The 133,946-nt window shown below is 35.7% G+C and overlaps 15 protein-coding genes and 1 long non-coding RNA gene across 36 annotated transcripts; 10 read left to right on the top strand and 6 right to left on the bottom strand.

The window, feature by feature from the left end:
* Positions 1-4,397: 4,397 nt before the first annotated feature.
* Positions 4,398-15,502, top strand: LOC129306051 (protein ALWAYS EARLY 2-like). 4 transcript variants are annotated; one of them, XM_054946368.1, is made up of 19 exons: positions 4,398-4,546; positions 5,422-5,541; positions 5,792-5,890; positions 5,983-6,045; positions 6,539-6,616; positions 6,811-6,979; positions 7,732-7,994; positions 8,210-8,576; positions 8,734-8,811; positions 9,271-9,548; positions 11,438-11,713; positions 11,807-11,985; positions 12,094-12,376; positions 12,502-12,711; positions 13,759-13,917; positions 14,080-14,220; positions 14,312-14,524; positions 14,784-15,071; positions 15,164-15,502. In XM_054946368.1, the coding sequence occupies exons 2-19, from the start codon at positions 5,437-5,439 to the stop codon at positions 15,326-15,328; spliced, it is 3,414 nt and encodes a 1,137-aa protein (XP_054802343.1). In that variant the 5' UTR covers positions 4,398-4,546; positions 5,422-5,436; the 3' UTR covers positions 15,329-15,502. The 4 variants fall into 4 exon arrangements, with proteins under 4 accessions (XP_054802343.1, XP_054802344.1, XP_054802345.1 ...); XM_054946369.1 differs by having other exon boundaries at positions 8,207-8,576; positions 12,502-12,702; XM_054946370.1 differs by having other exon boundaries at positions 8,207-8,576; positions 14,080-14,187.
* Positions 15,503-16,101: 599 nt separating this feature from the next.
* On the bottom strand, positions 16,102-25,099 carry LOC129305731 (sucrose nonfermenting 4-like protein). 4 transcript variants are annotated; one of them, XR_008592018.1, is made up of 15 exons: positions 24,675-25,083; positions 24,170-24,562; positions 23,887-23,974; positions 22,651-22,833; positions 21,808-21,915; positions 21,629-21,688; positions 21,453-21,542; positions 20,719-20,850; positions 18,997-19,141; positions 18,757-18,930; positions 17,697-17,760; positions 17,509-17,578; positions 17,117-17,234; positions 16,701-16,983; positions 16,102-16,465 (listed from the first exon to the last, which is right to left on the bottom strand). XR_008592018.1 is itself a non-coding variant. In XM_054945763.1 (14 exons), exons 2-13 carry the CDS (start codon positions 24,292-24,294, stop codon positions 17,162-17,164), a joined length of 1,350 nt encoding a protein of 449 aa, XP_054801738.1. In that variant the 5' UTR covers positions 24,295-24,562; positions 24,675-25,099; the 3' UTR covers positions 16,102-16,983; positions 17,117-17,161. The 4 variants fall into 4 exon arrangements, 2 of the variants coding, with proteins under 2 accessions (XP_054801738.1, XP_054801737.1); XR_008592017.1 differs by having other exon boundaries at positions 16,720-16,983; XM_054945763.1 differs by having other exon boundaries at positions 16,102-16,983; positions 17,697-17,798; positions 24,675-25,099.
* Positions 25,100-39,435: 14,336 nt separating this feature from the next.
* On the top strand, positions 39,436-42,594 carry LOC129304381 (zinc finger protein GAI-ASSOCIATED FACTOR 1-like). Of its 2 annotated transcripts, none has more exons than XM_054944013.1 (3): positions 39,436-39,937; positions 40,973-41,369; positions 41,724-42,594. In XM_054944013.1, exons 1-3 carry the CDS (start codon positions 39,724-39,726, stop codon positions 42,517-42,519), a joined length of 1,407 nt encoding a protein of 468 aa, XP_054799988.1. In that variant the 5' UTR covers positions 39,436-39,723; the 3' UTR covers positions 42,520-42,594. The 2 variants fall into 2 exon arrangements, with proteins under 2 accessions (XP_054799988.1, XP_054799989.1); XM_054944014.1 differs by lacking the exon at positions 39,436-39,937 and adding an exon at positions 40,261-40,634.
* On the bottom strand, positions 40,866-41,832 carry LOC129304383 (uncharacterized). Its single transcript, XR_008591685.1, has 2 exons — positions 41,691-41,832; positions 40,866-41,527 (listed from the first exon to the last, which is right to left on the bottom strand). It is a non-coding gene; the product is annotated as an uncharacterized LOC129304383 (long non-coding RNA).
* A 295-nt stretch (positions 42,595-42,889) lies between the features above and the next one.
* LOC129304382 (psbP domain-containing protein 7, chloroplastic) lies at positions 42,890-44,162 on the top strand. Its single transcript, XM_054944016.1, has 3 exons — positions 42,890-43,330; positions 43,453-43,663; positions 43,762-44,162. The coding sequence occupies exons 1-3, from the start codon at positions 43,027-43,029 to the stop codon at positions 44,072-44,074; spliced, it is 828 nt and encodes a 275-aa protein (XP_054799991.1). The 5' UTR covers positions 42,890-43,026; the 3' UTR covers positions 44,075-44,162.
* Positions 44,100-51,562, bottom strand: LOC129304379 (E3 ubiquitin-protein ligase JMJ24). 8 transcript variants are annotated; one of them, XM_054944005.1, is made up of 15 exons: positions 51,383-51,562; positions 50,706-50,821; positions 50,037-50,615; positions 49,149-49,291; positions 48,956-49,055; positions 48,716-48,848; positions 48,584-48,638; positions 47,788-48,418; positions 47,346-47,675; positions 46,451-46,855; positions 46,260-46,332; positions 45,870-45,955; positions 45,290-45,409; positions 45,016-45,086; positions 44,100-44,728 (listed from the first exon to the last, which is right to left on the bottom strand). In XM_054944005.1, exons 3-15 carry the CDS (start codon positions 50,556-50,558, stop codon positions 44,629-44,631), a joined length of 2,769 nt encoding a protein of 922 aa, XP_054799980.1. In that variant the 5' UTR covers positions 50,559-50,615; positions 50,706-50,821; positions 51,383-51,562; the 3' UTR covers positions 44,100-44,628. The 8 variants fall into 8 exon arrangements, with proteins under 8 accessions (XP_054799980.1, XP_054799986.1, XP_054799984.1 ...); XM_054944011.1 differs by having other exon boundaries at positions 50,037-50,593; XM_054944009.1 differs by having other exon boundaries at positions 50,725-50,821.
* Positions 51,563-57,106: 5,544 nt separating this feature from the next.
* On the top strand, positions 57,107-62,512 carry LOC129306068 (PWWP domain-containing protein 1-like). Its single transcript, XM_054946405.1, has 2 exons — positions 57,107-58,523; positions 59,678-62,512. Exons 1-2 carry the CDS (start codon positions 57,320-57,322, stop codon positions 62,041-62,043), a joined length of 3,570 nt encoding a protein of 1,189 aa, XP_054802380.1. The 5' UTR covers positions 57,107-57,319; the 3' UTR covers positions 62,044-62,512.
* Positions 62,513-62,659: 147 nt separating this feature from the next.
* LOC129306070 (autophagy-related protein 18a-like) lies at positions 62,660-67,488 on the top strand. 2 transcript variants are annotated; one of them, XR_008592118.1, is made up of 5 exons: positions 62,660-64,194; positions 65,807-66,014; positions 66,146-66,272; positions 66,795-66,974; positions 67,071-67,488. XR_008592118.1 is itself a non-coding variant. In XM_054946407.1 (4 exons), the coding sequence occupies exons 1-4, from the start codon at positions 63,430-63,432 to the stop codon at positions 66,883-66,885; spliced, it is 1,191 nt and encodes a 396-aa protein (XP_054802382.1). In that variant the 5' UTR covers positions 62,660-63,429; the 3' UTR covers positions 66,886-67,017. The 2 variants fall into 2 exon arrangements, 1 of the variants encoding a protein (XP_054802382.1); XM_054946407.1 differs by lacking the exon at positions 67,071-67,488 and having other exon boundaries at positions 66,795-67,017.
* A 262-nt stretch (positions 67,489-67,750) lies between these two features.
* On the bottom strand, positions 67,751-72,006 carry LOC129306069 (putative protease Do-like 14). Its single transcript, XM_054946406.1, has 11 exons — positions 71,892-72,006; positions 71,654-71,759; positions 71,313-71,417; positions 71,045-71,221; positions 70,821-70,948; positions 69,691-69,902; positions 69,384-69,465; positions 69,124-69,266; positions 68,720-68,840; positions 68,381-68,473; positions 67,751-68,003 (listed from the first exon to the last, which is right to left on the bottom strand). The coding sequence occupies exons 1-11, from the start codon at positions 71,904-71,906 to the stop codon at positions 67,887-67,889; spliced, it is 1,299 nt and encodes a 432-aa protein (XP_054802381.1). The 5' UTR covers positions 71,907-72,006; the 3' UTR covers positions 67,751-67,886.
* Positions 72,007-72,388: 382 nt separating this feature from the next.
* On the bottom strand, positions 72,389-79,436 carry LOC129305663 (uncharacterized). Its single transcript, XM_054945633.1, has 4 exons — positions 78,452-79,436; positions 75,717-75,843; positions 74,923-75,509; positions 72,389-74,730 (listed from the first exon to the last, which is right to left on the bottom strand). Exons 1-4 carry the CDS (start codon positions 79,434-79,436, stop codon positions 72,389-72,391), a joined length of 4,041 nt encoding a protein of 1,346 aa, XP_054801608.1.
* A 2,778-nt stretch (positions 79,437-82,214) lies between these two features.
* Positions 82,215-89,735, top strand: LOC129305825 (ATP-dependent DNA helicase Q-like SIM). 4 transcript variants are annotated; one of them, XM_054945954.1, is made up of 17 exons: positions 82,215-82,394; positions 82,516-82,591; positions 82,730-83,347; positions 83,420-83,639; positions 83,757-83,867; positions 84,125-84,314; positions 84,444-84,777; positions 84,941-85,158; positions 86,371-86,427; positions 86,766-86,846; positions 87,157-87,220; positions 87,352-87,451; positions 87,533-87,616; positions 87,874-87,961; positions 88,293-88,409; positions 88,519-88,611; positions 89,215-89,735. In XM_054945954.1, exons 3-17 carry the CDS (start codon positions 82,738-82,740, stop codon positions 89,545-89,547), a joined length of 2,700 nt encoding a protein of 899 aa, XP_054801929.1. In that variant the 5' UTR covers positions 82,215-82,394; positions 82,516-82,591; positions 82,730-82,737; the 3' UTR covers positions 89,548-89,735. The 4 variants fall into 4 exon arrangements, with proteins under 4 accessions (XP_054801929.1, XP_054801927.1, XP_054801928.1 ...); XM_054945952.1 differs by having other exon boundaries at positions 82,516-83,347; XM_054945953.1 differs by having other exon boundaries at positions 82,215-82,591.
* A 2,736-nt stretch (positions 89,736-92,471) lies between these two features.
* Positions 92,472-96,580, bottom strand: LOC129304716 (formin-like protein 11). The gene is made up of 4 exons (XM_054944476.1): positions 94,277-96,580; positions 94,001-94,191; positions 93,424-93,659; positions 92,472-93,327 (listed from the first exon to the last, which is right to left on the bottom strand). The coding sequence occupies exons 1-4, from the start codon at positions 95,902-95,904 to the stop codon at positions 92,602-92,604; spliced, it is 2,781 nt and encodes a 926-aa protein (XP_054800451.1). The 5' UTR covers positions 95,905-96,580; the 3' UTR covers positions 92,472-92,601.
* Positions 96,581-108,296: 11,716 nt separating this feature from the next.
* LOC129306498 (respiratory burst oxidase homolog protein B-like) lies at positions 108,297-113,100 on the top strand. The gene is made up of 12 exons (XM_054947127.1): positions 108,297-108,918; positions 108,999-109,155; positions 109,914-109,962; positions 110,069-110,182; positions 110,276-110,704; positions 110,787-111,173; positions 111,265-111,360; positions 111,467-111,582; positions 111,666-111,768; positions 111,895-111,968; positions 112,094-112,608; positions 112,707-113,100. Exons 1-12 carry the CDS (start codon positions 108,414-108,416, stop codon positions 112,814-112,816), a joined length of 2,655 nt encoding a protein of 884 aa, XP_054803102.1. The 5' UTR covers positions 108,297-108,413; the 3' UTR covers positions 112,817-113,100.
* Positions 113,101-118,914: 5,814 nt separating this feature from the next.
* LOC129306809 (heavy metal-associated isoprenylated plant protein 36-like) lies at positions 118,915-120,741 on the top strand. 2 transcript variants are annotated; one of them, XM_054947548.1, is made up of 3 exons: positions 118,915-119,159; positions 119,267-119,342; positions 119,672-120,741. In XM_054947548.1, exons 1-3 carry the CDS (start codon positions 119,088-119,090, stop codon positions 120,526-120,528), a joined length of 1,005 nt encoding a protein of 334 aa, XP_054803523.1. In that variant the 5' UTR covers positions 118,915-119,087; the 3' UTR covers positions 120,529-120,741. The 2 variants fall into 2 exon arrangements, with proteins under 2 accessions (XP_054803523.1, XP_054803522.1); XM_054947547.1 differs by having other exon boundaries at positions 118,915-119,342.
* Positions 120,742-123,176: 2,435 nt separating this feature from the next.
* Positions 123,177-127,634, top strand: LOC129304891 (uncharacterized). 2 transcript variants are annotated; one of them, XM_054944727.1, is made up of 11 exons: positions 123,180-123,487; positions 123,910-124,029; positions 124,105-124,213; positions 124,685-124,936; positions 125,003-125,115; positions 125,329-125,393; positions 125,838-126,079; positions 126,159-126,315; positions 126,600-126,640; positions 126,721-126,890; positions 127,408-127,634. In XM_054944727.1, the coding sequence occupies exons 1-10, from the start codon at positions 123,383-123,385 to the stop codon at positions 126,852-126,854; spliced, it is 1,338 nt and encodes a 445-aa protein (XP_054800702.1). In that variant the 5' UTR covers positions 123,180-123,382; the 3' UTR covers positions 126,855-126,890; positions 127,408-127,634. The 2 variants fall into 2 exon arrangements, 1 of the variants encoding a protein (XP_054800702.1); XR_008591808.1 differs by lacking the exon at positions 127,408-127,634 and having other exon boundaries at positions 123,177-123,487; positions 126,515-126,640; positions 126,721-126,829.
* Positions 127,635-128,538: 904 nt separating this feature from the next.
* LOC129306361 (uncharacterized) lies at positions 128,539-132,946 on the top strand. The gene is made up of 7 exons (XM_054946914.1): positions 128,539-130,072; positions 130,659-130,736; positions 130,829-130,971; positions 131,116-131,186; positions 131,374-131,469; positions 132,574-132,666; positions 132,775-132,946. Exons 1-7 carry the CDS (start codon positions 129,635-129,637, stop codon positions 132,855-132,857), a joined length of 1,002 nt encoding a protein of 333 aa, XP_054802889.1. The 5' UTR covers positions 128,539-129,634; the 3' UTR covers positions 132,858-132,946.
* The last annotated feature ends 1,000 nt before the right edge of the window (positions 132,947-133,946 follow it).

The raw sequence follows: 133,946 nt of genomic DNA, 5'->3' as shown, positions 1-133,946 counted from the left end.
TAATCAAAGACTATTGATAGATTAATTATTGATCGTGCTTTCTCCTTAACAATCTCCCAAAATTTATGAAGCATACTCTAACTGCCTAGTTGAAGAGAAGCAATGTTTGGTTTAACCAACAAGGCATCCTCTTGCAGGTCGTAATTGCAAGCTACATGGTCCTATTTGAAAACATATTCTTTTTATCACATAGTAGTGAATGATCATAAAGTTATTGTGCATCAAATCTACAGAAGGGAGAATTCATTCCATAAATTATTATAAAGCAATGGAAGTAATTCATGTAGCATACCCTTCTAATTGGGCAAGCAAAGAAATAGCAACACTCATTTTTGCTGATGGTCTATTTCGCTTAGGTCACTGTTTGCTCCATTGTCAACCAACTGCAAGGCACTCTGAAGTAGCTTGAAACTCATCGCTGAAGAGTCATCGATCACAAGTCATTCAATTAGGGCATTGTGCTAAAGGATAGGATTGTCTTTTTTGAAAACTTATCGCTCACAACTTGCTCATAGCTCACACTGCCGTCGATAAGCCATTTGAAACGTCCCTCGCAGTCTTCTCTCGTTTGAATTGCATGAAGGAAGGAAGAACAGAGAGTGGTGTTTGTTTTCAAATTTTTTTTTATTTTAGACGGGGGCATTTTGGTCAAACTAAGAAATTGTAAAATGAATAAAATAATAACTTTGGTCTTTGGGACCAATTTCCTTTCCAACCTGGTCCTTTTCACCAATTTTCCCATTAGATTTTTATTATTTAAATACCTTAGTGTAATAATTACTACAATTTTTACATTTTTGTTAACATTTTTTATTTGTGATTATTTTATTTTATTATTTATATCACTTTTGTCAGTATCAATTATTTATTTGGAAGCAATGTGCTAAACACCGGATTGGATTGGGTGGTCAAATCCATAAACATGTGATCCGGTTAAAAAAATTTTCTCAACAATATTTTACCATGCATCACCTTCAGGCTTCAGCTATAACTACTAAAGAAAGAGTAATAGGTAAATGGAGAAGTATATAGATATCTTACCCTCCATAATTGTTTTATTTTATTTTTTGTAAAGATATTTTGAAATTTTTTGAAATTATGTTTTTGTTTCTTATATATACTCTATGTATTAAGAAATTTTTACTGCTGCTTGTTTGTTTTAAATCAATTTTTTATTTTATTACCACTGATTTATATCTTTGTCACTTACAATAGTTAGTTTTAATAAAAATATATTAATTTAGTCGCAACTAGTTTGGTTAGAATCTCATCACCGAACCATAATGCTTGACTTTTGTCAGGAATATGGCTTTAAATACCTTGGGTTGTATACAATTATTAGTTTGTATGTCTGTAACTTAAGTTAAAAACAAGTTAGGTGAAATTACAAAATACATACTTCCTTTATTAAAAAAAAATAAGGCATTTTTTGAAAAGTTAAATATTAAAAAAATATAAGGTATTTTTAGTGTTTCAAGATTTAATTAATGTACTTTTTCAAAAGTGCTCATAATAAACAAATTACTTTACATTTATTTTAAATTGAAACACCTTATTAAATAAAAATAAATATGAAAAATGATGCTTGCTTTAAGACAATTAACTATTTTAATATGAGTCAAAATTCAGTTAAAAATATTTTATATTTTTTAATAAATGGAGTAAATATTTTGAAAACGCTTCTAAATTTTGGATTGGATAAAGCAGTCATGTTTGCTTGAACTCTGATATAATGGCATCTTACTTTTATGTGATATTAGCTTGACATTGGCCAATTGAGCCATTGTAATTAACTTGTGTCAAATCAATATAAGAGGATATTTATTGTTAATTTTGTGGCAAATCAAATAATTTTTTCAATTTTTTTTCTTAATTAGATATTTTTACATGCCTTTTCATATAAGCATTTCTATCTTGCTTCAATGGGATATAGAAAGACCACGATAAACAATAACATCCCCATAACCTACCTCGCTATCTAACCTGTAATTTAGGGTTTGAATTTGAAAAAAGAAGAATTTATTATCTTGTTATTGTTTTTACAAATTCAAAACCCATTTGATACCTAAAGTTATCATCCTATTGATAATGTAACTTGTTCTATCATATTCAAATCTCTGTTTTCTTCCATATTGCCTTTTTAGGGAGGGAGGGGTGGGTGGAGGGGCATTAATTCCATGGATTATATTTGATGATGTGAAACTTCAAGTGAATTACAAAATACGACATGCTTAGAACTTTTACTTGGACAACAAAAAACTTGATCATTAATTGGTTGTATTTATTTATTAATATTCAGAACTTTCTACTTATATATTAATTCAAACTGAATGTACTCCATCATAAGGTAGTGAGAATTAATCTACATATCCTTATAGTTTTTTTTTAATTTTAAATTAGATTCTATAGTTTATTTTATTTTAATTAAGTTCTTATAGTTTAATCTATTGACATGTTAATCAGATTAAAATTAATAATGAATTATTAAATTTCCTGGACAAAACTTTTAGAGTTTATAGAAAATTTAATTTAATACTTTTATCTAAAACTAAAAAAATTTAGTTTAATACACTATTTAAATTTTTATTATTTTCGTATGAAAATTTTATAAGTATAAAAAATATTTAAAAGACAACTTAATTATATAATTTTTTGAGTTATAAAAATTATGTAATTAATTTTAAAGTTATATGATCATTTACTAAAAATATAAAAATTTTTAAGTTTTTTTAAATCAAGAATTTTACTTTTTAGAAGTAAAAAAATTTAATTGATCAAATTATAAGAATTCAATTAAAATAAAATAAATTGTAAAGATTTGATTTTAAATTGAAAAAAGCTGTAAAGACTCACCCACATATTTTTCCTGCAAGGTTTTGATTTTGTTTTTATTGTTTTTTCTGGGCGTGTGGCGGCACCCTGGTCCCTGGGGTTATTGGGGATCCGTCCTATTTAGCCATGTTTTTTAGATTTGATTTATTCTAACTTGGTGTTGAAGCTTGAGATCAAAGGAATTCTGTGCATTAACAGTTGCTCAAATGTTATATATTTATAATTTTATTTTTCTTGAATAAATTCTCATTTTTATTTGTAGGTAAAAAAATCACAATTAGACCGTGATTGGATTTAGGATCTCAAATCAGTTGAGGCAATTTTCTCATTCGATTCAAATTCTTTTTTAAAAAATAGTAACCTATTTTTCCCAACAAAAAGTAATAACATCAATTTACAATTATGAGACATCCACCATCCACCATTTATATTTAAATGTGGTGGGGTTTAAATAATGTTTGAGATTTATAGACATGAGACATCTACCATTACATGAAACGTGTTATATTTTAACATAAGTATATTATAATTATTGTGATATTTATTTATTTTCTTTCCCCTTTGTTTTTTAATTCATCCAATCACAGGAGCTGATAACATTTTTCTTTTAATTTTTTTTCTCTTTTTTCATTTACCATTTTATTTTCTTTCAACCTTTTCCTTCATCTAAACGGAGGGTAAATGTTATGAGTATTCCCCTTAACTTGTAATGAGTAGTCTCTTAAATTTAGGTGTTATTATGTTTTTTTAATTTTTATCTTAAAATTTAATTTTATTTGATTTGAAAGTTACTAATATAATTTTGAATTCAATATAAAATTGATTTAATAAATATCAATGTAAAAATATAAAATTTCTAAAAAAAGTGACAATCAAGGATACCATAAAACCATTAATTACAATTAGGATGTTCAATTATTAAAATTTTAATAATAGACCATAGTCTTTATTTAAAATTAAAATATGTGGTTGAGTTTTAATTGAAAAATCAAGAAAAGATACAGTAAAAATCACTATCATGAATTAGAACAATTATTAATTTTAGTTGCGAAAACAATACTCCCAACTTATAATAATAATTTTAATAGTACATTTTCTTTATTTTTTAAATGAGACTTAATGACAATTTTGTAAATTTATATATATTTTCAATTTTAAGTAAAGACTACAGCTTATTATTAAAAATTCAATAATTTAGAGTAACTAATTATAATTAATGATCTCATTATCTTCTTACTTATTATTTCCCTAGATTGTTAATAAATTTTTGTTTTTCTGCAATTATTTTGATCGTGTATTTATAAAAGATCAAATATTTTGTCTACCAAATTTCGTATTTCATTGTTAGTAAATTTTTAATACATTTATATATGATATAAAAAATTTATATATGATATAAAAAATGTGAGACAATGTTAAGGTTATTTGTAAGTATTTGAGAAAAAAATTTAAAAAAATAGGCAAGGGAGAGAAAATCTTAGAAAGAATGAAAATGAAAAATGACGAAAGTTTTAAAAAAAAAAATTAAAAGTATATTTGTTATAACCCGGATAAAACCCATTTTCGTGAGTAGCGGATCCAGTTCTCTTCGTCGACGAACGAGCTTTCCACACTCCGTCGGACACAGTCCACCGTTGTCAGCCCTGCGTGGATGTTATCGGGCTAGCACTGAAGAAGGTTCGGACCCTAGGGCTTTTTCGACTCCCAAAATCCGGTGAGATTGATTTTTTCAAGCTGGCTTTGAATTTGTTTCCCGCGTCATCTGTTCCGTGCGTGGCTGTTCCTGCTTTGTGTTAAATTTTTCATTTTTAATCTGGCTGTGAATCTGGTCGTGTTATCGCCGAATACTGACGCTTTGGAATTTGGGAATATTTACATATCGAGTTTTTTTTTTTTTTTTGTTTGGGTACTCGTTTTTGCTTGAATGATGTGTAATTGGCTGTTATGCTTCTTCCCTCCTCGTCTTGGTCACTATCGACTTGTATGATTTGGATTGTGTTGATTTGCAACGTTGGATTTGTTGTGTATTGGCATTCTCTTTTTTTAATCTTTTTATATTATAATCAATTTTGGAAAATTCTCAAGGTATTTGTGATGTATGATCTTGTAAATGGCTTGGCTCGAGTTGTGTCAAAGCATCTGGAACAAAAATTAAAAGGGTATTATATCAACTATGCACATTTCAAAGATATCTGCCCCCACAGGTCCGCCTATGCAGTAAGATAAACTGTTACCGTAATTAATATTCCTTTTGTTAAAAAATCCCACTTACAGATGAAGGCAGATCACATGAAAAAGAAAAGAATGTCTGTGCTTTGTTTTTCACCGTTCAGTTATATATTCAAGTTATATATCATGCCAGAATACTATGAGGCTAGCAATTTAACATTGATGATAGTACTTTTTAACTTATGGAGGACATGGGAAAAAAGAAGGTCGAGGATCTTGTCCTGGCCTTAGTCCTAATGTTTATTGAAACATTTTCAGGGGGGAATATTTGTGCTAATCCTATAATATACATTATTGATGAGTTTGCTATGAGTTATAATGATCTGAATTGTCTCTGACTATTTTTTTTTCCTGGTTTAGATAAATAAAGGATTGATGGCACCAACAAGGAAATCGAGAAGTGTGAATAAACGGTTTTCAGGTTTAAATGAGGTCTCTCCTGATAAAGATGGAGTTAATTCAAATAAAAATAAGCATCGGGTATGTGATTTTCAGATAGCATTCCTGTTTTGAGGCTAGAGAAGGAAAAAGGCAGCAGCAGATATAGCTTTCTGACCTTCTTGATGAGTCATTTGTCAGAACAACTATAACTGATAGAATGGCAATTCTTGGTTGTTTTTACTTAAAAGAATAAAATAACTATCATTTGATAAAGTATTGAAGTCATACATATATAACTTGTTGATTCCTGGCCATAATTTTACATGCTCTGAATGTATACTTTGCACAGAAGAAAAAGTTGTCTGACAAGCTGGGATCTCAATGGAGCAAGGAGGAACTAGAGCGTTTTTATGAAGCATACAGGAAGCATGGGAAAGATTGGAAAAAGGTGTGCCTTTATTATTAATTTTTTTTTCAGTCTTTGTCTGTTACTTTAATTACAATTATTTTCACTCTGTTCTTATTGTTTTATGTTCTCAGGTATCTGTTGCTGTGCGGAACAGATCCACTGAAATGGTGGAGGCTCTGTATAATATGAATAGGGTACATGAATACTAGCCTTCAACACTGTATCTACATTTTGTGAGCCTTATTGGATGAAATCTGACATCAAGTAGGAAATTATGCTGTGTGTCTTGCGTTTTTAACTGGTTGGGGAATTTTAGATGACTTTTTTAATTAACTGATTAATTGATTAGTGATGATTAATTGGATATTAGTTTCCATCTTTGGAAGCTCAGACTAATTACTTCGCTCTCCTTTTTTCTGCCCCCTCCACCTTTCTTATCGGAAGTGTGAGTTATTGGATACCTAACCATGTTTGTCAGTTCACCAACTTGTAATGATTAGGCCCTCCTCAAGCAACATGTTTATCTTTAAGTCTCAATGATTTTGAATATTTCAGTCTATCATTAATTATGAGTTTCTTTTTAAGCTCTGCCAATCATGAAATGGCTTGCTAATGTTGCATGGTTCATTTTTGTTTCTAGTGTAACTTAACTACAATTTTTCTACTTGGCATACCTTCAATTTTCAGGCATATTTATCTCTTCCAGAGGGAACAGCTTCTGTTGTTGGCCTCATAGCAATGATGACCGATCATTATAATGTGCTGGTATGGTCCAAGTTCAGATTTTGATGCACCTGTATTGTTTTTGCTGTCAGATATATTCACGAATGAGTGTGGCCCCCCTTTTTACAGTATGATAGCTCAATTATCGTTACAGCCTGATCATTGCAGAGTTTTTTACTCCTGAATTTGGTTATGATTTGCCAATTTTCACCCATAGTTTGCTTTAACTTTGACAGGAAGGGAGTGATAGTGATAAGGATAGCAGTGATGCACCAGAATCTCAAAAACCTTTGAAACGGAAGCGTGGGAAAGTTCAGCTTAGTTTTTCTAAAGATTCTGTTCAAAGTCATTCAGCTGCTTCTAATGATGGTTGTCTTTCTTTATTGAAGAAAAGACACTTTGATGGTAATTACTTTTGCAGTTTCTCAAAAGATCCTGTTTGTTATGGAATGTAATTATCACATAGGAAAAGGAAGTCAGATCAGTAAAGCTTACATATGTGACAGGAAGGCTTGCCGAATCAGTGATTTTTACCCCCTCAATCCCCTCTGCCTTCACTTTTTGGACTTTATACTAGAATTGCCGAGCACATAGCACCAGCCATGTTTAAATTGAATGTTCAAGAAGAGTTTGTAATCATGCAAAATACTGTTCAGATGACTGAAATTTGATGTAATCAAGGGGTTTTCTTTTCATTGGAATTATCATGTCTTGACTTTGAACAACATTGTGATATTGCTAATGTTAAGTCCTTTCGAGAGATTTTACTATGGAAAAAATTAACCATACACCAACTTGTGGAGGTAGTCTCCTAGTTGAGAATTATTTTCACGCATCATTTGGCATTGGCAGGTTTTGTATCCACTGTGAAAGTTGCAGTGATTAAAAGTGAGTAGTGTTATAGAGATTCAACAAAATTTTTCATTGGCTATTGAAGGCCTAACATAACCCTCTTCTTGAACCCTGTCCTTCTGCTGTATGTTAACTAGCATAGAACATGCAACTTGAAAACTTTCCTTCATCTTGATTAAACCTCTGAAATCCGAAGAGCAATATTAATTTCAGTGAAGTGTTGTTGCTCATTTACTTGGAATGTTTTTCTTCATATTATGACACTTTGCAATATTTTTCTTTGCTTATGGTTGTTTATTAATCAGGTAGCCAGCCTCGTGCAGTAGGAAAACGAACGCCTCGCATCCCAGTTTCCCACTCTCATAAAAAATTTGATAGGGAAAATTTTGTTTCACCAATTAAAAGAAGCCTGAAGTCAGAGAGTAATGCTAATGATGATGAAGTTGCTCATGTTGCAGCGCTGGCTTTAACTGAGGCTGCACAAAGAGGAGGCTCTCCTTGTATTTCTCAAACGCAATACAGAAGAGCAGAGCAGAAACCCTCTCCTGTTCAAAGCTGGGAAAGAATGGTATTAGAATGTTCACATGCATGTTCTACCATCAGCTTGTTCATATTAGCAAGATCACTTCTTAAAGAGTTAGTTGTGTTCTGAATTTGCAAACTAGCATGGCATATAAATAAAACCTCATGCCAAGCTTTGTGATTGACCTGCTTGTGTTTTATAAGTTGTCATTTTAAAAGTTTGAATCAACTTTTTTCTGACTTGTCAACTTGTACCAGCAGTCAAAGACAGCTCGTGCCAAGTTTCATGATGCTTCCGTGGGTGAAGATTGCTTGGAAGGTAGTGTAGAAAGTGGTGAGGCTGAAAATGGAGAATATGCTAGAGATACTAGTTCATTAATGAACATGGAAGGCGTTGGCACAGTTGAAGTACATCAGAAGGGGAAGAAAATTTACAGAAAGAAAGAGAGAGCAGAAAATGTTCGGAATTATCAGCTTGATGATGGTGGGGAAGCATGCAGTGGCACTGAAGGAGGACTTTATTTTAATTCTTTGAAGGAAAAGGTTGATAGTGAGGTTATTAATGCCAAACCTGAGCAATTCTCACCTAAAGGTCAGGGGAAACGAAGCAAAAAACTTTTCTTTGGAGGTAACTCTATTGCTGCATATCTCTCTGCAAATTTTTGTCTCAGTTCCTTTTCCTGCTGTGGCCTGGGGCAAGGTGGATGTTTGGACCATTGTGCGATTTATTTTGTGTATTTCTTCCTGTCTCTTTTCTGTGACATTTTTCATTATTTTATGTATAGATGAAAGCTCTGCCTTGGATGCTTTACAAACTTTGGCTGATCTGTCTTTAATGATGCCTGTGTCCACCATGGATTCTGGTAAGGGTTTGATCATTGATAATTTATATCAGTTTATTAGACATGAAGATGCACACATACCTAGAAAATGGTGGAGGGATATGAACTCACAGTAAAATTGATCGTTGCCATTAGTTTTGCTGAAGCTTCAAACATTCAAAAGTCAGTCATAAAATAATGTTCCAAATTCTGATGATACATGCAATATTCAGTTAAAATTCCAAATGGATGTCATTTCTGGTGATGCAAAAATAAATGACTTGCTGTTTCCGAATCAGAACGGCACATCATGTATATTGAGATCATATTCTACTTAAATCCATAAAACTGAACTCATTTTCTAGTTGGTTGGCCAAAAAAAAAAAAACTAAAACTAAAACTGTTGGTACTGTAGTTTCTATGATTGGGATTTTACAAAAAAATTCCTTTCCCTTTGATTCAAATTCATTCATTTTCCCTCATCCTCCTTTGCCCCATCAGAGGCATCTGTCCAGTTGAAGGAAGAAAGAACGCCTGTTGATAAAGATGATAAATCTGCTTTGCCTGAAACTACGTTTACAAGCCAAAACAGAGACAAACTTAAACTCCCTGGTCCAAAACAAAAGGTTCATGCAGTTCCTGGAATTGAGACTTCAAACTCAAGAAAATCTAAACTTGGACGGGAGCTAGAAAATGAAACGAATGCTTCAGCTGAATCAAAAGAACAGATAACACCTGATAGAACATCAAAAAGAAAGCGCAAGTCTGCAGTCTCAAAGGTAAGAATGTTGCATATTTAAAAACGCAATTAAGTGGTTAGGTTATTGCTACGCAGAAGTGATAGGAGACTTTAGATCATACTTGAATGATAAGTGATATTTTCTAGTCATATGGCTTCGTAAATGAAAATCTACAGTTTTTTGGAGTGATGCAATGATTATGATGTATGATCATCATTACCATCGTAGTCATCATCATTGTTGTGGTAGGCACTTATTTGCCTGTTCTCTTATTCTTGATTACCAAATTAGTGAGTGTCACCAATTGCTGGTTGGTATTACAAGATTATTGCAGCATAACTTATTTTGACATGTTAAATTATCTTGTTAGTGATGCAACATAACTTATTTTGACATGTTAAATTATCTTGTTAGTGATGAATACAAGTCTTCTAGTGCCTTGTCTCTTGCTTGATTAGTTCAACAATAATGATCAATGAGTGTTTAAACAGGAATCAAAGGTCCTTTCTTCTAAGTTCTATTTCCTGGTAGGGGTTGCATTGCATTGTAAACTTCTGTATTCATCATAGTCAAGTGATTCTGCAAACTTAGCTATATTACATTTTATAATGTAGTGTAGAACTTGTCATGCTTATATTGTGCTTTGTAATTCCTCATTCCTTATCACATCTAGTTCGTCAATGTATAATATTTACTATTCTGCATTAAATAAATGGAGAATTATTCCTTTGTCATTAGATATCAAATACAAATTTGAATTCTCACCCAAGTTATACCTTGAATTATGAGGTATGTTAGTCATTAGATATTGAATAATGTAGGCTAATTCTCCCTCTGGTCCCTATTATAAGGCACTTTTAACTATTTCACTGGAACCAAGAGGTGGTTAAGTTATTAACTTTGTTTGAAAATAGAATAAACTTCCAATTTTAACGCTATTTAAATGAAAAAAATTCAAATTTGCATTACATTCTTTCTCATAGTTAATGGGTTTAAATAGGGATAATATTGGAAAAACGTAATTAATTCCCCACCAAGTGCCTTATAAAAAAATCCTTCTAGAAAATGCCCTATAATAGAGACCAGATGGAGTATGTATTAATTTACAAAATGAATTTTTTGTTCTATTTTTCTTTTCACCTAATTCCATTGTCTTTACTAAATGACCCATAAAAGACTTTGACAATTGGGCAAAAGGGCAGTACTAGAATTAGTGTAGGCTAGTATATTTTTATCAATTTAAAAGAGATGTCAATAATGAATAATGTATCTTCATTTGACTTATTGTTAGAATTGTTAAATTGAGTGCTTGTTAGCCACCTAATATTGCAAGGGAGCAAATGCTCACAAACACATACGTGTGAGGAATGTTTTATAACAATCAATATAAATATAAAATTTGTAACAAGCCTTATTCCCAAGCTGTGAATAATGCAACTTATTTTTTAGAGCCTGTGCAATACATGGGATAATGTGTTTAGTTTTTGAAATATTTTCTTAGCACGAGAGATTAGAAATTTTAGGGGTTAGGACGAATGTTTCATATAAACATTTAAAATACTTGATTTTACTTGATCTTTTAAAACTGTTCCTACAAGTTCTGATTCTTTCCGCCAGTGCTTGGCCTCTGTGGATGTTATAAGAACTTACTTCTGTCGTAGTAGATTGCCATCCTGTCCTGATACGCTTCCTATGTCTTTATGGTCCATAAGCACAAAGATATCATGATAAATTTATCAGCAATTATTGGAATACGTATATATGGAATGACAATAATATAAAGCTAGATATCTGTCCATTTTTCTTTGGGCCATATAATATGTGCGCTCAATCATGCATGAAGGAAATTAATATAAGTTTATCATCTTTAAAAGAGGCTGCCATTTATTTATGATATACTCATTAAAGATGCTGGGTCTGCTATGTAGGCTGTATCTGATGAAGAGAATAAACTGCTGATTAAAGCAAAACAAGTGAAACCAGTCAGATCATCTGAGAGCTCCTTGTGTAGTGATCCAAAAGATTTAACAGTATCAACTGCAGAAGTACCACTTGCAAGTGAAGTTAGTTTACCAAATAAAAAAAATAGACGTAAGATGAGCCTACAGAAGACATTCATTATGAAAGAGAAATCTTCTGAAAACATGTTGAGAAAACCTAATAAATACTCTTCCAGCCTTCCAGACAGGACTTCATATTTAAAGGTGAAAGCTTTTTAGCTAATTTAAATAGATTATTGCTCCCTGAAGCTTAAAGGTATGCTTTGTTCTTTTTATGACTAATAGTGTAATTTTCAGGAAAAGCTTTCTGGTTGCTTGTCGTCATATATGGTTCGCAGGTGGTGTACTTTTGAGTGGTTTTATAGTGCAATTGATTATCCATGGTTTGCCAAAAGGGAATTCATGGAGTACTTAAACCATGTTGGACTAGGGAATATCCCAAGGCTAACTCGTGTTGAGTGGAGTGTTATAAAAAGGTATTAAATTTAGTTTTTATTAGCCTGATTTATCACTATTTCTTTTAGACTCTTGCATATATATATAGCACTGCACATATTTGATATCAATTTTGCTTGTTTCCGCAGTTCCCTGGGGAAACCTCGTAGGTTTTCTGAGCACTTTCTCCGTGAAGAAAGACAAAAACTTGAACAGTACAGGGAATCTGTGAGGAAACATTACACTGAACTGCGCACTGGTATGAGGGATGGACTCCCAACAGATTTAGCAAGACCTTTGTTTGTTGGACAACGAGTAATTGCTATTCACCCCAAATCAAGAGAGGTTCATGATGGGAGTGTGCTTACTGTTGACCATGACAAGTGCAGGGTTCAGTTTGACCGTCCTGAATTAGGGGTTGAATTTGTCATGGTAATATGATCTCTTATCATCGTGCCTTTTTGATTAAAAAGAATTATGGGCATTCATGAGTAGGTAGTTTTAAATCTAAGATAAAGAAATCTGTAAAGTGAGGATGAATGTCTTATACGGTGCAGGATATTGATTGCATGCCTATGAATCCTGTGGATAATATGCCAGAAGCTCTGAGAAGACAGATAGGTGTTGGCAAAGTTTCTTATATGGGCAAACAGCTACAGATAAATGAAATTTCTAATTTTGAGGGTGGTGTGGCATGTGGTTCAGGTGGACCCCTGGAGAAGCTATCCACATCCACCCCTTCAAGTACTTTTGCAAAGGTGGGCAAGGTTAGATATATGAAATCTCCAAATCCTGTATTAACTATTTTTATACCATATCACAATCCTTTTGTTTTTTATTGCCCAACAAATCCTTTCGAACTCCACCCTGCCTTGAAATAAGTTTTTGGTACTTTGTGTTCGAGTGTGTATTCTACTTATATTTATTTGATATTTCTCATCACTTTCATGAGTTTGGTGTAAAATTATGTGCTAATTGAAGGGTCTCCCGTTAAATTATATTTTTTCCCCCTTTCCTTTAGTAGGTCTTATAAGTTTGAAGTGCTAGGGGATTTGTTTTCATGGCAAATTAGATATTTTTCTCTCTGTTCATTATGTGATATTGAGACCACTATCCTTAGAATGTTTGACTGATGAATCTGCCTCCATCTAGTGAAATTGTTTCACACTGCTTTAATTCAGTGGTGAATTATGTGTCCCATTTTTCTCTTGTACTTGAGCCTTTACTTGTGTACAAGGTATTGAAAACCAAACCAGTTATTAAACCGGTCAAGGCTATAGTTCAAGGGTCAATGGTCGAACTAGGGCCAAACTAATTATGATTAAAATAATATAATTTAACTAAAATATATACAAATATTCATATTTGACTATGGAAAAAAAATCATATTTAAATAAAAATGTCATTAATTCTCAAGTAAATGGAAATTCATTCATGAAACTTTATGCATGTCTTATAAAAATATTAATCATAAGTTTCTAAAAACAATAAAATACATTACAAATATTAATTAGGAGATTTAGATTTGATTTAAGGTTTACAATTCAGAAGGGGGAAGGGGAAAAAGAAAAATATAATAAAATTTAACCTGGGTCAACCCATCAACCTGCTGGGTTGACTGGGTCACAAAGTAGGTTTGCTCAACCAATTGGACCGGCCAGGTGATTGGTTTATGGGTCAGCCACGGCCAGAGGTTTACAAAGCAGTGCTTTTATATAGGTTAGCTGTTTGGGCCCCTGCGGCTACGGGCAAAATGTTGATGTTGATATTTTAAATTTGAAGTTGGATAATATAGTTTCCCTTAACCCATACAGGAGGATGTTAATCCTGTTGCTCAAGCAAAGGTTGGAACCATTGATAACATTGATACACTACAAGAAGCATATGCTCAACCTTGTACATTCACACATCATCAAGCCAGAGAAGCTGATATACACGCCCTTTCTGAACTGACTCGTGCTCTAGATAAAAAGGTTTGTATGAACATGAACAAATGGTTTTTGCAGTTCATTTGGAAACTGTTGCATGCTTCCGGTCTTATGCTCCATTCCTTTAGTTGCCTGGTCAGTGTTTCGGTGGATCCATTTAGCTTAGTTATTTGAATTTTGCTGATTTTTCTCGGTGGGGTGTTACAGGAAAAATTGTTAATGGAGCTTAGAAATGCAAATAATGACATATTGGAAAACCAAAATGACGTAGACTACTTCAAAGGTTCAGAGTCTTTCAAGAAGCATTACGCCACGGTACTTGTACAGCTAAAGGAAGCCAGTGGGCAGGCATGTGGCTTCCATGAATTATTATTTCTTTCAATGTAAACATTCTGACTTGGACCAGGAAATATCAATTGATTGGTCATTTTATTTTCAGGTTTCGTCTGCTCTGCTTAGTTTGAGGCAACGAAATACTTACACTGGAAACTCTCCATCACCATGGGTGAAGGCCCCAGCAAGCTTCAATATCCAAGATGATCTTCTGTGTGCATTAGATAGTTCTCTAACACAACAGTTAGCATCAAGTGTCATTGAAATTATCAAAGGATCCAGGCTAAGAGCACATGCCATGGTAGATACTGCAATTCAGGTTGGTGTGGTTGCCTTTACTTTTATGGTCGTCATGAATTATATGTGAAGTGATTTTGAACATCCAGATTTTCGTTGCATACTTTGGCAAGTAAGGTCAGAGGCTTAGCATTTCTCGGCCTCTACAATTTATTCGTACTGCTTTTACCCTTAGTTGCTTGATTTGTTTTAAGCCCTTTGTCTTAACCACTGTCCAGGGACACTATCAAGTTCCAAGCTCTTGAAAAGCTTTCTCTAACTTAAATCTCTTGACGCTTCAGACGTTGTCTTCGACAAAAGAAGGTGAAGATGCTTTCATGAGGATAGGCCAAGCATTGGATTCCATTGATTATCAGCAGTTGGCCTTCAACTCTAGGTTACCTGTAATAAGATCCCAAGAGCAAGTGAATAGCAGTTTTGGTCACCATGATCAGTCGACTTGCGGTGCATCAGAAACTCTACATAGTGATACATCAGGTCCAAAATTGCAGAATGACTCCCACAAAGTTGATATTCAAATTCCTTCGGAGCTCATCACATCCTGTGTTGCTACTTTAATCATGATTCAGGTAATTAATTACTAACATAGAAGTAATCCTTAAAAAAAAAAAAAATGCAGCATTGCAGTTCTTCCTGACCCTAAATATTTTCCATTCGACAGACTTGTACTGAACGGCAATACCCACCAGCTGATGTTGCTCAGATTTTAGATTCAGCCGTTAACAGCCTGCATCCTTGCTGCCCTCAAAACCTTCCTATATACAGAGAAATTAAGATGTGCATGGGACGAATCAAGACCCAGATTTTAGCTCTCATCCCAACTTGACTTGTATCCCCTCATTTATTAAGTTGTTGTACATAGGATTCTGGAAAATTCAATTGAGTTCTCCCCCCCAACCCCCAACCCTTGTAATATCATGTTTGTTTAATGTCAACAAGTTCAGTGCTATTTAGTATTAGTGATAATACTAAATTTAATATATTTAATATATTTCACCAACATTGTCCATTTTCCTTTTCATATCTCTTCTCATAAATTTGCGTTTGGGTCGAGGTTAAAGGTCTCGATGTTGTTGTTAATACTGTTAGATTAGCCTTCAATGAATATGCTTCCCCAATATAATTTTCTGCATCGTAAATGTATCCTTACATCTATTAACCCCTTTTTTCGCGAAGCTTCATGTATAAACCGTGTACGCACTAGCCTGTTATTTTCGCTGAGTTAGGCGCGCATCAATCTGTGACTTAATGACTAGGTTGCTTGCAAGGAAAAGTCAAGTCAAATGTAATGAATCGTTGCTTGTGCGTCTAACATTTTGAATTATATTCTCCCAAGTCAATTCATAAAATGACAACTCATGGTTACCACTCTTCGTTTGCCCTTGATATTTTTTTAAACTGATTTTTATCGAAAAGAAAAGGTTGTAGTTATCTAAATATTTGAGACTGTTATTTAAGAAACTGCTCGTTAATATGGACCTCAGGGACATTCAGATGGTTGCGGAAAAAGACACATTTAGATAACTATAGACTTCCATAAATATGTTCCCGTGTTGCCCCAACCCAACCACCTCCCCCCCCCCCCCCAAAAAAAAAAGATAGCATAAATATGTGAATTTTTCAATTAATAAAAAGTACATAACTCTATATACTTCATCCATTACAAACATGCATAAACATAAAATGCACTTATTAATTTTAGTAATTATGGATCATAAAAATCAAACCTGCTGCAATTATACCCATTTGCTATCGAACACTCCAAATGTAAACGTTAAGGTTTCAAGAGAGCTAGCTGCTGGTTTCATTAACTTGGATACTTGCCAACAGCAGCAAAGACACCGCCCTTTTTTCCCTTGGCCATACACAATTTTCGATTTAATTTACAAGAAAAAGGAAAAGATTATTCGTTCTGTGACTAACTTCCAAGTTTGCAAGGCATGCGTCAAGATAAATGCTGTATCTGTGCAAGGAAAAACAATACAAACAAGTCATCATGAACTTCCTACAACGAACGAATGACATGAGGTGGCGTAGACAGCTTAATCTTTCACCTACTACTTCATTTATTTTTGTTTTTTGTTTTTCCTTTTCTCCTCGATCATGTTAGCACAGGACACAGGTATTGTAGATGTGCCAGCACAAAGGAGATATTGTTTCGGTTAAGATGTGTTATGTTCAAAGGAGAAAAACGAAACCTGCTTTTAGGGAACTCACTCTCTCTTCAAACTCTACTGAAAATGAGTGGGCCGCGGCCGAGATGCCCGTCCAACCAAGGAGATCAGGAAGGCCAGGGCAAAGCTCAGAGATAACTCCATAAATAAAACAACAAACAAGTCCTCCAGTGGACTTTCCCTCTCCGTGTATGGCAGCCCATATATCCACCAAACTATCCCAACAAGAATCTGAACACATCCCTCAAGGAAATAATCCCCTCCACACGCTTGCTGCCTGGCTCCACAATCACAAGTCTTCTAACCCCTGTGTAACATATACAGGTGAAGAAAGTGCCTTCCTTTTATTTCATTTGTTTCACTTATCTTCTTTTCTTGAAAAGTATGTGGGGAATGTATAGAAGAAAGAGAGCAAGGGCTTGTTAGTAAAGAAGAAATACCAGGATTAGCCAACCGCTCCATCACTTTATGCAATGGATCAGATCTTAAACACATATGACACCTCTGACCATTGTAAAAGCCACAAGGTGAATTTGCATTTTGTCCCGAAAGCAATGCCTACAACCATCAGGTGCAAATCAAAATTTGCAAAATGAAACCGAACAAGAATTCTATTAATCTCAGCCATTTCCTATACTAAAATATTCTTGCCATTGTTATAATTTTTCAGAAGAAAAATATCAGCAACAGTCTAGGGCTAGGCATTTATCCCCCAGTAGTTTGACCAAAATAAGGCTTTCCTCGCAGAAGATTACACGTGCTACAAAGAAGGCCTATAATTAAAATTAATTCCGAAGAAAGAGAGGCACATTAAGTATCACTGAAGTATTACCTGATGCACACTAATTTCATCGATGGATATCCGCGCATAAGCTCTATCTTTAGCCAATGCAGTAATATCACTGAGAAGAAAATAACTGGCACATGTCACACTGCTTGAAGAATATGATCTCCCTTTTCCAAGGTATAAACAAGAATCTCGGATTCTCATAGGCACAATGAGCGAGCATGAGATATTACCTCCTTGAATATATGTCAAGCAACGAATCATTATCATCCACAATCGGTATTGAACTAACTTCAGCTGCAAACGTGAAGTAATTTCACATAAAAGACCTAAAGCTAGAAATAATTGAAATGCAACTGTTATGCTCTTAACCACACTACCAATATTACATGATAAATAAAATTAGAATTCTCAAACGGTAACTAGATATTTAATGGGGAAAAGGACACTTCAATATTTCAATCCATTTTGAAATTGACAAATATTTTTACATACAAGACGGAAGCCCAAGGAAAAATGGTGAAGAGAAAAGATAGTTCAAGGGAGCCCAGGGCAGCATCATCTGTTAATGAGGTGGCAGCAAAGAAGAAATAGGAACTAAAGTGCTTTTAACTAACCATCAAACGGGACAAGAGGAAAGGGAAGAGAGTTTAGGCTCTTGGTGGGGAATATATGAGGAGGCAGTGGGTCAGAAGGGGGACTAGCAAGAATTCAGCATGGTTTGGGAAGAAACTCTAGCCTCTCAAAAGCAAGAGGAGTCTGTTTTGCTATTCTATTATTTCCTACGCAACGCAGTTATTTCCATAACACCTTACTGTATTGATCCCTAATTTCAGCCTGGATTTTTGAATTCTAGCATATTTTACATAAAATAATATCAGAGAAATCTGAGTTCCATCACAATATCCCCTTTAGATTCCCTTTGTTACTAGAAAGGAATGGAATGGAATGGAATGAATTCAAAAACTCAACATAAAAATTAAACTAAATCACCTTTCCTCCTTATGACAAGTATGATAAAACTTAATATATATTATAAAGATAAGAATCATCACACCCTTTAAATTATAAAAATCTCACAAATTATGATTCCCAATCTCACGAACTAAATTACCTCTCTTCTTTATGAATTTGGTTCACTATTGCTTTTAATCATCTCATTTTAACTTTTGTTTATTCAATCCATTTCATTTCATTCTTTTTTAATAACCAAACGGGACCTTAGTATTACTAGAACATTTAATTGATAACAAGAAAAACACCTTGATCTCTAAGGAACAGAAGAATAATCACCTTGAATTAACAGAGACAGGGCGGCAGCTAGAGATGCATTCGGCCTAAGCATTGCAAGCGGCTGTCTATTTGGTTCCCCAACTCTTGGCACCCACGTACCCAAAGGTATTGAACCAATTGGTAGATGAAGAATGGGCAAGGAACTAGAGGAATGCTTAAAGTGCCTGCAAATACCTGAAAATTAAGTCCATGCATTAGTTCTAAACCATTTTATCATAACAAAAAGATCTAGAAGCTTACATTTTAGTATATCTGATAAGGAAGCAAGATGTAGCAGCTGAGGAAATGAACCATCCTGTGAAGTAGAGTGAATAATAGGAACCGCTGCCACATTGTTTTGTAAAATTTTCAAAGCCACATCTTTCAGACACTCATGAGGCCCAGTCTACAGGTTAAACAAAAACTCAGCATGAAGAACAATCACGCTAGACATCTTCAGATACAGGACTATTATTAGGGAGAAGGAAGCTAACGAGCAGTGTCTTCTATTCACAATGTCAAATCACCGAGAACCTTGTAGATCCCATGGAAGTCATAGGACTTTTCATTGCAACAATGTCAGTAATTTGAAGATAAAAATAAATTGGAAAATACCGCAGGTAACCAAGAGATAAAGGCAAACTGTGAAAAACCTATTTACCTTTTTTTTTTTTTTGGCCACAAAAAAGTTTCAGTGAGTTGAGTCCTAAGGCTCACTAGAGTTAAGGTAAGCTTCATGGTTCAAAAAGAACTTGTAGAGATACTTCCAAATTACCCACCAACAAGGTTTTCACATCAGATGTGGGATTTGAACTTATGTCTTTATGGGGTATGAGTTGCATTCTTATTAATTGGACCAACCTTCATTGGCCTAATAACCATTTTGTGTTCAGCATTCAATTACCAATAAATCCCCATGAAACCCTCCAAACAATGAATGACAGCAAGAAGAAAACAAACAGCGATTAACATTATCTGCAGTCAATTTATCATCCAACTCATGCTCATTTTCCTTTTTGAAATGGAAACCATACAGCTCTTGTGAGAACAAAACCTATGGAGAAATATATAGAAAAACAAAAACCAAGAGAAGGAATTCTTAATTATAGACAGACATAAAAGCAAGATAGCAGCCCACCAGTTCACTTAAGAATAGGTGCTTTTATTGAAAACAGTGGTAAAAAAAACAACTCAAAAGACACCAAAGACTGAATACATAAGCTTCCTGAAATCCAACTGTTAGTGAAAGCAAGCATCCAATTATGGCTCAAGAAAGTATATATGAGAATAAAGAGAATGATCACACAGGACTAATCAGGTTGAGTATATATAAAAACAAAAGGCCATTATATAAGCCACCACCATAATATGCATATACATAAAGAACATAAATCTGAATTTATTACTGCAATGAAATAAACTAATATTCCTTTCTAATTAACTTCCATATTACCCTGAACAACAGGTAGATGAAAACAAGGAAAACACCTTTCAAACTTTTTATGTCATCCACGAAATTTTAAAGCAGTCTGCTACCCAAAATTTAACTTAACTAAAAGAAACCATAAGCCTTGACTTACTCAAAAGAAAAACAAAAAGACTTTGATTCTTTGAAAATGCAATGACTGTTTATCTGTTTTAACAATCAATTCTCAAAAATTTCTAAATACCAAACTCTACATCCCAGAGTTTCAAGTAGGCAAACACTAAAGATTTTAGAGAAGATAAGAATTTCAAACAAACAATGCATGCAAACAAATGACATAAGTGTGTTCATATGACATTCACATTGTCTTGAACATTCGTCAGGCATGTTGCCATCTTATGGATGCATTCTTGAATATTTTCCCAGTGATACAACCCCCAACATCATGCAAGAGTTGGCCCAACCCCACAATTGCATGAAATTGCGAACAAGAAAAAGGGTAGAATAGTATGTGAACATTTGAGCAGTTTGTCACAAATTGCAACAGGAACACTTACATGAACAAAGTGCTGAGGATACGATCTCCCATTGTCCATTGTCCTGCGTTGTTGTGACTTTACCTCTTTCCATGCTGCTATAGTATGAGTCTCAAGTTGTTCTTCAGTCAAAGTTGACCCCCGATTGCCCAGCTGAAATTACACGATTTAAATTACTGGCAGAATCTAATGCAAAAGTATTAAACATATAGTGAACTTATTTCACATCACTCATACAATACTTCCCTGCTATTTGATTTGTGCACCTACCGTTGGTTTAAAATTAAATAATGTATGTAAAAGGTTAAAAAAACTTTGCGAGAAAATTGTTGGGAATACACAAGAATGCACCATGCATTCTCTATAAGAGCAAGTTTAGAAACTGAAAGGCAAATGAACCATCATAAAAAATGAGGATGCATATTCGCAACAACAGAAATAGCAAAAATATAACATCAGAAGAACCAGAGGTTTTGCCACCATATTCGGAAATTCAAGAATGTACATATTTTCAAGATTCTTCCCCTCACATGATTATTTTCAGAACAAGTTGAATAACAATATACAATCTTACTTTAACCAGTTCTATAGATGATATTTAGACAGAAATGCAGACTAAAATCTGTGCATGCAAGTTCCTTTTGTAAGTACCTTAAAGAGTCAAACTAATATATTAGCTTACAGTATACAGATTATGAAATTTCTCAGAAGTTAGCACAGTATTGTCAAATAAAAAAATTTTGATCCCCACAAACCTCTTTCAATATTAGAATGAAATCCATAGCACTAAGCACTCCAACAAACTGGGCCTTGTGAAAATCCCATAAAGGAGCCATGGGTATGCCCTGTAATCAGATTAAGTTATAATCTATGAGGTAAATATCAACCAAGTAGACTTTCTTACATTGCAAGGGCCACAAACAATGAATACCTGTTCATAAAGAACATGGAATGCTTGCTTAACTGGTAAGTTGATATCAAAGGCGATGACCTGCATTGAGAACATCAAAAGCAGAAGCAAATATGCAACATCAAATCAGGGTCAAATTCCTATTCAGTGGCAACATATAAAAAACAGAGAGAGAAAGAGAGAAGGAGTAATACTCAAACCTTGCCTGACTCAGGAAGCAACTCATAAGCAGTATATGTAGACAAGAATACAGCTATACGGTGGCGTGAGACCTCCAGATCAGACTCTGACATCCTTGAATTAGTTTCCTGGAAATAAGCAGTCAAAGGAGCTCAAAAGGAGCAAAAACTTTAAGCCTACAGAGATTACAGTTTCATATCTGAAACAAATAAAAGAGAATATGGAAGAAAAAAGGAATAAGAGAAATCATTAAAATTGATTAAAAAAATTTCAGCACCTCGCATGGTTAAGATTCAATCATATCAGAAGCACTGAAGGAATCAAACAAACATATTGGACCTTGCAAGTGATCCAAATAATTCAATAAATCACATTCTCCTCTCGCAATTTTCTAATGCTATGCCAAAATTGTGCATGGAACAGGGCAAATAAGTCTTCTTACCTTGAGATAAACTCTGACTTAACTCTTTCAATCAACAGGAAGCTAATAGTGTTACTTTGAAGTGCATTGGTAAATTCAAACAATTTTTTAAGGAGAAAAGGGGTTCACATCTACGAATAAAGATTAATCTCATGTATACAAAACCAACAGCACCAGCATTCAATAAGAATTGTCACCGCTCACCACCTTGCAATATTTAATTATTACCCTTCCTTTTCCCTTCATCTTCACATACAGCCACTGTAGCTATTTTAGAATCCATTTCAAATGGTAAGATTTTATGATGACAAAAGTCTACAAATGGGATCACAAATATACACAAGCATGTATATTTCCACAGGGAAATGAAGCCCAGCAACTTGGGAATATAATATGAACCAAGAGCACAAGGCCCAAGGAGAGGGAAGGGAAAACAACTTACCATAAGCCCAAAGACATCATTATCAACCTCCATGCGGGCTCTGCCGGGTATCCCAGGAGCAAAGATGGAAGGCAAAGCATCTGGTCCTCTAGTCAAAAAAATAGTATTCACTACTCCATAGCTCCCACTTACAAATGGTTGATGCTCATCATGCTGCCACTCGCCATCCACATTAAATTTGTACTGCACATTATTGGACATGATAAATTTTCATCAGCTTGAATTCATTATCTTTACCATACTATGTTTACAGCTTTCAACACTTCATCGAGCAGAAACAAATTATAATAAAACTACAACACTACATTTGGTACTGAGAGGCTAGAATGTAGAATAAGTGTAGCTAAATTCCATTCTAAAATATGATCTACAAAAATTTATCTGTTTGTTGGCCTACCGTCTCTTTTCATCATCATAACGGAGCATATCATCCAAGCTAAGATATCCATACTCAACCGGTTGCTACACGACATAACTGAACAAATACCAGCCCACCAAATATTTATTAATCTAAAGAAGAGTCTTTTGACATCCCAACAAAGAGGAAAATACCGAGAGGTGGATATGACTAGGAGGAAGAAAAACATGTACATACACAATGAAACTTGGCAGAACTAATCAAAATTCCCATATTCCCCACAGTCACGTATTTACTTAATGACAAAATACCACTTCACATCAAACAATATTGTCTACTAAGTGATATATGAAACATAAAAGTAGGCAACTGAAAAAAGTTCTATGGAAAACCTAAATAACTGAAAATTACTCCTCGAAATCTAACAATGCATAAATATGACTAGATATGCAGAAAAATGGTGTTTTAGAAGTAACTTGTTTACAAGCACTTCCAGCAGTTTTTCCCACTCAAGACAACTAATCACTCCCAGGTCCATTTGAAAGAATTGCTTGAAGGTCTCACTCAAGACAATCAATTACTCTCAAGTCCATTGACAACTAAGCTAAGGAGAATGACAAAGTTGTCAATGGACTTGAGAGTAATTAATTGTCTTGAATGAGACTTATGTGTAATTCTCCCCCTTTTTTTCCCTGATAAGTTGTGCAAACAGTAAGGACTGAAGTTTTGGAACCATAATCTCATCTCCTGTTCATATCTTTGAGGGGAAGTGCATTCAGACCAAGTGGTCCATTGGTCACATATAAGTACATGACGTAAAAGTTTCAATCACAGGTATTCTATTTCCTCAGGTCTGCCAGACCATAGGGGCCAAAAACCTGATGATATCCCGGCATTAAGCTGCAAATAACTTGAAATGCAGTAGGACATCCCTCCATAGGAGACATGGGTAGATGTTCAGACCACCTGGACATGTAAAGGTTAAATAAATTACATTAATGCGAGCAATACCAAAACAAAAAAGAAGCAAATTATAAGAATGTCCTCAAGGAACAAACGCAATCATATCTATCAAACCATCAATCATGTTCAGCAACAAATAAGGATGATCCAGGAAGTAACTACTGTTGTAATGAATAATTCGATCACTCGGCTTCCTACCTTGTGAAAGAGCCGCTAAGAAACACCCTTCTTCCCCCGTAAGGCCAGACGAACCGCTTTGGAATCAAATTGGATCCTGACGCTCCACTACTTTCACGTCCTGAATCCGCTACTGAAGCAAACATTTCCCAGAATTTAATACGCAAAAAACACCCACAATTTAGAGCGACTTTCCAACTTGTACACCCGCTAAAAGCCAGAAATCTCAACAAATAGAATGATTCACGGAAAGTCTTTCCCACGGGATCCTCCACAGCAGTGCAGAGGACCCCTTAAGACTCACACATGCAGTGGACCAAATCCCACCCTCTAAATGCAATCCCCAAAATTTAACCACTATGCAACGCCCACTAAATCCAAAATAATCGACCGGACTGATCAATAATTGGCCACCTGAAATCAATGAATTATACGGCCGTTAAAAAAGATTCGAAGTTCTACCGATACAGTTTCTAAAGCTACGTAGAATTTCGATCCAATCCGCTACCGAGGACAAGAATTTTACCGGGAGATCGAAGTCGAAAGCCCTCGAATCTCTGGGAAAGAAAACTAGCAAATAGCGTGGCTATGCTTAATTCGTTCAGGTGATTTAAGGTCAGAAGCCGTACCTCGAGAGATAAAAAGAAAAAAGTATCGAGAAAACTCAGAAAGTATGTTGCAATGTAAGTTATGCGATTTATAGCTAAATAATCTAAGGAGGAACAAGCGAGCAGAGGAAGACAGGAAAACAAGACGACGCATTAAAATAATTACAATTACAATTACAATTACAATGGCGGATACCGCTAACACAAAACAAGGAGAGAATAAAGGAGATTAAAAAGAAGCAAGGGGCGAAAAAAAAAAACAGCGAACAGTAAAATATGGATGATGAGGCAAGAGAAGAGATCTAAATCAGGCAAATGAAAATACCACAGCATCGTGCGTTATAGTACACTCCTCTCAATTATATGCAAATACAAATTTGTTAAGTGCTTTGGTCATTTGAATGTTTGAATCCGTGCAATGCATTGGTATGATTTAATTTAATACGTTCATCGAATTACGAGATCAAAGGTTTTATGGCAAGGATTACGTATTCGTTTTCATTAATGAGCAAGCCCGACGAACTTAAGCAATTTGGTTAATCTAAATTGGGTTGTAAAAAGAGGAAAGAAACGAAGTGTATTTGAGATCCACTTTGACTGGCGGAGGGGAAAATGGGGTGGGATTCGTATTCATGTCCCTAATGCGATGCACAAATGTGATAGGCCCTTTGATTTTACTGCCAACCAAACGGACACTAGAATCTCTTATTTTGTTTGTCTGTAGTTTTGCCAGCGAAAAGGAAATGGAAACTAAAAGCAACATGGGATCTTGTCGTGGGCACCGGACCTTCGTAGCCCAATGTGCGACTTTTCGGAAGCTTTGGTAGGTCTTGCCGCGTATGGCGTCCCAATCGACTCATTTTGTCTGGTCTAATAATCTAATTAATTTCCCGGGGGGGGGGGGGGGGGAATGCAACTTATTTCGCCTGGCAAAATGGTCACCGTTGATGTTTATTTGATACGTTAAAATACATAAGTATTGAATAAATACTTCCTCTGATCTTTGTTATTTGACCCTTCCCATAATTCTTGAACATAGAATTTGATCAAACATTTATAATTCATTTTGAAAAAAATCACTTTTTAAGTTTCAACGAAATCATAGCAAAAAAAGCCTTATATAAAGACTTCAGGCCAAGTTTTAGACACCTGACTCATTGCAGATGTTCAGATTTATTTAACCAAAATCTTATTTGACTTGACCTATTTTCACTGCTGCTTGATACAAATGTCATAGATTAAGATGTAAGATGTTAATATGAGAGAGTGAACATGAATGAATGGAGTGAAAGATGTTAGAGTTTTGGATGGGGAAAGAAGAGCAAGGGAGAAGAGAGTGAAAAAGGAGGGTGAAGTGGTGACCGGTGACCAGGCAGGCGCAGTGGGCTGCATGTGAGTTGTGACCGCGATTTTCGGGCAGTTTCCTCCCCCTGGCGACGTCAAGGCGCCCTCATTAACCATAATTCCTTTCATTTTCTTATTATTTTCTTGTAATTAAACGTACAAATAAGATAAAACAATTTATTCAGTTGGGTAACTTACAAATAATCGTTACTATAATTTATCAAGATTCATTTTAATTTTTTATTATTAGCTTTATCTTCATTTTCATTTTTTTAAAAATAACATATATATGAAAGCAAACAAACATATCTCGATAGAAGCCATTGATGTCAGATTCACTTTGCATCGTTGCATCTACCAACCATACCTTACTTGCCCTCGACCTAATGCCCCCTTTTATAATCACGTAACAAGAGCGTGCATCATATCACAATTACATGTATATAAATTTGATTTAGTTCCAAAAACGTAGTTAAAGCCGCGTTCATGATTGGCAAGAGAAAATAATATTATGAAGTTTGCGCTGAATTTCATCACACATAATTATAGAAAAGATAACAATCAATGGTAGCTATAGATATGCACGAGAGAATAATTAAACAAATGTCTTTGAATGTCATTTTCATGTATCCGGTTTGCCTACTCCTTCAGAATCAGAAATAAATAAGCCAAGTTATGAAAAAGATGAAGTCTTTTCTTCCATTGATTATCAGTCCTAACTAATGTAGTTTTGTGCTTGATAGACAAAGCTCAGATGATATCATTACAGCACAGAAAGTTATTCATACTATGTGGAGTATGAAAGGAAAGAAAAGCCACATGGTTATTAAAATTAAAATTAACCTTGAAAAATTATTTTTTGGAATTTCAATTGCCAGGGCAGATGATTAACATTATTTGAAATTGTGTTTCTACATTAGCTATGCAAATTTTTTGAAATGGAGGCAAAGCATATATGTTCTCACCCTTGAGAGTTGTGCAACAAGGCAATCCAATATTTTTGTATCTCTTTGTGAACTGCATGGAGAAACTTGCTCATTTGATTCAATAAAAAATGAAAGAAAGAGAACAGAAACCGATCAAAGTCTATAAAAATAACCATCCTATCTCTCACTTATTTTTTGCTAATGATGTTATTCTTTTTACAGAAGCATCTTTACTACATGTTGATGTCATTAATGATCCTATCTCTCACTTATTTTTTGCTAATGATGTTATTCTTTTTACAGAAGCATCTTTACTACATGTTGATGTCATTAATGGCTGCTTGTACAAGGTGTTCTTCTCTTCAAATATGCTTTACACACAAAGCTTGAAGCTGAGCAATGCACTTGGATTTTCATGAACTATGAATCTTTAAAAGTACCTTGGAATTCCTCTTCTTCATAAATGTGTTGATAAAGATACTTACCATGATATCATGGACAAAGTGAATAAAAGGCTATCTAATTGGAAGGCAAACTCACTTGCTTTGGCTAGAAGAACTACTTTGATTAGCTTCGTCATTACTAGTATTTCAACGTACACCATGCAAACAACAAACCTCCTTATGGCTACATGTGATAAGTTGGAGAGGAGTAATAGAAATTTGTTGTGGGGATCTATAGATGATAGAAAGAAGGTCCATTAGGTTGCTTGGGATAAAGTGTGTAAACCCAAGAATCATGGGGGGGACTTGGAATCAAGTATGCAAGAAACAAAATCAAGCATTTCTAAATGAAGCTAAGATAGGACCTCATCAAGAAATGTGACGATCTTTAGGTTCCTGTTATCAGAAGAAAATACAAGCGTGGGTCTAATATATTCTTAAAGATTGATCTCAAACGACCTAACTTGAATGTTTAGGATAGAACTAAATATTTGTGGGAATACATTAAAAATGGAACTATTATACACAAGGAAAGCAAGGAAGGCTCATGGAAATGGAATAGCAGTTGTCAATCTTAATCAAGTCTACTTATAATTATTTGTCCCAAAACCATGATGATTGCAATAACACTTAGAGGAGGATATAGGAACTATATGTTCCTAAATGATGTAAGTCCTTTTTGTGGTTAACCTACCACGGTAAGCTTCTTATTAATGTAGGTCATGTGAAGCAGGGAATGCATGTGGATGATTGATGTGAGATCTATAAAGTTGCTGTCGAGGACATCATTAATGTGATATATGATTTTCTAAACACCAAAAGCTTCTGGATAGAGCACTTGGATTAGGAATTTAGAACTTTTTTCAACTTGGAACTTTATAAGTGGTTCAAATGGAATGTGAGGTCTCGGAGGAAGAGTAGGAGGATTCCTTGAAACTCTTTGTTTCTCTTTTGCTTGTTGACTTATTTAGATCTTAGCAACTATTGACATGCACATGAACTATCGTAGCAAACTTAGAAGTATGGCATGAAAAAAGTAAGATGGTCCTATTCTTAGTGGCAATTGGTGCTCACTGACTAAGGATTGGTTGAAACTAAATATAAATGGTGCCTTTGCTGCAAATTAAAAGTGTGTTGGGAATGGTGGTTTGTTCTAAGACCATAGTAGACAGTTTAAATCAAGTTTTATATATAAGTTGAATAATGGTGACCCTTTATATGAAGAGCTTTAGGCTTGCATGTGGGGTCTTGAACTAGCATGGGAGCTTGGTTTTCATAAACTTATTATGGAATCAATTTTTTTTAACACTGTTGAAGCAATTATTGGCATATTCGTACCTACACATCAATACATTGATGTTATTAATGAGATCGGGTCCATGATGGATTGTGATTGGGTGGTTATTTTTCAAGAAATCTCATGGGATGCCAATGCAGCTGTTGATGCTCTTGCTAAGCAAGCATTGTCCTATGCTACTGATTTTCATTTTTTGTCCACCCCTTCCCAAGTTAGATTTATCTTTGTAGCAAGACTCTAATGCTAATGTGTAGTTTGTCATTTTCCCTTGCTATAAAAAAAAAAAAATGAGCTAACAACCTGCTTTCCACTTCTCACCACATCACCTTGTGACTTGACCATGTATTGTCTCCTATTGCATTTGAAGAGATGGAATAAAAAAAATCTAACTATTTTATAAATAATCACTAAAAAAGGGAGAGAAGCAAGAAAAAATAAACTTTGAGAAACTAAAACAGAAAATTGGTGTCCTGAGGTGCCAACACCACTAAAGCCTAGTTGTATTTAGAAATTATAGGCAAAGAAACGGAATTGAAACTAGAATCCTAATTTATGCATATTTGGTATGATATATTTAGAATTTTTAAGAATCATGGTTCCACCAAAAGTCTCAAAATTCATTTCCATCCTCATTCCCATGGAATTAGATTATTGTTCATGAAACTATTTTTCTCACTACTACCTCGTGATTGCTTTGCTCTTGAATCTCCTCCTCCCATATATGACACAACAACGTGAATGGTTTTGCTCCTTCTCTTTTTCTTTCTACTGTGCTGAGGTCCAGCTTTGTTAGTACAAGAGGCAAAGGTATTTTATTTGTTTCATCATTTCCATCTCTAAACCAAATATATTTTCATAACTCAATTTCATTCTGATTCTCATTTCAATTCAAATTTCATGATTAACTCTTGTATCAAATGGGGCCCCAGGTCGACATTCTGATGGGGGCAAGCAAATGGAGGAGCGTGGGAGTGAATAATACTAAATGCAATTTATTTTTTTTTTTTTTGGGTGTGTGGTGAATACTGAATGCAAATCGCGAATGTCAAGCTTGGTTTTTATGCCTTTTTTTTTTTGGCACAATTGCAATGTCAAGTTTGAACAGAGTAAGGGCGCGTGAAGCGTCACTGGAAAACCCAAAATCGGCCATTAACATTCTTTGGGCCCAGAACTTACACACCACATGTTGGATCTGGACTTACACACCTTTCTTGGGCCCCATTGTCACCGAATCAAGCATTACCTTTCGCTACAAATGTTTTTTAAAACAAAAACGGTTTTACCAAAAAACCGCATAAAATGTTTGCGGTCGATACCTGTGGGATAAATCCAAAAAACCAAAGCAACTTTTATGTTATTACTATTGTTTTACTTGGAAATAATGTTGTAGACTCGCTTGAGGGATGCATGGCAATAATGCGGGTGGTCCATTGGTGGGAGAAAAGGAGTGTTCCCGGCATATTTAGGTGGGGCCCGCAAGGCAATTTCGTGAAGGGCCCATCCACTGTCCTGCAGAGAGTCACAGTCACAGACCTATCACGGGTGGGAGTGGGGAGCATCACTTGAGTACGGATTTAATAATGCAGTTCTCCCTCCCGCTCCTCCAAAAATTACACCATTGCTCTTCCATGCTCTGCTCTCGTCTCATCTTTTTCACGTTCAATCACTATCTTCTGTATACGTAGTCCCAAAAAAACAAAAAAAAAAAAACACACAGTATCAACGGCTAATGAGGTAGCAACATTGCATGACCGCATTGTCTTATATCAAATAACTAAATTTTCAGGGTATATTTTTCAGCAGTCAATTTACCAAGAAGTCTAGTTTAAATTTAATAATTATTCCATTGAATTTGTTTCGTGATCTTTCTCTATCTCTCTTCGTAAGACTCAAAACCATATGTCTTGTCTTTTTTGCAGTTGCGAATTCTCATGATTTTTTTATATGTCAGGACTATTTTAAACAATTTTTTATTCTTTCTTGTATATAATATTTACTAATCCTGATTTTATATTTTATTGTGTGTACGTACATGATGCCTTAAAGTTATTCGTTACTCTAATTTTATGTTCTTATTGTATATTTAAAGCACACCAACATCATTCACACAGGTCACGATTAATGCATCTTATTATTTATGAGCGAACTCTACTGCGTGAGATTTCAACGTGCATTAATATCATCACTCTCAGGGATTTAATTTCCGAATAATAATTATTGTATATCATGTAACTCTCAACACACTGTTCAAAATTCTAGTTCAGAGGATTGGCCCCAAGTGACTGATGAATAATAATGGCAAGTGTATATACAGACAATGATTTTAAAGCAAGTAGGCCTTTTAAAGCAGCACAAGCAAATGTCGATCCAGATCATTCGACTGAGAGGAGACGGTAGAATCCATGGTTCTGTCCAAATTTATCATGCTTTTCTCATTCCTCCTCCTTTTCACTTTATAACTGGAGCATCAATGAATGAAGGCAGGAGAGACAACTCTTTTCAAAATTTAAAATGGAAAAAGAAAAGCTTGAAAGTTTATAAAAAGCTTGCAAATCATCATTCATTAGTAGTACTGATCCAACTCACCCGTCATCTTCCGGGGGTTTCTTTTTATCGCTATTAACCAAGTGCCAACAAAAAGAACTCACGAGATCTCAACAAGGATCCCAGAGAGAGAAATATATAGTATAATTTGCATCACATTGTTAAAAAAGATCAAGTCATATCTACATGGTTAAATGTACATATTACCAGTAATCAACGAATAGTTTAAGGGAAACATATGCAATAAGGTGAGTGATTACAATTTCGACTAATAACAAAATGGAGGAGCTTGGAAGGTATCAGTGATGCATATTCTGGAACAACGTGACTCTCCCTCCCTCCCTCCCCCTCTCTATATATGTGTGTGCGTGTCTGCAAAGTGTTGAAAATTCTTTCATATCATGACTTTTGCTTTTCCAGTGTTGATGAGGGGCAAGATTTTTTCAAAAAGAGAGGGAGAAAAGAGAAAAAAGGACGAACAAGGTAATAATTATATAAAGGCTGTAACCCACATGTATGATTGATGTATAATTAATCACTTTAATTTCTTTTCCTATTAATATGCATGCAAAGTCCATTTTAATTACCTGTTCCCCGGTCTTTATATCATTTCAATCATTCCCTGCCGCTCCCTTGGACCTTTCATATAGTATATGCAAATATGACACTGAAAAAAATATAGGTACAATTTTCCTTTCATAACAGGAGTTTTTAAAATTATATATAACCTGGCTGCGTACATCACATGAATCTATATCATTCACGATTAACTGCCTGTGTGTGTGTGGATTAAAGTCAAATTGTGGGCAGTGGTGCTACTGTACTAGCAGAGCTGAAGAATTAGAAGGAGGTGGAAGAGAGAAATAATCAATGCATACGTGTCTTCTACATTACCCACGAATAAGAATATCTAATACCGAAAAGAGGAATGGCCAGTTTGCAGCTGATATATGCATATATAGCCCAAGGACGATGTCCCAGTCTGTGCAAACTTTTATGTATACATATATAGTTAAATATCTCATGACAGAAACTTTAACCGTGTAAATGATTAATTAATTGAAAGGCTTTCATTCTTGTCGCCTGGCATGCAGAATATTGTCCTCATCACACGTACGAACAGCCGTGAGACTGCCAAGGATAACAAGATATATGCAAGATAATTCAAAGGACAAAAAGACGACATGTATGCATGGAATGGAATATATGTATGTGTGCGCGCTCGCGCGCGCGCGCGCGCGTGTGCGTGTTCACGTACCATTAATACAGACGAATGACGCAAGTTCCTCGGAGGACAACGCGCGCGCGAGAGAGTATGAATTAATGGCCTTCTTTAATTCGTACCATCGTTTAAATTGTATGGCCAGAAGTTTCTCTTTGGTGTTCTTCGAATTTTGCAGTAGAAGTATAATTTTTTTAGATGAAGTTATGTGGTTCTTTTCGCCGCAGCCAATACAAGTCATCGGTGATCACAAAGTCAGGATACGCTAGCAATGACAAAGTGTGCCAGCAAGTAGCAACCAAACTACAAAAATGCATTTAGTGTCTTTTTGGAAAGCCACACCTTCATGGCTTCATCTCAACCTTTTTAGCTTATCTGTACTGTATGCCCATTTCACGTCAGTATTCACCGTCTTCTTCCTCTTGTCAATCATATGATAAATTGAAACATTAGTTTATTTCAGAAACTCTACAGAGCACGGAATATACAGACGACAACAATGTCTATGTCCCTTTATACATACATTATTAATGATTAATAATTGACAATAAATTTTGCATCAGAGACAGGACCTCACCCACTTACAAAGCTGTGTTTTCCGAGCAGTTTGTGAAAAAAAATGGTGGGGGCCGATTCGTGAATGGAATGGACCATGCCCAGACTCAACAGCCATCAGCTACGGCAAATCTGACTAGCGACCTTTATGGAGCTATAATTCCTGGATTGTATTTGTGAAAAGCCAAAAAAAAAAAAGAGCTAATTATAAGGACAACTTGTGGGAAAAGGAAATTAAAGCAGATGACTTTTTTGTTTGAAAAACGATGAAAGTCATCAACTCATCATCGCCGTTATATATTAAACTGTACAAGTCTAAATTTAACCCTAGCCCTGTTCACACCTAAATTCATTGAATCCTTTAATTCCCGTACTTAACTTAGTCAACGAGATATAAAAGAAACAAATTATTGAATCCTTCTCATACGTTGCCTCGTTGATTTACGCTAATTATATTTATGATTGGGGGATTTTTTATTTTTTTTGACCTGGATGATTGAGGGCGTTTATAATAAGTAAAATATGATCTTGACCAATTACGTGACGCGATGGACTCCATATATATGGTCAATGACGTACCTACGTGTTTCACAGAGGAGGCAAGTGTCCGCTGACAAAAACAAAGGGTTAATGCTACTTATAGGTTCATTTATTCGAAGATAATTACACAGAATTCCTTTAAACTTTCACTTGTCGTCTCTAAAAAATTTCATTTTGCCCGCAACCAAAAAAAAAAGTAAGAAACATGTTCGGCCCCATTAATTTCTTAAAAACATGAAAATATATATAAAAATATAGTTTTCTATTAAGTGATTATAAAAATATATTATTTATTTAGTAATTAATCTTACTGAATGTTGTTTTTATATTCATTTAATAAATATTTAAAATTATATTTGTATACAATTTTACCATTTATATTTGATCCAAGATTTATTTCACTAACTAAATTTTCTGAGTCTGTCACTGTATATAGTTTTATCACATGAAAGAATTAAATTAAGGGAGAATGACATTAAGGGCTCTAAAAATAGAGTTTATATCATATAGGGCCTAAACCAATCTAAAATTGCTCTGCAAGCTTTAGGACTCCAATTGCAATATTTCTTCACATCAAAAATACTATTTTGCCCTTTGTTTAATTTGAATTAAAAATGATACACAAACCCTCAAAGAAACAAAATAAATGAAGCACGATTCGCTGCTTTTCTTGTCTTCTTTCTCATTTCACCATTCATCACTCTGTCATTATTGATCGTCGCTAGTGTGGATGAGTACAGAAGTCGTGGGTGTTAATAGATGAAACACAGGTCATGATTTTTTCTCTCTTTCCTTGCACATCGTCAGCCATTGCTGATCTTCTTCATCTTCCTTATTCGAGTAATGTCATATGTTTTTTGAAGTTTCTATCATCATTGTTTAGAGGTAAGGATCTTCAATTTTGCTTCTCCCTCGTTGATTTAGTGCATTGTGTCTTTTAGTTATTGAAGTTATAATAGGTCTTTTATGTGAAGCATAGATATTTAAGTCTGCAAGTTTACTTATTTATTTGTGATTATACTGCTGATATGAGGTAAAAGTTGCTGAATTATTTTGGCCATGAAAGTTTTAGAGTAAATTAGTTGTTATACAATAATAATGGTTGACTTGTTCATATCAGACTTTTACATATGAACTGAATAAAATATGATCCAATATGAAGAAAATCTACTATAAAAAATGTTAGAGTATTTGATGTGCAAAAATAAATTTTGAGTTGTTGTTGAACGTTGAGTTATGCATTTTATTAAGCATAGCCTTATGATAAATTAGAATCATATGACTTTTAGGTGAGAATATATGAATCTTGTGTTGTACATAATGGATATTGTATTGTGCACTATTTTCCTAACTCGAGCATTTTGTTAAGCCTAGCCTACTGATAAAATAAAATCGTATGGATTTTTAGTTGAGAATATATAAATCTTGTGTTGTGCGTAGCGGATATTGTGTTGTATATTATTTACCTACGATTGTGCATTTTGTTAAACCTAACCTACTGATATAAGCCAAAGGTTGCTAAACCATTAAGTTGGCTGTGAAAGTTTTAGAGTAGATTAGTTATTATACAATAGTGATGGTTGACTTGTTCATATTGAACTTTAACATGCAAATTGAATAAAATATGACTCCCAATATGAAAAAAATCTGTTGTTAAGTATGTTGGAGTATCTGCTATGCAAAAATAAACCTTGAGTTGTTTATGTTGAACTTTAAGTTGTGTAAAATAAAAGTTGGGCTTCTAATGTGAACATTTACTTAGATCAATTTGTTCATTGCAAATTTAAGTAAAAGAAGATTTATCATTGTTTAAGATAGGGACGCCGGACACAATCACAAAACACGCAAAAATCCTAACCCAGCATAAGAAGTAATCATATTATTCCATAGGCAACCATAATTATATACATGGAAGCATTCTCAAGTAATATTTTTTAGGTAATTAGGAATGACGAATATTTTTTGTTTGTATATAGAAAAGCAACTGTTAAATATTTTGAATATAGTGGCTAACTTTTTGTATATATCAAACTTGAAATATCATGTCAAATTTCATGTGGGTACTTGTTTCAGTACTTGAACTAGTACCAATATAAAATTCATATCTGATATAATTATCCTTATTAATATTGAAAATGTTGGACTTTTTGTTAAACATTCATGGATATTGTCTTATGCATAATGGATGTGTGTGTCATACATGGTCTGCCTAACTTGTCATTTTTGTTCAGGTTACGCTAGTGAAATATCAAAATGAAAGTCCATGTGTGTCTAATTTATCAATAGGACATGCTTAATAAAATTTATAAGTTAAACAGATAATGTATAACACAATATCCATTAAGCACAACACAATGTTTATATATTCTCAATTGAAAGTCCTACGTGTCTAGTTTATCAGTAAGCTAGACTTAACAAAATGTACAAGTTAGATAAATAATGTACAATACAATATCTACTATGTACATGCAATCTTCACATATTCTCAAATAAAAGCACATGTGTGTCTAGTTTATTGGTGGGTTAAACTTGACAAAATATACAAGTTACGCAGATAATATACAACATAATATTCACTATACACAATATAATATTCACTATACATAATATAATATTCATATATTCTCAACTGAAAGTCCATACCTGTTTAATTTATTAATAGGTTAGATTTAAAAAAATATACAAGTTAGGCAAATAATGTGTTACACAATATCCACTATGTACAACACAATTTTCATATATTCTAAATTGAAAGTCCATGTGTATTTAGTTTATCAATTGGTTAGGCTTAGCAAAAAGTTTTTCAAGTTTATGAACAATAAAAAGTATATATATAACATAACAAGGTTCATTTATTAGCAACACAGTGTCCATCTATTTCATATGATTTGTGTAATTAAACTAAATATTTGAAAAAGTTTTTTAAGTTTATGAAAAATAAAAAGTTTGTATATAATATAAAAGTATTCATTTGCTAACAACACAATGTCGATATATTTACAACACAAGGTTTGTCGATATGATACACATAAATATTCGCACAAGGTAATTGCAAAGTCTGCATAGCGTAAACTCCATAAATAACAACATAAATTTCATAAATAACATTTACACCAGAACATGTATATTCATTGCAGAAAAATATGTATTAGAAATAACAAAAATCATAAATAACATCTTGTTTTCATTAAATGAACATGAACATGTACATTATGACTAGAAAAACCTCATATGGTTTACATTCTCTCTATTTCCTTTTTTGACAAAATAAAATTGATAATGGATCAACTGAAGCTTTTGAGACTCTGATCAAAACAAATGGACGAAGTAAGCTCAAGGACAAGCCTAAGAGTAGTAAAAAAGTTTCTTTTACAATGGAAGAAGTAGCAGCTTGATCCATTCTTTCTATACCATGACGGATCATTCTAAGAAGCTGGTTGGCGTAAGAGGAATGTAATCAAGCGAATACCTGATCGTCTTCTCCATAGTTATCTGAATAAAAGTGGATCGCCCACTCATACTGTTAAACAAAAAAGCTTCAAATGAGAGAAAGAAGAAGGAAGAAGAAGAGAGGGAATAAAGAAGTATAATAGGGGAAAGATGAATTTGATTATTGCACCAGTATTGAGAGAAGAAGAGAAAGAAGGAAGAGGGAGGAAGAAGAGAGGAAGAGGAAAAAAATTGTTATTTAGCAACTGGTTATAGGAGGGATAAATTAGTCATTTCATTAAAAAATATAATTACAAATAAAGTCTTTAAGCCTTCAAAATAATTTTAAATTTTATTAAGTTTTATCTGTAAAATTCTTTGAAAAACATAATTACAAATGAAGTTTTTAAGTCCTCAAAATAATTTTAAATTTTATTAAGTTTTATCTGTAAAATTTTTTAAAAAAATATAATTACAAATGAAATCTTTAAGCCCTCAAAATAATTTTAAATTTTATTAGATTTTATTTGTAAAATTCTTGTTTTTAAGAAGGGCTTAATGCCATTTTCCCTTAAATTAATCAAGAAGAAAGAGATCAAGTGACAGCCAGGGAGCTATCGGAGTTTCGATATTTTCAACGCAGGGGAAGGACTAAGCGGGAAAACAATCCCCCACCTTTTTGTTGATTGATTGAGATGTTTGATGATGTGATCCCAGGGCTATAGATTTAACAAGCTTGCATCGAGAAATTATGTAATTATATAATAGTAAAGCTTAGCTAATTTGGTTCAGGGCCGTCCGATCTTCCAGATGGAGAGAGACGAGCTGTCCATGGTTTCAGCTGCTGTGCTCGTGCCAGAGAAATTTACCTAAGGAGCGCAAAAAGGTGTAATCATGGTGGTTGAGACCATGTCTAGAAGTTAAGAAAGCCTTGCTTGGAGATGCAATTACGAGATCTAATGGAAGGGCAAGCTTGCCAAGCTTCTATTGTGTCAGTTCAATTCTCTCCATGGATTAACTTAAATGTTAATTTCAGTACTTTAAAAAACGAACAAAACGGAACGAAACGAAACAGTCATTAATCTTGTATAAACCACGGGGTCCACATAGAGGCTAAATAATTAACCATGGGAATGAGTACGCACGGTATTCATGTGGCTGTGTGCGCGCCCCTCACTGTAATTACGCTCTACGACGCCGTATTCTGATTATTGATCGGCCAGATGCATGATTTGATAATATTCATCGCGACTTCAAAGTATACGAGTCATGAGAAGCGTAACTGCCATTAAAATATATATATATATATATATATATATCCAATTAGGCAGTAATACGAATCCGAGTGTCGATTTTATTTGGAATTAATTTACTCGAAAGGGTTCTATCTATGTGATGTGATCACATGCACATGATTAAGCAGCACACATTGTAAAAAGTAAAAAGAAAGTGAAAAGTAAACATCACGAGATGGGGGTGACAGAGAGGGACCAAAAAGGCCGTACGGGTTTGACAAAAAAGGGTTAAAAAGTGGGAGGTGGTTGTCTTGTGAAAAAACAAGAACGAAATTACCAGGAAGCGGCACGTGAACAGGAGAATTTTTGTATCATTGTGTGGTCACTTCGAGAACGATACGATCTGAGGTTGTCAGTCAGCGACGGGTGAGCGCCATTTTGGTAACTTCATCCCCCTCCAGGCGGCTCCCTCTTACCTCAGTGGCACTCTTGTGGTTTTCCTCACCGCACGAGGCTAACCTGGGAACATCGCCCCAAGTACAGACAATTTCTGTATCCCTCTAATAAACCAGCGTCAAGTATGTGGATTCCCCATAACACCCTCGCCCATATTTTCATTCCCTAGTCAACCAAATACTTTGGTTGGCGCCATTGCTCACCCCGTCATGTGCCTCGTTTTCTACAACCATCTCATTCCAAACATCTAAATCAAACCCAGACAAGAAAATAGTAAATGATTCTTAAATTGCTACTTTAATTATTAAAATTTGAATATGTTGGTGTTTGAAAAGTGGGTGTGGGTTATAGCGTGACTCATGAGCAGTGAAATTTATTAAACTTTTTTAATTTCCGTTTAAACGAGAAATTAAGTGAGAGGCTACCCGTGACCCAATAAAAAAGAGAGGGAGGGAAAATGAGATGAATGATTAACCCAAATGATCGATTTAAAAAAGAGAGCGGGTATTATCATTTCAGGCATTTACCGACCCATGATATAATGCTAAGCAATTAATGCTGTTTAATTAAATGAGAAAAATGACACCGGGGGGGGTAATATCGAAGAAAGGCAGGGGTATGTGTAAAGGTCAAGATAGAGGTATGCCCTAGAGAAATATATTATTGCTAACTGCAACTATTATTATTATTTTAACAAAGTGCAAATCCAAAGCCTGGTTGTTGTATTCTTGTGGCAGCAAGAAGTATTGTCTATTGGGGGCACACCATAAAAGGAGGAGAGTTTCCTGGCATTTGTCTTCCTCTATTTGCACAAATCCCATCTGTTGGGTTTCATTTTTCATGGCTTTTTCAAGTAATAACTTGTTTTGAGGGAGCAGGAAGAAGCTAGGAAACACTAGCCTTGCTGCTGGCTGAGAGAGGGAGAGAGAAATCAAGGGAAGGGGAAGGATTTTTACATTATTAGATAGCTTCATCAATGTCAAACATCACGAGCCGTGACAGTGGGAGTTTCTCCCCAGAGAATACCAGAGAAGATGCAGTTATTAAACAGCATCCTCATCGTCATCACTTTCACAGTTCGGGTTCTCTTACTTCAACCACCACTAACAGCAACGGTTCCAATGCCAATTCCCAGCTGCCTCCTCCTCCTCCTCCTCCTAAGAAGAAAAGAAGCCTCCCAGGAAATCCTGGTAATTTTCATTATTATTTTCCTCCCTTAATTTGTTTCTCTCAAGTATATACACCGTATTCTACTTTTGGTTTTGACTTTTAATTCTCCTCTTGAATGAATTTTAATAATTAAATCATGAACGGCGGCTGAATTGTTGATTGTTACTTTAATATATACCATACTGTAAGTTATAATAAACCTCCAAATCTCACTCAGAAGGACTCTTTGGCTGATCGATGATTCTGAACGTTGTGGAATGCAGTCATAGATAATTTTATTGTACGTGTGTGTGTGTGTGTGTGTGTGTGTGTGAATATATGTACTTTTCTGCTGAAAAGCTAAATTGTGATAAATAAAAGAGTAAGAACTGATCTCCCCAGAAGGAGTGCATAGGGTTTGCAGAATTTCTACTCCTCGAGCCGGAATTAAGAAGGATGTGGCCGGGATGTTTTAAGCCAAAAATGCATAGAGAAACTATTTCATGATGAATTATTGGTGCCTTGTTTGTTAGTAGTCGAAGTAGCTCAATTATTGTCTGGAATTCACAATCATTGCTGCTCACTGTTCATCTCTCCCCTTTTAGCTTCCTTTTTATGTTTCACCAGAGTTTCAGAAATCAAAGCACCGCACGCGTTAACACACAAATGTATGTGTATGTATATATGCAAATGTCTTTGAAAATCAAGCCTCTCGCCTCTCTCTCTACGCTAGCTCGTGTGAGTGCTCTTGCCTGTGTGTTTTGTATTTCCTTGTCCGTATGTGGGTGTGTCAAATTGAAGGGCGGTGGGGGAGACCGGGGCAGAGATAGAGACTTTGGATTTTATTCATCTACTCTTATCTTATATATGTGTCTGGTTTGTACTTACGGATCGACTGAGATTCAGATATATCGCATTTAACTTAATGACCTCATTCATGTATCTTCCCAAAGGATGGGTCTCACCGCATGATCAGCTTTTTCATTTGTCACTTTATTCATAAATTGGACAGTACCAAACATAAAAATCACTACTTTTTTTAAATTGTGGGTTTGTGTGTGCGCTGTGGCGTGCAGATCCAAGTGCTGAAGTGATTGCTCTATCACCGAACACCCTGATGGCGAGAAACCGATTCGTGTGTGAAATCTGCAACAAAGGATTCCAAAGGGATCAGAACCTGCAATTGCACCGGAGAGGCCATAACCTGCCATGGAAGCTTAAACAGAGGCCGACCACAGAGGTTCGAAAGCGTGTTTATGTTTGTCCAGAGCCTTCGTGCGTCCACCATAACCCAGCACGAGCACTGGGTGACCTTACTGGCATTAAGAAACATTTCTCAAGAAAACATGGCGAGAAGAAATGGAAGTGCGAAAAGTGCTCTAAGAGATACGCAGTCCAATCCGACTGGAAAGCCCATTCTAAGATCTGTGGCACTAGGGAATACAAATGTGACTGTGGCACCATCTTCTCCAGGTTCATCACAAAATCATCAATGAATTCCAACTTCTAATATGCATGTGCAGTTAGGTCCTCGATGAAGCTTTCTGATTCTAACTATATCCGCGGCACCATATGTGCGTCACGTACTTTTTAGTCAGAGTCGTTGTCTAATATAATCTCTTAGATGGGCCCTTCATCATAAAACATTAACAAGAAGAAATCAGAACCTATACAATATTCCATGCATGCCGTATGAGGAAAAAATAATTAAGGTGCTTACATACATACATACATACAGACATATATATATATATACACACATACATATTTTTTAGTCTTGAATAAATAACTCACTGGTTCGTTGTGTGTACTCATTTATCGGTGCAGAAGAGATAGCTTTATCACCCATAGAGCTTTCTGTGACGCGTTGGCCGAGGAGAATAATAAAGCCAACAATGAAGGACTGCTAGGGCCAAAATTATTGGGTCCAAATTCAAACTCACAAGGTCAACATCAAATCCCAAGTCTCGTTTCTTCAATGCCAATCAACACCAACTTCAACCCACAAAACGGGACGCCCCACTTTGACCACCCCGATGAAATTAAGCATCCAGTATCTCTCCTTCATCAGGAGCTCGTAGAATTTCCAGCAAAGCCATTCAACTGCATGGCAGGAAGCGTATTCGCAAGAAGCCACAGCTCCTGTCCATCACTTCAACTGGGATCAAATAATTCCCTGAGCATGTTGGAAGAGAACGAGCACCAACCAGGCGGATCAGTCCACATGTCAGCCACGGCATTGTTGCAGAAAGCAGCTCAAATGGGAGCAACTATAAGTAACGGTGCTAACAGCTCTTGCATGGCACCCTCGTCATTTGGGAATAATAATGACCACCACCTGAGCAGTGGACAATCTTTTAATATTCCATCATCTCAGTATTTCAGCGGAAATAATAGCTTTGGGATGAACAGTGTGGATATGTTCAATGCTATATTGGACCAAAGCAAGGCGCTATCGGAGATGATAGAGCAGAATAGTCGAAGCAGTAATAACATGAACAACAACGGAGTTTTGCATGGTGCCAGTAAAGGAGGTGGAGATGTGTTGACTCTGGACTTGTTGGGGATGGGAGGAGGGGGACGCGGTGCGCACGATGCCTTTCTATGGCGCCAAGCAGGCTGAAAAGGCTGCAACTTCTATAGGCCACGCAGGCTTTGAATCATTTGGATTAACTTTTATATTCACTTTAGTCCTCCATATATTTCTCCGTCCTCCCTCTCCCCGAACCCCTTTCCCTTAGAATATAAATCGTGGAAGCCAGTGATGAGTACAACAGAACTGAAATGACAAGTTCAAAACATGGACGCATAGCTATTCTGATACTTCATAAAAAAGGGCCAAAATGGCTCGATCAAATGAAGCACTGACCCTTATCATTAACTACAGACAGCAAAGAATGATGACCGCACATACCGGATAAGCTCTCTCCCAGAGTCACAACCACACAAAATCAGAATCTGCCACTTCATCGCTAATAATTTCTATTTTTCGTGAGATGATAATTTAGTAAGTTTTTATTTTGTCCCCCGGATGAATTGAGCCGACGAATAAATTGATTTGCGTCCAACATTGACGATGCTTGTTAGTGGCCTCTAAACAATAAAATAATCAAAGACATTCGCGCAAATCATGGCATTGCAAGCCAGCTTCCACGCGTGCACTCGACTTCACGTGGCAAAATGTTCGGGTGATCGAGAAGAGAGTTTGAAAGCGCGGTCCCCGGCGGAGGAATTTGCACCGTTAGCGATGACATTCCAGCGGCGGCTCCTCGTGGGCGTTGGGTCGGCTTCACTCGTGGCCGTAGGCGCCAACTTCGGCGGAATTACCAGTTTTCTTCTGGGGTTATCGCCGGAGATTGGCCGGAACCTTAAGCTCGACGTCGTTTATCCCATCGACGGCTACAATCGCTGCATTGACACAAACGAAGGATTCGGTCGGTAATTAACTTCTTCCACGAACATTGTATTTCACTTAGATAATTAGTAATAGATCACAAGAAGAGGGGGAAAAATCGTGACTGGATTGGTGACTTCGAGTTTTCGATGCGAATGACAGAATTCATATACCCAGCAAACTGGGTGGGAGATCAGACGCTACTATACCGAGCAGCCAAGAAAAAAGAATTGGAACGATCATTGGATCCGCCTCCCCTCAATGGTCGGCGCCGTCCTAATATCAGTGAACCGGTTGTCGCATTCGGTCCTCCCGGTTCAACCGGCGAACTCAATGTCAGTGTCATTGTGTCGCCGGTGCCTCAAGACTTCTCGTGAGTAATCAGCAACTATTAGCGATGAGTTACTAAATGAGCAAACTTGTGCGGGAATTGCGAATAATAATCCTTTCATGTTTGCTCGTCTAAACAAGGATCGAAGCATTTGGAGGGCCAGAGGAGGTGGGTGAAGCTGTGATTCGGAGCATAACGGAATCGACGCAACGCCCAGACGTAAAGGGAAGTTTGATAAAAGCAAGCGTGAGAGAGGATTTTCCGAGGAAAGCAAAGTACTACGAACTGGAGTTTGGAGTGGCGAGTCCTTCGTTTCGGCGGCACAACGTAGCTGTATGTTGCGCTGCTGCTGGGAGGCTCTTCACTCTAAATGCTCAGGCACCTGAATCGGTCTGGCCGGCTTTGCAATCAAGTTTCTATCGCATTGCTCACTCATTCACCCTCACGGCTTAGGGCTCCAATCACACATATGCTATAATTTATCCACAAAGTGAATTTAACACTATTATCTCATGAAATTGGAAATTTGCATTACAATCTATCCACGTTTGCTCACATTCTAGTAAGAATACAATTCCCAAGATCATGCAATAGTATGCTTACATAAAGATGATTTTTCTTCGCGGACAACCAACCACCGTCAAACCAGTATTTGAATTCCATGGCAACTGGCAGCAAACAGAGACCAAAGTGAGACCATTTCAAATTTTGAATGTCTTGTATTGGAATGACGTAGCCTGAATTCAACCATCATTATCAGCCAAAACGCAAGCAGAAAGTAGCCCTTGCCTATATCGTGTTTCCTTTCCTTTCCTATCTATATAAAGTACAGTTTGTGATCGCTCATATGCACGTTTCACCAGTCCGTAGTCTGTAACCATCATGCACGTTGGATGATTCTTTTGCCCAACATTAGATGACTGGATACATGTTAAAATATATTCAGAAATATTATCATCATCTGTAATATAGCTTACACCGACTCAATTGCCAAATGGCGTGTATGCTCAGGCACAAGAAATCTGTCTTCGCTTAACCATCTTCTCGTAGTTCTCAGCAACCATTGCAGTCAGATTGGGATCCCCAAATCCAATCTCTGCACCAAGTCTGAGGCAGAAATGCAGAACAACAGTTAAGCACTCATACTATTTATTTAAAAGCATAGGAAAAGGGAGGTGAAAATATTGGGTCAATAATTTTCATAATGAATCAATGAATAACATGAGCAAACCAATATAACGTTTATGTCTAGAAATAAGTAACAAACTCATTTTCTATTTCAAGGGATCAAATTTTTATTTGAAAAAAAAAAAAGATATTGAATGTGGGGAAAGGGTTGAGTGTATCGAGAGAAAACTTGGGCAAATGCGAACAAACATGTCAAATTTGCATACTTTGGGTCAAGAACGAGTTTCTGAACTTCTTTGATGGCTGAACTTGCTGCATAAAGAGATATCTTCCCAACCTGCATTAATGTCCGAGAGAACGCCAACAAACTATACTTAGGGGAGGCGCAAAAATTAAATGGATCTCAAGCAATTCAGCAACAAACTGTAAGGATCGGTAATGAAAAGAAGACGAACTAAATTTTGCCCCAAAAGATAAAGCAAAGAAAGGGGACCAGATTTTTTAAAAAAAAAAAACATGTAGCATTTTCTCTCTACCGACCTCCAATACTTGAAGCTTGACTTCATGTTCATTTGGCAGACAGCGGACATCCTCAGCCAATCTCACAGCCTCCCCCAGGCTTTCCGGTGATAAGAAATCAAGGCCAAGCTGAACGGTGGACTGAAATTTACATAATGTGGAAACGTTCACTGGCATTACAAATGTAATAAGAAAGAATCTTTTAAACAAACAAGTTTCCATTTTGGTTTCTCAAAAAGGTATCGTGACACTTCAAGTGAATTTAGGTCAGTTTGTTCAAAAAGGTAAATACAAACCAAAGTAGAATCTCTTTTGCCAAGATGAGGTGAACTCAATTTTTCTAAAAGATGAATTCTGGAAAAAAAAAATAATTAATTAAAAGAATTATTTGCCGTTTTTGGTTATCAAAAACTTTACGATATACTAGATTATATTAATCATAGAAGTCTATTAGACAAGGTCAACCAACAATAACTCTCATCTTTTGATCGTTTCCCTTTTACTAACAGATAGTATCCTTGATTCTAGCAGATGGGGAAAAAATTGCAGGGCAGCAATTAAAAAAAAAAAAAAAAAAACCTATAGTGAAAAATGATCTCACCTGAATATTCCTTGCTTGGAAAGGGCACCCTGCAGGAACAAATACAGCTTCCCCCACACACTGTTCAAATGACCATGGCTCCACCCCTATGTACGAAGATATCCATCACATTAAAATGAAGAAAGAAAGATAAAATAAGAATTTTACAATTCTTCAGAAATTTATATGCAGGCTCCATTACTTCAAATCATAATGATTGACAGTACAGGCAACATCACCAATTAGATTCCAGCTACAGACAGCATTCATTCAGATATCAATTAGATCACCTCAATCTAGTCTAGCACATACACTAGCTATTCCCTATCATGCTGAGTGCAGGATTTGTCAGCCTAGCAGTCCCTATCTATCTCTTAATAATAACTCAATAGAGAAAGCATACAATCTTACCAAATTCTTCCTTCAACTTCCCTTTATGGTGTTTGTTAAGACAAATAACTCCATCATAAAGAGGCCTTGTAACCTTCAATCCAAAGAGTGCAGTGAGCAATACTATCAAAAAACCTATATCCAGAGATCAGGTAGCTGACAAATGAAACCACTAAAGAAGAAAGAAATATAAGGTTTCAATACAGACTTACAAATTTATTTACTATATCATCTGGACGCCCAAATTGTTTCCAATGTGTTTTTAGATATTCAGTCAGCTTTGGAACATCCTGCCGTCGAAAGACATCCCAAAGAACTCCAGGAGCTGTTTTGCCCGAGGCATCTCCATCTCTGACTGGAAGTTCAGAATTGATCATATCCCCTTCAGCACTAGAATAATTTTCAAACCCTTCATCGATAATGGATGTTTTCTCATTTGAAGCCAAGTCCAATCCATTTCTTTCTGTGCCAAGTGATGAATCAACTGGACTGCCCACTGAACACACTTGTGGATCCACAGGAAATTCACTTGCATCAGATGATGTCTGTACCTTTTCACTTTCTGTTCCCTGCCAGTTCTTCAGCTTCACTTCACTTGTATGGACCAAGAGGTAGACCTGATCAAACTCAGCAAGTGTCAGACAATTATCAGTTACTTTGCCCGTAGCCCATTTATCTCTCTCTCTCGCTCTTTTTGAATAAATCAAAACTCCATTATTGATTGTTTATTTCACTCTAGAAAGACATTAAAAAGAAACAGAGGTATATAAATGGTAACATCATTTATTGGTGTTTAGGTATCCTTTGCACAAGTCCAGGGGCTTTAAATTCAAACAGCACAGCAAAAATTTTGATGCCACAAAATGATAGATGCATAAACTCTGACAGAAACACTATCAGAGATAAACTAATAATTTAACATCAAATTTAAATTTCGAAAGCATTCAAAATCAGAAAAAAAGATGATGATTTGCATGTCTGGGTCCCTAGATTGTCGTAAATTATAGCAATTTAATTAGTTTTCCACTCCAACTCAACAATGGAAAAGAAAGAAAGTAGTGAATAACGACCAGTTCTTATCTCTAAGATAAACAACAAAGAACATACCATGTCACGCATATTGAAGTGGAGATTGGTCACTGAGTCACCACTACCAAGTTCCTCGTTGATCCCATAGGATATATAAATCTTGGGTCCTACATCATTCTGCAAGGAGTAATGAGGCAATTTAGCCGCAACATTAAGAAGGCCCCATTTTGAGTGAATATATTCAAGTAAAGGCAGTTTGCTGATAAATTCAGGTCTTTGTTGCAACAAAAATTCTTCAGATGCACTGGGTGAAGGCCAATCTTTCAACTTCAATAATTGTGGCCAGCCATTTTCATGGGTACGGCCCTCAAAGTATCCTTTCATAAATTCATTAAGTTCGATATCTATCTGCAACAAGCAAGAAAAGCAGAAATCAACACTATCGACAAAACTGATTAACCAATAAATAAACAATACAAGAAACAACCCCTACAATCTTGACCATCAAATAAATGTGTACCTCTGACCAGGCTAAACAATCCATGGCCTTAACCACTCTGTTCTCAACTTCTTTCATTTTCTCATCTGCTGTCTCTCGAATCCCTCTCCATATGGCCAATGGATCCCAGCTTGATGACATATCAAATACTTGCTTAACAATAATTGGTTCACCATTTTTCCAGTGCTTTCTAAAATTTCCTATCCCATCAGTTTTGAGATCTTCAGATGGTGGACAGTACAGATAGTTATCATCACTGGCCTCCCTGTGAGAAGATTGGCAAAGCTTGGCATTCAACTTGGTTTCTGATTCTCCAACTTCACTAATCTGGCAGCCACTAACCATCTCCTCCACATTTTTCACCAATTTTGCAACCCAATTCATCTTGAAGATGCGGCTTAAATTCAATGGTGAATAACCACAGCCACCATATTTCTTTGGGGGGCATGGGATACTACCATCACTGTTGGATCTCCAATCAGGAAACTTATATAGCAAATTCTGATTTGAAAGTTTTGCTTCATCTGTTGGAGTTACCTTTTCTGGATTTACATTTGCTTCTCGAAGATCTCGACAGCAATTAAGGCATAAATCATACGTACAATTTGGGCAATGTCGGTGATAATCAGTAATGGGTATCCGACAGAAATTACTGCCAGACAACAAATCAAACAAATTTAAAAAAAAATAATGATCTGTACTAACTCTACACAAGGAAATACATGATGCTCAGTTCCATTAAATCCACCAATTATAAGAAACAAAAATTTTCACAAAACATATATATGTAGTAAAACTTAATAGGTTCTTGATTTACCAGCACATTTGCTCATCTGCATTCAGTTTCATCCTAGGAAGATCCATTTCAATCCCTGGAGAAGATAACATTATAGCAAAATTGTCAAAAACAAATTTTCAAACAAACATGAAGACACATCACACATCTTACCACGCAACTTCTTTTCTAGTTCAACTTCATAACACTGCTCATGATGGATCTGCTTTACCACAGGAAGTACTGATGACAGCAGCAAGTGGAGATACTGTAACTTGTCTAGAACAGGTATCTCCCGAATCCGAACCTAAAACTCCAAAAGAAAAAAGCTAAGAACCAAATGTCAAAGGAACTGTGCACGATGAATTTCAGAGGCATGCTTCACTGGACAGCATAATATAACAGTTAAAGTACCTTTATTGAATTATCACCGCGTAAGCAAACTTTGCAATTACAGGTGCCACGGCAGGCAGGACAAGTCCTCTGAATTTCATCCAATGACATGTCTGAGTACCTAAAATTAAGGAAGTCATAAGAGTAAATACTCCATATAAAACAAAATTTATAACTAACAAATGGGGTGTCTTCACCAGTATTATATGCCCACCATGTTAATATACAGCTCTCACAGTATCCTCTCCTATCACATCTTAGACACCAAATAACTCTGTCTCTGTCACTCCTTCGACATTGATGACAAGTTTGCCCACCAGTGTCATCAGAGGAATCTGTACTTCCATCTGAGTATTCCTGGCATATGACCTTTCAAATCAGTATCCAGAAACAAAATAGCAGCAAATTATTGGTAGTATTGAGAACAGGAACTACAAGTCAGGTTACAGATCCCTTCAACATTCCCAGTGAATGAAATCATAATATATTGATAATTCTATATATACAATTAAACCTCATCTTTTCAAGACAACCAGAGTTTGAGGACAAGGTTTGCTGTCACGTGCCTCTCAGCGATTTAAGGCCCAAATTTAACCAAAGTTTCTTAATTTTGTGATGCCTAGCTATAGAGCCTACTGGCAAGCACTCGTATAAAATTGATTGGATAAGATAAGTGAGCAAGACTCCAGAGCTATCACAAAATTCTGAAGACTTTTGACAATACAGACAGAACAGCTGTATAAAGCCACTGACTTCATACTTTACCTTGATCAAGTAGTTAGTCAAGAATTTCCAGAAGAGGTATTATACCAACTATCAAGTTCTAGAAAAGATAGTGGAGCTGCTACTGTTTTGCTGAGAAAGGTCTTGTTCTGATCAGCTTTAGCAACTTACTTATCTGCAAGCAGTTAACAGGACTAAAAGATGGTCCTAATGGCAATGTCAGGGGAGTTTCTCATTATATTAAGGATATACTATCATAGAATTATATTGCTTCATTCTACCGGGGATCTTTTTAACATAAAAGGAGAAAAACAAAATTGGCAAAGAAAACCTCAAAGAAGAAGAATAATCAGCTGCAATTTTTTAAATATCAACTCACTGTAGCTGCATTGACATCTAAATTTGTTTGAGATCTTTTCCTGGACATGTCCATTCGAGAAGCAGGTGGTGACTCATATGACATCCAATTTTCTTCATACTGGGGAATATCATCTGGTGAATCATCGTTTGGCTTTGGAGCATTTCGCACAGAGGTGGTCCTTGTTGTTGGTGTCTCTGCTGTATATCGGGACTGATTTTTTGATGCCTTGCTCTTTCCAGAGGCCGAATGCTGTTCAACTTTCATGCTAGCAAGTGGCATGTCAAAATCCTCACTCTTGCTCTCTAGATAAACTTCATTCTCACCTAATGACTTCCTCTTAGCCTTCTTCATACTAGCTCTCATGGCAGAATTAGCTGCCCTTTTCTTTGCCTGGATATAGTGCTTCTCACAGACTGTTTTATCTGGCATAGACATGGCAGTGCATCTCCACTGTTTCCCATCTGACCTCTTGCATCGCAAGTCATCTGGAATCCCCACATTATCCTCAGCATTCCCCGATGTTGATCGGGCATGATCCATTTTAAGTAGTGTTCATGTACAGCAAGGTGCCACCACTGTCGACACACGAATGTTAATCTGGTGTCATTGCCAACATAAAAAAATGAGCCAGTTGGGAGAGAATGACCCTCAGAAAGCATAATCAGCGAATGTTAATTAGAAGCATACTCTAAAGGCATAGGCAGACCTATACTGCACTCAGTGCGGGCATCTGCTCCCTCTGAAATCTTTGAAATATGTTGATACAACCCTTTTAATTTGGGAGAATAACATTCAGGTCCCAACTAAGAAAATTAAGTATTTCTTCAGTCCATTTATAAGTCAGACTTCTATTTTTACACGTTAAATTTCAACATTTACAAGGAGACGGGGCTTGTAAGTAATTAGTTTCCTTATATTGGACCTATACGTAATTCTTCCTCTTAATTTTTGTTCCAGATACTTTGGCACAGCTCTAGCCAAGTCATTTACAATATCATATATCACAAATACTTTGAAATTCTCCAAAATTGATGATAATATGAAAAGACTAATAAACAGAATGCCAATACACAACAAATCCAACATTGCAGAAAAACACAATCAAAATCATGCAAGTTGCTAGTAATCAACATGAAGAAGGAGGAAGTATAACAGCCAATTACGCACCATTCAAGGAAAAAACTAGCGGAGAAAAAATAAACTAGTATGTAAATATTCCCAAATTCAAAAGCGCCAATGTTCAACAGTTACACGAGTAGATTCCAAGCCAAATTAAAATGAAAAATTTAAAACAAAGCTAGAACAGCCACGCGGGAACAAATTCAAATATATATTGATAGCCAGGGTTAACAAATCAATCTCACCGGATTTTGGGAGTAGTAAAAGCCCTGGGTTCGAACCGTCTTCACTGCAAGCCCGATAACACGCCCGCAGGCCTAACAACGGTGGACGGCGTCCGGCGGAGGGTGGAATGCTTGTTCGTCGACGAAGAGAACTGGATCCGCTACTCACGATAATGGATTTTATCGGGGTTATAATTAATTTTAGGAAGAATTTGGTAATAGTTGAAAATGATAAAATTTATGTTATCAATATCAATATATATTAACAAATCAATATATATTAACAAATTTTGTAGAAAGCATTCATCGGCCAGATCAAAATCTTGTAATTAGTCATTTTATTTTGGTTAAAATTTAACTATCTCCTCTCATTGATTCAAATTAATTTTCATGTGGTCTCAACTACCTTAAATTTTAAATTTTAAACTATAATTTATAATTTAAACGAGAGCATTAAGTGGCTCCGTTTTTTCTATTCATGATTCATGTCTATTGCATTTCTCTATATATTTTAATTTTTTTTTCAAGACATCTTATCTTATCATTACAATCAATATCAATATAGCAGTATTATCATCAATATATAAATCTTATAGTTTCAATCTAATTGGTAAAAAAAATAACTCTCACTAGTTAATAGATTTTATTTTAATATTAATATAAAAATTTTTCTTGATTCATTAATAAGTTTTAATTTATTTTTTTATTTTTTATATATTTTTAATTTATTTCCACAGAAGCATTTACTGAGATTTAATTTATTTTTCTAATTTTCATATATTGTCAATTTAGTTTTACAGAAGTATTGATTCAAAAGTAATCACATTTTAAAAAAAAAAAAATTAACTCTCATTGGTTAATAAATTTTAAACTAATGTTAATATAAAATTTTTTCTTAATTCATTAATGAGATTTAATTTATTTTTTTATTTTTCATGTATTTTCAATCTATTACAGGAGCATTGGTTCAAGAGCAATTTTATTTTTAAATTTTTCTTATCGTTAGTATTAACTCCATTCGACTATCCTTCTCCATTTGTTGTACTTTTTCATACCTTTTTAATTTTTTTAATCAATGAGATTTAACTTACTCCCTCCGTTTAAAAATATAAGGTATTTTTAAGAAGTTAAATGTTTAAAAATATAAGGCATTTTTAATCTTTCGATGTATAATTATTATCTTTTTTTTTTAAGTGTCCCTATTGATAATGATTTTATATTTATTATAGAGTGTTTAATAAGGATAAATATGAAAAGATATGATTAGTTAAAAAGACGATAACTACTTTATTGGGGGGTGATATTCGATTAAAAATGTCTTATATTTTTTAACAAAGGGAGTATTTTTTTATTTTCCATGTATTTTAAGTCTGCTTTCATAGGAGCATTAATTCAAAAGCAGTCCTACTTTTAAATTTTCATGATCGTCAGTACTAACTTCATTTGATTATCCTTCTATATTCATTGTATTTTCCCATGCTTTTTTAATTTTTTTGATTAGTGAAATGTAATTTCTTTTTCTATTTTTTATGTATTTTCCTAATTTATTGTATTCAATATCAATTAACTATCATCCATAAATATTTCTATAAAAAAAAAAGGAAATAAAAAGAAGTTTGTGTTTAATTTAAATCATCAATCTTTATCTCATGGTCTTAGCTCTTCAAACTATGAATGTTTCACCGTCCATTTCATACTAACAAGATAACACAGCGACTATTTAAATACTCTAAATAAGCAAAACTTGAGTAGTAGAGGTATCTTTTTTGTAGCCCTTTTGCTTTGTACATAAAAATAGAAGAAGAATAGGAATCGAAAAATACAAAAAAATATAATACAATTAAAAAAAGGAATCCCTTTGAATTCATTATCATATCCGTACTTGTGAAAATACCCTTTATGTCATAATTTATAAACTAGTGTCTAATTTTTTTATGTAGTCAAAAACGAGGGATTATCGAGGGTTCTAAAGAAGTATCTTCTTGTAGGCTAATATTTTTTAAGACTCTAAGAATAGGTATTTTCTAGATAGGTTTTTCACCACAAGCTTGAGAAATAAAGACAAAACATGTACAGATAAAGTATTCAAAAAGGAAAATGATTGAATAGAGGAATTTTAAAAAATTTAGCCATCTCAGATGTGCCAATATTAATGGTGTTAATGATATTTGTTTCAAATTCCTTCATTCCAACTCGTGTAAAGTAAGGGAAACTGTCTAGTTAATTTATATTGATAAATTTATATTCAACCCTCATCTACCAGAGATAATCAAGTATCAAGTAGTATTGAAAAAATTCTTCCATGTCAAAAAATATTTTTAAAAGGGGTTTTGTTAAACGTTTGGACATGCAAAATGTGTTTTGATAATAATACCTCTCCATTCATTTGAATACTCATATTTGCTGTATTTTTGAGTCTAGAATACTTCTTTTAACTAAAAAAATTATTGAACAACTAAATTTAAAACGATCTAACTTTTATTATTCATTTTAAGTAAATATCCATTATGAGCTTAAAAACTCTCTCTCCCCTCTGCTTCTCTTCTCTCCTTTCTCTCTCTCTTCATCTTTCCCTCCTCCTGCTCTACTCCGCCCAAGTCAAAAGTGTACACCAAGCTTGCCTCACCCGTTATGAATCTTACCAAAATTTTATCACTTATTCCTATTCCATTCCACAATAAGGTCAACTCCTATAATGATTTTTGTAATCAACTAGTACTAAACTAATATAATCAAATAACCCTTACAATAAAATATCAGCCGCAATTGTGATTAATTAAACCAAGTTTTCAAAGCTATTTTAAAAGATTAGGATTCCAAAAATTATTCAAAACCACATTTAAAATAATTCATAATTGAAGGCGCTTAAAATCAAAATATAAGAGTTTGTGTAAATATGGAAAATTAGTTGAGCATTTAGACGGATTCAAACAAGAGTGAACCAAAAATTATGGAAATATGGGTACATCGACTACAGCTAACCCTAAAAGAGATAATTGATTACAACTAAAGTATTTATCTGCTATAATCTATGGTACAGAGACCACTTGCTACAGTCAACACCAAGCAATATATTCACCGAGGCTAAGAATGCATCCGTTGCGATGAAAACCTCATAACAACACATGATTAGATAGCATGAAATCTTAACTCCCAAATCACCTAATAACTTACTCGGACCCTTGATTGAGATGGTCAAAGCACTCGCGTGCATGCAATTAAGAAATCTAACTAATGGCTTCAGCCACGACTCTTTCCAATATTAAATGAGGATCTTATAATACTTAGAATTATAACGTGCTTGTTACACTTACAACTTATCAACCAAGTGTCTCCCCTTAAGACTAACCACTAATCATCACAACTACGAGCAACATAAATCTCAATCAAGCTATGCATGCTTAACTCCTCAAAACACTAATTCATTTGATAATTATTAATTATAACTTAACCACACACTTGCACATTTACCTTGAACTCAAAGGAATATAAGAGACCTCAAATAAAAAATGCCACAACCTACAAATAGCCTACATGCAAATGATAAGGTATACTAATAAGACAGCTCCTAATGTTGGCAATATTAAGTATTCAATTATATAACTAAATAATCAGGGACATAACTTGTAAAGTTAAACATCTTTACTCTTTGTTGTTTCCCCCATTTACTTTCACAACTAGAAAAATGTAAATTAGCGGATGATCATCTATTCCTCTTTAAAATATCAAATTAGTGAGAAAAGTCGTGAGGAATGTTAATTTCATAACTCAACTTAAAATTAGTGAGAAACTATCAACTCCTCTCTAAAATAAGAGAATTAGCGAAGGTTATTAATTCCTCTCTAAAATAAGATAATTAGTAAGGAAAATAGTGAGGGACTGTCAATCCCTCTCTAAAATAAGACAATTAGCAAGGAAAATAACGAAAGACTATCAATTCCTTTCTAAAATAAAATTAGTAAGAGATTTTATCCCTAATTAATCAATACAACAAAAAATTTAAAATTTTGGCAATGATTTTTAATTATATATTTAATTATTTTTATTTAAAAATTAAAATTAAATTTAAAAATTAACTAAATATTCATAATAAAATTATTTAGTATTTAATATTTTCTTTATTTTAGTTTTACTTTCATTAATAAAATAATATTTTATTAAAAATATAATATAATGAATAATATAAAAAATTATAAAAAATTTAAATATTTTTAACATATTAATAATTGAAAATAAAATTTAATATGTATATATGTGTGTATTTTTATACTATATTATTTGATATATCTATGCAGTTAAATAATATATATTTAACTTTTCATATAATGACTGCATGTCCCTTTTAGTTCAACTAGTAGAGAATAAAATCATAAAGCTTTGATGGTATGAGGTCAAAAGTTTAAATCTTAGCTTTGACATAAGCATGATAAATATGTGATATGGTAAGGAGCAAGTAACATGGCGTAAGGTGGATAGTGACATGTTATGAGTTGTCACACATGTAGCGAGGTTATGCATAAGATAGTAGGTGACACAGTGGTTGACGAGGCATGAGGTTGTTAATGAATTCAAGCTCATAAACTTTGCAAATTGAAAATCATCTTTCAATAACAAACTATAGATTGAAAATGGTATGAAGTCCAAATCCTCCTTAAAGTGTCAAAAATGTCGTGCCTTAGCAGAGAAGAATGCCTCTCGTTGCCCTCCCTTATATTTTCTTCTTTTGTTTTTCAATTTGACAAAGCTCTTATTTTTTTTAGCCAGAAATTGACTATACATTGTGGTGCATGCCACACTTGCCATAACATGTGGTACAAAGAGCTGAGCTTCACATTTCTAAGACTTGTGCATCATAGCATCCAATGCACATGTTGTGGCATATGGCACCAAGCCAATATTCCTTGTTTTTATCCCTTTTAAGGTCCAGGCTATTTGACAATGCCCCAAATTTAAATCTAGGATTGAAACCACAACTAAACAGGCTCGTTATTGCTCTCTAAACATTTACACACTAATTACCGCATTAATTTGCTCAATTGTTCTTGATTAGTCTAATTAAATAGAAGGTTAATTTTTACGACGTCACACGCCTAGCAATATTCAAATAATTCCTATTTCAACTAGAAAGTCAGCCTCTTGCTTTTTCTAAAACTAGAGATAAGAGTTAAAATGAAGGTCTCTTGTGAATGAGTGTAATCTTCATGTATTTTCATAGATCTCCTGTAATGGCCACTTGAAGGAGTTGACTCAAATCCAAAGCTTTATTAAAATGCACATTCCCAGAATAGCACACCTTTGTCTCACTTCTATCCATTTTTTGCCTCAAAGATTCACAAAACTTCTTCACATATCAATTAATAACTTCAACTTGATTTTTAGAAGCCTTCACAAACAAAATTAGGTCATTCATTACAAAATAAGTGGGAGACCATTAATTTTTTTATTATTTTTTTTTTGGCCAGAAGTCAATCCTTCTTTATTAAGCTTTACTGACACCTATAGTAAAAAAATATGGTGATATGATACTCCCTTGATAGAGAGGGACTTGGAAATTCGCTGTTCCGATGCAAGGTACAACTAGTGGAAGTTGGAGTGGCCGAATGAGCGCCGAGAGTCCATCAACCCGATCCTGGACCGCGGACCAATACGTCGGGTTTTCACGAATGAAAAATGAAAAATGAAAAATGAAAAATGGAAAATGACCAAAGGAACCCGGCATTTATTGCACTCGCTAAGCCCAAAGGCGTTGTTTCCACCCTATCCTATTCTCATATTCAGGTGATTTTAGCGAATTAGGGTTTGAAATCAATCGAGATAACCCTGCGCCTACTTTCTCTCCGGGGGGATTTTCGGATTTGGTTTATGGCGTGAAGGCCGTAGGAAGGCATGCTTTCTGTGGTCTGACTCGTATATTTTAAGTTGGTAGGGTTTCGATTTTTTTTGCATCTGATATCAGTGATGAACGATAATGATAAACTCGAGAGAAGATCAGATGCCTTAGAAGATTCTGTAGAGAATGACGGTGTTCATGAAATCGGTGCTGGTAATCCCAACGAGAGGTCTTCGAACCTTCAAGCCGCCGACCAAGTTCGGAATCCTTCGTTCGAGCTCGGCTCGGGAGCTTCGGCTAGCGATGGCGATAATAGGCCTTCGCGAAATGTGAAATCTGAGAAGCCAGCTGTCAGTTCGATGGAAAAGTTTAGGGTTAGGGTTCGCACAGATGGTGGTGATGGGGGATCCATGGTCTCTGCGGTTAAGCATGTTGCATCAACTGTTGATCGGTTTGACGATTCTCTCACTGGACGCGAGGCTCAGAATGAGCAATTTAAGAATTACACTGATTGCTCTCACGCCCGGCATGATCGAGAAGAGCATATTAACAGCAGGCAAGCAGATGCAGAGAGGTTTATTGGTTCCGAGAGCAAATCTCTGTTATCTGAGTTTGATGATTACGTTGCTGCTGAAAGAAATGGCGGAGTGAAAGCTGGAGTGTCTAGGGGTCTAGGATATGGTTTTGAAGTGGGTGATATGGTGTGGGGAAAAGTGAAATCCCACCCTTGGTGGCCGGGACACATATATAATGAAGCTTTTGCGTCTCTTCTAGTACGTCGATCGAAGAGAGAAGGCCATGTATTGGTGGCTTTCTTTGGTGATAGCAGTTATGGTTGGTTTGAGCCAGCTGAGCTTATCCCATTTGATTCAAATTTTGCTGAGAAATCACAGCAGATACAATCGAGAACATTTTTAAAGGCCGTGGAAGAGGCAGTTGATGAAGCAAGCAGGAGATGTGGCCTGGCCTTCGCTTGTAAATGCAGGAACGCTAACAATTTCCGTCTCACAAATGTTCAAGGGTACTTTTCTGTCGACGTGCAGGACTATGAACCAGGGGGGGTCTATTCTGATAGTCAGATCAGGAGGGCAAGAAATAATTTTAAGCCTCTTGAAACTCTTGCTTTTGTAAAGCAACTGGCGTTGGCTCCCCTTGGTGGCGACCAAGGAAGCATGAACTTTATTAAGAACAGGGCTACAGCTTTTGCCTATCGAAGGGCAGTGTTTGAGCAATATGATGAGACATATGCGCAGGCTTTTGGAGTGCAGCCACAGCGGCCTCCTCATTCTCAGGTTAATCCACGAAATCAACCTATGAGGGAGCCTCCTAAAGGTATATGCTCTTCCTCGTTTTCCAATTTTATTTTACACCACATATTATTCCTAGTCTTTTGATAGAGCACAATGGCGTCTTGCAATCCATGTAGCCGACCCCACCTAGTGGGATAAAGGCTTGTTGTTGTTGTTGTATTATTCCTAGTCTTTGTTTCACATTTAATGATTCTGGAGAGTTGAATTACAAGATGACGCTCTGTTTTTTGGCATCCTTTCCTACGTTGAATGATAATGATGGCATTTTTCAGCAATTATTTTAGTTTGGAAGAGGCCTTGTTTGATTTGAAAGACTTTAGCGGTATGGAAGAACCCGGGCAATGGGGCAAGGGGACTTTCCTAAACAACTCTAAGAGTGGGTGACTGGGTGACACCAGCTCTGTTTGCTGCTTTCATTTCTTAGCTGGTAGCGTCGTGCCTTCCTGACTTTTTCACTGCTCAGGAGAAGAATTTGTGTTCCTATCTGGGAGTTTTACCTTACCGTACTTACTAATCAGGGAACTAGGAAGAGGAGTGCAGTCTGATAAAGCAAGGCCGAATCCACCTAGGTATAGAATAGGGATCCTGTAGCGTAGCTAAGGAAGAATTGAGGTGCAAACTGTTGATGATATTTAATTACTTCCCCTAGGGCTTTTACTGAACCAATGTGGTAACTGATGCCATGGGGGAGGCTGAGGTGATTATTACCTCATTGCTTACAACTTTTTCTGAACCACAGAACCAGTATCTGAGACTACTTCTGTCGCTTCAATAAAGGATATGCACCAGTAAGAAGAATTATTTTATTGACAAGAGAAATGGAATGGAATCTGTCTCTCTCCCAGCTTCATGCTTTACACTAACCGGATGACTGACATATTTCTCTAGCTACGTCTCCAAATAACATTGTATTTCAATAGCTTTAACTACCAGTTATATGTGCATCTGCAAAGTTACTTAATCTGTGTAGATAAGCAGTAGAGTAATCAATAATATGCAAGTTTTCATATCTGCACAACTTATGGTTGAATTGAATTTTATAATTACACAGTATTAGCATGCCATGGTCAATTTAGCAACAACCATTGTTTAATCTGGTCATTTTAACGCATTCAGATTCCTTTTTTAACCTCATGTGAATGCTTTCTCTTAATTGTTTTTTGTTGTGTTCTCCAGCGCCTTTGAGTGGTCCATTGGTGATGGCTGAAACTTTGGGTGGGGGAAGGAATTCTGCAAAATCTGGGAAAGTTAAGGACAATTCAAAGAAGGATAGATACCTTTTTAAGCGGAGAGATGAGCCTGCGAACTCTGTTCAGTTAGCTTACAAAGAGGAGGCACCTGATGCAGCTGGCCATTATGTATTTCAGAAAAGGGCTCCCCCTGTGTCTGCAGCACCTCAAATTTTGGACAAACATGAAATCACAGGGTTCATTTGCCAGGGTGGTGCAAATTCAACTTTAGATCTTAAAGAAGCTGTGACAGATCAGGCTCAACTTGGCAATGATCTCACATCCCAATCTGTATATGCAGATGCAAAGCCAAGTCTTGAGAAGGGAAAGGACGAGCTTTCTCAAGAAATGGTCAGGAGTTTTGAGAAGGACGTTGTAAGTAAAAGCAGGGGTGCGTTGGATTTTTCTACAGAGACTGTAGTGTCAAGCCTCATTAGCGAGGCATCTGAGCCTTCTCATTTGGTAGGTGAAATTTCCCTCAATGTTAAACATGAAGGGAATGTAAATCTCTTAGGACCACCTGATGAATTTCAGCCATCAGAGCAGGAAATTAAGACTGCTGCTGAAGCAGGCAATGGCCCAAGTCAAGTTAAGGAGACTCTGCCAACTGAAAAAAAGCATCCCACGGTCAATGATGATGGTATGTTGAAGAAGGTAAAAGGCCATAAGCGACCTTCAGATGACTTGAACTCTGAGCATTCTGCTATTGGGGAGAAAAAGAAAAAGAAAAAGAAAAAAGACCCAAGTTTAGGAACAACCTCTGATCATCTAGAGAAACTTGCAATGTCTGGAAAAGTTGTACCTCCATCTGGAAAACTGATAGGAAAACCAGTTTCTGTTGGGTTGGTTCCTAGGGAGGAAGTTCAGGCAGGACAAGCACAGATGGATGTTAGTGTCAATAATTTGCTTCCTTCAGACGGCAGAGGTGAAGTTAATTATGAATTACCCCAACTTTTGAGCGATCTGCAAGCTCTTGCCTTAGATCCTTTTCATGGTGTTGAAAGAAGGACACCTGCAATTGTTAGACGGTTTTTTCTGCGGTTCAGGTCTCTTGTTTATCAGAAAAGCTTGGTTTTGGCACCTCCATCAGATAATGAATCTCTTGACATTCGCCATGCTTCACCAGTTGTAAAACCTGATAGCCCTCTTGATGATCATGTCAGAGCTTCGCCACTTGTAAAACCTGTAAAACATGTTCGACAAGATGATCCAACAAAAGCTGGGCGGAAAAGGACCCCATCAGATCGCCAAGAAGAAATTGCTGCAAAGAGATTAAAGAAAATCAAGGAAATTAAGGCTCTGGCAGCAGAGAAAAAGGTGGTCAGTCAGAAAACTTCTGAAGCCCGGCGAGGAGAGGGCAAAGAGTCCTTGGTTTCTACTGCACCCAAGTTAGTGAAACCAGATCTAATCAAGAAGAAAGTGGAATCTTCGCCTAAGGCCATTGAACCCACCATGCTGGTGATCAAGTTTCCGCCCCAAACTTCACTTCCATCTGTTGCAGAGCTGAAGGCAAGGTTTGCTCGTTTTGGGCCCATAGATCAATCAGGGCTCCGTGTGTTTTGGACAACTTCAACATGTCGTGTTGTGTTCTTGCGAAAGAATGATGCTCAAGCTGCATATAAATATGCTGTAGGCAACAATTCCTTGTTTGGCAATGTGGCTGTAAGGTGCCACCTCCGAAAATTAGGGGATTCTGCAGCGGATGACTCTGAAGTTGCCAAAGTGAGGGGAGGAGATGATAGCACTATTTTGACTCCTCGTGCCAAGGATCCTGCGGTGGTTCAGAGACAAACTTCAGTGTCATCTCAGCAACCTCTTCCACAGCCAACGATCCAGCTTAAATCTTGTCTGAAGAAATCCTCTGGTGATGAGTCTGGCCAGGTAACTGGTAATGGAGGTAGTAATAAAGGGACACCACGTGTAAAATTCATGTTAGGCGGGGAAGAAAATAGTAGGGGGGAGCAATTAACGTTGAGTAGTAGGAACAACTTCAACAGTGCTAGTTTGGCCGATGGTGGTGCGCCTTCGTCTGTTGCAATGGATTTTAATAGTAAGAACGTTCAAAAGTTCATTACTCAACCACCGTTGCCTATTCCTCCCTTTCCTACTCAGTATACGAAAGTCCCCCAACATAATTTGCATAATTCTGAAATGGCACCCAGAAATACTTCCAATATTATTAACGCAACTGCATCAGTTACTGCAAACACAGTTGATATATCACAGCAGATGATAAGCCTCTTGACTAGGTGCAACGATGTTGTGACCAGCTTGACTGGTTTATTAGGCTATGTGCCTTATCATCCACTTTGATAAAAATGGCACTATATTCAACGGTACACATAATTGAAGATAAATACGAGCGAGTTTGATTGGGGATGAATTGCCCTGGCAAGGGGAAATGCGACAAATACAATCATGGCTAAGGATGCGGGGTTCCTATATTTGGGGCCAAGAGCGAGCTGTTCAAGAGTGTGGCTTATTTAAGCCTTTTGGGCTCAACAGTGTAAACGTATTCAGCATGACAGTGAGATCTTGTTTGCTTTCTGCTGCCTTGCCATTTTTTCCTACTTAATTTTCTTACATGTCCCCATGCTCTTTGGGGCCCTCCCTTCGCCGTGGTTTCTGGTCTTGATGCGTTACGCTTGAGTATGACATATTGCGATATCCTGTGATAGTTTTTCTAGTAGTGCTGGACTAATGGTTTCACATTTTCGTTTTGTAGTTGTTTATTAAAAGGGAAAGAAACAAGCAGTAGAATCCAATGTGTTTGGCATGAGAAGAGCATTTCTTCGTCAGTTCGTCCGTTCTCCGGAAATCAGCTTTCAAAAATTATTTCATTAATCTTGAGGGAATGTTGTGCCTTACTGCCATGGGGAAGACGCCGACTAATTTCAAAGTTTTTTTTTTTTTGGGATAACTTTTCAAAATGCTCTTGAAACAGCTTTGCTGCAATGAACCTGGCAAAGTTCGGAAAAACTTGGATTTGGGCTTCATATTGAAAATATTGTGTGGGCTAAAAATTAAAAATACAAGGCGTGAGCCGTGAGGTGAGGTTCGGTTCGGTTCGAATTGAAGCAAATGAAAAACCCAAGCAGACAAATTGATTTTGATTTTTGAGATGATGAGAAGACCAAACCAAAACTTACAGTACAAGTTAGTTTTGTTTAATTTGATAATTTGATTTATTTCAATCAGTTTTGTTCGTTTTTTGAACTTGTACGCCTCTCGCAAATTTTTAACTGCCATGACCGTCTCCAAATTCTTGCGATTACGATCTATCGATTTTTAAGGTCGCTTTAGGAGGCACCAGTGACATGTTTGCTGCAAGTCACACAGTATATTTCTTTCTTTTCAGCTTCTATTCAAAGAGAGTATATTATCATGGCGCATAGCATTCCTTGTACGCAATGAAACAAAGGTAACGTTTCCATGGTCCCAGCATTAAATTTCCTCCCTCCTTCGTTGTTCGGATTATTCTCCCATCTGTCGTTGGAGAAAACGACGAACCGTTTTGAAGGGCAAGGACGACAGATAAGAGGGAAATATTCCTGGGCTAGTTGCTTGGTTACATTGGGGCGTCCATCTGGGAGGAACTTCCTTGCCATCATCATATTCCTCCCAATCCAAGTTTATTTTATCTTGTGCAGTTCATCCTTCGCGTCTCCATAATTAATCCAAGGAATTCTTCTCACCCTGATGGCACACGCTCCACAAACCCTTGTGGCCACCGAATCCGAGCCTGATGAAACTCCTCCAGGCACTCTTTCTCCTCCCGCCCCAAACCCTACTTCTCCCAACCGCGTGATGAATCCAGATTCCACCCGAATTCCGACCCTCCTCCATATTTCCTTCAATCAGGATTCCGGCTGCTTTGCCGCGGGCACGGACCGTGGCTTCCGGATCTACAATTGCGATCCATTCCGCGAGATCTTTCGGCGGGACTTTGGTGCAGGTGGTGGAATAGGTTTAGTTCAGATGTTGTTTCGTTGCAACATACTTGCCTTTGTCGGTGGCGGAGCTGACCCTATTTACCCAAATAACAAAGTCATGATTTGGGATGATCATCAGTCCCGGTGCATTGGCGAGCTATCGTTTCGATCCGAGGTCAAAGGGGTTCGTCTTAGAAGGGATCGAATTGTGGTGGTTCTGGTGCATAAGATATTCGTATATAATTTCGCAGATCTTAAAGTGTTGCACCAAATTGAGACAACGGCGAATCCAAAGGGACTTTGTGAGGTTTCACATGTTTCAGGGACAATGGTGTTAGTCTGTCCAGGGTTGCAGAAGGGTCAGGTGAGGGTCGAGCATTACGCCTCAAAGCGGACCAAGTTTATAATGGCGCACGATTCTAGAATAGCTTGCTTCGCGCTTTCGCAGGACGGGCGGTTGCTTGCCACTGCGAGCAGCAAGGGAACTCTGGTCAGGATTTTCAATACATTGGACGGTTCGTTGCTCCAAGAGGTAGCTTTATTGGATTATCTAAAGCTTGTTTTCCGACATGCATGTCTGTAATCGTACTTTTGTAGATGTGCGTGTGTAAATATGCTATGAAGCTGTGAAAAAATTACACAGTGCTTTTTGTTTAGGGCTAATGAGTCATGCATGCGCATCTGAGGTGAATATTTTCCGAAGAAATTCACAGGTTCACAGATGTTGATGCATATAGGAAATGCGCTAGAGACCTACTAACTTGTTGAAAGTAGATACTTTGTGGCTGCGAAAATAAATGCAGGCCGCCGGGATTTTACCCGAAACAAAAGTCAGTATACTGGATTTGAAATTTATCTCTCTTTGGAGGAGTCTAAGAGTTTTTAACCATATATTCCTACTTGCTTTTGTTTGGCCTATTAATATTGTCAATATGCATCTAGGAAGCACAGTAACTGTCACACTGATATAGAGTTGATGCTGTGACGAAACTTTAGCTATCATGTGACATAAAAGTGTATTCAGGGTTGCATCATGCCTAACATGTGCGTACAGCATGTGTTATAAGTTATAACTCACCATTTTTGTTTCGGGTCATACTGAACCCAACATGAACTCATACCATTGTCATGTGTTCCATGCACTCTCCATCATGTACATGAACTTCTGGAACAGCATGTGCCATGTCATTGAAAGGGAAAGATTTTATGCATATGGCTCATGCATATATATTGTAAATTTCAGAATGTTGATTGGTTAACTGTTGAGCTGTCAAAATGAGTAAATTTTCATAGTTTTTATCCTCTTGTCCCTGTCATTTTTAGATTTATATCTCATTTGTTGTTACTTGTTGCTAACTTGCCATGTGACGGGACTGACTGTTTAACTTAAACAGTTGAACTGTGACTTCTGATATTGGAGATAGTTCCAAGAATTGGCTTGCCAACTGAATTAATTGGATGATCACAATTGGAGTGGTAATTTGAAGGTTTAGCAGCCTTATCTAGAAATATGGATTGTATTGTAGGCTAGCCATGGGGTCAATATGGTGCAATTGTGATAATCCATGGCAGACCATGGATGAGGCAGTATATAAGTATTTATATCAATATGATTATTCTATGTAGTGCAGTTAGGACACTTAAAGAAGTCATTAATTGAGCTCTCTCATTAAGGCTTGTTGCTAGAATTGGTCTCGGACAGAGCACAGTGACATAAGGAGTAAGGTGGTGGTGGTTGTTGTTGTATTCTATGTAGTATATTTATATAAATAATGCTATGAAGTGTAAACTAATCAGCCATGCATTGGCACTAACTGAGCTTGGGCTTTTTGACCACAATACTATATTAAAAAAAATATTTATTTAATGTAATATTGTGGTAAAAAGGCATCAATACACTTCTGCGCATGCACTTTCCTAGTGCTATTTTTGTAATTTTGATTGACTTCTTTCTGGGACTTGATCTTTTCAAGCTCCATTCTTCAAATGTGTGGGTGTCTGTGTGTGTGTGTGTGTGCATTTTTAAATACGGTTATTGTTCATATCCTGCTAATAACTGTGCTGTGTCTTGAGGAGGCTTCTGGTAGGTTGTCTAAGTAATTATTTTGGATGGTGTTTCTAAATTAGTTGGATGGCATTTTCAGGTAAGGAGGGGTGCAGATCGAGCAGAGATATATAGCCTTGCCTTTTCTGCTACTGCACAGTGGCTAGCTGTCTCAAGTGACAAAGGAACTGTTCATGTCTTCAACTTGAAGGTTGATTCAGGACTATTGGGGCATGAGAGAGTGCAGAGTGCATCGGAAACTAATCCTGCTAACCCATCAGCAGTTTCATCTCTTTCTTTTATAAAAGGTTTGTTCACTTGTACACAATGAATAATTATGCTTTTGTCAAGGATGATATTGGGTGCATTATTTGGTTATTACAATTAACAAATGATGTAAAAGTGATATGCATACATTCTCTCAATTCTGAGTTTACAGGTGTTCTGCCCAAGTATTTTAGCTCAGAATGGTCTGTGGCGCAGTTTCGCTTGCATGAAGGTTTGCAATATATTGTTGCCTTTGGCCATCAGAAGAACACAATCGTAATACTTGGGATGGATGGAAGGTATTTGAGAAATAAATTTTGTTTCTTAGATATATTAGACTCATTGACTAGAATATCATATTAGAAATATGGTTTGTGTTGCTATGTCAAAAAAATAGAAATATGGTTTGTGAAGTAAAACTTCAAAACTGGCTTCTCGTCTACCCCTGCACATTGCCCGTTCAGATTAATCAATGCTTATAATTTAGTTTTTAGCCAAGGGGTATCTCTTACAACAGAAAAAAGCTGAATTAAGCTGTGACTTGTTATAGGATGTTGGCTTGGGTGAAGGGGAATTGTGTGACCTCTACTTTTGTCATATTATTTTTGGGCATATTGTTCAAAGTCTGCTTCATTAACTAGAAAGCATGCAAAAGTATATCTTCAGTTTCTTAACTTGACGACTAAAATGTAGTGTCTGATGTCAATCTCGCACGGCTCAAAGACTCATGGTTGTCTTAAGTTATATGAATCGTGTAATGTTAAACTATTTATCAAGTTTCGGAATAAATTTTGATGCAATTTATTGGATTTTCAATGCAGCTTCTATCGATGCCAGTTTGATCCGGTGAATGGTGGAGAGATGAGCCAAGTTGAATATTATAACTTCTTGAAGCCAGGGGAGATATTCTAGAACTGGATTGGATGAATCATGTATAAATCTTTGGTGGCCATTGTTAATATTATTATTTTCTCGTCACCCCCGTTGTGCGGAACGTAGAGGTTGTAAATATACGTAATTATGTACAGGCCTAACGTTTTTCAATCCAGTCTTGTCGACCTGAGGATATCATGCATTTTTTTTTTTTTGGCCAGCAGGATGTCATCAAATCACGATCATCAATACGTAACGCACTTGAACAGTGACTGTCTAGTGGACCGTTGTCAGTCATTACAACTTTAATTCCGTCATCTTCACACACATGGAAAGACGACTACGCGTACCTAATCATGCCTGCATTTATATCCCAAGAAATGAGGTCGATCTTGCTTCTCCTTCTCGATGGGGTGGACGTTTCTATTTTCCTCAGACCATGCTGAATTGAATTGTTTATCTTTGCAGGCCTTGCGTTTAATTTGTAAAACGTGATCGAGTTAATGTCTATATTGTACAAATTTGGACATGGAAACGATTGCATGCCGTAGAGCCAAGATACGCATTACTAGTTTCCCACTATGCCATAAAATGTACGCATCTGATGAATTAAAAGAGGTAAAAATAATAGTTCTAAATTTAGGAAGCTGTGCTTTAACTTTTAGAAAATATTCTCTTATTCTTATTATAAAATACTTTTAATTATTTTATGTATTTTAAAACAATCAGTTTTTCTCTCAAAATCATAAAAAAATTAGATGTACTTTTTTTATTTTTAACTTGTAATAATTATACAACTATATTAAATGTTTTCATGTTAATCAATAAAAGATAAAATTAAAAAAATAATTTAAATATTACAAAGCATTTTATATTTTGAATTAAAAATTACTGTCAGAAGATGTTTTACCAAAAAAACTGGAGCGCGTAATTGAGAAGAAATCTTATTTTGCAAGAAAAGAGTACTGCTAGTATTTTTCTGCAGAGGAACGGACAGCACAAGGAAATGCAGAATGGAACATCTTTACTTTAACTGCCTCTCACAAATCGGGATTGGACTCCTCCGGAATAACAGTCAACGTTGCCACTTTATCCCTTGCTCTTTTCACTAATACCTCAATGGGCACGCCAACTCTGTTCTCCATGATTTCAACTACCTGAAATAATGTACGATTACTTCAAATCATATATGAAAGAGAGAAAATCTTATGTTTTATAAATAAATAAAAAGTGAAAATACAAAAAAATGGAAAATTTCACAGAAATTCATGAATCTCAACTTTAAATGATACAAGTCAGGATATCAGGTCATAATCAACACCAGATTCTTCTCACTTCTTTCTTTCTTTCCTTTTTTTATTTTTTGGGAGGGGGGGGGGGGAACCTTCTCACTGCACAGTAATACCAAGTCTAAAGCAGCACTAGGTTTAGAAAGGGAAAAACTGCTTGCGAGATTGACGTTTAATTGTTTTGGATACCTATTCTCCGCAGCAAAACTAAAATAGCAATAATACATAACAAAAAATGTCAATACCTCCATGATCCTTTCTACGGGCTTCCCATCAAATTGAATGACAACATCACCAGGACGAAAACCAGCTCGATCGCCAGGGGACCCAGGAGTTACCTAGTAAAATACCAGGAAGATTAGAACGACAAACATGTAACCTAAAGCATTGAAATCCTTAACTAACCAAACTAAAAGGGCTAACATACATTCCAACGATTAATTAATCTCATAAAGTATAAGGATTCTGACCACTAAATATACTCTTTGATTAATTACTAAAATATGAAATGCCTAGAGTCATTTGCTAATTGTCTTTGCATGTTTACAGAATTATCATTTATCATTGATCAATTAGGGACTTACCATAGGTACAAGAATGCCCTTGCTGACATTAGGGAATGAAGGATCTCTCTCTTTTAGCTGGGCTATAATCATTTCATTAAGATCAATCATTTTGAGCCCAAGCCATGGCCGTATAACTCTCCTGCACAACACAGTGATCTTGTATGTCGCTCAACATGGAAGTATGCAAGAATAAATCTACAAGTAGGAACTCGACATGAAAATCTTTTATCCACAATTCTAGCTGAAAATTTTTACAGTACTTCTAAAAATGGGTAAATAAAACATAAATTATCAGAGATGGTAGCACCAAATCTAAATGTTGTAAATAACACAAATAGAAAGCTAACATCAATTTACAATACAAAACATCAGTCAGCCTTTCAGAGATAAGTCAGTGTGATAGTTTAGAAACCGTAACATACCCACTTTTCTTGAAGTGCTCTATAATTTTACACACCGGGTCAATTGGTACAGCGAAACTCAATCCATCAGCAGCTACCAACTTCATGATATTTACACCAACAACTTCTCCATCAATGTTAACAAGAGGTCCACCAGAATTTCCCTATACCACGGGAAGAAATGTAAAGGTAGATTGAACATTTATGCAAGTTCCCAGTTGTTTTGCATGCCACATACATGGCAGGTGGTAGCTCGTGGGGAAGAAGAGAATGGGACATACCATATTAACTGCACAATCTGTTTGTAAATACTCTCTTCGCAAGCCACCAAGACCCAGATCACTACTTTTACGGTCGACACAACTATGTCCAGAAAGGAAAGAATGATCAAGACCATAAGAATTTCATCAGTCTAAATCACATAAATAAGCTTCTTCTTACTTAACCACGGTAAACTACAAGGTCTCATAATAAGTTACTGTTCTTAAATCTTAACAATGGCTTTAGATGAGAATGACGAAATGAGAGACAAAAGAATAGATTAAACCAGGGTTACATCTGTCATCTTCTGAAATTTATTCTTCACACCTTACAATACCAGCTGTGACAGTATTCTGAAGGGAAAGTGGACAGCCTATTGCCAATACCCACTCCCCAGGACGAAGCCTGCTAGAAGAACCAAGTTTAGCTGTTGGTAGTGGGTTTTTGGAATTGATTTTAACTAAAGCAATGTCCGAGTGCAGGTCAGCATTCATCACTGTGCCCTCAAATGTCCTTCCGTCTTGTAAAGTCACATCAACCTGTAAAGTTATTCATAGTTTCGGATCAGCCATTTACTTTATGAGCCAGAAAACAATTTCCATAGGCATAGGTTCTTAATTTGTGACACGATGTCTTGACAGTGTCCAACTATCAAAATAACAGAGAATATCATCATACTCAATCTCACACATATTATATAAATAATTTGAATGGTTTGCGGCTTGGAGTTACTTAAAGAGATGACAATTTCAAGTGAAGATTTTGAAGAAATAACCATATAACAAAACATCAAAAGATTAAGCATGTTTAATGTAAGTCATAACAAGATGTTCAGTCAGTTAAGTCATTATAGTATGTTTAATGCATGTCATATATTGTGGACTGGTCAACGTCCTTGTAATTGCACCTTCACTCAAACACCAAAAAAAAAGAAAAGAAAAAAAAAAATTCACAAGGTCAAGCCCATATAGCAACAACCAAAACACAAGGCCATTCTTTATTCATTACTCCCAGTCCTAGCAACACATTGTCATGCTTTTTTGCAAACAGGTCTGTTTGCGATCTTAAAGCGTGCAAGCCTAACACCCATTTCCAGGTTTTGGAGGGACTTATTTTTTAAAGCAAATAAAAGAGAAAACACAGCATGATGATAAATCTTAGTTGGGCGAGCAAGATATATCACCTATACTTTAGCAACCCCATAATCTAAAGCCAAGAATCAACGAATCAGAGACTAACAATAATTTGACAATCATCCAGAATAAGAATCTAATCAAAATGCCTATCATGTAGCTGGCAGTTGGCTTCAAGTTAAGCTCCATCATGTTGAGCTCATTCACGCAAGATGCTGAACTCATTCAAGCTCTCACAGGAGCATCATATAAATCTGCAACAGTTATGATTTAGCATTGTTGCAAAGACGGGCTTGAGTGAAACGCTCCATCATGAATACAAACCTTCCCCTTGGATGAACTTCTCAGGCCTTGAAAATCAACCACAAGATGAGCACAAGTCAATATTGTACCATCCTTGTCAATTATAGTTCCAGAGCCAATGCTCTTTCCGGTAGTCATACCATAAACCCCTACAAGGTTGATGCATAATCTCAAGGTAAACGCTATAGCATACCAAATTTCAAATAATGCAGGTGAAGAGATCCCCAATTTGAAAAGCACATTACCTTGTGAAACTGAAAGATTTACAACAGCTGGACCAACCTTAGCAGCCGCATTCGCAATGGTATCTCTGCCCAAACAATCACAAGGCTTTGCACCACCATCTACAATTCCAGAAGCTTCCTTTGGTATGTCAGATGATGGAGCAGGACCGACTTTATAAGAATGTAGCGGAATTATTCCTAAAAATTTTAGACAATGATGTGACACAGACCTTTTTGCATTGATGAGGAACAAATTCAAATTCCAAGTTTTAGCGAAGCGAGGAAATACCGGAGAGACCATGATCCAAGGAAAAGGGCACATTACGAGGATACAATTCATGCAGTAACTGCCGATCTCGCAACCGTTCGGGGAAGTGCACTGTCGCCGATGCTCCTAAATTTGAAACCAAGGTAATAAGATATGGACATGACAGTTAATTGATATCTGCTAGTTTTTGGAAGCCAATAAATGCAGAACCGTTGGTTAATTTTCAAAATTAGGCATATACTAGAGTTGTTAAGTGAAAACTCAAAGAAAAACATCCAATTAGAAACAAGGAAATCAACACGCAACGTTTCTCAGGAATGCTCAATTCAAAAACAGTCGACGAAAGAAGTTAACGAGCTCACTAAAATTAGCATCGCCACTGGAGTACCAGAGACCCGAACCAATAGCGGCGATTGCTATGGTCCGAATGAGAGAGCTTCTGCCACTGCCAGAATGAGCAAGCCTTCTCTGCAACAGAGGTCAGTTCCAAACCAAGAAAAGAAAAAGAATAGCATCAGGTTACGACTAAGAAACACAGGTTATTCGAACTGAAGCATTGCCAAAAAAAAAAAAAAAAGGACTGAAGAATGACAAGGGTACCAGGAAATAGCTCATGACGGGCGACGACCTGAAACTTCCCGAGTCCTCAGCCCATCGAGGAAGTGAACATTGTTAGCGTGGCACAGGTGCTTTTTTCTTTTCTTTTCGTTTTAAAATACCGGCCCGTGAAATAAGGCAAAGGTTAATTTTTTTTTTTTGATAAATAAGAAACAATCAAAACAAATAGCAAATAAAAACTAAAACTCCTCCATGAATGAAGGAATAAAGTCACTAGCCACTACGTGAAGACCCATGGGGAGAGATAAGACACGTTTTGCTAAGGAATCAGCTTCTGAGTTGAACTCCCTTCCAATGCATCTCATATCAACCTGCCAGTCTCTTTGAAGTATTTGTTGAATTTCAGCAATAAGCTCTCGGTCTTCATGAAGGTCATAATTATTGGCTCTTAACAGAGACAGTGCTTCATGACAATCACTATGGATTCTTACATGCTTGGTTTTGATAACCCAAGCACGCTTTAGACCCATATAACAAGCCTATAATTCTACCGTCAGATTATCCCCCTTCTCTAAACGAAGCATGAAAGCTTCAATGATATTCCCTTTGGTATCCTTAACTAGACCTCCACAACCCTTAGAATTAGTAGCAGCCACAAAAGCCCCATCAACATAAACAAAGAGCTCATCAGTAGCTAAGATAGTCATATCCACCTGATTATTAGGACGAATGCCAGCAATAGATGTATTTTGTAAACGACAGTTAGCCACGTTCATGCAGTTAAGGATAACAGTAGCTTGTGCGATGACACTCACTGTAGTCGATCTTCGTCCCTCAAAAACTCTCTCATTCCTACGTTTCCATATTGCCCAACACAGAACAGCAAACAAATCACACCACTTGAAATTATTAACTGTTACCTGAATCTTGAGATTCATCTTGCACCATTCACGTAAGTCTGTGGTAAAGAAAGCCCGTCTTTGAGAAGGGCGTAATAATTTCATCCACACTTCCTTAGCTTCAGGGCACTGTCTCATCACATGTAGAGTGTCTTCAAACTCCTCAGGACAACAACTACACCACGGTTGAATATCCAAATGACGATCAAAGCGAGATTTATTAGTAAGGATACGATCATGACTCATGAGCCAAAGGAAGGATCTACACCGCTGAGGCACTCGAAGCTTCCAAATCTTGGCCCATATCTGATCAGGGCAATCATAACTATCTATCAATGAATCATAAGCAGAACGAACTGTAAAAATACCATGCTTCTCATGTTTCCATCTAACAACTTTCTCATTTGCTTGGTTGGTTATAAGTTCTAACTTTGCTTCAACTTTCTCCCAATTATTTCTCAAACCTCTCCAGAACTGAGATCCGGGGAGAGTCCTATTCACTTGTGGAATTAGCTCCCTTCCACATTTATATTTACTTCTAATAACTCTAGCCCATAAAGCCTCCTTGTTATGTATAAGGCCCCATCCAGCTTTCATCATAAAGGCTTTATTCTGAAGATGTGCATGTCGTAAACCTAGTCCACCATTTATTTTTGGTTTACACACTTCATCCCACGTTACAAGATGAATCTTTCTCCTTTCCCTTGTTGAGCCCCAGAGAAAACCTTGAGAACATTTATCAATCTCCTCACAAGTACTCACAGGTAGATGAGCAGTTTGCATACAATAAAGAGGAATAGTATTCAACACAGACTTTGTTAAGGTTGTTCGTCCTACAAAGGAAATAGAAGTTGCCTTCCAACTAGATAGTCGCTGTTTCATTTTATCCACCACAAATTGATAAGTATTATTGGTCACACGATTATGATGGAGAGGGACTCCAAGATATTTACCCAAATCCGCCGTACGGTTAAATTCAAGAAGGTCACTAAACTGCTGTGCTCTATTATGATTCACATTCCTAGAGAAAAACACCCTAGTTTTAGAGTAACTTACCTTTTGTCCGGACATTGCACAGAAACGATCCAGACATTGTCTAATCACCTGTACTTGGTCCAAAGTTGCTTCCGCAAAAATAACCAGATCATCAGCAAAGAAAAGATGGGAGAAAAGAGGACCATCTTTTTTTAAGCGAATGGGTCTCCAATTACCTTTAACAATCTCTTCTTGTATCAGATGAGCAAGCTTTTCAATACATAAAACAAAAAGATAAGGAGAAAGAGGATCTCCTTGACGAAGACCTCTAGTCGGTTTAAATTCTTCTATTTTACTTCCCTCCCATAAGAGTTGCATCTTAGAAGATCTTACACATTGCTGAATAACCTCAACCAGCTTAGTTGGCAAATTAATCTCCTCCAGGCATGAAATAAGAAAATCCCAATTAACTCTGTCATAGGCTTTTTCAAGATCAATCTTAATCGCCATAAAGCCTTTCTTTCCTTTCATATTACTCATAGAATGAATAACTTCCTGAGATATTATGATATTATCCGAGCTAGTTCTTCCCGAAATAAAACCACATTGATTAGGAGCAATAATAGTAGGGAGGAGAGATTTAACTCTATTAGCAATAACCTTAGTCACAACTTTGTAAATAACATTACAAAGGCTGATAGGCCGGAAATCATGAATGGACTCAGGACGTTCCTTCTTAGGAATGAGAATAAGTAACATCCCATTAATCTTATGGACAAGAGATGGGTTGTTGAAAATACACTGAACCATATTTATAACAGAATTACCAATAAACTTCCATTGGCTTTGAAAGAAAAGCGCATTTAAACCATCTGGTCCCGGTGATTTTAAAGGCCCCATACTAAAAAGAGCATTCTTAATTTCCTCATCACAAAAATTACTAACCAACTCATGTAAAGAGCCATTATCAATGCAAGGGAAAGAAATAGAGCAAGGGATGAAATTACCTGTAGTAAGAGCAGAATCTTCATGAAAAAGATTCTTGAAGAAAGACAAAGCTATATTTTTGATTTCCTCATAATCATACGTCCACTCACTATTGTCATTTTGAATGGCCTCAATTATATTCCTCTTCCTTCTAGTATTAGCTCAAGCATGAAAGTATTTAGAGTTTCTATCTCCCAAAATAAACCACTCACATTTAGCTTTTTGAGCTGAAAGTAGATTTTCCTGGAGAATAACTTCTTCAAGTTCCTGCCAAAGATTCTTCTGAAGACGCTCAAGAGAAGCCTCATTATAGCATGAATTCACTGAGATATTAAGCCCTTCAATTCTATTGAGAAGATGACGTTTTTTTCTACCAATATGTCCAAAAACATCATGACTCCACTGGTTGACTGCATTAGTAAAGTTAGAAACATTAAGACACCAATCTTCATCTGGCAACCAAATCTTATTAACCAAACTCTCAAAATCATCATGAAGGACCCAAGCTGCATTAAATCTAAAAGGACGGTCTTTAATCTTTCTAGCACAACCTTGACTAGTCAAACGAAGTAATAAGGGACGATGATCTGATTTGAAGAAAGGGAGATGAGTAACAACTGCCTCAGGAAAATAATTGTTAAAACTTTCATTACTCAGCACTCTGTCAATCCTATTCTCACTTCCTGCTCGCTTCCACGTGAAGTAAGGACCCTTACATCCCAAATCTGACAGCTTGAGCTCCTCAACCCAAGAACAGAACTCTTTATTAATACTAGCTCCGGTTTGGTGAGAAGATTTTCTATCATGTAAAAAAAGAGTACTATTAAAGTCGCCTCCGATACACTAAGCCCCAGTTATAAAAAAATTAATTCTTCTCAGTTCTATCCAAAGAGCTCTGCGAAGAATGGGGTTAGGACTAGCATATACAGCTGTAATAAACAATTCATTGCTACCATAACTAAGTTTCGAATGAATAAATTGGTCGTGTTTCTGCAAAATTTCAAACTTCCAAGAAGCATCATTCCATAAAACCCATAAACCACCACTGAATCCTCTAGCATCTACAACTTCAAAATTATGGAAACCCATCGCCTTTGCTAGTCTCTGCGCCCTACTACCACCAGTACGTGTCTCTAGCATGGCAAAAAAATCCACAGAATGTTTTTTTGAAATTTCCTTAACCAGCCCAGGAAATGATTTTGAACCTGTTCCTCTACTATTCCAGAAGACAAAATTCATCAAGACATATTTGAAAAAAAACGAGCTTCAATTGTAACATCCCAATTTAAATTTTAATAGTTAATTTGGATTAATAGAAATTTAAAAAATAATAATAATAATATTTAGAGGTAAGAAAATTAGTAGAAAATGATTATTAAATCTAATTTAGGATATAATTCTAAATAAAAAAAATTAAAACAAATTTATAAAAAAAATTAATTAAAAAAATAATAAAAAATATATTATTAAATTATTATTATAATAAAAAAAGGAAAAGGTATGCAAAAAAAAAGGAAGAAGAAGGAAGAAAACGTGAATGCTTTCGGCCGCCGCATCAATAGTAATATAAAATAATAAAAAAACAGAGAGAGAGAAAAGAAGAAATAATAATAAAAAAAAAGATATGGGACCCACTGAATTTTTATAAAAACTCACCTGTTCCTTCATTTCTTCTTTCGTGCGTGAGCTGAGGCAGAGAGAGCATCTGTGAGCCAAGTTCACAGGTGCTGGGTTTTAAGGTAAGAGTTTTTAATAGGATATTTAGGGTGTGATTTTAAGCTTTTCAAGACTAAGTAAGTGCTCTAAAAATTTTTCTTAGTCATCCTTCTTCTTTAGTTTCTGAGTTTGTAGTGGTAGAAAATTTAAGATATGGAAGAGGGATGAATTTATGTTGAATAAATATGGTTTTTGAGGTTGTCAGTAGTATAATAAATGTTCTAGAGTATAAATTTGTTGATGATCTTTGAATTTGTGGCTTATGGATCAAATTCTAAATTAAATCTGAAAATATATGTTGATTTATTGAGGTTTAGATGATTATTTGGGATGAGAAATGAATTATTATGGTTATAGAATTATGATTCTAAGCTAGAGACTTAATTTTTAATTTTTGAATATTTTAGGTACGAATTTATGAAATAAAAAAAAATTTTGATAATAGAAATTAGTTTAAAATTTGATTTTTAGATTATTAATGTTTATTGATGAGTAAAAGAGGAGTTAAAAATTTTACTTAATAGTACTAACTCTAGATTTGTATTAAGATTAAGATTAGGAATTATGTTATATTTTTAATTCTATTATTAGAATTATTTTATTAGATTCAAAAATTGAAACTAATATTTATAAATAATATGTTATTTGTAGATTGTATTATTGGTGAAGATTGTGGTGAGAGAGAAATTTTAAGAAATAATTTATTGAAAAAGCCACGAGGTAACCATGCTTTTAATTTATGATTAGTGTTACTTCATGTTAATTGGGTGATTATTGAGAAAATTATAAATTTTGTAATATTATATAATTGTGCAATATTATTATAAATTTATTTGATTATTGTGGGAGGTGTTGGGAGACTTGCTATTGTTGTTGTATTTATGTGCCACGTGGTATGCCCCTATTGGAGCTCAATAGGTGGTTTGTAAGGGCTCGGGCTAATCTACCTTTGGTCAGGTAATTTAGCACCGAGTGAGGGCTACGGCTCGAGGTTAATGGAGGGATATAAGGATGGTTGTTTGTGTGTATTGTAATATTTTTTATATTTGTTGGAATTATATTATTTTTAATTCTCACTTAGTAAGCACACACTTAACTGTTTGTATACACAATCATAAATTGGCTTTGGTTACTGGGACTTTTGAGTCTCATTATGTGGTTAACAATTTTCAGGAGAAGAGCCACGAGTGACACGTGGAGGAGTCCCAGAGGCTTAGTGGTATAGATCCACTGTCTCTTTTGAGTATTTAATTTATGATTTATAATGTGTTATATTGCCAATATTAGGACTTTTTTGTTTATTGTCAATTATATGAATATATAAATGTAATCATGCCTTTCAAACTATTTCTATTTTTGGTACAATTTGGATGACTGTAATTTTAATATTTGGTTTACTTTGGATTGGTTAAAATGGCATGATTATAAGGCCAAATAATTGGCTTGTGTTGAAAATTGACTAAATTGCTTATTTTACTTGTTGGGAGTATAAGGATGGACAAATGTAATTTAGTTTACTTGTTGGGAGTATAAGGATGGACAAATGTGATTTAACCTAATGGCATGTGGGAGGTAACAATTTATCCGAAATGTTATAGTGTGTAAGTTGAAACTAATTATAAAATATTTTATATTGAAATTTTTGATATAAAAATGTGTTGGGTGGCTGTAACCCAACTATGGTTGAGTTAAATTATTTAAAAAAAAATTGGTGTGTTACATCAATGCTCAATAAATTATTCCCCTCATTAGAGCCCTCATCATGGTTTTTATCTTCATGCATGACAACTTCTGAAATCGCGTCTATCTCATTGGCTATAACAACTTTGCTTCCTTTACTTTTGAAAGTAGTCTCATCTTTCGTCTTATTCACATAAATCACCTCTTTGTGAGCTTTAGGAAAGAATTCTTTATTTGGGCCCACATGCATCACCATTTGATTGAAATTATTTTCTCCCATTTCTTGAAGCCTATTATCTAATACTTTAAAAGTATTTGAAGTTTTCAAGTCCAAACCGCAATTACCTCTAATCTTCATCACGTGAGATCTGGTTCGATCAGCAGGGGGAATATGTTCTTTTCCTTTGACTTTCCCAATTGTTGATCCCTTACGTTTTGCTCCGACTGGGACCCACTCTGAGTGATTCTTTAATATATTCTCCTTGCTGAAAATCCGGTTTCCTGCTGCCTTCTGATTCTGTCCGCCATGATCGCCTCTTTTACGTTCACCGGTTGCAAATTGCACTCCCTTTTTTTCACCTCCTCCTCTCTCCATATCCTTCAATCTCGCATCTCCATCGTATAATCCCTTCAAATCCGCACTACCATATCTCCAGCGTAACTGACGCTTAATCAGCATCTCCGGTCCGTATCTGTCTCCGGCCACCGTGTTTTCCATCTCTCTAATTTTTTCCTTTACCGGCACTGCATTACTTACAGGGACCTCCTCAGAAATAGCCCGAAACTCATCCCTTTCCTCGCTAGTATACACTTTCTGATCCGCTTCCCTGCTCTTTTCAACTGTATCAGTATTCCCCAGCTTTGAAGGAACAATTTTCTCTGGGCAAACATCCTTATGATGACCATATTTACCGCAATGAAAACACACTAGGTGCAATCCTTCATATCCTATTTTTATATCCTCACCGAAATGCATAAATGAAGGGAGTAAAGGCTGGCTTAAGTCTAACTCAACACAGATTCGTCTAAAGGCCCCCATATCTAAAATAGAGGTTGATAAATCTATCTTCAAGGTCCTTCCAACCATGTTTCCAATACGTCTCAGTGATTCCACATTATATAACTCAACCGGTAAATCCATTATTCTGATCCAAGCTGCAATCCTCCTCTGGGTATCCGCTTTCCAGGGATTAAAATTTGGTCGCCACTTCTGTACTAGGAGGTAATGGTCATCTATCATCCACGGACCTTCTTGATAAGCATAATTGAGATCTTCTTGCTTTGTGAAAGAAACAATAAAATACCCATTACTGAGCGGTGTAATTCTCATTGGTTCATGAATTTTCCACATTCTAACCAACCTTGGCCTAAGATATCTTAATGGGGTAGTTTTACCCATTAATTTAACAATTAAAGAATTTAACCAAGGACGACACTACTGCTCATACTCTGCCTGCGTGAACTTCAATTCTGGTTTCCTATCATGCACGTCCTCTAGAACCTGGCAATCTTCATCAGATAACTCACCATGCTGCTTCTTCTCCTGATCATTACATTTGGCAAAGTATCCTTTCCAACCCTTCAAAAGATCTTCATTGTGCCCGCTACATGATAAAAAACCAGAGGAATTCAAACTGAGTAAAGACTCCCTATACGACTTAGGAGCTTTAAGTTGGACCATCTCTTTCTCCTTACCAATCAAATCCTTATTCACCATGAAAACAAACTGTGGATCACCAATTTGTAACCCACCAGTTTTATCTCCGCCATCTTTCTCGTTTCCACCACCGCTAGCACCTCCCTCACCGCCTCCGGACTCTCCAGGATTACCATGCACTTCACTCTCCATTTTTTGGGTCAGCACACAACAATTTGTGAGAACTATCACTTTGTGCTTATAAAAAGAGGGAAGCCACCATATGAGGCTCTTTCCAATCTCTTCAACAACTCCAATTCTAATCAACTCAAAAACACTCACTATTGGGTGCTTTTTCATCCATGCAAGGCAAAGGTTAATTTATGTCTAAAATTATGAGTTTTTTATTGTTAGGGGTTCGATTGTTTAAAATTGTAACATGAAAATTATTATGAGATGTCTGGTCAACTAAAATAATCTACATATCTATTTTGTTTTTTTAAATATGGTTGAAAGTGATCAATTTCTAAAATCTTCAATTTTTTAGTAATTAGAGATGTCCAGTTAATTAAAATATTTACATATCTTCTTTTTTTTTTTATTGAAAAGATGATTCATTCAAAGCTCAAAGCGTAGGAGATGAAGAAAGATTTAAAAGATCATTTGTCTCCTCTTCCTTCTCTTCCCAAATAAAGGAAGGAGGATGATTAAAGAAATGATTCTCTAAAGTAAGTGTCTAAGCGAACTTAGTTAATACACCAGCATATTTGACAAAATCTATAGGCATGTAAATAATATTTGCAAACCAACTTCTTCCTAGAATCAATATAACTTCCTATGTAATATCCCAATAGATGTAGTTGTATGGAGAGTCTCTTAAGATCATACTTGTAGTATTGGCATAATTTGATATTATGTTATCCTAATCTCAAGTTTCTAGCTGTAATGTAATCCTATAGTGATGGCTTTTACTTTTGCAGTGGTTGGTGGTAAAGATTCGATCTTTGAATAAAAACCTAAGATCCATCTTTCATTTTGTTGTTTGATAACTTCACCAATAACACTTCCTCACTCTTGTAGGTAAGAGCTGTTTGTTTCTAAAGTGAAAGACCTATCATCCTATAGGTAATGGTGGTTTCGTGAATTACTACTTCTTTTTTTTAATATCATGCTTTGTTTTATTCTAAGATCCTGTAATGCCTTGAAATAGACATTGTATGTGCTCTCCCCCCATCATTTCCTTTCCCTCCAAACACTCTTTTACATCTATTAATCTATATAACCTAACAAACATAAAAAAAAAAGGCAACTCCATGAAAGGGACCTATATTGGGTTTACCCAATTCTTTGCTGAGATTCCACTTCACTCACTCATGACCTTTTAGTTGACTAAACTTGTCCTAAAACTCAAGCGAAACAAAATCAAACCATTTAGTTTTGACCTGATTATAATCTTGAAGTAGGTGCACAAGTGCTTTTTAAATGGGGAATGTATATGAAGACAACCGTAGAGTCTAATCCTTGGGCCAAACCCTCGTGTAGGTCCTCTCTGGTGAATGAATAAGAGTGGCAAAACGCATCATTTTAACATAATGCAACACAGCCTTTCCAACTTAATGTAGAGCACCATTTTTTTCCTTTCAAGCTCTACCGCTTGACCTTGACTTGCTACCTCTTAAGATCCTAAGGCCCTGTTTGGTACATGGAACTGAAAGCTAGGGATTAAGATTAGGATTAAGAAAACCCAACTTTTTATATTTGGTATGAATCATTGAGCAATCTAAACCCGATTCCAATCTCGCCTTATATGGGATTGTTCAATACCACCTACTTCCTGGGTTTGCAAAATCATTCCTGAGACTAGAAATATTTAAACCAAATTGCCCTCACCCATCTCTCTCTCTCTCTCTCCCCCCTCTTCTCTTCCTTTCGTGCAATCCAATTTGTACGCTCTGTCCAGCTGCCACGAAATCCTCCTCTCAAGCTTCGATCTGTATGTTGCCTCAACGCTTTGATCTGTTCTAAGGAGGCGAAGCAGGAAATTATAGGGGAGGAAGAGATGTAGGTGAAAGAGCAAAAATCAAAGTCAGAGAAACACAGAACATTGACGAAGGAGGAAATGGAGGAAGAGGAAAGTCAGAGCCAGAGACGTCATCAAATTCTTCCAGATCTGCCTCATTCGAACCTAAAATTGAAGCTGCGCTGCCATTGTGATCTGCCACATTTGACTTCTTCCAAACCTCACGAGTTAGGTTAATTTTTTTTAAATATAAAGAGTATTTTATAGTCTATTCATAATTTATATTTAATTATAAAATAAAATCAAAATTAATATTTTCTACACATATTATTCCATATTAAACATAAATTTAAAATTTTATTTTTACTCTCATTCCCGTTACCAATACCAACATTAATCTCAATCTCAATTCCTTTAAACTAAAGCCTACGAACCAAGTAGGGCCTAAAATCACGAATCCTTGCCGCTTTGGACGAAAAAACTCCTATTTTCCAGGCCTCGAAAATTCTGAGAGATGATGGTCTACTTTGTTTTGGTGGTGAATGGGGGAGTGGGTTGCAGGTCAGACGCTATTTGATCTTGGGGCCCGACTTCACAATTTTACTTTTCATTCTTTTGATCTCTGTCTGAAGGTCGGATGACACTTCCTTTGCTTAATAATTATTGAGAAAGTTCACTATTAAATTCCCTCAAGTGGTTATAAAATATATCTTTGGTTTGTGTGGTAACCCTTCGTTGATGGCCGATGCGAAGTCTTGGAGAATAGCGATAAGTCTTGGAGAATAGCGATATTGTTCGCTTCAATCTGAACCTTTCTGTCTCAATCCCGGTTAGAAACTCCTGAAGATGCTTTTGTATTGACAGGGGACGCTTCTTTTTTCTAATTTAAGTATTTAGCACTGTGTATGTGATTCTACCGAGCTTTGTTTCCTTTAACATTTTACTAGTTTCACAAGCTTGTCGCCAGGGGATGTCATGGATACTAAGGACGTATCTTCCGATCAAGTCATTGCAGAAATGCTTGAAATGGGGTTTGAATATGCCAATGTTGTGGAAGCTTTGAAAGCAGCAGGTCCATCTATTCATAGTGCTCTGGAGTTTATCCTGAACAATGCTGGTAGAAATTGCGGTAGAACATCTCTTGCTAGTATTAATAACTCCAAATTTTATGCGCGCAACGAGAAGGGTTTCAGAAAAAGGGACTCGACCTCGGCCTCGTCCCATTCCTTAAGTTATGTTCGACAGTCTAGCATCCTGGACCATCTCCAATCCGCCAATGAATCCACAAAAAGCAAGACAGATATTGTGCTTGGTGTACCATCTAGTGGGTTGGAAGTTCCTCCAGACAATGTGGAAGAGCTCAAGGAGCCTTTCTCTGACATGGATGTTGATTCCAATATCTTGTCAGGAAATTGTAAGGCTGATTCCCTGGATGAGCTGGAGAGTTCATCAGATTGGGAGCAGAAAGCTAGCAATCTCTTGCAAAAGCATTTTGGCTTTTCATGCTTAAAGAGTTTTCAAAAGGAAGCCTTGACTGCTTGGGTAACTCATAAAGATTGCCTTGTCCTGGCTGCAACAGGATCTGGTACCATTCTTCGACTTTACTTGTCTCAACTCCGTTGCTTCTGTGCTTCTGTTCATGATTACATTTTGGCAGGAAAGTCCTTGTGCTTTCAGATCCCTGCATTGCTATCTGGGAAGGTGGTGGTTGTGATTTCACCCTTAATAAGCCTGATGCATGATCAATGCTTAAAGCTATCAAGACACGGGATCAGCGCTTGCTTTCTTGGATCTGGGCAACCTGACAATACAGTTGAACATAAGGCAATGAGAGGCATGTATAGTATAATATATGTATGCCCAGAGACAGTTCTAAGGTAAGATTAGGGGTGTATACTTTATGATATTTTCAAGTCACATTTATTATTCTTTTTTCTTGGTTAAAAAATCATTCTTCTTTAAATGTCTGATAACTGCAATTTAATCACATGTAGATTGATTAAACCACTACAGAAGCTTGCAAAAAGCCATGGTATTGCCTTATTCGCAATTGATGAAGTACACTGCGTTTCTAAATGGGGCCATGATTTCCGGCCAGACTATAGGTCTGTATTTTCCCTTCTATTCCACATTGTTCAATAATTGCACAGAGCATCCCAAGTGATCATAAGGCATTGTTTATGTATTTAATGAATCGAGAGCTGTTGTGATTTAATCACTCATATGATTGATCATTCTATTATTATATTTTGCAATAAGATATGGTTTATGTTCCTCATTTAGTGTATATTTTGTAACCCTTTAATTGTCTTTACTACAACATTTACTTCTATTCTTTAGATTAAATGTTCTCTTGTTTCAGACGACTGTCTGCATTAAGGGAAAACTTCGGTACTAGCAAACTAGAATTCCTAGAATTCGATATACCTCTGATGGCTTTGACTGCTACAGCTACCAACCTGGTTCGAGAGGATGTTTTAAAGTCGCTACACATGTCAAAAAAAACAAAGATTGTTCTCACTTCCTTTTTCCGGCCTAATTTACGGTTCATTGTGAGTTTGCTGTCTAAAACATGTTTATTTATCCCTGCTTATCATGGCCCAAAAAAAAAAAAAAAAAGACTCTGCTTATAGCTTGTTCTTGTTACTCCATAATATTTCAGTCTTTATGGCTCCATACAGGTAAGGCATAGTAAGACATTTTCAACTTCTTATGGGACAGATTTTCATGAGCTAGTTGAACTATATGGTAAAAAGCAAAAGTCAGATGACAAGGAAAAAGCTTTTATCTTAAAGGAATCACCAGATGTTTTCATTAACTCTGATGCTGGTAGAATCTCTGAGGTTGACTGTCTTTCCCCTTGTGATTTGGATGGCGACCAAGATGATTACAGTGAAGGAGATATTAGTGTATTGCATTCAAGATGCACTAATGGTGCTATAAATGGAAGAGAATTGTCAGTTGAATACCTGGAAAACGACATTGAAGTCTTTCAAAGTGTGGATGACTGGGATGGTACTAATGTGTCTGCTATTTCTTACTTAATAAGCGTTATGGTCTACACTAGGAGGGTAGAAACCTTCAACAATTTCTGTGCGGAAGTGGTAAAACATCAATCTTATTAAATGATAGTGATTATAAATTGTTTCTTGATCACTTGTGTTACGTGTACTTGCAGTTGCCTGTGGTGAATTCTGTGGACAACCTCCTCAAAACGAATGGGAGTTATCTGAGATCGTTGATCCACCCAAGAAATCAGAAGGAAGACTTAGACTTATTAAAGAGCCGTTAGAGCAAGGACCAACTATCATATATGTTCCCACAAGAAAAGAAACACTGAAGATTGCAAAGTATCTATGTGAATTTGGTGTGAAGGCTGCTGCTTATAATGCATCGGTATGGGTTATATATGTTACATTTAATCTTCTTTGATTCGATGAACTTTCCAGATTGTAAATTAGGGGAGGCATGCGTTGCATGTGTTTATAGTTCATGGCAGAGGAAAGGTTGTATAGCTCGAATACTTCCAATGTGAGCCTTCTGTAGTCTTGATTTAACAAAGAGAGAAGACAAACTAATGTTACTTCCTCTGGTCTTATAACTCACTTCTAATTAATTTACTTAGACCAGTAAAGTTGGTTAAATTTAGTTGATGTTCTTAAAATTATCCCATCTTTCTAATATTACCCTTAATTATCTGCAATAAATTCTAACCCAATCTTACTCACCTCTTCTAATCCCTTTCTCAAACAGCAATATACTTATTAATACCAAAGGCATTATTGGAAAAAGTTAATTGCTTCATAGATGTTGTAAATTGACTTATAAATAGGACCATGAAAAGTTTTTAGAAGATGACCTATAAATAGGATCTGAGGGAGTACATTCTAACTTCTCCATAGGTGGAGGCATTTAAAATTAATGCACCAGGCTTGTTACAAAATATGCAACCCTTGAGCTTGAAATGACTTTTATAAAATCTAATTGAAGAGGAAAAATGCTCCTGAGAGAAACCAATTGATCAAGCTCTTTGATGACAAACTTCTATGAGCTTCATGTTCACTCTTGATACAAAAAGCAGCCAATAGATGACCTTGAGTTACATATATTAATAGTAGAGAAAAGGTTTTGTAGCTCGAGATGCAACCAAAAACTTATACAGTCTAAGTAAACAGAGAAGAATGACCAACTAGTTATAGTCTAACGCTTATTAAACCCAAGAGAAAGATGGTGAGAAGTGAGCAGGCTCCCTCTTGGTGCCGCTGGCTGTTACGTAAAAAGACAGCGTAAGGTTTAGTAAAATCTTTTGGCCTCCTTTATGGGTTTGTTTTCTTGTTGGGCTAAGTTTAAAATTTTATGAGTCTGTCATGTCAATTTACTGGAAACATTTCGATTGGCAGCATAACCTATGTGCTCTACCACGAATTACATTTTTTATGGATTGTCTAAAACAGAAAAATTTAAAAAGTACCTTTTAGCATGCTTTCTGCTTTTGGTTTTGAATATGTTATTATACACTATTGTGGATTCTAAATTAGCACGTCACTTGTGAAACTATGCCACTTGTTTGGTATTAAATTGATTTGTGAGCTCAATTTCTTTCTTCAGCTGCCCAAATCACATCTAAGAAGGGTACACAAGGATTTTCATGAAAACACATTAGAGGTATGGCTCTACAACAAGCATGTCTTTTGTTTCTTGGTAATTGTTTTTTACCGTTGCTTGAGTTATTCAATTATAAAACGTGGACCCCATTTTCACATATTCACTGTGTGTGCTTCGTTTTGTTGTCCACTGTTTTCTAAATTCTAAATACATAAGAAAAAATTGAGTCTTTTTCCTAAGGGCTCTGGTGGTATTCTTAAGACATAGCTCTGACTTGTTTTTACACGTGTCCCTGTGTTGTATGTGTATTTATCATAATTTAAATCCTTTTTTTTTCATTCCACAGAACTGTATTGATGCTTGTAAAGTGACAAAATACACATGCTTTATCATTTCAGGTTGTTGTTGCAACAGTGGCTTTTGGAATGGGGATTGACAAATTGAATGTGAGAAGAATCATCCATTATGGTTGGCCACAGGTCTGTCCTCTGTCCTCCCCCCCCCCCTCTCGACTTAGATTGGCATGCACTAATGGCCTGAGATTACAAGCGGGAATGAATTCATCACCTCCCACTTATAGAAAAGTTTGCATGCCACTTGGTTACAAGGCCATTGATGTCCTTTGTCTTCTCTAATACTTGGAGTCTATCTGTATTTCCTTGTGCATTAAGGCACCTTGACCTGGCCTATGTGGCATGTAACATATTAAGTATGCTTGGTATTTTCACTCACTGAATCTTCATTTTCTTTAATTCACTCCTATATCATTAGTTAATTTAATATGATCAGAGCTTAGAGGCCTACTACCAAGAAGCTGGCCGGGCTGGACGAGATGGAAAATTAGCAGATTGCAGTAAGCTCAATTACAGCTCCCATTAATATGCTTCATCACCTTGGATGCAGATTCACTTTGCTGTTCTTTGTTATCTGGATTTTGGCAAAAGTTTTACACTCTTTACTTTGTCTCTATTATTTCACAACCAGTTCTTTATGCAAACCTATCAAGGGAACCATCACTTTTGCCCAGCCATAGAAGTGAAGAGCAGTTAAAACATGCCTATGTCATGTTGTCTGATTGTTTCAGGTTTGAATTGGTGAACATATCTTTTTACACTTGTCTTGTTGCATTAGCATTTACCAGAAAAATATTTCATTGAATTTGCAGATATGGAATGAATACTTCATCTTGTAGAGCAGAGACGCTGGTTAAGTACTTTGGAGAGGATTTCCATAATCAAAAGTGTCTCATGTATGCCCACTTTGTCTCCACCATTATGAAATCTTCCAGAATTCCATTAAAATACTGCTATGCTATGAAATATATTAGCAGAAATCCTGTATGCATATTAAAGTTGCCAATTCATGTGACTTGATAAATAAGGGCTATATGCCTAATCTAATCTTTTCTTAACACTCTGGCTTTTATAGTCTTATGGTGATATTAATTTAGTGATCCATTTAAACCTTTGTATTTTGGCATTTTCTAACAAACACGTTGTGATACAGATGTGATGTGTGTGTCGATGGACCACCTCAAATGCAAAATCTGAGAGAGGAGGCATGTACTTTACTACAAGCTGTAGCTGAACATTGTGTATGTACATTAATTGGATTTGTATACCTATTACACTAGTCATAAATTCTGGTTTGCACAGGAAATTGGATCATGGTAGTACTGGTAACTCAGTATATATCAGCCAGGCATGCCTCAGCCTTCTTTATCTGTGTTTTTCCCTTTGGTTAAATTTCAATTGGACATGGTGCCGAATTGCTTTGTTTTGTGCGGTTTCTCAAGTCGCTGCTAAGGATTTAGTTTTATGGAACTTTTTTCTTTGCTTCCAAAGCCTGAGTGATATGAAGTTCACATGGTCTGGTGATTGGATATTATACTTTGAGGAATGGAGCTAATAATGTTGCTTTTTCAGGGACAAAGCTCTGATGTGGATGGCATATGCGATGACAATGTACATTCTGATCCCAAAAAAAGGAGAATTGAAGGGAGGCTTAGTCTTAATTTGGTTGTTAGGAAGATAAGGGAGCAAGTCTCTCTCTCTCTCTCTCTCTCTCTCTCTCTGTGGTAATCTTGTTTTATCTGGTTAAACAATGTAAGAGTTTTAACTTTTAATTGTTTCATATGCTTGTTATTTACAGTCTCAAAATTTTCTTGTCACTGATATGTTTTGGTGGAGAGGTCTTGCTCGAGTTATGGAACGACAGGGATACATCAGGGAGGGAGATGAGAAGGTATATCTTATTTCAGCTTGAAAAATGTCTTCCCCATGTATTCATACTACTAGATCATGTTTCTGAACTTTGCGGCTGATTGCCATAGTTCTTGGTATTGATATAAAAACCGATAGTTTTTTTTTTTTTTTTTTTTAAATAAGACAGTTCCCCCCCCCAACCAAAAAAAAAAAAGTGCTGTGAGTATTGATTGACAAAGTGGAAGCGACTTTCTGCTCCGACACCATAACACAAACTGAGAAAATTGGAGAAAAAGGGTAAGATCTGTGTTATTACTCTGAAACTGTATATATACAAGTGGGACCTACCTAACTAGGATGACAATCCAATAAAATCCAGTTATTTACAACTGTTACTGTGACTGTGAGTGATCGCTGAAGGAGGTAATTTATTGTGATGCCACGAAAGCATTCAAATGGAGCTCTGCACTTAAGCTAGGCAAATTTTCAAAATGCGATGCGAAAATTAATTGCATATCTGGCCTACAATACATGTGTGATATGATATTCATGCACTCTGGCTGACTATTTTCAAGTATTGGTTAGTTTTGATGTTTTATTACCTGTGATGAGGTTTTAACTGTATCACCCTATACGACCACAGAGCCATGTGCAGATAAGGTACCCGGAACCAACAGAATTGGGGTTGAAGTTCGTGTCAGATGGTGAACAAGCTTTCTATGCTTACCCTGAGGCTGATATGCTGCTTGCGGCGAAAAGCAGCAATAGCAAACCATACTCCTCATTCTCGGATTGGGGAAAAGGCTGGGCAGATCCTGAGATTCGTCGCCAGCGGCTCCAAAGAATGCAACTCGATGGGAAGCCAGCGGTGCTGCCAGGTCCCAGAAAATCACGCAAGAGAAATGCTGTTAGAGTGAAGCCTGATCTGAGGACTTGTCGCGGGAGACTAGCTGCAAAACTCTCAAGACATACATGATTTCAAGATTTGTTCAGGTTTATCCTTAAGTCGATTTATCCATCTTGACCTGGATTTTCGTAAGAGAGAAATTTGGTCAGATTCTTGTGCATGGTCATCGACTGTACTGATGCTGTGGCAAACCAATCCTTAAGTTCCGTTGTCATGTTAACTTGTCAGTGTCTCAATTTTAAATTTCTTTTTTATAATTCATATTTTTAGAGTTAAAACATATTTTTAATCCTTTAATTTTATATAAGGTTTCAATTTAATTTTTTAATTTTATAAAATATTTTTTTTAATTCGTTAAACCTAATATTATTAGTTTCAAATGATTATTTTTTGAATCAATAATTGTTGTTTTGAAAAAAAATTAAAACTTTAATATCTCAATGTTTGAACATATTTTTTCAATTTTTAAAAATTCAATGTAAAAATTTATTGGTATAAAATTAATGATGTTAGAGTTAAAGAATTAAAAAGACACTTGATAAAGTTAAAAAATTAAAATAAAATGTGTAAAATTAAAAAATTAAATTTATATTTTAATTTTTTTTTAGTCTCAGTATCTTTTTTTTTTAAGGCAAAGATTTATTCTTTGCAAAATTTATGTGACATGATATCAATAAAATTCGTTTTGTATCAAAAGTACCATCGACTCAGGCAAGGATTGGGGTTAATTTTAAATAAATTTTCCGGGCCATAATTTATTGACATTTGAAATTCCTCATAAATGATGCACTAGTGACAAAATACAATGCCTCAAGGGCATTTGTACAAGAGAGGAGACTCTCCTTTTCTCTCCACTTCCTCATCCCCATCTTTTATATTATTTTATTAAATAATTTTTTTTAAAAAGATAGAATTAATGAAAGGTGGAGATGGCAGAAGTGGAGAGAAAAGGAGAGTCCCTCTTCCCCACTTATACCATATAAACGCATGGATGATATAGGGACTGTTTTATCTTGCATTTCTAAGATTTCATAATTTGGTTGATGAGTAAAGTTTGTCTTTAAAAAATATAGGGTAAAGGTGTAAATTTAACCATATATTATTTTTCGAGGAGCATCCAATACCTTAAATTATCAAATAGTGTAAAATAAATCATGAACTTTTAAAAATGAAATAACCAGTAGTTCACTGTTAACTTCAACTGACAGACGTTATGTGGGGTCTATAATGACACAAGACACGATATGTCAGCATGGTAAAGATATAAATTTAGCCATAAATTATTTTTCGAGAAGCACTGGGTAGCTTCTACTATAAAAGAACAGACCATCCAATACCTTTCTCGTAATTTGATCAAACACTATTTATTTTCATACTTATGAGTTTTACAAAGCTTTAATCTCTCAAATCTTCTTGCCTTTATTATCAATTTTAGCTCGAGAAGAAGAGGTTTAAAGAGTTTTTATTTGAAGACATTCACGAAGATAACGTTAACAAAGTAGAAGAAATAATTTATGGTTAAATTAAGCTAGAATCAAGCTTCTCCAATGCATAGTAAAATCAATCTTCTACTTCATTGGCATCGTCTTTGTGAATGTCTTCAGATACAAACTCTTTGAACCTCTTCTTCTTGAACTAATATTAAAAATGAAGGCAAAAAGATTGGAAAGATTAATACTTTGTGGACCTCACAAGTATGAAAATAAATGGTGTTTGGTCAAAATTAAAAGAAAGGTATTGGATGGTTCTTTTTTTTTTATAGCAGAGGCTACCCAATATTCCTCAAAAAATAATTTGTAGCTAAATTTGCATCTTTATCATTCTGACATGTTTTGCCACATGTCATTGTAGGCCTCACATAACGTCTGTCAGCTAAAGTTAACGGCGGGCTATTGGATGTTCTATTTTTGAAAGTTCGTGATTTATTTTATATCTAATAGTTTAAACTATCAAATGCTCCTCAAAAAATAGTATATAGTTAAATTTATTACTTTGCCCAAAAATATAAGTGGAATTTTCGTGAAAATAAACAAATTTAAATTTAAATTATAAGAATAAGAGTAGGAGATAGTATTACTGACAGTCCTACAAGATTGCAAAATATTAAGGGCTCATTTGTTACGCAACATTCAATGGTTGGTACCGGGATAAGGTCAAAGCAATCCCACCTTTCACATATTTGTTATGAGGCATTCACCAATACTTGGGATTACTCAATCCTACTTAGGTGAGAATGCTGAAACTCACTACTTCCTAGTATTGATTAGTCCCACTAAAATTAATCTTAGGTTGATTACTTTCGTACCAAAATGCCCCCATCTCTCGTCTCTTCCTCATCTCTCTCCCTCTGCCTTTCACTTAAGCATCTTCATCTCACCTCTCACCCTCTGCCTTCCTCTCAATCACGTGCCGACCCTGATGCTAGCCTCTCCTCTGCTGACGCCACCTAAAAAATCAAGATTAAAGATGAGATCTAGAGGAGATCGAAATGAGATATGACCCCTCCTCCACAAATGCCATGGGTTTCTTCCTTGAGGAGGTGACAAGGAAGAGAGAAGAGATGCGATGCAAGTCATTCTTGCCAACATCATCATCGCAAGTCATCTCCCTCAAGATGTCCCCATCATTTCTACATCTCATCTCTCTCTAAATCACAAGTCATCTCCCTTGAGGATGCGACTTTAGTCATTATTTGATCTAGTTCAAGTTGTTGTTGTGTGTATGAGATTGAGAATGCCTAGATTCTAGCTTGTGGCTGAACTTGTGAAAACGAAACACTTTCTTAAAGTCCCAAATCTAAGTTTAAGACTGCATTTTTTTTCCAGTAAGGGTCATTATTGTCTCTTGACAATTTTTGATTGATTAGAGGATAAAATTATTACAAATATTTCCTCTAAATATTACTCCTTACCAAACCTACTTTTAAAACTTCAATCCCAACTCTAATCCCTATACTAGTATCAATCCCAATCTCAATCCATTTTAATTGAGACTTATGTATCAAACAGGGCCTTAGAATGAGAGGTTCAAATAATCCAAAAACTCCAACAAAATCAAAATAAAGTTACACTCAATTTGTCGATAATTTGATCCTGTGAACATACCATACACTCTAATTCTAATCTACCTGAATGGAGCCAGGGGATTTGGGGTGCGGGGTGCTTGGGACCTTCTCAGTTCTTTACATACATTATCCAACATGCCCATAAAGTCTCTTACAATCACAAATATCCGAAGTGGGCTTGCGTCTTCTTTGCTCACATCCCCATGAAAATACTCCGTGATTTCCTTCACACGAGCTAGCACTCTATCTTCATCGCCTTGCAGGACCCTCAGATTTCTCTCCGCATAATTTAGAAAAGCCTTCATCGAATTCACAAAGTTCTCACTCTTTTCATCCGTCTGTAACTCTTGTACCAGATATTGCAACTTAGCCATTCCGTCTTTGAGGTTCGAGGCAGACCTAGCAAGAACGTCCAAGTCGATTGTTGCTGTCTTCTTTACGTTGTATAACTCGGTACTCAGGCCAGAAACAAGTTCCAATCCCATTCTTCTGTAATCATCTTCCTTCTCTTCTTCTGTCCTGTTCTTATTTTTCTGGCTGATTTTCCCCATGATGCTATCCGAAACTCTGATTCCTTCTGATCGAACAATCTCCTGAACAACAAAATGGAGTAACGTGGTTTTCCCATCAGTTCCCTTGACATCAGCTAGCTTGAGAAGGGCATCGAGCTTGAATGCTCGGGCACCTCCCCTTATTGTCCCAACGTTCATACGGTTTCCTGTTTTCAGCACAGCTTCAAGCAATTTCAAGAAGAGCCTACTTGATCTTAGTTCCTTGCACGCCTCCTGTTTGGATAAAAGCCGAAGAGAGAAATAGAAAGTCAGCAACCTTTAATGAGAAAAGTTTAATTTGAAGTTTGACTTGATAATTTTAATAATTACCTCAAGCATTGAAAAAGAGTTCCTGAGGTGGACAATCTCGTCCTCAAAGGTTTCTCTGTAAAGCATGGCTTCAACACGTTGAAAGGCAAAGGGTATGCTCAGCATTGCTCTCACAAACTTTTCCGCGGATCCCAAATCATTGACCTCTCCTTTATAATTCGAGAGCTTATCCTCTTCTTCCTTAGTGGGTACCATCTTGACCAGTGCCTCTAGTTGTTGTAAAGTGAGGCCCTTACCTGTTTTTTAATCAGTTGATGAGATCTTCAATTTCAGAAGCATTAATTTCATGATTGCCATCAGTAAATGTTGTAAATCCACATGCGTGCTATTATGATTTCAAAAGTGGGTGAGGTGATTTACTTATTAGTCAGATGATTCAGACCATTGCTGATTATTGTATAATATTAAGCGCCATATCCTTCAACTCCCAGCATGGAGCAAATTATCACTTTATTACTTGCGCACCCCATTGCTGGCAGAGACTTGAAGATTTTGGAATTTGGAACTTATAAAGAAAAGAACTTCTTTTATTATGGCAAATGATTACAGTTTAGTAACAGTGCGCTAGCATTATTACCTTGTATTAGAGTTTCACATACTTGTTCAGCCGTCACATTGAGAGCTTTTGAGAGAATTGTTATGTTCTGCAGCCTCTTTGGCTCGAGAAGATGTTTGCTTGGAGAAGGGGTTTTGCTTTTTGTCTCATCGTTCTTCATTGAATTGTGCAAATTGTAGCCAAAAAGTGACTCGATCATTTCCTCATCAAACCTGGTTCAAATTCATTATTCGATGAAACTGAGGATTAAAAGAAAAAAAAATAACAATTACCGTTATTAACGAATGAAGAACTTACTCAAACGAGCTTGATCGCAGCTTGTCCCAAACCATTGTGCGATCTGGGGCAGCTCTAACTTTGTCCCAGTGAAGTGGTTTGAGTTTCGGTAAGGGGGCTCCATCTTTTCCCAGAGGTGTAAACTGGGGAAGCTGGGACGGCGGAGGAGGTGGAGTTTTCACATTGTTGTTATTGCCTTTGAAGGGCGGTGGTGGAGGAATGGTAGGTGGGGATCTTGCAGGGTGAGATTGAGGAGCAGAAGGCGACTCATTTTCTCCACTTCGATTCAGTGCTGAGTCAGAATCCGAGTTCTTTGAAGATGAACGTGGAGAGCCGTAGGGAATTCTAGACGAAGAAGTGAGAGAATGCAAAGAAAACAAGGACACGTGTAGAGTCGGGGGTGGCGGCGGCGGGGGTGGCGTGGAGGCTTGTGGACACTGTGAACAAACTTCAATCTTTTGCTCTTCCTGCTTTGTAATGCACGGTGATGGAGGAGATTCTAACTTCGAAGTTGAAGTTTGGCGCGAATGAGGAATTTCCTTTGTCAATGGAATTGGCGAACTGATAGGATTAGACTGAGTTGCTCGAGGCGACGGAGACACTGTCTCAGTCACACTGCCCGCTGAAGCATCGGAAAGTCTAACATTCGACGAGTGGGAATCGGCGAAGGAATGAAAACTTTCAGTCTCTGATGAATGGCGTTCCATGGTAACAATTTTATCTCCACCATCATCAGATTCGGGTTCATGTTTCCCCGATTCGGCGTCCTCCTGAACAGATAGAATTTCCTTTGTGGAAGAACTGCTGGCATTATCATATCCTGAGCTAATCATTTCTTGATTTAATTCCATCTTCTCGTAAATTGCACATTTTGGGATGGAGCTATGATCTGAGCTTGTATTTACTGTTTCGCAAGTTTGTTTCAAGCTGCAAGTGTGTCGCTCTACATCCTCGCCCAAAGAATTCAGGTAAAACGGATCTAGGGCAGTGTTCAGACCCACCTGACTGGACGAGTTTTCATAAGTACCTCCGCTTCCACCGTTCTTGCTACAGAGCGGCATTGTCCTTTTGGGTTTCCTTGCATGCTTTCTGCATTTTCTGAAAAACCAGATAAGCCCGAGAGCGCAAATCACTGTAGCAACCCCTGCAGACACAAGAGCACCTACTAGTATTGCCTGAATTCTGCCTCTATCTTTATGTTGCAACTTGTGAGCGGGCGGATTAAAATGGGAACGATGTCGTGGAGGAAAGGGATGAGCATATACGTGCGGTAACGGAAGATTAGATGGAGAAGGCGATGGAGATGGAGATGGAGCCTCGAGATCAATGTTAGGCGAAGGAGAAGGCGATGGAGAGAGAAAGCCAGAATCGCCATTGGACGGCCTTCTGGCGTGGACACTGTTGAGTCCGAGCAAAACTCTGAACTTTTCCATTATCAGGGGCCCCTTCTCATCATTCTCATCTTGTCCAGAGACTTTCTTGATCTGGTTGTCATTTTCTTGTCCATTCTCAGACAGGACGTGGATGTGGAAGTTTCCTGCTGGGTGGAACAGAGTATCCAAAGACAAAATGCGAGTTCTTTGAAAAGATAGGAGCATCAAGAGGAGGAGGATGAAAATGGAGCTTAGCGCCTTAGAAGCAGAACCCATTTTTGGTGCAAACAAAAGTCATCAAGACATGAATGCAAATTTTGTGTTTATGAAATCTGCTTTCCCTTTTGTTGCATCGGATTTTCAAGGGAGGTGCTGGCAGCCGGTTGTGTGAGGAAGATCCAGAACAGTGTCTTTAATGCTACTCCAAGGAACCCCTGAACTTGGCAGTTGTAGTTTTGCAGGGCCTTCTTTACTTCTTTTTTTTTTTGTTTGACGAGAGGGCCTTCTTTACTTCACCTGCTTCAAAATTCCTTCTCTCTCTCTTTCCCTGCAAAAACACTGTTTAATGCGTAATACAGTTTTGGAAAAATATTTCCCTCCTCCTGCTTCGCTGCTTGATTTGTTTCCTTTGTCTTTTATGCGTTTTTTGGCCATTTGTCAGATAAAAAGTTAGGCTCCTTCTCGGCTTCTCCCGCCCAACGTGATCAAATAGACAATTACCCCAACGCACACTGTTCCTTTTAGTGTTGGGTTGAGGATTCAAAAGCTTTTGTTACATAAGATTTGAGTCGTGGTCTTTGCGGTTGAATATTGCACTTATGGAAGCTAAAAGTGATATAACATTGCTCTAGGCCAAGAGAGGAGTGAGTGGGCCCCTTTTTGTTAGGGCCTTCCCAACCATCGACTGGTGATTGTACAGAGAAATCTCCAACCCCACAATGATGAAAGAAAGATGGAGACGGAGAGGGAACAAACAGTCCATCCCCTTCTCATGTGACCTTGTTTGGCAGTGCAACTGAAAAAGTGTGGCATTAACATATATTAATCAGAGGCAGCTGCAGAATCTTGATTGTGTCATTATGAAGGGCTAAAAAGGTTTTAGTCTTTTTCCAACATTTGGTTAAAAGGTTTTACTTTCTATTGCTTGTTCTTTCGTTGTCTTGTGGTCCGAAATATGGCATCCATGATTTGGTAAGAATGATGTTGAATTTTGGCCCTTGGGGGAAAGGCTGTGTCCCTTCTCCAGTGTCCACACCTATGACCTAACCCACCCGAACACGCTCTCACGCGCCTTAAGTAAAGACACGGAAAAGCGGCTTGGTCGCATTCGCATTACTTATTTCATGAGCTTAGATTCCTTAACTGAGTCCATTAATTTAAGAAAAACAAAAGTGACGTGTCCTTCCTTCTTTTGGCAAGGGATTAATTCCCTCCACCAATTTCATGATGTATATTCTTTAACCATGCACATTATTTCATGCTTTAGACCGAAGGAGCCTCGGGTTGTGAAGTGTTCCACAAAGAGTTCGTTTGCTTTTCCTCCATTTTACGTTGAGAAATTAAAATTTAACTTTTAAAAAGTTAAAAATTATTTAGTTAGAAAATACATTCAACTAGTAATTGAAAATAAATTTTTAAAACGTAATTATTTAAAATTTTTAAAAAGTGAATTTAAAAAGTAGGATGTTATTTAACCATACTACCCCAAGTTTAATCTCTTATTCTTTTATTTAAAAAATAATTAATTCATTAAAATATAATTATTATTTTAATAATAATAATTAAGTATCAATTTTTTTAGTATTAGGAATTGAGTAATTAATTATATTAATTTTTAACATTAATGCACAATAAAAATTACAAATCTTTATTACATCTTTTAAAATTATAAATTAAAAAATACAAATAATTAGAGATCAAATTTTTAGCATTATAAATCACAATTTATGTTATTTAAAATATTTATTATATTTTTTAAATATTTTAAATATATTATATTTGTATAATAAAAATTATAAATCATTATAAATTAATATCTTTTTTGATAATTGTACATTCAAAAGGACATTTTACTATCACAAACTAAATAATTTTTAATGTATTAAACTGACTTTTAAAAAAATATATTTAAATATAAATTTCGTTATAACAACTGACTTTTACTAAGTTAATTTTTATCAAATGGACTTTTACCAAATAAACTTTTGACAAACTAAAAATTAAACGCACATAAAATTTAATTTATGAATACCATGATCCATTTTAAATTCGATATATTTGCGTGTAAAAATTAATTATTTAATCCTCATAATTTTAATTAAATTATAATTTAATTTTTAAAGTTTAACTCATTGTAAATTAGTTATTATAATTTTGACTTGATTATAACTCAATATCTAAACTTTAACATTTATAATTTAATACTTGCTGTTTTAACAATTTAAATATTAATCTTTATATTTTAAAAAAATTACAGAAATTAAAATTATGTTAAAATTTAAGACTAAATTTTAAATTATTAAACACTTTTAATTTTTATAAAAAAATTATTTTAAATTTTTATAATTTTATTTTTTAAAGTATGAGGCCAATATAAAAATGGTTAAAAATATAAGAATCAAGTTATAAGAGTCGAAGCTTATAAATTAAGTTACAAGTGAGTTAAAATTATAAAAATAAATTTATAATAAATTAAAATTTAGGAATTGAATTATAATTAAATTAAAATTATAAATATTAAATGATTAATTTTTCATACATACACGCATTAATGGAACCCATTGATTGAAGTTGAAAACAATAACTGATGGGCTAAATCGTGTTTTGGTTAGCCGCGTCTGACAAGGAACTGGGACAAATCCGAAGCCGAGCAAAAAGTATTCGGTTTGTTAGATTCATTTTCTCTTGTTATTATTTTCGGACAGATCACTACTTCATTCATTATGAGATGAATAAAGGGGATTGAATCAAGAGCTATGGGGAGGTGAAGATTTCAAATATAATATTATATAACGTTGCTACCTGTGTGAAGGCATTATCAAAAACAATAAGGGAGATTGAATTAAGAGATTCTCCCAAAATTTTAATTATTATCCAAACATAGCAGTTAAGCTTTTAAAAATTTTAAAAGGCTTCAATTTTTATTGAAACGAGAAACTAATCAAAATTAATGTATACTCTAACTCTTTAAAAGCTTTACTGTTCATTAACAACAGCTATCATAATATTCATTAACTCTTAGTGATTATAAAGAATATCAAAAAACTCATCATGATAGACTAGAAAGTTGACTTTAATCATATTTATAAAAAAAAAAAGTCAACATATGTGTGGATTTTTTAACCCACAAGATATTTCATATAGATTTTGATATTTTTATCTTTTAGAACTCACCCCGATTGTATAAGTATAAGAATTCATGAGTAGATCTTAATTTATTTTACATAATTTTCAGTGGTCTTATATTTAAAAAAATGAAATTATTGAGGAAGTGATGATAAAGAATGTGGTATGCGTACGTGGAGGGCAAGTAGGACAAGGAACAAGGGGACGAGACTTGAGAAAAAGTTAAAGAATCCAATGCGATGTTTTTCTGAATAAGATGGAACGGTATGCGTAAACAAAATGCATGTTGTGTACTGTGCACACTTATAAGGTCTCAATAGCATGATCGGTCTCGAATTTTGTGAGTACGAGCTCATTACTCGATTTACAAATGCTTAATAAACAGTGGACCCAGTTTCACAACTTTGGCATCAGGGTACTATACTATTATTGTTCATTCACTGAACTCTTTTTTTTTTAAATTGTTTTGGCATTTGGCGATTCTCAGTCAGCACGCTTATTGGGCTTTCCATGCTTTTTCTGGTGTGGACTCAGGACTTGGCACTGGACATGGGCCTTAAGCGTTACCGATTCATGAGGACTGGACGGACTCGCCCAAATGAATACTTGCTCCGTATCCATTAAGAAAGGTTTTCTCCTCACTCGATGTCAGCTGGACTCGTGTGGAAGACTGGAAGCAATGCCCGAGCCACTTGTGGCTGAGGGGCCTCGGAAAAAATGACATATATAAAGCATGGGATTTTATATTTTGTAATTTACATTTTTTTTATACTTTATGCTTTCTTATTATAATATTTTAAATTTTAAACTCATTTTAATTTAACTTTTTAACTCAAATTAATTCATTTTTTTTTACTCAAAGCCCAGTAAATATTAGTCCCTAATTTAACTGTACTTAAACACTAATATTATTTATTAATTCTTTAAAAAACAGAAAAAAAATCTATTTTCACTAACCCATAAATGCATTGTTCTTGTTCTAAATACAAGTCAAGGACTTGTTAAAAAAAAAAAAGACAATGGATAATGAAGATTTAAAACTCAAAAGCTAACTGGTTGAGTACTTTTTGTTGGCTTATTGCATTTGTATATCTATAATTGAAAGTTGAATTAAAAAATAAAGAGAGGTAGTTGATTTGAGGGAGAAAGAAAGGTTTTTTGTGTATCGAAGATTCTAGCTTTGCCGCTACGTGGAAGGATCATTATCCTTGACACCAACGTGACAATCAAACATTGACATTAAAGGAGAGGTGATTGTGTATCTTATGAGAGATTAATTGACTCTGGAAATCACAGTTGTTATCTTCAACTTGGCACTTTCGTCCACCTTGGTTTTTGGTTATTTTTTCCATACATCTAGGCTATAGGCACGGGGTGCTAGTTTTTAAAATAATGCAATTTGATTATAAATCCTTAGACATTTGTTATGAATACTGCTGGCTAATAAATATGCTACTCACTCATGAACGGTGGGATTTCTTGAAGTCCTCTTATATTGCACGAAACGAGTTGCACTATTAATAAATTGTGAACCGCGCGCAAATATTAATATTGTCATGTATTTTATATTATTTTTATGGCAGACAGTTAAGGGAAAAAAAAATCGTTGATCATGTTAGTCTTGAATCCACAAACACGTATCGCGTTATGTTGAATTATTATTTTTATATGAATAAAAAGCCGATCAAAAGCTGAACTCCTAAGATTGAAAAGTAGCATGACAGAAAATTAGAGGGTTGAAAAATGAATATGAGTGTGTGTAGTTTCACTACTTTCCATCATGAAGGCGACCGGCGGAGTTGAAGACCCACATGAGATTTTTGAAAAAGATCGAGTTAAATACAGCTGTTATCCTCTTCCTTACATATTGACCCCAAACAAACATGTATGAGACACGCTGACGTTTGGCTTATGGCTTCTTTCGAGTCTCAAGTCTTGACACGGTTTTAATACCATACCCCACCGTGCCCCGTACGGCGTCGTTTTCACTCATCGAAGTTCCTCTCTCCCCTCGGGTTCATTTTCCTTTCCTCTTCTTGTCTTTTTCCTGAATGGGATGATCACCCAACAAGTCTGATCATTCCATTTGTATGATGAGAGTCAGTGAAAAGAGGGGAACCTGAGGTTGGAGATGAAGTATGAACTCACGTACGAAAGATGTGTGTGTACCTAACATGTTCCATCTTCCATTGAACTTAGACATTACATGTCCAAGCTGACATATAACACCAAGCTAGTCGCCAATCATTCACCCACTTTTGACCACTTCCCATTCTTATGCGCTTTGTGTGTTAGGAGAACGTAGACTAAAATTGGTGGTTTCAGTGAAAAGTGAAAACTAATAGCCTGCGTTGCCTATTATTGAATCGTGGGTGGAATTTTTCTTCTTCGTCGGATCAACATTTTCCTCGTCCTCCTTAAATAAATTAACCCTCCCTGACTAATCTATTCGAAATCTCGCAAAAAAGACGCCGAGAATGTCAACACGAATCTTGACTTTTCTCCCTTGTAAAGATTACCCACAACCATCAGTTGCTGGTGCAATTCGATCTCACGGGAACGGACTATTTAGAAACAAATTACATACAAATTGTCTAAATCACTTAGAAGAAAGGCCCGCTAGTGTGCTGGACGTTAAGTGCATCAAGTATTTTTCACAGACAATTTAGAATTTAGAACATGCCACTAGCCACCGTTTGAAAGTTGACATCAATATATCAATTGTGCATAGACCATTCGGAGCAAGCCTTTGATTAATTACATGGAATTTATGAATTGATGAGTTGTCGGATTATCTTTATCTAACCACGTGTTCACATGCACGGGTTATGGCAAGTGTCCTGAAATCTCTCGTCATCTGTATTGAGTCGCGTCACAGCTTAATCTCATGATAAATTATCAATCCTTATTGCATGTCAATATCACCCCCATAGAAGAAAATCTAATATTTAAAGTGATTTATCTAACGAAATTGAATTTAATAAAAAAGATTAATTCCTCACAACATAGTAGATTACAGTTTGAATTGTTGTTGAGAACTATACCCATGTTTAGTATCTTATGATTTCTTGAATATGATTATTTTCAATAGAAAAATATTTGTGAGAAACCATAAATTATACAACAAATATTCAGAATGATTTCATGAAAAAACTGCTTTATTTTTTCTTTTCTAATTTCTGGTTTAAACAAGGGCTTCTTATTTTCAAATAAAAAGTGAGGGGAATGAACGAAAGTGGGTGGGTGTGCGGAGGATATTGTCGTGATGTTATATTTCAGCACCGATTTGAACTTAGCACAACCACGTATTTTGTCAATAATGATATGATCGATATTCATGGAGGGGGAAAATATGCTTTAGATGACGTCTAAATGTCAATTTATCATCCACTTATTGAATAACAGAGATAATGCATGCCATATTCATCACAACGTTCAATTATTTTGCACAAAACATCTTTAATTTCTAGTCTTCGAATAATATGAAAATGGATTTCAGTTGCGTGAGGAACAATCAGATAATCGTCCACGAGCTGTTTCGATCCACTAAGAATTCACTCATTCAGACACAAACGGCCCATTTTTTTCTGCGCCAATTTACCATTGAAATAATGCGGTTATTATGTTAGTTGACACGTGGCAGTCCCGAATTTCAATTGTAATATTTGCGTTTGAAAAGCAACAAACATGAGTATAAATAAAAGCAACAAATACGTAGAACATTGCATATTTAAAACATATTTTATCAGCCATATCCCTCATTTAATAGATTTTAAAATATTATGACAATAATAAATACTCTCTTCATTTAAAACTGTAAAGCATTTTTAGTTGAATTTTACCTTTTAATAAAGTAGTCACCTACTTTTAAACTAATCCTATCTTTTTATATTTACTCTTATTAAATATCCTAAAATAAATATAAAGTCATTATTAATAGGAGCACTTTAAAAAAAACAATGATTACATCTCAAAAGATTAAAATTATTTTATATTTTTAAATATCCAACCTCTTAAAAAATGCTTTATATTTTTGAATGGAAGGAGTAGTAAATTATTTTATAAAACATGAAATGTCTTATTAAATAAAGTTTAAAATTCTGACAAGACACGGAATATGACTCCATGTCGATAATGGATCCCTCACCCCTTCAAGTTCGATCGTTTGGATCCCGTCTCTGGGAGTGGAAGCGTGCGGCGATAGCATATGCTGGCGGTCTGGTTGCAATGGTGGCAAGGGTGTGGCGTCTGCGACGATGGATTTAAATTTGGTTCAATATCTTCCCTCTATCTTCATGTTTGGATCTCTGCCCCTTCCTCTTGAGATAGTTGTCTGACTGAAATTTCTTACATTTCCCATTTTTATATATAAAATCTATCTAATTTTATATTTATAATGATTTAATGATCTACGGATTTCTTATGTTATTTGCCATTTCATTTTTTGCTTTCAGCCAAGCTGTAATCTATATCTCACTGACAACGGAGGCTGTTGGATTGAGACATTGAAGCCATCAGAATCACTGTCCGAAGCATATTTCTCACGCACCTTTGTTTTACTGGGGAAGAAGATGAATCTTTGATAGAGTGTAAAGCAATCAACAATCAGGATTAATTATCATTTGCGCTTAATGGGCTTTGATTTGCCATGTGGATTTTATTAATGAACTAGCTAGTCAACGACAAATTTGTCATGTAAGCTAATATGATGTAATTTTTGTACTGTAAATGGTATAGTACTACTAGTACTAAATTCAACTCACATGTGCGCGTGTTTATTTTTGTCATACTCTAGCTGGTTATTTTTTAGATATGGCACAAGAAATAGGCTCAACAACTCCCACAAAGTACTAAAAACTGTGAATAAACTTCTCCTAATTAAATTATTATACCCATAAGAATTTACTTTAAACTTTCAATCACTTAGAAAAATGGAAAATTCACAGTGAAGGACCGTATTTTATTTACAAATAAGATTAAATGGTGCTAAATTCATGTTGTAGGATCAAAGAACCAAAATACAATTAAATTTTAGTGTAAAAAGATAAAATTATTTCTCATTTTTTTCAAATAAAAAATCTTCTCATTGTCATCAACCACCGAAGCTCCAGCGGGCTGTCCGACTCAATGATCAAGGAGGGAGACAAATTAATTTTTTTTTTTTTTTTAAAGATGGCCAACAAGAGGGATTTGAAGGCACATCCTCTTAAAGACAAAAAAGATAGGTAGTCACTGAGTTAGCAATTCTTTTTAATTATAGAATACAAATCTTTACACACACATATAAGCATATAACTTTGTTTTTACTTTTTAAGTTAATATTTATCAAGAGCTCAATGATTACTTATCAATTTACATATAACTACTTATTAAACTACTAATGTGGCTTATTAAAACTTTAATATGCACTTGTTTTTATTACTAAGAATGATGAGTCCTCATTAATAATTTAACAAATAATTATTTGTGAAATGACAAGTCTTATTATTAACTTTAAAATTTATCTTGATAATTTGATAAGCAAATTTTAGTAAAATAACAAGTTCATACAAGCTTTTGGTGATAAAAATAAGTAAACATTTATAAAAATACTCCTTATTAAATTTCTTTAACAAGTCCCATTGATAATTTAATAAGTAACCATTTGTGAAATGACAAGTTTCTTTACTGACTTTTAAAATTTCTCTTGATAACTTGATAAGTAAATTTTAGCAAAATAATAAGTTCACATAAGCTTTTAACATATAAAATTTTAGCAATTAAAACAAGCAAATATTTATAAAAATTACTTCATATTAAATTTTTAATAAGTTTCATTAATAGTTTAACAAGTTGTCATTTATAAAATAACAAGTAACCATTAAATTCATGGTAAATATTGGCATAGAAAGTTAAAACAAAGTTAAATATATATATATATATATATATAAAGATTTACATTATATAATTGAAAAGAATTATTAACTTAGTGGCTAACTATCCTTTTGATTGTGAGGAGATTTGTTCTTTTTAAAAAGAATGAAGAGCAGTTTTGTGTTTTCACATTAAAATTTAATTATATTCCAGTACTTTAATCTTGCAACATAAATTTAGAACCATTTTGTCATTTTCTATAAATAAAATGCTTCAAAGGTCTTTCACTATGATTTTCCCTAAAAAAATTTCTACCACACACCAAATTTAGTTTGTACGTACCTTAGCTGGTTGTGTGTAAATTACTATGCTGTTGTTTTTCTTTTGATCTCTGTTTTAATTTCTGCTTCTGCTTCTTTTTGTTCTTGCTTTTCTTTTTTTTTTTTTTTGCACACGAGCATTTGATTTTCTCCCAGAGTTCCTGTCCCAGACGGGCCGATGGTTTCCAAAATTAAAGCCGGTGAATCATGTCAAGTATATTAATTTGTAACGTAAGAGTATTATTATAAATATTAATAGGGAAATTCCAGCACTTGTAGTCGTACAACCAAGCCACGTTTAATGTTTCGCGGTTCCAAAAGACACCAGTAAATTAAAATATTAAAATGCATTATAATTAATTTCTTTTGTCCTTTTGCACTAATTAGTTGGATCTTAATCATATAAATGAAATACTGGATAAGATTGCGAAGCCATCGATCCACTCCTTTGACCCGTATCCTAACGTTCTAGACAACCAAAACCACATGTTGATAAAGTAAGCTACACCGTTTCCGAATTCTAATTGGTATTAAAAAAAGGGTTCAATTTTTGTTGCTGAACTGTTCGTTAAGGGCACCCAATCCCTGAATTATTGATTGGAATAACTTTATCCTTAAAATAATAAAAATAGAAAAATTTCCAACACTAACCATTATAAAATGCCAGCTGGGACTCCAACATTAACGGTTGGAGAATTAACGATAATGACCAAAATATTCTGTTATAATTGTATTAAAAGCAAAATTATTTCAATTAATAATTTAAAATACCAGATATTTTTAAAGAATACTTTAAGAATAAAAATATATTTTTTTCAAAAAATATGCCAATGTTTATTTTCGATTGCCCTTGCAATTATAAAAAATAAATTATGAATCATGTATTTTACACAACTTCATAACCTATAACTAGCATGATTTTTAAAATATATTTTATAATTTACATTATATGCTAATATTATTAAGGACAAATACAATCATGAGTCCATATAGTTTTATTAGATTTTAATTTTAATTTTTGTAATTTTTGTTTAATGTTTTCAATCCTCATAAAAATCAAAAATATTGAAATTATAAGGATTCATGTAACAAATGTTACACAATGTTATTAAAATTATAAAAATTAAAAAAATTATAAAAATTACAAGCAAAACAGATAAAATTATAGGGCTCGATAACTATAATTTTTCTATTATTAATTATTGATCCATTGACATAAACTAACGTGCATGGTTTCGGGCCAAGAAAAAAACAAAATGAAAAGAAAACTCATTGACATGGTTACGATAACTGGTCTTCAAACTACCCGATCACGCAAAACATCTGATATGTTCAACTAAAAAAAATCTTACAATTTAAATTGAAGAATATATATTTCAATATATTAGATTTATTATTAATTATTAACATGTTTGTGTTAACTAGATTTTATGAGTGTTTTAAAAATTAGATTAAACCAGTCAATTCAACTAGTTAAACTAGAAACTAACTCTTAATTCAGTTCAGTTGATCCCTCAAAACCTTTTACAAAGGAACTGATTAATGATTGAAAAAAAAACCAATCAAAACCGTACTGAATTAATTAAAAATTTGAGAAATTAATTTAAAAATTAATCATAACAAAAGATAATCAAGAATAATTAATATTAATTATGTATTCATCCATAATAGATCACTTTATCATGCATTTGTTAATATTTTTTAAAAAATATAAATATTTACATGTATTTCTTATTTAATTATGATATATAAATTAATATATACTAATTTAATATTAATTAATTCGATCATGATTGAATTAATGAATTGTAAAATAATGACTAATCCAATCCAATGATCCGTTTGGTTTTTAAATCCTTTGGACATAATGGGATTGGTCCATGTGTGTGCATTAATTATCAACAGATCCCTAAAATTGATTTGTTACTGATACGCTGTGCAAAAAGGAGGAATCCCGAGATAAGTTATAAAATTATCAATTTGATCTATAAATATTACAGGAGAACTTGTAAATTAACACACAATTAAAAAAATTCACACAAATCCTCCTCCAACGCTTGTAAGTTGAACTGTAAAATTTATAACTTATCTCATTTATATTTTGTACCCAAGTTTTTTTTTCCCGAAAGATATGACAGTAATAACTTTTAAAAGACATATTAGTTTTTTTTTTTTCTGGCTGAGACTTCTCTAAAAGTTTTCCTCAGAATATTTAGAAACTATTTTAATTTCGATTGTTTATATGTTGGAATTATTTTAGTTAGAATTACAATTTGCAGGATGTGTTTGAATTTCAGTTGTAGAAAATAAATTATGAAAAAATTGATTAACAGATGATGATGTTGTTTTGATAATTTTTTTAAAATTAAAAGCTTGTTTGGCAACTAATTTTAAGAATAATTTTTTAAAATAAAAAAATTTATTTGATAACATATTTTTAAAAAGTATTCTAAAAAAATAAACAAATGAAAACATCTTTTAGATATTTTGAGATTATTATTTTAAAAAATAAAAAATGTAAAAAAATTTTGTTTTCATTATTTTTATATTTAAAACACATTCTACAAAATAATAATGTTTAGAATAATAAAATAAAAATAATTTTAAAAAAGTCCTAATTTTATAAAATTGAGCATCAAATGGAGTTTGAGAAAATTAAAAGTGTTTAATTTGTTTTTGTAAAATAGAGTTTGAGAAATAAAATGAAGCTTAGGAAAGTTAGGAATGTTTTGAGGACTTTTTTTAAAACTATGGTTAAGGACTATATAATTGATGCTAGAAAGTGTCCAATCAGCATAATAGTCAGCCTTTAAATTTTTTTTTTTTAAAACATGGTCATCGAATTTTCTGGTTTTTCTTTAGAAAGAGAGTGAAGGTAAATGAAAAATTGAAAATTCAGAGCATGGTGTTTCTCGGAAAGACGGGGATGAATTTGAAGCGAAGAAAGAAGCAGCACCCCAACTACTCTCCCCGTCCACAGCAAACGAACACGCATTATTAAAACAAATCACATATCAAAACCGCATGCCCGCCCCTGGATTACCCTCCCCTTTTTTCTGACTTGTCCTCTTTATCCACATTCTTTTACTCCCTTTTCAACTCGCTTCCCATTCTCTATCTATAAATATATATCAACTCTCGCCCCCCTTTCTCTCCAACTTCTCAGCTCCACACCCCCTAATCATACACTCTCAAGCCTCCAAATACCAACTTCTCCGTAGCTCCCCATCAAACCTTGCACGGACAGTCACAGAATCTGGACCGGCAATGGAGATTCAAGAAAACCAGCAGGAATCTTGGTCGGAAACGGACACGAGCACCGGAGGCCGGAGCACTCCGGGTGGCTTCAGCGGGCCTCTCAGCGGTCCATTAGCATCCGCCAAGAAGAAGAGCAAGAGATCCAAGAAGGAAGAACAAGAGTACGTGGAAATAACGTTGGACGTGCGCGATGACTCTGTCTCCGTCCAAAACATTCGGGGCGGAGACCCCGAGACGGCCATGCTGGCCAGCCGTCTCGAGAAGAGGCCTTCCTCTCTGGGCTCTCAGCTGTCCTTCAAATTGAGACAAGTCTCGCAGGAGCTTAAACGCATGACCTCCTCCAACAGGTTCGACAAGATGGACAGGACCAAATCTGGAGCTGCTCGTGCCCTGCGAGGCCTCAAGTTCATTTCAAAAAACATCGGATCCGACGCCTGGTCTCAGGTGGAGCAGCGCTTTGACGAGTTGGCCATTGATGGAAAACTTCCCAAAACCCGATTTAGCCAGTGCATTGGTATGGATAAATAATCATTTCTCACTTAACTAGCTTGATGTAAGCTTTAGGGCGGAAATTTAAACCTTGATGATAATCAGGAATGGAGTCCAGTGAGTTCGCTGGCGAGTTATTTGACGCATTGGCTCGTCGCAGAGGCATTACATCTGCTTCCATAACCAAGGACGAGTTACGCGAATTTTGGGAACAAATCACGGACCAGAGCTTTGATTCAAGGCTCCAGACCTTTTTTGACATGTAAGCATCTATTTATTTATCTTTTTTATTTTTTTTGCCATTCTTTCTTCGAGCACTTACTGCGCATGGATTTTTTTTTTTTTGGGGGGGGGTTGTGAATGAGAGAGTGCTGAGAGAGATTTTTGTCTGTGCTCTGATCCTCGTCAAGCGAAAGGAACAGTAGTCAAAATTAGTGTACTCTATAGACCCAAAAAAAAAAAAAACATAAAACCAAAAACAAAGCTAGTGTGCACGGGATAATTTTTAATTTCCTATATGTGAAGATAGGACACCGTCCAAGAGGATTCTTAGGCCGTGAAGTTTTTAGGATTTATTTTGCCCTCGCAGATGCAGAGAAGCTAAACTCCGCGCAGCAATTACATGGCATGTGAAACCATATGTCAGAGGGTCAGAGAGTGCAGTTGTGGACTAGATTTTATATAATATCGCCAATAAAAAAAAGTGCAAGCTATTCTAATCTGTGTTGAATCGAACCCCTCCAACATGTTTAGGTTCGGTAATGAGGGGCCAACGATTATGAAATAGAATGACGAATGACGAATCGAAGATGGGTGGTGTAGAGTGGGGTGGTGAAATTTATGGAGCTAGAGTAGATAGCAACAGCATTTGAGAAATAAACTATGCAACAGAATATACAAGTCAAAATAAATTAGGTAAAATAGTACACAAGAGAGAAATGTCAGAGATATTCGAGACACGTACATGCAATTTCATTCGTCACTTCACTTACCGAACAACGTAATTGAACAATATGCCAGGGTGGACAAGAATGCCGACGGACGAATAACAGAAGAAGAAGTGAAAGAGGTGAGATTTTTGAGAAAAGAGAATACAAAAAATGCAAATCATAAGTTAAAATCGCTGGTTTTCCTGGAACCTCGACCAGTAACATTGTTGAATATATGTGGCGCAGATTATTGGCTTAAGCGCTTCCGCGAATAAGCTGTCAAAAATACAAGATCGTGCGGAAGAATACGCAGCCCTGATCATGGAGGAACTGGACCCCAACAACCTGGGATACATCGAGGTATATATGTTTTATAATCATCATTGGGCTGGGCTAAGTAGAGGCCCAATAGAACACAAGAATAGTGAGGGGGCGTGATGCATGTAAATGCAGGTGTACAACTTGGAAATGCTGCTGCTACAAGCGCCGGCAAAGTCAGCGCACTTGACGTCGGGAAGTAGAGTAATGAGCCAAATGCTGAGCCAGTTGCTGGTGCCAGCGAAAGAGAACAACCCCATCAAAAGGAGGCTTCGAGGAGTCAGGTACTTCGCGGAGGACAATTGGAAACGAATCTGGGTCATCGCGCTGTGGGTTTCCATATGCGCAGCCCTTTTCGCCTGGAAATTCGTGCAGTACAAGCACCGGGCTGTGTTCCACGTCATGGGCTATTGCGTTTCAACCGCCAAAGGTGGTGCCGAGACTCTCAAATTCAACATGGCCTTGATCCTATTACCTGTTTGCCGGAACACCATCACTTGGCTTCGCAGCAGGACCAAGCTAGGCGCCATCATTTCCTTCGACGACAATATCAATTTTCACAAGGTACCGAACCATAGTACTTTACCTGATAGAGTTAGCACATAATAATTCAATTCCGCTGCTCATTTCCTATTTATGTTTGTAGGTGATAGCCTTCGGTGTCGCAATTGGGGTCGGGTTGCACGTGATACCGCACCTCACGTGCGACTTCCCGAGGTTATTGCATGCCACGGACGAGGAATATGAGCCCATGAAGCAATTTTTCGGGGATAAGAGGCCTAATAATTACTGGTGGTTTGTCAAAGGGACGGAGGGTTGGACCGGGCTGGTCATGCTGGTGCTCATGGCTATAGCCTATATTTTGGCCCAACCTTGGTTCCGCCGGAACAGGCTTAACCTCCCCACCACCATCAAAAGGCTTACTGGTTTCAACGCTTTCTGGTACTCCCACCACCTCTTCGTCATTGTCTACGTGCTTTTCATCATTCACGGATACTTCCTCTACCTCTCCAAGAAATGGTACAAGAGAACGGTGAGTGCCGCGAACCTCCCTCTTGTTTTGTGTTATGCTTGGGATCTTCTTTTCAATCCGTTGCTGATGGATGCAAGCTTACTTGGCACAGACGTGGATGTATCTCGCCGTTCCAATGTTACTGTATGCATGCGAACGACTGATTCGTGCTTTTAGGTCGGGCTACAAAACTGTGAGGATTTTGAAGGTACATTTTATTTCCACCAAAAAAAAGAAAAGAAAAGAAAAAAAGTATTTTATTTCGGTTTTCTAGTGGCGTTATTAATAATTTCATTCTTCTCTCAAAAAATCAGGTTGCAGTTTACCCGGGCAATGTATTGGCATTGCACATGTCTAAACCTCAAGGATTTAAGTACACCAGTGGCCAGTACATCTACGTTAACTGTTCAGATGTCTCCCCATTTCAATGGTACATATGTTATGCGCCACGTATTTAAGTTTAAAATCGCGCGACAATATGAGGATAGTGGCTAATTTACGTGGCATTTGCAGGCATCCATTTTCTATTACATCAGCCCCTGGAGATGACTACGTTAGCATTCACATCCGGACTTTGGGTGACTGGACATCACAGCTGAAAGCTGTTTTTGCCAAGGTATTAATCTTCGCACTATTTGGATTTTGGAAAAAGAATAATTTGGTGCTATGAGCTCTTGGCATTTCCTCAAATATCTTTCATGATGTAATTTATATTCATGCTCGCCACACATGATTGATGCAGGCATGCCAGCCTGCAAATGATGGTCAAAGTGGTCTCTTGCGAGCTGACATGTTACAAGGCAACTACAAGCCGAGGTAATTAACACGTGTCTTCAATGTCGTTTCAAAGATATAACTGGCGAGAAAGAGCTATATATGCTTCTCTAGATGGCTTCCCCCTGACATTGTCCGATTGTAGAAGCTGACTTCTCAAATTGCAGGATGCCGAGGCTCTTGATTGATGGCCCGTACGGAGCTCCGGCACAGGACTACAAAAACTACGATGTCCTCCTTCTTGTGGGCCTTGGAATTGGTGCCACCCCATTGATTAGCATACTCAAAGACGTGCTAAACAACATTAAGCAACAGCAAGACACGGAAGAAGGAATGTTAGAGAATGGATTTAAGAGCCACAAGAGGAAGCCTTTCGTCACCAAGCGAGCCTATTTCTATTGGGTCACTCGCGAGCAAGGTTCCTTCGAGTGGTTTAAGGGTGTGATGAATGAGATTACAGAGAACGACAATAATGGTGTAATTGAGCTTCATAACTATTGCACGAGCGTGTACGAAGAAGGAGATGCTCGATCGGCACTAATCACAATGCTCCAATCCCTCCACCATGCTAAAAATGGCGTTGATATAGTTTCGGGAACAAGGGTCAAAACCCATTTTGCTAGACCTAATTGGCGTAATGTCTTTAAACATGTGGCCCTCAAACACCCTGATCAAAGAGTCGGTGAGTATTGATTCTGCTCTGAAATTTTTGTATGCTTCTTTTTGCGTAAAACTAGTTCCTGCTCGACTCATTTCCAATGTCTTCGTGTACATTTTCAGGTGTTTTTTACTGTGGGGCGCATGGATTGGTTGGGGATCTTAGAAGGCTTTCTCATGACTTTTCCAGGAAAACCTCCACCAAATTTGATTTTCATAAAGAGAACTTTTAGATTCTTTTCTAATAGTTCGTTGCCACTTTTGTTGTCAACTGTATTATACATACTTGTCTTATATAGCTAGTGGCTTCTTCTTCTTCTTTTTGGGCTTGCGTGAAGATTGTTGATGCATGTTGTTATAGGTAGATCAAGAGCTTTAGTATTTCAAACATAGATTTGTCAGCGAGTAATTGTATTCACTTCCATGAAATGTAAAGTGACGATGTTGTAAGCTTTCATACGATCGAAGATTCAAGTAGACAAGTAACTATTGAAGTACAGGAAACTTCCATTTTCAAGACTGACTACGCATGCATGGCCTCAAATGGCACAAATCCCGAGATCAATCTTAGAAAGAAAAAGAAAAGAGATTGGCTACAGAATCATACTCATAGTCACAGTCGGAAATAGCCTTCTTTATATTTTAAAGATGAAACCGTAAGGTTCACAACGCAAAGTCAGTTCGTCAAAGCAACGAGTACGAGCGCGCTCTGTTAACTGCAATGCGTCAAAATTACTGAAAAGCAAGAGTAAATATATTTCTGAATACCATTCAAATTAAAACATTTAAAAAACTAAAGTCGGTAATTTAAATTAAACTAGACTGATCTGTCCAAATTCATCCCAAAGATTTAAGATCAAGTTTAAAAAATTATTAATTTTTTTATTGTCCGGACCTATTCAGGAGCCTGAATAGGCCCAAATACCCAAATAAAAAAAATATTTTTTTAAAAAAAATATAAAATATAATAAATATTAATTAATTTTTCAAGTTTTATATCATTTTATATCAAAATATATATATATATAGATATAAGTGTTTTAATGTATTTATTTTTTAAAAAAATTAGAAATAGTTATATTTCTATTTTTATTATTTTTAATCAATAAAATATCTCAAAATAATATTTAAAATATATTTTAATATTTTAAGACCCAATTTTTTTAAAAAAAATTTGAGTCTTATAAATCATTTTCATATAAAAAGTAATTTTATATTTTTTATAAATTAAGATAATTAATTTTAAAGTAAAATAAAATTAAAAATAATTTTAAAAATAAAATTTAGGCATGTATGAATTTCCGACTCTACTACTAGATAAACATAATAAATAAAATAATATTCTTAAATAATTACTTGATTATTGTCCATGCTAGATTTGATTAAAAATTAAGAGTGAACAAGAGTAAGAATCCCTTATATGTAAGAGTTAAATAATATAAAATGTTAAAAAATGATTTCAAAAAAATAATATTTTACTCATAATTAAATAATTTTTTATATATAATATAATGATGGAAATTTTTTTTATATTCATAAAAATGAAAAGTATAATTTACCTAAAAGTTGTTAAAAACTTTGAACTAATCGGGATAATAATTTTAAGTTAGTAGTCTAACTATAATTGAATTGAGATCAACTTAAAATAATATAATGTAATTAAAATATATAAAATATTTATATATGACTATGATAAGAATAATATTTAAACAATAAGACATTAATTTACAAGTAAAGGAAGCATTCATGAATAAATTATACATAACACAACAAAATAATAACAAAGCTACTTAAGTACAAAGTTGATAAGTTATTTGTTATTTTATTCTTTTAAAATTAAGATAATATTTTATGCTTAATAAAATTATTTAAAAATTAAAATTGGTTCAAAAAATAAAGAAAAAATACTTTCAAAAAGTTTTGGGTATTCGGGCCAGCCTGAAGCCTGAAGGTATTAGGGCTGGGCTTAGCTATATGGTCTTTTTAGAAAGGACAGGATATTTTAAGCCCGATCTGAGTAAGCTTGGCCAGACCCGCTCGAATTACCGACTCTATAAAAAACTCTATCGAATCTGATCAAACAGACTTAGTTACATAAAATAGAGAATAATAGGCCTTGCATAATGGGCTAAATTAGCCAACTACTCATAACCAAATACCAGATTAGCTAACTGCTCATAACAACATAACATATAGCATAATATTCTCCCTGCTCAGGAAAAACAACTAATGCTAGACAAAACAAATGGGATTAGGTAGCACACACATCTTGTCATGAAGATAAAGAAATAGAGCATGTGGGAGTGGCTTAGTGAGAGTAGTAACGACTTGCCTAGTAGCAAGAACATAGCTGACACGTACCAACCAAGCATCAACCTTTTCACAAATGAAATGAATGTCAAGTTCAACATACTTTGTCTTGGCATGATGAATCGGATTGGCAGCTAGTGAAATAGCACTGGTGTTATCACGCTAAACAGAAGGAATGCCAGGAACCGACACATGAAATTCATGTAGAAGAGCCATATGCCACATAACCTCCATAACTGTGTTAGCAATTCTTTTGTATTCAGCCTCAATAGTAGACCAAGAAACAACTTACTACTTTTGAGATAATTAGATAACAAGATTGGGACCAAGGTAAACACAGATGCCACTTGTGGAACATCGATTCTCATAATCATTACCCCAGTCAGCATTCGCAAAACCTTGAACTACATATTAGCTGACAAGCTTAATAAGAAGATCATAATGAATGGTACGATTCAAGTATTGAAAAATCCTTTGAGCATATTTCTAATATATAACTTGTGGTTAATGCATAAACTAACTAAGACGATTAACTGAAAATGAAATGTTTGGTCTGGTATGATAGATGCACTATAGAGTACTACGATATGAAGTAGGGTCGTCTAGAAAAGCAAAATCAACATCAGTGAAACATTGAAATCATTAGGTAGTTGTTTGTTAATAGAAGAAGATGGATCATCTTTCTTGCAGCGATAAACAAGTTGCATGTTTGTAGCCATAGGTGTCACTCGGGACTTAGAATTAATCATCTATGCACGAGAAAGAAGCTCATTAATGTAGTTTCATTAACTAAGAGGGATACTTGTTGCAAAACGAGTGAAATTAATACCCAAAAAATGTGAGACTTCACTTAAGTCTTTGAGAGAAAAAGTTGACCAGTGTTAAAGATGGGTCATCATAGCTTAACAAAATCACTACCCATGAGTAACAGATCATTAACATAAATGGCAAGATAAGAAACAAAAGAAGTTATCTCTCGAATGAATACACATGAGTCAACATGTGAGTTAATACTGCAATTGTAAAAGTATCAAGCTAATAATGTAAAAGCAGTGACATATAAGCTAATAAAGAAAGACCAATTTCCACAACTTGATGATATTTGCACTCTACAATAATATTTTGCTCAGAAGTGTGATTGCAAGTAAATTGATGTTCAATACCACAATTAGCCAAAAAAAATGAGAAAACCACAAATTCTCTACCATTATCAATTTATAGTTGTTGAATTTTTGAATTAAAATGTAATTCAACATATGTTTTGAAAGACTAAAAAATAGCAAGAGCATTAAACTTCTGTTTGAGTAAGTAAACCTTATACAAGCATAAACAAAAGTGATGTAATAATAAAAACCATTAGAAACAATGGGAGCAGGACCCCAAAGGTTAGCAAATACAGTTGCAAAGGGGTATCATAGACAGTAGAAGAGGACTGAAATGATAGTTTGTGACTATTTCCTAAACAATGGGCAAAACAAGGAGAGAGTATAGACTTTTTTAAATAAGGAATGCTATAAAACTGTAAAAATGCTTAAGGATGTTAGTAGAAGATGACTAAGTCAATAATGCCATGTGTTGAGAGGGTCAGAAGCCATCGAGGCCTAAAAATTGGGTGAACTGTTGCTTGCATCAGCAAATGAGTGTGGAGGTAAGATTGTGGTCATTAGATACATGCCATCGATCTCAGGTCCATACATAAGAGGACGTTAGGTCTGCAAATCCTTTACCAATGATGTGTGAGGAAAGAATTCAATAGAGACACCATTATCTTTAGTGAACTTAGACATAGAACAAAGATTCTTTATCATAATAGGCACACATAACACCTGAGATAAGTTCATTTTTGCAATTAGAGAATAGAGATATAAATTTCCCACAACAACTATGGGTTCAAGGCTACCATTACCTACACAAACATTGCCTTGACTAGTATATGATTTTGAGTAGTGAAGCACTGAAGGATCCTTAGCAATATGATGTGTTGCTCCGGAATTCATGTACCATACATTGTTTGTTACAACCTCCGGTGTGGTCATAAAAACTTGTGGAGTGGATGGAGATACAGAGCTAGAAGGAACAGCCATTAAGACTTGAGTAGTAGAGGAAGAAATAGGAAATGATAAAGGAGCTATAACACTAGGTATAGTGTTAGAAGTAGCCAATGGTGAAGCATGAGCATGAGAAAATGATGCAAGCAAAGCAGGCACCATGGTGTTATGATTAACAAGAAAAGTAATAAGTGCAGGACCAGATATGTAGCAAGCACATTAATCAGATCTAGGAACAGGAGTGTAAGAATGATCAAACATGAAATAGTAATAATTTGTAGTATGACCAATACGAAAACAAATCTAACAAGATGGTCTTATGGAAGAAGAAAATCTACCTTAACCATGACCACCACGAATAAAATTAAACAGTGGATGAAAACCTCCACCACGACTAGGAACAAATGATGGTCCTTGAGTAGAAAACACCATATCAACAACATCCTTATCACCAGATGAGTAAGCAACAAAAGTCATGTAAACTTGTGCAACTACTTATGTAAGAAAGGATTTCTGGTGTGCCTCTACATCGAGCAATATAGTAAAGATAGTATTAAAATAAAGGCAAGAAATAGTAAAGTTTACCAAAAGTAATGACAGGTTCATATTCAAAGGTCAAGCCATGAAGAATATGAGAGACATGTGTCCTTTCATCAACTTGATGATCAAGCATCTCTAAATGATTACATGTGGACTTGATGACGGCAAGGTAATCTCGCATTGATTGATTGCTTTCTTCTGGTTTGTAAGTAAGGTCTGATAATGCAAAACCTTTAACTTAGAGTTAGTGGAAATTATATTACAAAGATGATGCCAAATCTGTGATGAAGTGTTTTAGCCGAGCTCAAGAAGAACCGATGGAGAAACTGAAGCTAGGAGTGACGAGGCAAGAGCAGAGTCTTGTTGTTCAAAATCCTTAAAGGCAAGATTGAGAACATCATGACCATCAAAATCCTTAACAGTAACTGAAGGAGTCGATTGAGCGCCATTGGGCAACGAATGTAGATGGTGTTACTTGCCCATTAACAAGACCTGTTGTTTCCAAAGGAGAAAATTTCTATCATTGAGACGAGGTAGTAATTTTCTTGTTTATAAAGAATTTGGGAGACAGCACAAGATCTTGAGTCGCCATGAACGAAGAGAGAAGAATCAAGAAGAGTAGAGGTTAGAGAAAATTGCAAAGAGCTTCTAACTCTGATACCATACTAAAAAGTAAGAGAAAATATATTTTTAAATATTATTCAAATCAATCAAAAAACTCTATTGAATTTGAGCACACAAACTTAGTTATATAGAAGAGAGAATAATGGGCCTTATATAATGGGTCGGATACCAAATTAGCTAACTATTCATAACAACATAACATATGGTCTAATAAAAATAAAAATTACTATTGGCATTTGAATATCAACAGACAAAACATTTCAAATTTATAAACAACTTAAAAGGCTAAGGATTCTAGTGTTATACTCTCTCCATTTTTATTTATAGGAGGAACTATTACTTTTAGCTTATTTCTTCATATAAATAACATCATATTTTCAATAGGCATCTACTGCAAAATTCCTAAATCACCCCTTATAATTTTATCATTAATAATCATAAGAAATAATTAATGAAGGATTGATTAATACAATTAATAAAAGTATTATAATCTAGTTTTTTATTTTTAAATACAATTAATATAGTTAACTGATTTTTTTAAATTATATGATATAGTTTTTTCTCTCCTACAAATAGAATAAGAGGGAGTATGAAGCTAATACGAAATTACCAACTTCTTGTTTAATATTACTTTAGATGAAAAATGGTAGCGTTATCCTAAAAAAGAATCAGACACTGAGCTGCAAAAGAAGAAAAAAAGTGTGGTGAGGCATCAAATGCTAAATTGATAATGACTGGCGTCCACTACAAAAAACTTGTAATAAAATTTAATGTCGTTATTCTTGTACATATCCCACTATTCCAGTGGTCCACACTGTTTTCCTCCCCGTCACCTTCCCAAGGCCCTTCTTTTCATAACCGCCTTCCTTTTGTTTGTCACCAATATCGTAATGCCTCGTTTCTTTGCTTTTTCTAAGTATTCCCATCAATTTCAGACAACCCTGCCCCCAGCAGAACTCTAGTTTCTGTATCAGAAATCCGAATGGCTGCAACAGAAGCAAAAGTAGCGGAAGTGAAAGAAGCAGAGGAACAGATAAAGTCCCTCATATGCAAGGCAAGGCATTGTTCAGTTGGCATTATGATTCATCCATCTGTTATAGTCATTCAGTTCTCGAGTGTGTGTATCAGGCTCTGAACTTTTTCCTTATGCGTGTTCAACAGACCCACGTGTTGAAAGTCTCTATTCACTGCGAAGGCTGCAAAAGGAAGGTGAAAAAAATACTACGGAGTATAGACGGTACTACTGAAAATCTCCCAAGTCTCGACATTTTTTTAATTGATTTCACTTGTCTCTGTTTTTTGTTCCTCTCTGCTTTTCCTTTAATATCTGAAAATCTTGAGACATTAAAATTCCAGTGCAACTCGGCCAATCTTCTTCACTTCACACTTACAAATTTTTTTAAGAACCGTCAGCATATTAGATTTATTCTGCTCCCGTTAACATCTCATATGTTTAGTTTCGATTCTATCTTTTACATGACTCCCGATTATGACTGCTATTTTTTGTGACGGATTCTCCTTTTACATGATATTTCAAGCTTGTCCTTAACACTGTCCTGAATTCAGGCGTTTACAACATAAACATTGATTTGAGGAAACAGAGAGTCGAGGTAACGGGGAACGTAGACAGCAAGACGCTGATAAAGAAGCTAACAAAATCAGGGAAGCATGCAGAGTTGTGGCCTGAAAAGTCCAATTCAAAAAAGAAAAAGGCAGGAAAATCTGGCAACAAAGAGAAACAGGTCGACCCCGAGAGCAGAGAAGATAGCAACCAAGCCTGCGACGACGATGAAAGGGAAGGCGTCAAAGCTGTGGTCCAAGACACGGCCAAAAACGGCGAAGGGGCCATCCCCAACCGAAACAGCGAAGGATGCGGAGGTGTAACCGGAAAAAGCGGTGTTCATTTTCAAGAACAAAAGGCTGAGCAGAAGCAAGTTGTGACAATATCGGCCGGTGACCAGCCACCACTGCCGGCGTTCAATGAAAATGAAGCAGGGAACGAGAGAAGTGGCGGTGGTAGTAAAAAGAAGAAAAAGAAGGGGCCAAAAGGTAATAACAACAGAGCCGAGGACGGTGAACGTTATGGCGATGCACCGGCGAACCAGGCACAAGTTCAAGTCCTGGAAGCGGTTCCGATTCCAAGCCCAGCCAATCAGAACCCTCCAGGTCAGCAAACCCACCACCAGTACCCACCACGTTACTACTATGCACCTCCATTGTACACGGTGAACTATCCCGCAGCATATCCCAGCAACAGCTACAGCACAGCGTATTGTAGCTCCAAAGGAACGTATTCGCACGCCCACATACCTCCAGGCGACGAGAAGGGAATGGAGCCTCCGCTGTACTACTCCGAGCAGCAGCCATCGGATTCTTTCGAGTTCCTCAGCGACGACAATCCAAATGGATGCGCAGTAATTTGAGTATGACCAGAGAGCGCAGGGGATGATTTTGTAGGAACAAGCAGATGCAGAATATGCGGAGTAGCTGCAGTACATATAGTTGGAGGTTTTTCTCAAGTTAGAGTTTCTGCTTTAAGCCTTGTAATATTTGCGACATTTTCCTTTCCAGTTTGACTCACTCCAGTGCGTGTATTTTGGTAATTTAAATTTTGCACTTTTTTAGGGAGAATCTCATCTATGGCCCAGTGAAAAAAATTATACTTAGAGCCCAGTATATTTTAAAATTATTCTGTAAGCCAAAAAGCTTTTTTCGCAAATATATTTTTGGCAGAAAAAACATAATTACCCTTAATAAGAAGGAAAGAACTTTATATTCACTATTAATGGACAATTGATTGCTATTATGTAAACTCAAAATTATGAATTTGCAAACATCTAGTTGTAAAATTTTAAACTTAATGTCATGATAAACTTTAATTTTAAATATATGAAGTCATGAATTTTATACTTTGATTTGTGAGTAAACAAACATGTACTTGTAAATATTTAAAATTATCAAGCTTAAACATGAATTTCACTATAAATGAACAATTATTTATTAGCATGTGACCAGAAAGTTGTGAATTGGTAAATACTCTCTCCATTTTTTTATTGTTAGAGAAACTATCATTTTTTATTTATATTTTTTTATAAGCAAAATCACCCACTCCAATAAAAATTTATTATACATTTTTTAAATTATCTTTCATAATTTACATTAATGATAAACAATTAATGTATGATTATGTGTTGATTAATATAGGATATTTTAATCTACTTTTTTTTATTGTCAGGTGTAATTATTATACTTAACTGACTTTTTTAAACTTTATGATACAATTTTTTTTCTTATATATAAAAACGGGAGAAATATGTATTTGTAAAAATCTAAACTTTCAATTATGATGAACTTTAATTTTAAATGTATGAAGTTATAAATTCTGGATTGTGATTTATGAATAAATGAATTTGCATTTGTAAATATTTAAACTTTAAGTTATAAATTTATTAAGTTGATCAAGATGAACATACCAACTCTAAATAAAAAGTTCACTTTTAATGAATAATTATTTGTTAATATGATAATTTAAAGTTATGAATTTATGAACACATAGCTGTAAAAATTTGAATTTGTATTTATTGTATTTTCTCACCAAGGGCAATTATCCTTTCTCCCTAAAACATACTTGCAAATGGAATCGTTGGACTTGTAAAATAATTTCAGAATATATTGAGCTTTAAGTGCAATTTTTCTTCCTTAGGAGCCTTAGATGAGATTCTTCCTTTTTTATATAATGAAATTTTTAACTCTTGACAATGGGGAAAAAAGAAAAAAGAATTTTGAGCCTGGTGTACATGCATATATTTTGTATCCTTTTTCTTTTATCTTATTTATAACTCATTTTTAATATTTTATATTTTATTGAAATGAAGAAAAATATTAAATCTTATTAATTTTATTTTTAAATTTAATAAGTTTATATCTCTATCTTAAATAAAGACAAAAAATAATTTTCAATATTTTTTTAACATTTGATAAAAAATAAAAAGATAAAAATAAATTATAAATGGAATTAAAATTTTTCTGTTTCTTGTGTATAGGATGAGAAGAGTAGTGGTTACATCCAAGCTTGAGAGGGTAATGAGATGATGCTCCATATATTCCCCACATCACTTCGAGCATGTGGCTTTTTAGATGCCGATCGTACCGGACAAGATAAAAGGATAAAAAGTTTAAGGTGAGCAGAATAGAGCCAGGGAATATTGTAGAAGAAGAGTGGAGCCCAGGGGAGCAGGATCTCTCTATTTTTTTCCCTCCCTTTCCCTTTACTTTCTCCATTCTTACCATTCATTAATTTTATTATTTAAAAAAATTATTTAATAAAAAAATTTAAATGATAAAGATGGAGGAAGTGGAGGAATATGGAGGAAGGAGAAGTAGAGAGACCCACTTCCGGCTCCGGAAGTGTATGCGTCGAAATAGCACAAGCTGTTCACTTGACCAGTAAGTTGGAAGTTGGAACAATAAGAATGGCCGAATGGGGCCACCAATAACCACCAAAAAGAAAAAAAACAAAAAGGCGAGTTGAGAGATGTAAACGGTTTGAAACTTTGGGGGTGGATCAACTGCTTAACACATGATTACTCACCTGGTCGCGAGGAGATGGAGGGGCCTTTAATATTTAAAGGTTTAAGTATTAGTGAATGCGGGTTCTGTCTATGGGGAAGTGATTGGATTTCGAAAACGGTGGACCCGCAAGGAAGTTGGCGTCGTACAAAATGTGGGCCAGGGCTTAAAAAAAGAATGGTAAAAAGCGTTCGAGTGGCGCACGGTTCAATCAGCGGCGCTTGAACGAGCATGCATAGAGCAACAAACAATTCATCACTTCACTGGAGGGAACCTGATTCCATCTATCCTACTAGTTAACTTGTTTAATTTGCATTAGCATGAAGTGGAAATAAATGATCACTAAACCATGCATGAGACAGTTTAAAAATTGCAAATGATTTTAAAGGAATCTGAAACTAAAAACCGTGCACTAAATTTAAAGGAAGCTGGGTCTGATATCAAAAGTTTGAAATTTCTTGGTATAAAATGTAATTAAATCAATACGCAGGTCTCAAGGCGCCATTCCGCATTGCGTAATAAATACCCCGGCGTTGTTAGTTTTACGCCAAGTCTCGAGTGAATAACTGAAGAGTACCGGAATGTTCCCCCTAATCCATTCGGATCGCGCCGGATCCGTGTCCAGGAGGTTACCATAGTTTAAGCGTTCCCGCCAAGGCGCCAACCCTAATTTCCATCATCCTTCGCGCGGCTCCCGGAGTTCAGTTAATGGAGTTTACGTTGAGTGATAACGCTCTGAGAACCTTTGCTCGTTGCATCACTTGTCTTGCCCGCATCGGAAACGAGCTTTCTATTCAAGCCTCTTCCTCTCAGGTACTTCAATTTCTCCCGCCTTCTCTATCTCTATCTCTATCTCCCAGTAACTCCTCTCTGCTTCTCACTGCCACTCGCACTCGCACAAGCTCAGACCAATTCTCTCTATCCCATTTATTCGTGAGTTTTACTCGATTATAATGCAGGGATGAGCTTCTGGGTTTCTCTCAAGTCTCACCGCTCTTCGATTGGCCCATTAGTTTTTATTAGTAGAAAATGTCCTTCGTATATCTCATCGTTTCGCGTTAATAAAACTATCTACCACTTCCAGTTGAGTCTGAGTCTTGCATAAACAATTCAGGATTTCAGAATAAGCACAATTAGTATTTCAGATCAGATAAGTGAATTGGTGATTGCTGACTATAATTGCCTATTTTGATAGTTTCTTTTTCTTTTTTGTCATTTCTATTACCTGATTTCAGCTTGTTTTCCACGCTCTCAATTCATCGCGATCTGCGTATCAATCCATTACATTCAAACCTGGCTTCTTTGATGTATATACAGTGTCTGGAAACCTGGCGCAATTTAGTGTACTTTTGAAGGTGGGAGAAAGATGGTATTTCGTCTCTTAACTTCAACTTATTTGGGGAGTCGTATTACTGACATACTTTGGTCAGGCTATTTGTTCAGTTTTCAGGACCCCTATTACAAATATTGATCGTTTGACTGTGAGACTGCCTGGTCCTGATGCTTCTAAAGTCCAGTGGATCTTGGAATGCTGCAATGGTAAAAATCCCTACTCACTTGATGCATGCGTGCTTTCTTATGTCATTTTAACTGGCTAACATGAAAAATTTATGGCATCAAACAGCAACCCCCATAACAAGCTTCAGAATCTAGCCTGTTCCCTTTTAGATTTGAAGTGATCTAGCCGCACTCTAAACTAGAAAATCATCGTGGAAAGTGAACTGCTTCTTGACACTCGTTGCATGATTTCCTTTTAGTGGGCTAATTGTGACGTTAAAATTGGCTCTGCCTCATTGTGTGCATTTTTTTAGCACTTCTACTGTGCCATAAGCTTGGGGTTTTTTTGAGTTATGAGAAACAGGATACTTTTCAATCCGTGTAATAGCCTATTCAACTAAAAATAAACTGAAGGCTAGGGTAGTATAGTGGACGTTTTGACTTGAGTCTCAATTGATGTACCATATAAATGGCATTTAGCAGGGGCGTAAAATTTGTCCTTATTGAGTGCAGGTACGAGGAAAACTTATTGGATTACATGCAATACCGAATCTGACATACAGCACTTATCCCTTGATAGGCAAAAGTTCCCCAGTAACTTTGTTGTGAGGCCTCCAGTTCTCAATAGGTTACTTGCTAATTTTCAGTCATCTCTCCAAGAGATTACCATCATTGCAACAGAACCTTCCTCGTTACCTTCCGATGCTGCAAATGAGACTGGTGGAAAGGCTGTTGAACTTCGGAGTTATTTGGACCCAACCAAAGGTAAATATGTTCTGTTGTTGACTTTATGAAATATATTGTTATTTATTCTTAAGGTCTTTTTGACAGATAATGACTCATTGCTACACACCCAGTTGTGGATTGATCCAAAAGAGGAGTTTCTACAGTATATTCATAATGGAGACCCTGTTGATGTGACTTTCAGTGTAAAAGAACTGAAGGTAAACCATGTGAAGCCATCTTACTGGGTTGAAAGGTCTTGTGTAAATGAGTCTACTTACTGTTGGATAGAAATTGTCATCAATTGATATGTTGATTTTTATTATTATTGCCTTTTTATTGGTTCTGGTAATTTTTCTTTCTTCCCTTCCTATTGAATATGAAAAGAGTAAATTATTTTTATGGGCGTGATTTTTCTTCCCGTCATACTGCAGGCATTTCTTTCGTTCTGTGAAGGCTGTGAAGTTGACATCCATTTACATTTTGAGAAAGCTGGAGAGTAAGATGCATTTGCTGAGCCAACCATTATCCTCTTTATTTGCCTCCCTCATGGATTTTTGATTTTTCAATTGAACTTCTTTTATATAAGCTGTCTAGAGTTTATGATGAGTGTGGATGATTACATGTTTGTCGACTCCTAACAACCTCCAAATGTATTTCACTGCTAGAATTATCTTCTCAATTCATGACTTATTGAGCGTAGTAAAATTTGTGCAGACGTTTGTTAGTGTTGTTGGGTGCTAGGTAATGATGGAGATGGAAGGCAAAGCGATGGAAATGGAATTGTTTCCCATGATTGAAACTTGAAAAATTTTCATCTTACAGAGAGGAACTGTCTTACTTCCTTTCGCCTAAAATCCTATCATTTTATACAGCTTATGAATAGTGTGGCTTGTTAGAATTTTTATATTTTTATATTAACAATAATGCATATGGGTTGCAGGCCTGTTCTAATGGCACCTAAATTTGGTTTGGAAGATGGGCCTGATTCAAATTTTGATGTCACACTTGTATTGGCAACCATGTTGATATCTCAGCTGCATGAAGGTGCCGCAGAACTTCCAGAGGCATCTACAAGAATTCATGCTCAAACTGAAAAGGGTGGATCCGTGCGACAAGAGAATTGCAAAACGAATGTATCTGAGCTTCCATCTGATCACACTCGTATATGGTCTGACCTATCGGGTAAGTTAAATATGATAATTTGAATAACATGGAATTTGATCCCAACTCTCATTTTGTGTCTTTTTTTTTTCCCTGGCAGGAAGTGCAACTAAAAATACCAGTGGTATAGAAGAAAGACTGGCACAAAGAGAGAACATTTTGAATGATAATGAACTGAGGGAAATTCAAAGGATTGTCACAATGCAAATTTCAGGAGTAGCATCGGTTGCAAGAAATAATTTTGTTGAGAACAATTCGTATCCTCAATGCTAGTGTTGCCTCTGTTTATATGCATTGATATCTTAAGCATCATTGTTTAATGTCTCAGTCAATATATATATGAGGGGCAGTTAAAAATAAAGGGTCCTCAAAGAAGACCCTTTATTGGGTTCATACATTGAAATGCTTGCACTGAATGCAATTCCTTACTGCATCATTCTCACTTTGGTGTTTTAGACTGTTAATAGGATTGCTGGAAGCTTTAACATGATCCATGATTTGACCAATTGTCAAATTTAATGTACCTTGACTGATGTATTAGTTGCCATCCAACTGAGAAAGATCGTATTCAGGAACCTCAAGGTCAGCTAAACTCTGCTTGTCAATGGGCTTACCTTCATTAGTGCACTTGCAGTATCTAAATGACAACACTCTTCTTCCAGATGGGATACAAGGCAATGGTCAAGGCTCTCAGCATCACCCTAGTAACTGGGTAGAATCTGAAGAGGGCGATGATGATGGGGATGAGAACGAGCAGTATGTTCAGTCGACACCACCGTACTATGAGGAATCATAATATCGAGAGGAGTCTCTTAATAGTTTTCTTTCCTCTGTAAGTATTCTTGTCAGTTCTTGTAACATGCTTTGTTGTTTGAAGCATTTTTTAATCGAAGTATGGTCTTTGATGATCGCCATTTCATGAATAACCCATTGAATGAACATTACCAAAGTTATAAACAAACAAGATACATTTTTTGTGATGCGGATGTAGAGTGTATCGACCCTATTGTACGCTTATTTCATCTTGCTCTATGCCGTCAATCATAACGCAGTTAGATGAATCTGATGCCTACTTTTAACATAAACCGTTAAATCTCGCTATAGATTACTCAGCCATCGAACATGTTGCCTGTTAAGCTTATGGGCTATGGCGATCAATTATCCGCCTTGACATCCTTACTTGTAACTTACTGTTTTGATTATTCGGTAATTTCTCGTTAACGTTTTTCTGTTTCATTACATATATGAATATGTTTAGGACTTTTCCAACTCCTCTATAAGTTGCGAGCTTGGGGTTAGTAGGCAGTGATAAAAGAATTAACATTTCTTTTATCAACCCGCTTTCATAGGTGGGATTATCGAATCTGGCGCTTGCTGCTTGTGGGCTCTGGTATCTTCACCGTCACTGTCATGGATTGGAAATGAGCACAAGGCATCCTTCTTGCAGCTTGTTAAATCATGGGCTTCTGGGTGGCTGGAGACTTGTGGTAAAAGATGGAATTGTATTGAAATTACCGGACATCCGCCTGTCTTTCTAGTACATGAATTTTTATAAATCTTGAGGCATTTTTCAAAATATGTGTTGAAGTCATCGCGCGTTCGTCCCGTTCTCTATTACACCTTGGAGATAAATAATTTTCGTAAATTTTTAAGGCGTGTTTCAAAATAAATGCGAGCTTGCAAGATTGTAACTTCATCTCATTTTAGTAAATTCTTACCGATTCCTTGCAAAATAAATGCTTCTTTTAAGATAAATGGATCTCTAAGGGGGCGATAGTTGATAGACATGAGAGATACTGGCCGTGACTCATCTTCAAGACTAGATAGGTGAAAAGAGAGAGAAGAGCTCTGGTTGGTCTTATTTGGCGTGTGAATCTTGCTAGACCTCTCTTTCTTTGTTCCTGTGTATTCTAATACACTTGAAAAGAAATTAAGTATGCTTTTAGCTTTCAATTTGTTAAAAGTTAATTTATTAAAAATTTATTTAATAAAAATCAGTTTAATAAAAATTAATTGTTATAATGAAATATATATTTAAATATGTTTTTAAAAAAATCAGTTTGATAAATTGAAAATTATTTAAATTAATGATTATTTATATTTTTAAAATACATTTTTAAATATGTAATGAGAAAAAAAACATTGATTTATGATAATTAATAATAGTAATTTTTATTACATAAATATAATATATTAAAAATATTTAAAAAATATAAGAATAAAAATATTAAATTTAATATTGAAATAAATTATGTAATCATTTTATTATTTATGTATTTTATTTATATATTATTTAATTGTTAATGAGAAGGGGGCTATTTTACCTTTTGCCATTGGCACGATATATAAACGATGAGAATTCACGAGAGGCCATTGTGGGAAGAGGCAAAGTCGCATGGCTCAAAAAAAGTTTTCTTGCTTTTTGATTTGGACTGAACCCTAGCTCTACACCGCAATTATGTCGTCCAAGCAAGGTAGGTGCTTCTCTGATGTTGGTCATTGGAATCACCTGATTCTCCGATTCGGCAGACTCTTCTTATGTTTTGAACTTGTGTCTTTTCCCTTCATATTCGATCTATGAAACCCTTGTATTTTGATATGTTTACTAGTACCTTTATTTTTCTTTCCGCCTGAGATTAATATTTGGGCGTGTCGGTGGAAAAGCCAAGCCTTTGAAGAAACCCAAGTCTGATCAGAAATGAGTAGCTCGAGCAGAGATGGAAATGAATCAGTGGAGACACAAGGCTCGGCTGCACGACAAGAATGAGAAAATAATTGAGAGGATTTTAATGCTTCACATTCACATTTTCATTTCAAAAGCTACCCAATGAAACTTTTAAAATTTCACGTTTCAGTTGGGTTGAGAACTCTTTAAAAGATACATTTACTCTTATAAAATTATTTCAAATAGTTTTTCACATTTCACAAGTAAAAAAGTATTTTAAGATGTGAAAAGTTAATTGCTCAAATGGCGCCTAAGTCCAGGGGTGCTCGTACATGAAAATTGAAATAATTAACAATATTATTAGGGTGTTTTGGAGAACCCCCGTGCTCTGATGAAAAACCCAGCAATCCTCCCTTTCTCCCCTATCATATATTTCGATTTTTCGATAGAAAAAGAGAAAAGAAAAGTCAAACTTCGCATGAACTATGGACACTCCCTCGCTCTCCAGTCTTCAGAAGAAAGTGGTTAACCGAGGAGCGAAAAGTAGTTTGCAATATTATCAAGAGCTTTGTTTTCTTTTTCTTTTTATATTTCGCCAGCAGCGGACTTGGATAACATCAGCAGACGGAACAAAACAGTTCCGGCAAAACAAGATTCAGACAAAGCAAGAAAATCAGAGAAAAGGGAACAGCGACATCCAAAGCAAGAGCACCAGAGCAAATTAGCCAACGCCACATGTAGCCTCAGCAGTCCAACTACCATCTGAATCCATTGCATCCTTCGCCGGTTTGAGATCTCAGATACTTGCAGGAAGGGCAACTGGTGTGCAGACTGAAGTCTGAACCAACATCTAAGCCCCGTTTGGTTCACATGTCAATTCCATTTTGAGGGGCCAGAGAGAAAGGGGATAGATGGTTTTGAACAATCCGTTCCTCTCCTTCAGATTTGCACTTTTCCTCTCATTTTCCCTTACAGCTTCGTCGTCGGCGCCTCTATTCTTGTCCAAACTTTCTTCCCCATCTACCCCTAGAGCCACTCCCTCTGACTTGCTTTCTGTGTTAGGTTCCAAGTCTGAATCCTTAAACGTCAATCCTGTCGTAGCGCGAGAACTCAGGTCCTGCTTCAAATTCCTCGTTCCCTTTTCTCCAAATTGTGTAAGATTGAATCATAATCAGCGTTCTCCTCGACGGACATTGGCTTTGACGAAATCCACTGTCCGGAGTCAAAGAGAGGAAAACGAGCTAATTTGGCGGCCTCCGGAGCCGGTTTTGGAGCTCGCACGTCTCGCCGTCGATTCTGGGGGTGACCCAGCGGCTATTCAACGCCTTCTCGATCCAACCATAATTCCTGTGAGTTTGCTTTGTTCTTTGAGTAACCTTTGTGATGGTGGTTTAATTTCTCAATTAGAATTGAAACAATACATTGGACTCATTTATGTTGGACAACTGGCTACTGAATATGCGATACAACTCATGCATTTTAACCCTGAGCAAAATGCTTCACTTTTTTTTTCCTTTTTAAAAGATCCTTACATCCCATATAAAATTTTGAAGTTTTCTACGAATGATACTATTTGTAATTTGTAACCCTGGGCAAAATGTTTCCCTTAAAAAAAAAAATGCAAGAATTCCATTTTAACCGGGAAGGGCTCCCCCACCCCCTCTCCTGGGTTGGGGTGGGGGTGGGTCGCTCACAATTTTGGCAGTGCTATGTCGGTGGAGGAGGTTTTTGGCTGACGGCTTTGCTATGTTGTATGCGTATGCCAAACACAGGCATAAAATACATACAACTAAATGTTGTGTTTAAACATACCAAGAGGTCTTTATCATATGTTGAGGACTCCAGGTTCTGTTTAAATTAAGCCCTTCAATGTTTTGGACGTTGCTTGAATGTACAACTTTGGGCAGTGAAATAATAGCTTTTGTGGTGTGCAAGGTTCCTGATATTGAAGGATCAAAAGAAAGCCGATGTGAGCTCACTAGAACACCATATGGCAGACGCTTTATTAGTGAGGTTGGTGTAACGAAACCTCACTTCTTCTCGGAAAAATAAAGAGCAATATAATATTCATGATAACAATCTTGAATTTTACTGACGAATTGCAGGAAGTGAACTGGTATCTAAAATTTCTGTTTGATGTCATTGCTGATCGGGGTCCACCTATTGGATTGAATGTAACATTGAACCGTTTTGATCTATTCCACGGTCACCTATTTCTAGCTGTAGATTCTGGAAGGCTTGGTATCTTGTAAGTTGATATATTTATCACAGTATGCCTGCTTTTTTATTCTTTCTAAAGGTGAACTTCTCTTCTGTGCTGATCTACTGTGTATCTAAAAATGTAACTAAACTTTTGAGCTAAATTAGTTAATTTTGCAATATTACATTGCAGATTCCACGCTAAGGAATATCCAGAATATGATAAAGAAGTTTTCCCATACAATATGGGATTTTGTCAGCGAGGTACATTAACAAAAACCAAAATTTAAGTTTCTTTGCGTGTCTTCAAACCCTATAACTGCTTCAACAGATTAAAATGAAAATGTAAAAAATTTTAAAGTTCTGACAAGTGAGTGACTGACAATCTTCTAATGCTCAAACCTGCATTTGGTTTTTTGAATGCTCTGCTTATCTTAGAATGTATTTTCAGGGTCCAAAGTGAAATATGATGACTCAATGAACCTGCGCAATATTCTCTGGCTGGCTCCATTGCCTCACAATCCCACCAAATCTTGGGCGGCGCCAGGTACTATCCAGCCAAGCTGCCTTTACAAAATTTGAATTTGTTTTAAGCATATGCTAATGCCTAAGCCTGCACTATGGTGGTTAACAGGGCTCCAAAGTTGATTTATTCTCTCTTTTTTTATTTCACAAGTCACTAGTGCCAGAGCTTATGTAACCTAGAATAAATACACTTTACTGTGTCGAACTTATTTTATCACCTTTTTTTGTGGTGGTAAAGAGAAATATGACACTGGAGCCTCTTTTCTGGGTCCCCGTATCATGCAGAGTCTTAACACCTACTGTTACTTACAAATCTTCAAGTTTATTTTATGTTCAGTGTCTTGAGACAAAGAAATCCTTGTCTTAACTGCTAGGATAGAAATGAAGAAACTTCAAGGGAATAGCATGACAGAACGTTTTGAAGTCAAAGCACCATCGTCCCGTCCAATTACTAGAAAAGAATGAAATTAAATGAATTGAAAAAAATGAAGGTAAAAACGAGGTGATCAAAAGAAACAGTAAACTACATTTATAAAAGAGAGGAGTAATTTAGTTTATGAAGATGGAAAACACGAGTCATGATGTTTTTGGAAGGTGTGATGATTCTGACATTTGTAGTATATATTAATGAGTTTTATCATTTTTATTACGAGGAAAGGTGATTTCATTCATTTTTATATTGATTTTTTCAATCCATTCCATTTTTTTCTAATAACCAAGCAGGGCCTCTATATATATACATATATTTTTTACTGTACCTTCATATATTAAATGAGCATCAGTAACTCTATTTCTGTTGAGCTTTGATGTTTAATGTGGCCCTGGATTTGATATTAACCGATTTCCAGAGTAGCACTAGATGCCCTTTTTAGTGACAGCCACCGAATAACTCCTACTCAAAAGTGATTCTTTTTTAACCCATTTCCCTCGATATTGCGTTTCTTTGATTGATTCTACTCAAAAGCGAATGCAAAGTGATTAATTTTGCAAGCGGTGGATATTTAATACAGCACTCCACCAGCAAAGGATCGTGCTGTTTGATGTTAGATTTCTGGCTACGTACCCCCCTTTGTCTCACTGATAATAATCATACTAATAGTGTATTTTGATTAAAAAAATTTCACAGGTGTTTTAGTGGTGCTGGATGCGCGGCCTGATGGAATCATATACAAAGATCTAATTCCTGATTATGTACATTTTGCACGGACCATATATGAAGGTTTTGTTTTCATATATTTTCTTCATTGCTTATTTATTAAGATGGATAGGATGAAATTCGGTTTTGGAAGAATAAGTTGATTGATTGTGTCATCCCACCTCGGCGCAGATGATCTTGGAGATGTTGCTGTGGATGTGAACTACTTGTACGTTGGATCTGAACCTCTGAATTATCAAATTTTCATATGCTGATACTCAATTTTTTTTTTTTTAAATTGCCTCCGTCCTCTCCATACCGATTACCTACGAAATAATAAATTAATGTTCTTATCTGAGGCAAATCAACAGGTTGTTCTGTTTGAGAATTTTGTGCTGTTCCGAGGATGTTTCTTTTTGCAGTTATGGGGAATTCATAGGGTGATGGAATAATGTGATGAGTCATTCATTGGGAAGCTCCTAGTAGTCTGGGTTCAAAGCTTCTGCATGATGAAGCCATATCCGTCCGACAACCGTTCATGTCCTGTCTGTCTATGAACATCTCTCCCACCCCACCGCACCACCCCCCCCCCAAAAAAATAAATAAATAAATAAAAGAAAAAATTGTGTTTGGCATTCAACAATGTTCAAGTAGTCACTAATGTGGGTGAATTAGGCTCAATTTTAATTGGGTTTCTTGGAATAGAGTTTAAAGTATTCTACCTTACATAAAAAGCTCATATGGCCAAATTTGGTTTCAACACCTTCTGGCCTTGGGCTTGTTTTGGCTCGAATGCTTAAAATTTTTAAAAAATATTTTTTTATTTTTTGAATTAATTTTAATTCTTAAGTAATTCTAATAAGCATAAATTTTTCACCATGTTTTGAAATGGGACGTATGGGAAAGTACTTTGGAATGATTTAATTGGGATGCTAGATGAGATCTATAAATAACTTAGGGCTTTAAGGATGACAAGTCACACCCAGTAAGGTTAGATTGTCAATCATCAGTTCTATTTTACTTGTAATCTTTTATATGTAAATGCTTTCTTCTCTTTTGAGATAAATTTCGTCTAAGGAGTCTCCTCTAAAGGAAAGGAAAGCGGGGAGGAAGAGACAAGTTGACTTACTGAAGCAAGGACTAGTGTGCGTCTTGTTGAATGCCTCATTCAAATCCAATTAAATACAAAACAATAAAATGTAGGTGAATTTCATCAAACAAGGAAGGCAATAGCACGAGCCAGCAAGGAAGGTTGCAAAGAGTGCACTCAAGAGGTTGCCATTTGCTTTCATAGTTTCGTTAACAGTGTATGGGACTCAATCAACAAATTTGAAATAGTCACATTCTCCTCTCTATGAGTCTGA

Source organism: Prosopis cineraria, unplaced genomic scaffold (genome assembly GCF_029017545.1).
Source record: "Prosopis cineraria cultivar Desert tree isolate PC_DT_omini unplaced genomic scaffold, ASM2901754v1 PC3, whole genome shotgun sequence".
Classification (NCBI taxonomy): Eukaryota; Viridiplantae; Streptophyta; class Magnoliopsida; order Fabales; family Fabaceae; genus Prosopis; species Prosopis cineraria.
Note: the sequence above shows the minus strand (reverse complement) of the source record. Positions and strands in the feature narration are given on the sequence as shown.

What these genes read in the sequence shown, in the direction of transcription:
- LOC129306051 (XM_054946367.1), top strand. Translation starts at nt 5,437, where the DNA reads ATGGCACCAACAAGGAAATCGAGAAGTGTGAATAAACGGTTTTCAGGT. An exon ending in CAAAAAACTTTTCTTTGGAG is followed by an intron (nt 8,577 to 8,733) that starts GTAACTCTATTG and finishes TTTTATGTATAG; the next exon opens with ATGAAAGCTCTGCCTTGGAT. An exon ending in TAGGGGTTGAATTTGTCATG is followed by an intron (nt 12,377 to 12,501) that starts GTAATATGATCT and finishes TATACGGTGCAG; the next exon opens with GATATTGATTGCATGCCTAT.
- LOC129305731 (XM_054945762.1), bottom strand. Translation starts at nt 24,294, where the DNA reads ATGTTTGCTTCAGTAGCGGATTCAGGACGTGAAAGTAGTGGAGCGTCA. An exon ending in ATGATGTCTTTGGGCTTATG is followed by an intron (nt 21,916 to 22,650) that starts GTAAGTTGTTTT and finishes GCTTATTTCCAG; the next exon opens with GAAACTAATTCAAGGATGTC. An exon ending in CTTGACATATATTCAAGGAG is followed by an intron (nt 17,579 to 17,696) that starts GTAATATCTCAT and finishes TTTTCTTCTCAG; the next exon opens with TGATATTACTGCATTGGCTA.
- LOC129304381 (XM_054944013.1), top strand. Translation starts at nt 39,724, where the DNA reads ATGTCAAACATCACGAGCCGTGACAGTGGGAGTTTCTCCCCAGAGAAT. An exon ending in AAGCCTCCCAGGAAATCCTG is followed by an intron (nt 39,938 to 40,972) that starts GTAATTTTCATT and finishes TGTGGCGTGCAG; the next exon opens with ATCCAAGTGCTGAAGTGATT. An exon ending in TGTGGCACCATCTTCTCCAG is followed by an intron (nt 41,370 to 41,723) that starts GTTCATCACAAA and finishes TTATCGGTGCAG; the next exon opens with AAGAGATAGCTTTATCACCC.
- LOC129304382 (XM_054944016.1), top strand. Translation starts at nt 43,027, where the DNA reads ATGGCATTGCAAGCCAGCTTCCACGCGTGCACTCGACTTCACGTGGCA. An exon ending in TGACACAAACGAAGGATTCG is followed by an intron (nt 43,331 to 43,452) that starts GTCGGTAATTAA and finishes TGCGAATGACAG; the next exon opens with AATTCATATACCCAGCAAAC. An exon ending in CCGGTGCCTCAAGACTTCTC is followed by an intron (nt 43,664 to 43,761) that starts GTGAGTAATCAG and finishes CGTCTAAACAAG; the next exon opens with GATCGAAGCATTTGGAGGGC.
- LOC129304379 (XM_054944005.1), bottom strand. Translation starts at nt 50,558, where the DNA reads ATGGATCATGCCCGATCAACATCGGGGAATGCTGAGGATAATGTGGGG. An exon ending in ACTAGAAAAGAAGTTGCGTG is followed by an intron (nt 48,639 to 48,715) that starts GTAAGATGTGTG and finishes TATCTTCTCCAG; the next exon opens with GGATTGAAATGGATCTTCCT. An exon ending in ATTGTTTAGCCTGGTCAGAG is followed by an intron (nt 47,676 to 47,787) that starts GTACACATTTAT and finishes TGCTTGTTGCAG; the next exon opens with ATAGATATCGAACTTAATGA.
- LOC129306068 (XM_054946405.1), top strand. Translation starts at nt 57,320, where the DNA reads ATGAACGATAATGATAAACTCGAGAGAAGATCAGATGCCTTAGAAGAT. An exon ending in TATGAGGGAGCCTCCTAAAG is followed by an intron (nt 58,524 to 59,677) that starts GTATATGCTCTT and finishes TGTGTTCTCCAG; the next exon opens with CGCCTTTGAGTGGTCCATTG.
- LOC129306070 (XM_054946407.1), top strand. Translation starts at nt 63,430, where the DNA reads ATGGCACACGCTCCACAAACCCTTGTGGCCACCGAATCCGAGCCTGAT. An exon ending in ACGGTTCGTTGCTCCAAGAG is followed by an intron (nt 64,195 to 65,806) that starts GTAGCTTTATTG and finishes TGGCATTTTCAG; the next exon opens with GTAAGGAGGGGTGCAGATCG. An exon ending in ATCTCTTTCTTTTATAAAAG is followed by an intron (nt 66,015 to 66,145) that starts GTTTGTTCACTT and finishes CTGAGTTTACAG; the next exon opens with GTGTTCTGCCCAAGTATTTT.
- LOC129306069 (XM_054946406.1), bottom strand. An exon ending in GAGCACTTCAAGAAAAGTGG is followed by an intron (nt 68,841 to 69,123) that starts GTATGTTACGGT and finishes TGTGTTGTGCAG; the next exon opens with GAGAGTTATACGGCCATGGC. An exon ending in CCGTAGAAAGGATCATGGAG is followed by an intron (nt 68,004 to 68,380) that starts GTATTGACATTT and finishes ACATTATTTCAG; the next exon opens with GTAGTTGAAATCATGGAGAA.
- LOC129305663 (XM_054945633.1), bottom strand. Translation starts at nt 79,436, where the DNA reads ATGAGAATTACACCGCTCAGTAATGGGTATTTTATTGTTTCTTTCACA. An exon ending in TCACGTGATGAAGATTAGAG is followed by an intron (nt 75,844 to 78,451) that starts GTAATTGCGGTT and finishes TTGCCATGCTAG; the next exon opens with AGACACGTACTGGTGGTAGT. An exon ending in TGGAATGATGCTTCTTGGAA is followed by an intron (nt 75,510 to 75,716) that starts GTTTGAAATTTT and finishes TTTACATGATAG; the next exon opens with AAAATCTTCTCACCAAACCG.
- LOC129305825 (XM_054945954.1), top strand. Translation starts at nt 82,738, where the DNA reads ATGGATACTAAGGACGTATCTTCCGATCAAGTCATTGCAGAAATGCTT. An exon ending in CTGCTGCTTATAATGCATCG is followed by an intron (nt 85,159 to 86,370) that starts GTATGGGTTATA and finishes TTCTTTCTTCAG; the next exon opens with CTGCCCAAATCACATCTAAG. An exon ending in TTCATGAAAACACATTAGAG is followed by an intron (nt 86,428 to 86,765) that starts GTATGGCTCTAC and finishes TTATCATTTCAG; the next exon opens with GTTGTTGTTGCAACAGTGGC.
- LOC129304716 (XM_054944476.1), bottom strand. Translation starts at nt 95,904, where the DNA reads ATGGGTTCTGCTTCTAAGGCGCTAAGCTCCATTTTCATCCTCCTCCTC. An exon ending in CTGCGATCAAGCTCGTTTGA is followed by an intron (nt 94,192 to 94,276) that starts GTAAGTTCTTCA and finishes AATTTGAACCAG; the next exon opens with GTTTGATGAGGAAATGATCG. An exon ending in ATGTGAAACTCTAATACAAG is followed by an intron (nt 93,660 to 94,000) that starts GTAATAATGCTA and finishes ATTAAAAAACAG; the next exon opens with GTAAGGGCCTCACTTTACAA.
- LOC129306498 (XM_054947127.1), top strand. Translation starts at nt 108,414, where the DNA reads ATGGAGATTCAAGAAAACCAGCAGGAATCTTGGTCGGAAACGGACACG. An exon ending in ACAACCTGGGATACATCGAG is followed by an intron (nt 110,183 to 110,275) that starts GTATATATGTTT and finishes ATGTAAATGCAG; the next exon opens with GTGTACAACTTGGAAATGCT. An exon ending in GATGTCTCCCCATTTCAATG is followed by an intron (nt 111,583 to 111,665) that starts GTACATATGTTA and finishes TGGCATTTGCAG; the next exon opens with GCATCCATTTTCTATTACAT.
- LOC129306809 (XM_054947547.1), top strand. Translation starts at nt 119,153, where the DNA reads ATGCAAGGCAAGGCATTGTTCAGTTGGCATTATGATTCATCCATCTGT. An exon ending in AATACTACGGAGTATAGACG is followed by an intron (nt 119,343 to 119,671) that starts GTACTACTGAAA and finishes TCCTGAATTCAG; the next exon opens with GCGTTTACAACATAAACATT.
- LOC129304891 (XM_054944727.1), top strand. Translation starts at nt 123,383, where the DNA reads ATGGAGTTTACGTTGAGTGATAACGCTCTGAGAACCTTTGCTCGTTGC. An exon ending in TCAGTGTAAAAGAACTGAAG is followed by an intron (nt 125,116 to 125,328) that starts GTAAACCATGTG and finishes GTCATACTGCAG; the next exon opens with GCATTTCTTTCGTTCTGTGA. An exon ending in CATTTTGAGAAAGCTGGAGA is followed by an intron (nt 125,394 to 125,837) that starts GTAAGATGCATT and finishes TATGGGTTGCAG; the next exon opens with GCCTGTTCTAATGGCACCTA.
- LOC129306361 (XM_054946914.1), top strand. Translation starts at nt 129,635, where the DNA reads ATGGTTTTGAACAATCCGTTCCTCTCCTTCAGATTTGCACTTTTCCTC. An exon ending in TCTGGAAGGCTTGGTATCTT is followed by an intron (nt 130,972 to 131,115) that starts GTAAGTTGATAT and finishes ATTACATTGCAG; the next exon opens with ATTCCACGCTAAGGAATATC. An exon ending in TATGGGATTTTGTCAGCGAG is followed by an intron (nt 131,187 to 131,373) that starts GTACATTAACAA and finishes ATGTATTTTCAG; the next exon opens with GGTCCAAAGTGAAATATGAT.